General features: G+C 39.1%; 2 protein-coding genes across 12 annotated transcripts in view; both read right to left on the bottom strand.

Annotated features, from left to right (window-relative positions):
* Positions 1–465: 465 nt before the first annotated feature.
* Positions 466–54,099, bottom strand: SNX9 (sorting nexin 9). Of its 5 annotated transcripts, XM_015858337.2 has the most exons (19): positions 54,084–54,099; positions 51,525–51,620; positions 36,570–36,656; positions 35,441–35,515; positions 34,195–34,329; positions 25,833–26,016; positions 24,948–25,101; positions 23,850–23,934; positions 22,855–22,980; positions 22,463–22,580; positions 20,020–20,150; positions 17,933–18,036; positions 15,833–15,936; positions 13,116–13,193; positions 8,706–8,782; positions 7,017–7,106; positions 6,342–6,456; positions 4,929–5,020; positions 2,244–2,454 (listed from the first exon to the last, which is right to left on the bottom strand). In XM_015858337.2, the coding sequence occupies exons 3-19, from the start codon at positions 36,645–36,647 to the stop codon at positions 2,407–2,409; spliced, it is 1,794 nt and encodes a 597-aa protein (XP_015713823.1). In that variant the 5' UTR covers positions 36,648–36,656; positions 51,525–51,620; positions 54,084–54,099; the 3' UTR covers positions 2,244–2,406. The 5 variants fall into 5 exon arrangements, with proteins under 5 accessions (XP_032299272.1, XP_015713823.1, XP_032299273.1 ...); XM_032443381.1 differs by lacking the exons at positions 51,525–51,620; positions 54,084–54,099 and adding an exon at positions 49,125–49,246 and having other exon boundaries at positions 466–2,454; XM_032443382.1 differs by lacking the exons at positions 51,525–51,620; positions 54,084–54,099 and adding an exon at positions 49,125–49,246 and having other exon boundaries at positions 24,948–25,098.
* Positions 54,100–83,010: 28,911 nt separating this feature from the next.
* ZDHHC14 (zinc finger DHHC-type palmitoyltransferase 14) overlaps positions 83,011–121,896 on the bottom strand; it is a 94,733-nt gene continuing 55,847 nt past the window's right edge. For 3 of the 7 annotated variants that reach the window (XM_015858325.2, XM_015858324.2, XM_015858326.2), the window contains 7 exons: positions 116,095–116,253; positions 104,106–104,243; positions 100,258–100,306; positions 96,183–96,285; positions 94,386–94,495; positions 93,470–93,572; positions 83,627–84,893 (listed from right to left, as the gene is read on the bottom strand). In XM_015858325.2, coding sequence (XP_015713811.1) covers positions 84,492–84,893; positions 93,470–93,572; positions 94,386–94,495; positions 96,183–96,285; positions 100,258–100,306; positions 104,106–104,243; positions 116,095–116,253 — 1,064 coding nt within the window. In that variant the 3' untranslated portion in view covers positions 83,627–84,491. Of the gene's footprint in view, positions 84,894–93,469; positions 93,573–94,385; positions 94,496–96,182; positions 96,286–100,257; positions 100,307–104,105; positions 104,244–116,094; positions 116,254–121,896 lie in introns of all 7 variants that reach the window. The other 4 variants (XM_015858327.2, XM_015858328.2, XM_032443263.1 and 1 more) reach the window with 3 other exon arrangements.

The following is a 121,896-nucleotide window of genomic DNA, read 5'->3' as shown; positions in this document are numbered from 1 at the left end:
CATTTGTTTTGTTTTCTGGCTGCATCTTTAGAGTGAAGATTTTCTGCTGCTCCCAAATCACCCAGCCTATGCCACTAATCACATCTAATTTAAACAAACAAACACCAAAGACAATCTAATTTCTATTCTGGGTCAACACCATGCTGCCGCAGAGCCGTGAATACACAGTAGCACTGTGCTCTCCTACTGATTTGCAGTCAGGAGGGTTCCATTAACCACGAGCTAGGCTGACCTGAATAACGAGAGCTCATACCATATGCTTAGCCTTGGCTGTTTTGCAGTCAACGAGCACTATTATTACATTCCGATGCCTGCTTTATGGAAGGCAGACGGATGCTTCCTCATTCTTCTGCTGGCCGCTGCATGAAAGCCAATGAAAAGCTGTAAGGAGGATCTGCCTCACAGGGCATCACTCTGTGAAAAACAATGTGATGATTTCAAAGAAAAAAAGAAATATATATAGTCTTGTGGGTATACATAAATATTTATTATCAGTTGTACTTCATTTCACTAGAAGTCCTTAAACAGTTTTCCTTTATCGCCAAAACGTCGTATCTCTGACACAGTCGCTCCTGTCACAGCTTCCCTGCACCGGGAACGCACGGCTTACACGTAGATTCCAAAACAATCCATTCAAGGTAAAGAACCTTCAACTTTAGTGCATACGGAGCTATTCAAAGATTGGTAAAAAGAACCCCCCCCTTCCCCCTCCCAAATGAAGAATTCATTACAAAGAGATTTCATTACCAAAAGTGAATATACAAATGCTAAAAAAAAATGCTGGCTTGAAAAAGTGATTTCAGAATGTACTGTACACATTGTAACAATTTATTATATAAGCTGCTTCTGCATGCAAGCAGTTCTTACATTTGGTGTAAAACATTTATACACATTCTTTACAATTTGTACATATTTAAATGGCTGTATCAAACAACACTGCGCTATGGAATTTTGGAAGCGAACAACTAAAATTGGGAGGAGAAAAAGACAAGGTTTATAAAACGTGAACAAAACCCATGACACCGAAAAGCATCTGGACTTAGGCTGAAGTCTCTTACATTTTGGTTTGAGGTTATTCAGGCAGACCTTGATTTTCCTTCTAGCACACAAAAATAACAGCAATGCAAAATAGAGTAAGGCAACTATTCAAACCTGCAGACTGTACCCGTCTCTCAGAATGGCTTATGGGAAAAATGCCTTTGTTTTAAAGGTTCGCTAAAATGTTCATATTCTAGTCATGTTTTTTGCAAAAAAATAAAGAATTGCACTTTGGCTTTTCAGATTGCTTATGGCATTAAATGAATGACTGCAGTTGGTGCCCACTTAGAACAGCGCTGTTCTAAAAAGCCCAGGCCCCAGGCGATATTTCAGTACTAAGAAAGGTGCCTTAAACTTCAGATATGATGATAGAAGTACATCTGTGTGATAACTGAGGTACCTTTGCCACCTTTCAGTTTGCATTAGAAGGAAACAGAAAGTAAACCCAAGCCAACAGCACACCACAGTGCTACGTGAAGACCTGAGCTCTGCCGAAACTGGAGGACTTAGATTGGGTTTGTGCAGACACCAGGGTCCCCTTTACTGAAAGGCTTAAAAACTCTCAAAGAGGTACACAGCTCTGAGGAACATCAGTGCCCTGTGGCCTAACATTGTGTGGGTGTCAAAACGCTGGCATGGAAAACTGTTTTTCACACCTTCCTGAATGGCTCTATCCTTGTTTGTACTTTGTCTTTTTACACAGTGCATAGCAAGAAAGAAAGAGCCTGACAGAAGCTCTCAGGTGTTGTGCCACAAGAATAAAGTTTAGTTACAAAGAAAAGAAGAAAGAAGAGCGAATTATATTTACCAGGAGTCATGGTGGGAACAGTCTGCCATGGCCACGTATGGGAAGCAAAAGTTCAAGCAAGTGTTTTTGCTTAGGAGAGCAAAGGTTTGAACGTTTACTAGAAATAGTCATAAATACAATCCCTCCTGGCTACTGAATTGCTAGAGAACTGAATGCAATGAGTAGGAAATCATTTTCCCAAGCTCATCCGCTTCCTCACTTATAAAAACCTTAATTCTGACAAAGAATGTTTGGAATAGCATCTGATAGATGATGCAAGTCCACATGAGGCCCATGGCAACATACCAGTTTGATGATTTAGAACCCTATAACCAACAGCATTAACCAGCTGTTTTTGCTTCAATAATGACACAAAGGGGAGAGCACTCAAGGTAAAGAAAGAACACTATCTTCTGGATTCAGGCTGATAAAGTAAACATTTTATGTAATTCTTTTTTTTTCCCCCCATAACTGATTAGTTTCTTGGCTGGCAAAGGCTAATAAGTTTTTATTGGCGTTGTCCCCAGATCAGAAAAGCACTTCAAGGTGGTTGTTCTTCATCGTTGACTATTCCTTATTCTCTACATTACAGGAAAGCGGCTGAGTGCCTGCCTCAGCTTCTGTGCAATCTGAAACAAAGAAACAAACACATTTAATAGGTAGGCACTTCACACTATGCAGAAATAACAGCGCAGGCAAGAAATCAAACAAAGCATTCCCTCATCTTCCAAAAACTGCTGTCTTTCCTCAGTACCCCTCAACAAGTACAAGACAGTCAACACTGATCAGCTGCTGTCTTAACACCACAAATACAATATGGTATCTAAGGGAGTTCCATGAAGTCCACATATCTCGACTCCGACCTGTTGCTGCCTTCTCCTGAAAAAGACCACATTAGAACTGTCAACAAAGCACTGTTTACACAGCAGTAATGAATGGCTTTGGCCTCGGAAGGCAGTCAGCAGAAATATGTAAATCAATAAATGTAGCTATTAACGGCTGAAAATTGTTCCTGGCTTTGATATAAGCCACCAGTAATCCCTCATGCTGCTCAGCCTCCAGCAGTCCAACTCTCCCTCACAGTGAGGATCACTGACTTGATTTATTTGACTGCAAATACTCTAAGTTCAAAATCCCAGGTGCACTCAGGTATGAGAAAAAACAGAACAGTAGTTTTGCTTTATTTTTTTTTTTCCCTCCAAACCTCACTGAATTTGTAAGCTACATCCCTCTCCATGTCACTGTACTATTCAGACAGTCTGTTACAGCAGTATAACAAAGCTAGACTTTTCGCTCAGCTCTAAGCCTAATATAGAAGGCTTCCCTTCCAGTTGAGGAGCTATTACAAAAGGTTATTACATACATGCATGAATTCTCCATGGCTTGTTTTTTTCCTACACACTGAGACACAGGAAGTACACATCCTGTTAATCATAGAATCACAAATTGGAAAGGACCCAAAAGGGTCACTGAGTTCAAAGCCTGGTTCCACACAGGCCCACCCCAAATTCAAATCATGTAGAGCTCCCTCTGTTGTAATCAGTCTTATCCTTTTCCACGCATTCTGAAAGCAACACCAAATTGCTTGGCCTGCTACAAGAAGATCAGAGATAGTCAGTACCATGGGCAGTGCTGTCACCCTGTCTGTTAGGCTACCCAGCAATGCACTATGCACTGGAAAAGCCATGGAATCAAGCATAACTTTCAGGAAGTGTAACCATTTGGCCAAAAGTTCTCTCTGCTGGCCATCTGAACATAGACTGATGTTACACTAGAAGCTTGTCAGCCATTACTAAGGAGACAAGGAGGGCAGGGGGGCTGCTTTGCTCCATGCTATTGTCACTCCTCTACTTGCTTTTGATCTGACTTGCAGTTTGGCTGGAGGAAAGAAGCAATACTGCTTTTTGTAGAGGTGACTTTTCCTTCCATGAGAGATTACACAAGCTTGGTTGTGCCACAAGCCTTCAATTCAGTGGAGCCATAGCTACTCAAAAGGTCCAGTTACCAGTGCATCAATGATGTTCTGATACCCATAATTCAAGGCGACTACAGGAACAAAGCCAGACTTTTCACAAAATCTATCTCACTCCTGGAATAGGGCTACACATCGGAACAGAGTTTGTGGGCTCTTTGCACAGTAGCCAGCACCCTACACATGAACACAGCACTGGTCCCTGAGCTGAGTGAAAGAGGAAGATCAGTACAAGGAGACTGTCAAGGCTGCAACTGGATGAGGTTAAGAACTGGGACAAAAGACAGAAGAAATTTAAGGGCAATATATGTGCCTAGCTGCATCAGATGAGCCAGAAAAACTGAATAAGGTGACCTGTTGGGGAATCTAATGTTTTCAGCAACATAAGATAGCCACTGAAATGCCACATCTTGTTGCATGAAGGGCAACCAGTTGCTAATTACTCCTTTATGTCAGCTTCTAGTATACTCAGACATTTTACCAGTGTATCAGATGAGAAAAATTGTTCTCAAGTTGCATTTCATAAAATAGAAAGAATAACATGCATAGGAACAATGTTAAATGAGGACATACTTAATAAATCACCGAAGCACTGATTTGCCACCCCACACATCTATACATCAGACTGTAAATCAGAGAAGCTTCCCTTTGTCCATCTACTCTATGGGATAAAGCTTTCATTCAAAAGGTTTTATTTATTTGTTATCTGCTGTTGTTAAATTCGTTGCAGGAGTTCTTCTTTACAGCATTTTTCAGGACTGAGTTTGGTAATACCTGTGTGCACAGATCTAAAACAAGTTCTTTGTAACCTCAGTACTGGCACTGAGAAAACCAAATGAAACTGACAACAACTAGAAAAATCAAGCTATCAATTAGCACCAACAGAGTTTTTCAACACTGAATTTTAGGTCTAACATCACACAGCCACACACACATGAATAGCATCCGTAAGGAAATATATCACTCATTCTTTCATAGGGGGTTTCAACCCCCCCACCCTTTTTCCAGTTCTTTTCCAATAGTGTACTGGGAGAGGTTCATACAGAAGGGTGACTAAATATAGTGAGTATTTCTCATAAAAGTCCAGTACAGTATATGTCAGGAAAATGGCACTGAAATGCTACATCTTACCGTTTCATAGAACTGTGCCTGCTGCTCCAAATAAAGACGAATGACACTGTTGTAGTCATAGATCCGGTTACTGTGGAAGTGATTCATCTCCGCTGCAATTAGATCCAGGAGGCAAATCATTCAAGAGAAGTGTTCACAGTTAGGAAAGGTTTCCCTTACTTCAGGTTAGTTACTGTGCAACAAGTTCCATGTCCAGCCCTGCCAGTATATTTACTATTCTCATGCTTCCACAATCTGCTTTGCCTGCAGTGCTCAAGTTATGATGGAACAGATAGCAGAACCAATAGGGTGTCAAATACCCACTGCTGAAGCCCCAACACTTTCTGGGTAAAGCCAGGTTCTTGTTACAATACTCAAGTGTACAAAGATTTGATAAAGAAAACAAACAGGATTTTGTCTTACTGAGGTTAATTGTTCTATTGTGAAGTTTCTCAAACTTATGTGGCTAGGGAATTCAGATTTCCAAGGGTATTAAGTTAAGGCACAGCTCCAAACATTTAGTTGAAACAAAGATACAGCCAGTAGTTTGACCTATTCTAGGCTGAGTATTTCAAAAGGAACCTGAGAAACCGCACCACCGAAGCTGTTCCTTTCACCACTTTCCGCATCTTTTGTCAGATCACAGCTTATAGCTGAGACAAGTGAAATGTATTTTGAGATATCAATAGTGGCAGAAAAAACATTTGAGACTGCAACAGCCATCCTAGAGGTCTTTTCCCATGACTACCATTTGAACAATACAATACTTTTGCATTGTTGCACCTGGGAAGAAAAGGTGGGAGAAGGAAGGGGGAGATTTTTGTTCTTTAATTGGCTCTGAGTGCTGCATTGCCTTCTCCCTGTAAAATACCCAGTACTCTTAGCTTCAAGTCAGCTAAAAGAAAATAAAACATTCAGCAATGAGTAATCAATGGGGTTCCACTGCAGGCAGTACCAGGATTCCCTTTAGAGTCTGGTAACCTGCAGGACTGAACTCTGACTCCTCAATTCACATTTTTTAAGACACACTGTATTACATCTTATATCTCCAATGTCTCTAACCTAAAAAGTTTGCAGAACATCCAGGAAATTCTTATCTACAAGAATATGAGTCAGAAAAACACTTATGCATGTGCTCAACTGCTTCCTGCACCAAGGCCCATGGCTTTATTTTGAAACTCACTGTGATTTCAAAGTTAAAGTAGTAGTAGTCCGGGATGCTCTTATTTCGAATGTCATATTGCTACGCGGAAGATATACATTTTGGAAATGCAATTAAAAGCAAACAAACAAAAGAAGAAAAACACATAAAAGGGAGGCAGAAAAGCAGCTATAATTCTAGGAAAACAAAAATGTACCAACAATTCCTGATAGAACAAAGATTAGATGCCTTCAGCTCTACAATATTGCCATTTAGCTCCAAATTTATTTTACCTTGTAGTGCATAAGCCATTGTGCTCACACGTTTCACCATATTCTGTTTGTCCTGTGGTGTTATTTTACTGGTTGCAACTAGTTTATCACTTTCCTTCACTCTTTCTATTGCTCCCTGTAGAAACCATATGAAGAAAGATTAAATGAGCAGCCAACTTAAAGGTCTTCATAGTTATCTAAAATTCCAACAGCCACATTTTGATGTTAAACAACACAGAATGACTGACAGGTTTGTTACTTTGCTTCACTGCTTTCAAGATGCAACTTAAAACACAGGCAGGAACATAGTAACCATGAAACTGAATTTGGTAAAGGCAGTAATAAGCAAATATAAGAGAAAGAGAAGACAAAAGGATCAGGTTCCAGAATTGAGCTTCAAACTACAAAATGCCTGTAGAACCTTAACCATGTTATACAATATACAGAAAACAAACACTTTTCCAAGAAACTATAATTCACTGCAATATAACATGATTCAGGAAAACTCTCAAGTCACAAACAAGAGTAGTAAAAAGAAATGCCTCCTCCTTAACAATGGATTTAGACTGCACTTGCCACTCCATATAGAACAATATTTTAAAAAAACGCTGTTTATGTTGTTGGGAATAACATTTGCTCTTCCCCATGCAGGTCTTTCCACTGCCCAACTCTTATGAGTACAGGCCCCTCACGTACCTTATGAGCTCCTATGATGTCAGGGAAGCAACCAAGAAATCCCTTATATTCGTGATTTGTTTCCATCAGGAAGTGCAGATCTTTCTTTGGCTAATAAATAAAGTGTATGTATTATTAAAACTACCTGAGACATTAATATCACAGACACAGTAAAGAAATAATGATGTGTATAAATGGGTTGGGGAAGAAAAGGAAGGAAAGACTAGGGAAAAGTAAATGAAAAGCTTTGTTGTTTGTTGCAAATCTTTCCAAATTTAAACAGGTCTTTATTAAAATATAAGATATTTGACTGAACACCAATAAGCAGAGGCCTCAGTTCTTTGTTTTCTTTAACACTGGCCTATGAAGTGAGGTGCTTTCCCTCAAATTCTCATAGGATTTTCTAGTCCTAGCAATTGTAACTTCAAGCAACAACACCACTGCATATACGTGTAGCTGCACAGGTGCGCCTCTTTAGTTGCTGACTTGTGAGGCTGCTTAAGAGTTTCCAGATTTGCCCTTCAAATTAGCCTCTATATTTTGGAAATTAATCTTAAACACACTGCACACACTAATTTATAGCTTGAATACCTTTACAAAATCTGGATTTATTTAAACTAGATTGTTACTGTAGCAGGCAATTGCACATCAAGACATTATGAAAAGTAGCAAGACCTGGATCTTGTGGACATTTGGGGAATACAGGGAAAGATGGAATCCTATCCTTGATTAAATCTCATTCTGTTGTGTCAGTAACAAAGAAAGTTCACTGACATCACGAAACAAATACATGTTAAGATGAAGTAATCATTTTAGCATTTTAGAAGCTGTAAGGTGGAATGATACAAAGATGGTAACAGATATTCAAAAGGTTATTTATAGGGAAAAACTCACTGATATGGATACTTTTACTGGAAATGCTGAGGCAACCTCTACCAGGGAGCAACCTCCAAGAGATGCTGCCTTAGTGGTGGTCAGCCCTTAAATGAGTCAAGCTCCACCTCTTCTGGGAGTACAGCTAGGTTACTCTCACCTGTGCTCCCACAGCTGACCCAATACTTACCTCAGCTGATTAATCAGAGTTTCAGGCTGTGATTACCAGTTTCCCATACAGAAGCCAAAATGGCTTTCTGTTCAAAAGAGAAATACCTCCTTGTTGCTTCCTTCCAAAACTGATAGAATCATAGAATCATTTGAGTTGGAAAGTATCCTTAAAGGCCACCTAATCCAACTCCCCTGCAGTGAACAGCAACACATACACCTACATCAGGTTACTCAGAGCCTAGTTCATTCTGACCTTAAATGTCTCTGGGGATGGGGCATCCTCCTGATCCAGTGCCTCATGACCCTTACTCTAAGAAAACTTTTTCCTTATTTCTAAATCTCCCCTCTTTTAGTCTGAAACCATTTTCCCATGTCCTATCACAAGAGACCTTACTGAAAAGTTTGTCCCCTTCTTTCTTACAGCTGCCCTTTAGATACCAAAAGGCCACTCTCTTTTCTCTACAGTGCCTTCCCCACGCTGAATAGCCCCAGCTCTCTCAGCATGGAGAGGGTGCATTTGAAAGTATTAACAGCAGTTTCACTTAAGTGGTCTGCATCATTAGCACTTGTTACATTTTAGTAAAAGAAAAAAAGAAAGATAGTCAGATTCACATGTATTTGAACACGCTATGTCAGTGTGAGCAATGTGTGTCACAGTGCTTTTACCTGATCTGCTACAAGACTGGCAATTTCTTCGTAGGTTTTTCCTGCTTCTGTTATTGCTTCATTGAGATCAGATTCCCCTAGAAGTAAACACCAGTGATTAGATTACAAAAAGACACATCTTGATTCAAGACAAGTTTCTGAAATACATTCTTTTATAATTAAACAACCCTACTCATCATTTCATAACCCAAGATAATAGAAAGGTTGGAAAAATATTGGTTTTATACCATTAAAGAAGGAAAACTATTAGGATCTTGTACGAAGTGAATACTGAATGGACCATTTACCATGAATGGCACTGTTCTACCATACCAGCACCATTCATTTCCACACTTCAAAACTATATGTTGTTTAGATTTACAGGTATTCTCCCACAGGGAGCATCAGGAAGCCTACCAGAGTAAGAAGGAAGGAAGGGAGAACAATAAGGGTAATGTCAGGAGATAAACCAACAGTGCAAAGACAGACCTGCAGTTCTGTGTTTTTTTTTTAACAAATTATTTGTACTGACAAGCAGTACTTTCTCTGTAATGCCCTATGGAACAGCAGTGCTACCCTTAAGATCTCCAGCACTCCTGGATCATAATTATTAAAAGGCATGAGAGGGAAAAAGAGGCCCTACTAAGATTTTCTCATTGCCAACAAGCTTTCTCAGCTTCTAGGGAACTCTTCTATCATTTTCAAGCCCAGTAAGAATCTCTGCTTTTGAGAATCAGCTTCTAACTTTCATCATCATATGAAACAAACAAAAGGCTGCACAAGCTACATGTAAAAATACAAACATCACCACAAATCCTAAGCTAGGCAACACCACAAGCACTCATAACACTGTATTACTAGCAGGACATGACTATGTGAGACAAAGATAGAAACAAGCCTTACATTCTTGTTTTTTCATGCCACTTCACCTTTCCAAAACAACGTTTTTTGGTGTTTTGTTTTTTTGTTTTTTGTCCTTGTTACCATGTCCAAAGCACTCAGTCAACAGTATGGAAAGCAAATCAAGGTAGAGAAGGTGGAAAGTTTTATTTGCAGTTATCAAATATTAGCTTATGCAAATGTCACCCTTTCAGACACACCTTGATATTGGGCAGCAGTTAACAGCCTTTAAAAAGCATTCTGTTTTTATTCTATAGAACGTTAATCATTGACTTAACTGAAAATTACCACATCTCCATTTCATTAGTGATTGATTCGAACATTAAAATAGTTTCTTCTACTAGTTATTAGTAGATTAATTATCTACTAATTAATTATCTACTAACAAATTATTTTATGTCATACAGCGTTATTTCATTTCGGCATGCCCTAAAGGAAACAGTAATGACTAAATGTTGCTTCAAGCTTATCAGTCAATTCTTACATTCCTTTAGACTAGTTTTATGATGCCAAAAGCTTTGACAGAAGGTGATCTTAAGCACCAGTAAGTCCAGCAATACAAATGTGGTTAAAGAAACAGCAGTTTTTCTCCAATTTGAGCTTGTTAATATAAAATAAATACAAAACCAACAATAATACCATTGAGAGACCAAAAAGGTAAGTAATTCAAAAGTTACCTTCTTCCTTTTAAACTATTAAAAAAAATAATAAATCAGAGAGATCAGTTTCTCAGGGAGGAAAGTGATTTCACTATTTTGGAATTCCACAGGTCTGTGCAAAAGTAACCTTGAGTTTAGCTTAACTGTTGCTTAGGCAACTGCTATATTTCTAGGACAAAACATCGTGTGGTTTTAATTCAGTTTAGAAGCCAAGCTGGTCTAGATATTGCTGTTCATTTTGTAATGCCATAAAAAGAAAATGACCTTTCCTATCTGAGTATAAGAAAGGAAAAAGAGTGCATGTATTCAAGTAAAAAGAAAACCTCCCTTCTTCTGTGCAGAACTCACCCAAGGGACTTCCATATATCGGAGATGTGAAGATAAGCCCTCCAAACACATGCCTTTTCATGTGGGGGCAGTGAAGCATAGAGTCTGCTGCTTGTAGCAGGAACAGGATTAAGAGTTTCTACTAAGAGCAGAGGCATTCACTCTGCTATTGAAGTGTACCCTTAAAGATATGGGTAAAGGTTGTTCCAGACAGTGGATCACAATAATAGACAGTTACAAGAGTGGCAGAATAATATCTGCAGCTCCTCACATTGCATTCTTGTCTTCTGCAATCTCTTTCTCAGGTCATGCTACGTCAGTCTTAAAAAGTCAGATTTCATCTGTCACTTGCTGCACCCTTCAAGTTAAAATACATATCAGTAGAGTCAGGATATGCTCCATCAATCAGTACCTAAAACCAAACTATCTTTCTGAAGTTACTGTATGTCATTTACATGCTCTCACAACAAAGCAACTCAAATTCCACCAGCACACTGCTTCCATTAATAGCTATCAGTATGAGTTCTGGTAGGAGTCTTGTTACTTGAGTAAGTCCCCATTCTCAGCTTCTCAAGATGCTAAGCTGGGAGTGGGCTGCTCAACTTGAGCCATGAAGGCTGAACCAGGTCCCATTGCAAGGACATACCAGGATGCTCTTTAATGAATGGAAAAGCAGAAGGCCCACATGCTGCTGACATCTACAATAAAACTAAAGTAGTGTTCATTAACTGTATTCCCAAGGAAAACAGAAAGGCCTTCAAAACATTGATTAAAGATGCTTGTAGAAAGACCAGTTAAAACGGCCAATAATATTCTACAGATATTTTAACAAAGCCATAAGGAGAAACTGATATTTTCACTGCTTCACAGGCCTGCCTGCGTGCTGTCACAGGGAGATGAAAGAAGATGTAAAAGCGTGAGGAGTCTCATGGAGACGTTCAGCAGAGTATCTCTCTGTAGTTCAACTGGTTGGCAGATGCCAACAGTAATCACCTCTGAGGGAATACACCAGCCATGTTAGGGGAACCAATGTTCTATACGGTGTGATTAGAACAGATTTATTTTTTTTTAATTTTTATCAAGAAGTATTTTTCTTTTTCCGCTTAAAGCATGTTTTAAGAGAATCCAGGAGTAGGAATAAGATCAAGATTAAGTTACTAAGAAACAATATGTAGCAAGTTTTTTTTTGGTGGAAAATACATCTGTGATTTGCCATGTTCAGCACTGAAGCAGCCTGGAAGGCAAGATGTGCCTGCTGCTAACTGTAACTTACGTGCAACTACCTAAGAACAGTTTTGAGGGGTGACATAGGATTAGGAAATTTCACTACAGTGGCATGGCATATCATAGCATTTGGCACCACATAAAAGAAGCTATGCTATTTAAGGCTGCATTAACTGCAGATCACCATATGATGCATTAAGATGGGTGGCTTAGTGCCGGGCTGAAATACACTAGCAGACATATTCTGCTATATATTTCCAATATATATTTCTGTACCTAGATTGTACTTTCAATGCACTTGTTCCTAAAGCAGACTGGACAGTACAGAGGCCCATGGCCAAGTTACATTTCAATGTATCACTAATAGATTTAAAAGTACCCTCGCCTCTACAAATACTGGAGCCAAATTCCTTATATGCCCTGTGGGTGGGAATGAATTGATAAGGCTCATTTTGCAGCTTAAGAAAAACAGCTTGAATGAATCAGCTTGACACCTGTATCCTGGTGCTATCTTAAAACATTTTAGACTGAAGTCAAGAGAGAAGGCAGTGGACATTCATCATAAGGCTTTGCAGAGCCAGCAGGCAGCACTGAAGAATGAATTAAGGACAACAGAATTGTGCCATACAAACTGCAAATGAACTGTTGTTCTTAAGAATCATGGGGTCTACGTTTTTCATACCATCCAAATTGAAACTTTCCTTTTTAAGGCTGATCTACAAGTTTGCATCCTCACTTAAAGCTGTAATTGTTTTTATTTTATTCCAAAAAGAATGTGCATTCTAGTTCATACAAATTTCAATCCTTTCACAAGAATTCTTGCAACAGATTGTATCTGGATAGGATTTACTGTTTCCTAACTCATGCTGTGTACATAACTACACAAATTCTTTGCTTGGTTTTCATATACAAAAGTAATATTTTCAGTAAGATGCTACACTCTAAATAAGCAATCATCCCGTTCAAGTATAGGACAAAGATGAGAACAAACTACAAGAAGTATTCCAGTACTTCCAGCATCAGAGGTCCTGAGTTTCAAAATGGATAGCATTTTAATACATGGCTTATTGGGAAAAAAGGTGTTAAGAGTACAAACCAAGGAACACATCGTAGTCTAAATAGTTACTGTTTAACTAAAAAGTCCCAAAACAGAAAGATTTCAGGAAGTGTCCATGCTATCAACCTTTAAGGTTTTAGAACACAGTAATTTTGCTATAAAATACAGGAAAGAATCAAGACCTTTACAAAAAAACCCAAACATAGCATGATGTAGTTGAAATATATTTTGCTAACTAAAGTACAAATGAAACTGCAGAAGTACCTTGGTAACCACTAGTGCTGAAGACCAGTGCCAGGCTCTGCAGTGCTTTTCCGATCTTCTGGTATTCCTTGGGTAGTGCTGAAAATGACAAAGGGATGGGAATAGAGGGAAACACAAGCAAAAATCTTTGAGATTTAATTTGCAGCATTTCCAAAACTTGAAAGAAGCAAATATCTAAACCAATGAGGTTTTACATCGTTGCTAGTAGTGAGGCATTTATAATCACATTCTCACCCCCTCCACCCTGCTATACAAGCTTCAAAACTGGATAAAGCTCGTGCAGTTTGGATTTCTGAAGGCCACAAACAGCTGGGGAGCAGTGTACAAGTGCTGTAAAAAATGCACTGCACATCTAAGCTCAGTCCTCCAACTTACATGTACAGTGAGATTTTTTTCACCCTCTTCTATAAGGAAGGGGACATGGAACAGAAATCTAATACTTTAAAGAGAGGATTAGCTCATAGAGCTGTAATACCTAAACTCTCCAGAAATCATGGATTTGATATTTAAAGAGACTAGAAAGCAAGTTTATCTAGGAATAAAAGCTGATGTAATTATGTGAATTGTAAAATAGAATTGAGTCAATTTATTAAACATATATGCATAATTTGCTTTCTCATAATACATTTAAAAAAAAAAAAAAAAAAGATGTACAGGTATGTGTTTATTACTAAAACTGACTACCGCTACTCCAGAGGCCTAAAAAGCAATGTGAGCAGTGAAAGCAGTTATTTTTGTTGCTGCTGTTTTAAACAAACTACTTAAACTGGCAAGGAACATAAAACAAAACAAAACAGATTTGCTTTTTGTTGTCAAATATTTGTGCTCATGAGGGCTTACAGCAGTTTTTGGTTGCTCTAACATTACATACAATTGGATTTTGATTACATTATTGATAATCTGTAAAATCATTTCCCAGAAGTTAGATAATTTATGCAAACTAATGTTTCTTATGGAGCAGGTACTATTCAGAGTACTAAAACTCTTTTGTTCAGCCATTAACTCATTCCTGATACCCCCATGGTAACTTCAGCAAAGATCATCTTCATTCCATTTGCATTTCTGATGTTTCCACCGTCAGTCATTTTTAAATGGTATGGAATGGAAGGCATGTAAATATTGCTCAGGAAGTGCCCAAAATAGTTCTGATTAGGAGTTCAGACTAGAGCTGACAGGGAATTTATATTCTTCAGTTTTTCAAGTCCAGATTTTACTATTCTCCTTTTTCCATTTGGTATGAATGTTTGAAAAGTTAGCAGTTAAAAATGCCAATCACATCTGACCTTTTTTTTTAATGCAAGCTAATTAAAAGCTGTGACCATTGTAAGAAATGATTATATACCTAAAACATCATTACATCCCTAGAGCACTTATGCCATAAGTTCAGAGAGATTTTAATGGTGAACAGAATAATGAATTTCTGCTGCAGCACAAGTCACAGCCAACCTTTAACTACTGTGTTTTGGTTATTTTCTTCTGTGACCGCAAAACAATGCTATCATTCTAGTCTTTGCTGACAGTCTCTCTTTCATCCCCTGCCCTTTACTTTTCACCCAGAATTGCCAGTGATCCCCCTAGTGAAACGAGGGCTTTACAATGTTAGAGTTGTGTTTTGTGAGGTAAGAGAGTTTTGATTTAGACTATTTTTAATGTTAGCAGCAGGAGGGTAAGTGATGTGTGGAAAGAAACCTTCTTCATCAAGTGGAGAAATGTAAATAGTATAAAACCGTATCCTTCAGGTGCTAACGCCATTACTACCAGAAGAGACTGAGCTCCTATATTTCCCATTCCTGCCAGTCAGCTCCAGATTGTCAACAGCAACATAAGATTAGATAGCGATGAAGAGATAACTCAGGAGATATGACAAGTCTGGGGACAACATACTCTGTGAGTATTAAAAAGCGCAGGGTGGGGAGGGTGGGGGGAAGGAAAGAGAAAAAAAAAAAAAATGTAGATTTGAGGAGAATTATATAATGGGCCTCACATAGTCAGACACTACAGCCTGCCCTGAAGTGTTTATTATGATTCTCAGCTGTAGTACCTGCTTCCTTTAATAGCTGCCTTGTGCTGGCCACAAACACTGAACACTGCTGTGGACTAGGAAATTAGTGCCCAGGCAGACATAGGGACTTGGTGTGAAGTTCTGCAACCCTAAATATCTGCAGGAAGGAAGAGACAAGATAGGAGAGAAAAAAAAGAAAAAGAAAAAAAGAAAAAAGAATCGGGCTAAAGAATAAGTTATAATCAAATTCCTCAGTGTTTTTTTGTGTTTTTTTTTTTAATTAAAAGAAAACTTTTCCAACTCTTTTCATTTTTATATCTCCTCTCCTAGCATGCAATAATAAAAGGTTTATAAAGTGCAACAATTTATGACTTGATTAAAGACAGGTCTACTTTGCCCACATCACTAAAATGTAGATGAATGACAAATAGAATGGATGCAACAAGGATTTTAGATGGATGACTGGAGTTATTTAACTTAAAGTACTTTTAAGCCTATAGGTGGGGATCAGACAGTTCTATTATAGGCAAAACCACCAAAGAACTGAAAAAACCTGTACAACTCATCCTCTCAGACACCATAAACTGCAAGAAAGGCATATAATTCTCATTATAATTTAGCATTTCCTTTGGTTTTAAACTGTGCTTTGACTTACAAAAGAAACAAACAAGAGAACAAGAATGAAAACACTGTTGAGTTCAGAAGAGACACTTACGCCCTGTACACCTCTTCCAGTGCTCTTGTCCCACTGTCAGCAGCTCTCTAACTCCATCATCCATTGCTTTGGTGAACCTACCCACTGCTTCACATTTCTGCTCTCTGGGGCATTTGGAAGAAGCAAAAACAAAAAAGCAATTTAAAGAAATGCGTTACTCTAACTTTAAACAAAACATCCACAGAGCACTAAATACAAAGAGAAGGATTCCACACTAACAGGAAATTAGATGACAGAGTTATAGGAGCATCAAAACTCATGTAACACTGAATAAATACAAGTAATTGTTCCAGACTTTTTTATGGAAATCTGTCAAAGTACTAGTAAAATTGTTTCAGTAAATAGCGTCTTTTCACTGAAGAACTATTGAACACTGCAAAACTTTAACCCAGGAACTACTGAACAAACTGATTTGCCCACTTGGAGAAGTTTTGACTTTCAAGACTATTAAAAGGAATATTTCATTAAAAAGGAAGAATTAAGGCATTTGACCAGACTTGACAGCATAGCTGTCTGTACTAATGTGTAAGTTCACACAAACATTTTTTATAGCACCCTGAGAAATCCCCAAGCACTGTAACATGGTGTGAATGGCCCAAGGCATCAGAGCCCCCTTGCAGAGCCAGGAAGTAGGTTCTCAACAACACCCCAGGCTGACCACCTCAGAGGCTCTGTTGGAGTTGCCCAGTTTGCAGTAGGGGTTTCTCACAGAAACATTAACAAGACTGATGGGGTAGGGTTTAGAAGTGATACAGCAATGCTACTACATGAAGTCTGTCCCACTGGTGGTCTTGCCTAATGTAACAGAAGGGCTTCTTGCAAGTGTTCCTATCAGCGCTTGCTCTCTCTTGGGTACTACAAGTGGTTTTCAAGCCACTTATCTTCAGATACCTAAGCCCCACATATAAACAGAAGAAAAAAGCTGTCATCCTGAATGGAGATTTTACAAGCATTTAAATTATATACCTATGGGTATACAAGATGCACTCTGTCCTGCACAAAATCCTCCCTCTGGTTCATCTCCTTAGGCTTTTATACCACTAGGATAACTATAGCACACCACTTCAGAAAAGCAGATAAGTCTGAAATTCTCATGTTCAAAGTGGAAATGACATACGAACATCCATTCTTTCTAATTAGCACAGAACTGCTACAGCACAGATATTATATGTGCCTTAAAAAGCACTGCAGCACTTGCATACAGCCCACACTGGGCTATTTCCACCTGTAGGAACACTATTGTTTTTGCTACTATAAATACTTCTAATTCTGTCCCACTAGTTTATTCATTATTTTGGATACAAAACATTATCCAGATTTCTACATTCTACAACATGTCATGAATGCTGTGTACCTATTAAGAAAAATGATGATGCTTGAGTGCAAAAAAGACTGCAAAGTAAATCTCATCTCTTACAGGGTACCAAACTTACATGTCTACCACCAAGAGAATTACACATAAACAATGCATGTGTGTTATAGATTAGCACACATAAATTACATATAAATTTACACCTCCAGAAGAAAATAAAAAAACATAATCCATTTTAAATGAAGTTCAGTCGTTTAAATCACTTTACATTTAAAATGGTTTCTCGTGGATTCCAGTGATTACAGTGATACCATATTTGTATTGTGTGCAAGTATTTTTACAGAAATTCTGTTTTCCTTTGTGGTCCGCTTGTTGTTATCCTAAGCTATCTGACAGATCTAGCACAGAACTGTTCACAGTTGAAGGATTAAAGAACAAAATATAATTTCATGGGATGTGTCAGTAATCTCTCATCAATTAGCTTTGCATAAATACTTTCAAGATCAGCATTCAGCCACTGAGGTCAGAGATATCACGTGGTGTTCCATCCAGTTTTGGGAAGATTTATATTAAAATCTCGTATTCACAGTTTTTCAGCTCTGCCTTGATAAGTACCTCTTCAAACTCATGAATGCGTATGTCTATGTTTACTACTTCAGTTTTACATTAACTCAGTATATGTCATCTACTCAGATGTAAAATATCCATTGTAAAAAGCCACACAAGTACAAGAAAGCGTAACACAAACCAATCAAAAATATACTAAAACAAACACACCAACACCTTACATTTCTACCATGTCAAGGTCAGGAGCTTCTGGTTCCATTGTGGAAAAGATCATGACTCCTACAGTTTCATCTTTTTCTGCCTTCCGCTTTCCAGTTTTCCATTCCTTGAGGAAAGACAAAGATCATCATTGCTCATTCACCTTTAAGGACGTGCACTCAAACAATGAACAGAATGTCTAGGAGAACAGATCACCCACACCTTAAAATCTTTCAAATGAATCACAGAATCACAGAGTTGCAGGGGTTGGAAAGGACCTCAAAAGACTGTTGAGTCTAACCCCCCTGCTAAAGCAGGTTCCCTACAACAGGCCTCGCAGGTAGGCATCCAGACAGATCTTAAATATCTCCAAGAATCCACAGCCTCTCTGATCTGATCTGTTTCTGTGCTTTGTCCCTCTTACAGTAAAGAACTTCTTTCACATGTTAGTATGGAACCTCCTGTGTTCAAGTTTCAGGACAGCACTCCCTTGTCCTGTAGCTACACACCACCAAGAAGAGCCTGGCCCCATCCATTTGCCTCCCGCCTCCCTTCAGATATTTACGTACATTTATCAGATCCCTTCTCAGCCTCCTCCCCAGGCTGAACAGACCCAGTTTACTCAGCTTTTCCTCTTACTGGAGATGTTCCAGGCCTTTTATCATTTTTTTCCCCTCCAATGGATACTTTCTAGGAGATTCCTGTCTTTTTTGAACCAGGGAGACAAGAACTAAATATAGTAATCTAAATGCAGCCATACCAGGGCAGAGCAGAGGGGGAGGTTTATCATTTCTTAATCTGCTGGTTACACTCTTTTTTAATGCACACCAGCTTAATTCCAAGCAGGCCTTTCTTACTGCATCCCTAGAGCACAACAATGAAAGTTTCAACTGGGCCAAAGTTTCTTCAAGTGTTTTTCCCCTTTTGCTTATGTACTTCGTTTTCTAGATTTTGTGGTAAAAGGGCCCTTTTGCACGTTACTGAAACATGGTATAAAAGCAATTATATTCAGCTGTATGTGCGCACGTGATAGTGCTGATATCAGAAGCTGCTCAAGGTGATCATAAGACTCTTATGCAATTGTCATACTAAGCATACTAAATGGAAACAGAAGGAAAAAATTCCAGATGCATCACCTCTGCTCTGTTTATGTCAATCTGTAAGTTAGAATCTAAGAGCCACTGATTAACTAGCATGGTTATAAAACTCACCATTGTCCAGCTGAATAGTATCTAATTAGGACTACAATTATTATGTTAGTAAGTCTTTTCTTTCAAATAATCAGGCTGGAATAGAATTCAGGAAGTCTGCAGTCCAACAACCTACTCAAAAAGGGTCAGACATGAGGGCTTTATTCAACCTAGTCTTAAAAACCTGCAAGAAGCATTCGCTTTTTGAGTAGGAGTCTATATGAATTTAGTACGACTTTTATGGTGAAAATAGCAGTTTTCCTGTTCACTTCCTCATTAGTAGACACCTGACATCTAAATTATTAACAGAGCTGAAGCTCAATCATGAATAAAGTACTATTTATTGAAGGTGAAGATATTAATCCCCCTAAAAAGAACCCTATAAGTAAATGAAGGGAAGGGACAGGGAGGAAATCAGAAAGGGCCTGGTATATTGGGTCAGGCTGCAGCATAACCCTATTACAACTGATTGCAGTGAAAACCGTGTTTGGTGATTTTTGTTTGTTTTTAAATATAGAATGGGATCAAACACATTCCAGTTCTGCAACAAATCAGTTTCTATTGTTAGCAAAGCAATACCAACCAGAGGACTGCAGCAAGTCTGACAGAGATGGGTAAAGAAAAACCCCCTAATCATTTCTTATATGTGTTCCCTTTCTGCTGGAGGACACAAACTGTCCCTAGACTGGCAGCAAAGCTACTTTCAAGAGTTTATGTGTTAGAGTGGCATACTGTACTTCATAAAAGCAACATTACTTCTTACTTTAACCAGTCAGCTGAATCTACTAAACCCAGCAGGTTACAGATCCTCTCTGCTGCCCACAGGGGGCAGACAACTGAAATGACTACAGACTGCAATTCTTACTTTGAAGGGGGATTGGTGGGGGGGGAGGGGGGAAACAATTTCAGCCATTTCCTACCTTCTCGTCTCGGAAATTGAGAAACTGCTGGAAAAGTTCACTTTCTGAAACAATAGGATGGCGACACATCCTTGTCATCCAAGCTTGCAGCCTCTCCATACGCATTTTGATAAATTCTTCTTCAAAGCGCCCTGTTATACATTGAACAGTAATGGTTATATTTCCATTTCAGCAATTGGCTTTTCTTTTTTATATTTATGTGTGAGTATTTATATATACACACACAAACACACTAAAAACCCACATACAGAACCTATAATTCATCTTCTGAGTTATTAAATAGAGGCAGAACTTACATTAAGTAAACATTAAGGTAACTAACTCGAAAGCCTTCAGTTCACAGTACTGGGTATTGGTCCTTTTAAGGACAGTTAGCAAATACTGAAAGAACACAAACCTCACACACAGTACAAATAACATTTTGGAAAAAAGAGATAAATAGACGTTTGGATGGAAAAATTAATATAGGCAGATGATCCAAGACAAGCCAGGCATGGACTTGGAATGCATACGTTTTTCTGATAGAGCCTAACAAATTCTTGGCAGGGCTCTATGATGTTAGAGAAAAATGAACCACCTACTTCCAAGGACATCATACCCTAAATAACAAAGCATTTGTATTTGAGCAGTTCAATTTCAAACAGCAGATTTTAAAGGGCAATGCCTCTCACAGCCATAGTTCTATATAAGCAAATGAATGTGTTTGATAAAACAGAAGTCTCAATAAATATTACATATGAACTGATTATAATACATATATGACTCAGAAACTGATTTTTTTTGTCAGTTAGGTTACAGCACTGAGTAACCAAAAAAAAAGTATTTTTTAAACCAGTACTGCTTCAGTACTGCGTGTTTATAAGAATCTTTTAATTTTAGCACAAACCATGTCTTAAGAGAATAACTTCTAATTTTAAAAAATGCACTACAGACTTCTTAAACACAAAATTGAATAGGATATATTTGAAAGAAATGAGTGATTCCTCCAGATAACGAATGCATGTAGTTTCAATAGAGTTCTACTGTAAAGTTACTATGGCAGCAGCTTGACAAGGGTGGATTTTAAAAATTATTTTTAAATTTCTAATATGAAAAGTGATAAGCACAATTTGTCAGTGATAAGCACAATTTGTCAGTGTTTCCTGTAACACTTCAGAGAAAAAATAAAAAAAATAAAAAAGAAATCCAGAGGGAAAATTTAATTGAGATGCCAAAGTCTTGAATATTAAGATGCAGATCAAATGAAACCTAGGGACTCCAGCATGTCTTCTGGTTTCCTTTCAGTCCATAAGCACAAGTTAATCTAAGAATATTGGTGAATTCCTAATATGAGGCTATCTAAAGGGAGGGGAGGAAGTCACTTCCTCACTTTTCTGTTTCCTCGGCATTTATCCCAGCATTTGCATCAATGCTTAGCTTTCTTCAAACACAACTGGACTGCTGCATTTTTACTGATGCCCACAGCCGCGTGGTTGGCTACATGCCTGCTTTTGCATGCTTGCTTTTGGTTGGTTGTCCTAAAGACTTTGTAAAAATCTTACCATAAAACATACAAGTAAAAATAGGCAGAAGTAATGCATTTTCCTTTTATACAGGTTTACATTCCTTTCCTCACAAAGCAGAAAGGGAACAAGAGACAAGTGAGAATATGCAGACTGCACATTCAATTATAGTTAATGAATTCATGAGCACTTAAGTTGTCCAATCCCTCTTTCCTAGAAGTAAGAACAACTGACTTTCACAGGCTTTGAAAATTTTAGTCAAGCCGAATGGGCATCAGACTGGAGCACAGTGCTATACACACAAAATATGCTTTCCAGAACAAGTGTGAAATCAAGCAATAGGAGGAATAGCTGCACCATTTTACTTATAGGCAAAGAACAGCTTATAGGAGGATGCTCCCTTTCCTCTGAGAGCTTTACTGCAAAGGTCCTACAACACAGCACTTTCACAATCAAATGCAAAGAAAAGTAAAACAAAAATCTCAAAACAATTCCTCCGGATAGTCAAATAGAGAACATAACTAGTTAATTATTTTCTCCAACAGCAAATATTTTCTGTAATAATAGGGAAATAACAGTAAATAAACAAACAAACAAAATCTATTTTATCTTGGCTTTAAATCAGTGGCCTAGAGAAATAAACTGGAGATATGAAATGATGCTTTTAGTAGTGGTGTTTTGTTAGCAACAGATAGTTAGTTTACCATAAATACTGAACAATGAAAAGTGTTTTTTTTAATCTTTTTTAAAGAAAATGGGAGGTGCTGGAGTCACTATCTGTGGAGGTGTGCAAGAAATGCTTAGATGCTGTGCTGAGTGACATGGTTTAGTGGGAAATGTTGGTGAAAGTGGACAGTTGGACTGGACGATCTTGGAGGTCTTTTCCAACTTTGGTGATTCTAAGATTCCCATAAATCCACAAACAAGTAATAAACATTTACCTGTTACTTGCTTGTCTGGAAGAGATGGGATTGGAATGGCTAATCCAAATTTAACCAGGAGACGTTCGTACAACCAGTCAAAGTGCTTGTATCTGTGGTTGACAGATCGATTAGTGTTCTGTAAGAGAAACACAACTCTGAATTCTGACAGGCAACTACAGATAGCAACATGAAACAAGTGTGACCAGTAAATATGTGGAACGTGAAATAAAACTTACAATGTAGAGCCTTGAATCTACAGTTACAGAACTAAAACCGCTAGGAAATAAAGTTACTCTTTGGGGAAAACTGGTGTCAACCATCATTTACAACTCAGTTACCAACTTGAACAAACTTATTTGTCTGTACTAATGACCCACATTTGTGAAAGAGCCTGTTTCAGATACACTTACAGTGCAGGTCAGCTGATACTCAATGTAGCTCTTGAGACCGTACATTTTTGAACCTTTTTTGGGATCTGCTACCACACAATCAAACGTAGAGGTAGGATAAACCCACATTGGGCCATAATCACCAATCTGTAAGAAATTGCAAATATTACTGTTTTTAATTGAATACATGACATCGTACCAGCTGCAAACAAGGAAACAAATACATTCCATATATCAACAAAGAATATTTCCAAAACAGTTTCTAACTCTTCATTTAAAAATTAGCCTAAGAATCAGGAAACACAGGGGTTTCCTGCAGCTAGAGATCATTTACCACAGTTGTATTTAAGTATTTTTATATATACATATTTTTTTTTTCCAAATAATTAAGGAGCATTGTAGGTATTACGACCTCGACCACATTTCACTATAATAGTATAGATCTAGAACAGTCAGTTTGTTAGATCAGCAGATGAACTCATCATCATGACTGAATATAGGAAACCTTCATGAATGTACTTCACATGAGGCAACTATCTAGAAAGCTGAGACAGGGTAATGCATTTTCTGCCCTCTCCATATCAACAAGGCTTGTTTTTCACATTCATAAATAATGCAGGTAAGAAAAATGCTATTAAAAATAATTTTGAAAACATTAGTACACTTAGAAGAGTTAAGACTCTGAGTCTGAAATAACCTTCAGTGATAAAGGACTCTGAAATGTGGTCTATTGTGACTTTAAGTGGTGTACAGTTTCACAATGACAGTGACATTTCTAATTATGTATTAAGCACTGATTTTGTCTAACCCAGATACATTTAACAACCCTGAGGCTAAAAGTTAACCTGGGTAAGAAGGGAAGTGGAAAGAATCTAAAAAATGAAACAAAACAAAAAACCAACACCTAAAACAAGTCAGAAATCAGCTACCACCCTGCTAGAAATAGAAATAACCAAACAAAAATACAGCCAACCCACTAAACAAAAGTCACACGCACTTATCCACCTCCGACTTACGATAATGGGAATCTTCTCTTTTGGTTTTGCTAGCTGCTTTGCCAATAAATACTGTTCCATTCCAGGTTTTGCAAATCCAGGAAATCTAACCAAAACAAAGCGATAAGTTTACTTTGCATCCTATTTCAATATGTGCAGAATACACCACCACTAAGAAAAACACTTAGCATTTCTCAAAAACAGAAAAAAATTGTGACAGGTTACCAACTGTTCACCCAGAAGGAGAGAAGTTTGAGCTGCTAATCTCCATCTTTTGTCTGTGTAATACAGGCCCCTTCTTGCATGACATGTAGTTAGTTGTGATCTGCAGTCCACCAGAGCAAATGTAATAGTAGGGCATGCACTAACATTTGCCATGCCATTCATTGCAGCCCATACTTTGCAGATGCATACATGCAATTACACACATGCACACCTTGCTGTTTCAGACAATGAGAATTCAATCATCTGAAATAACAATGGAGTGCAGATTTAAAAAGTACTTCTAAGCATGAGTTGAAATAATTTGTCCACTAATTAGAAAAAAAATGCATAAAAATCACTGTAGCATCCTTAAAGCCTGTGCAAGGGCTTTATGAGTAGCAAACAGTGGTTCTCTTTTTAATTAAGAAGATACTTAGCTCTTGAAGTATCAATAATCTACTATTTGCTTGAAGATACACTGCAAGTTTGACATACTTTTCAGACAAATGCTTTTAAATTATTTTTATGCTGGTCATACTGAATAGATTTGCAACTAGTAGATGCCACACTGCAGCATAACTGAACAAAATGTCCACTGATGAACAAAATCAACCATCTGTGAATGACTAGTCACTATGAACTTAACCAACAGTACGTCCAGAAATACAGAGCTTGTAAAAGCATTATTTGTTTGCATAATGTCTCCAAAAATAGTTTTGTGATGTACTTCCAGATTTTCTTGAATCTACATTATCTAATCACATAGACCCAATACTTAATCCACATATATTTTTACCCCCCAAAATATTATTTACACTGCATATCTCAAGAAGGTTTAACAGCAACACATCTATGCTACTTGAAAAATTCCAGTTCTCATCAATATAGACACATCTGTTCTGTATTTTCCATTACTTGTTAAGTGGTAGCTTCATAGCAGCTGCACGAGAGTTTCCACGTTGGGACCCCCCAGCCTCTGAAGACTCAGTTTCCTTGTAACCAAGGTAAGATGGTGAAGACGATTTTGGGTCATCCCAGTCATCATCCCAATCATCGTCATCAGCAGCTGCTGAAGTGGAAAGGAAGGGTTAAGACAGTTACACACTTTCTGTTTAGAAAGCAGAAGCACACTCCTCAGCACTCATACACGAATAATCAACAAGGTAAATATAGTGAAGAGCTATAGCTGGATCTTGTATTTTTTTATTCTTCTTCAGTCATCATTCCCACCAAGTACATCCTGACCAACACTACAATAGAAATCCACTGGGGCAAGAGTGATTTTGTGCAAAAATACAACATAAAACAGCACTATTCTATATTCATATACTACAGGCTAGTAATATCCAGTTGTAAGTTTTCCTCTTAATTTAGATTTACTACACATAGGTGAGGAGCCTTCTGAAAGGCCACCATCTTCCTAAAAATCAAGGATTTGGAGACTACGTCTTCACAGACCTGATGGCATTAATTCAAGGGTGTTTAAGTTCCAGCTATTCAAGTTGAACAAGGTGTCTAAAAACAGATCACCTGTGAACAAGACTCTGTCTTGAGGCAAGTTTGAGGCACTTATTATTGTGGATCTGATTTTTATTTTTATTATTACTTTTAAAACCAAACAATGACCTTCATCATTTTAGTATTCAATTTACTCATATGATGATTTGCTACCTCGAAGATTTTTATATTTTCTTTTTAATCAAGCAATTCATTTCCTACAGTTATGAAAGATTAGGCAATTCCTACATCCACTGTCCACCTACTCTAATTTACTCAAAAGTATGAGCATTATTAGCATACCTGGTCCTTGATATGCCTGTGGATGACCAAATGTTGCTGCTGTATCCCAGTTATTTGAAGCACTGTTCCTCTGGCCAGCTGCATTTTCAGGCTTCGTTGCCCAGCCGTCTCCAGAGGTTCCATTATCCCAGTTCCCAGACTTGCCAATATTCCAGCCTGACCAAGGATCACTGGCGTTATTTACCTACATTGTGTAAACAGAAGACAAAAACAAAGCAGGCATTGATGAAGACATGAGCAAAGAACACACACGTTCTTCCTGAAGTCTAGATATCCTGCTGATAGGCTGCAAGTTTGCATTCAGCACTTCATATTTGTTCACTTCAGTGGCAGCAGCCAAATCATACTACACAGCTCTAAAATGCAGTAAGCACCCGGAAGAACTGATCAGCTTTCCAGCAATGTGACACTAGTACATGGCAATAAATGTTATACCTCCCAAAAGAACTTAAACAATTTGTTCCAATAGTCTTAGGAACCCGTAGTAAAATTTACTTTACTCTAACACCGAAAGTATGACGTATGTGAACTAGTAGATATGTCAACCTACAGACTAACTAGCATATCTAAACCAGAAACTTGAAAGGAAATGACTAGTACTTTACTGAATGTTTATTTTGTCAAATGCAGATCAGTGGCTTTACTAAAAGCAAATCCTAAGTTGCCCACCACCAATATTGGTTGTACCAGTTTGGGAGTTATGGCCAGGAATTTGAGCAGCTTCCCTGTTAGAGCTTAATTCATTTAAAGCAAAGATGAAGGAAGGAAGAAAACATCTGCCAGGAAAGAGTATGGCATCTCCCTGTAGACCTACTCTCCCAGCACAAGCTTCTGGTGAAGGTAATCACGTACCTTTCTACTAAATTTGCAGTGGAGGTGGAAACCTCAGGAAAAGAGCACAGAGCAGACATGTCTTTAACTACTACATCCATTTCTCAGGATCACCTGTCAGTAAGCTGGATTAATAGCCTAGCATCCTGCTCTGCAATTTGATTTTTAACACTGCACTTTGAAAAAACATTGATTAGTTAAGTACAGTCTACTCCAAAGGCTTCAGTGCTGAGATTAACTGGTAGAAAGAGGAAAAAAAAAACCCACAAATCAAAACCCACACACCCAAAGTGTAGGAGGAAGGAGGAGGAGAAGGGGAAGGAAAGAAAATAAAGCCTACAAAGCTCGCCTTGTTCAGCAGAGGGAGGAACTGAGTTTTGTAAGAGTGGGAAAAAAAAATCTCAAAGCCTGCAATATTCAGTGCACCGTCTTTATCATGATGCCTTATATAGTTAATTGCTATAACAACTTACACAAAACCATAACATTTACATGAAACTTGGAGCATTTTCCAGGGGCAGAAGATTTACTAAAACTCCCACTACAAGCCAACTTACTGTCCTCAAACCCTCCGAAAATTTTCAACATACCCACATTCCTTACAAAACTTAAAATTTAAACAGAAATTGTTTCAGCTAACTACCAAGACCACTCCTCTGCAAAACTTGAGTAAGGTTTGCTACACAGTTTTATTGTATCAAGAGCATCATACTCTGCCCACTGCTTAGATACACAAATACTTTGATTATGCTGCCACATTACTTTTCCACATTTCTTTGAAGTAATCCTCAGGAATCATAGAAGGTGAGCTCTGGCTTTCGCTTTCCCTAAAACAAAGTCTCCTGACAGTCAGACTTCACAGTCACTATCACACTTTTGATAGTTGAAATGTTTTTAAAAAAAAAAAGAAATTGATATTGCATAGTTGTCTGTTCTTTAGGCACAGAGTCTCCAGGAACTGAAAATCAAGGTGAAAGCCTCTACACTAGTGGAATTCTCCATTCAGAAAATCTAAGAGAAGTAAGTGAGCCAGACAACAGTTGGTCTCTAGGAAATGCTTGAGTGAGAGCGGCTGTGTGGACAGCACCTACAATGGTAACTTTAAAAAGAAAAGATGAAACTGATGCAAAAGCACTACTCTGTAGGAGAGCTACATTGCTGAGGTCTGCCGATTCTTGGACAGCTGATACACACTGCTAATTACAGTGAAGTTGCTGTTGGCTTAGAGGGTACCAGGCTGCTCTTCTTACGATGTTCACCCCATTCAAGTTTATGTAAAGTGAAAAAAACCCAAACAACATGCCATCAGTATTTATTGTTTTTGTTAAAGGAAAACACAAACGTTGGGTCTCACCCACATGGAAAAGCATGTCTGCTCCTAACGCAACTTAGAGAGCACCTAGAAGAGTTTGCATAATATTCATTTGCATATACTTCTGCAATATATATTGGGCTGATCACTTGCAACTGAAAGCCCAGAAGTGGGATGACTGCCAAGAGGTTGAGTAAAGTTTTCCTCTTCTCTGCAGTTGATGTGAAATCTGGTATGTGAGTGGGTGGCAAAGAAACCTTAAGATTCACTGCAAAATAAGGGGGAGGTAATAACAATAATACTGAGCACAGTACTAAAGAATGGCTGTCAAAAGCGATCTTCACTGAACTTGCAGACAGCTGCTGATACACATTAAATGCTGTACAGCAAGGGGAAACAGATTACTTAAACTGCTTCTTGAGATGTTTTATCTTTGGGCCTACAGGGAAGCGCTACTCTGAAATCAGAGTTTTACCTCTGAGATGTCCAAAAAAAGCTTTGGGATAAACTCTTTCCTCCGTGCAGGTGACCCATATGTGCTATTCTCATTAAGCTCCTTTCAGCTGAAGGGCATGCATTTCTTTCTAAGGCACTGGCAAAGAGGGTAAGAGACAGGTTAGGGATGTGTACACAGGTGACATATCTAAGAGTGTTTACAGGTCACCCTTCATCTTTCTTCAAATGTTTGTCTATATATACACACGCTGTGGATGTTTCCAAGCAGTAGCCAAAATCAGTGAATGTAGAGAAAGCCTCAGGAATCCAATGGTCTGCCTTCCTCAGTGTCTCACAGCAACATGGAGGCCCAAGTAAAGACAGATCATTTATTAAAAGAATAATCTCAGTTCCACTCAGCAGTTCTTCAGATTTCAGCAGCTGACAAGTTCCACAAGAGAAACCATTTCTATGGCTTAGCTCTGGTTGACTAAACTTTAATTAGGCCAGCAAGTATTCTGTAAGTGATTAGCTTGTGTGTTCTCACATCTTCAGCATTCCATAACTGAAACTGATAATCCTCTGATCTCTCTTTAGGCAACATAGAAAAGATGAAAAGTCCCTGCAAGAAACTGTTATTTAATCTAAGGACACAGTACACCTAACATCCAAGTATACAAAGCAATCTCAAACACAAATGCACAAGAAAAAAATGCCACACCACACGTATTTAGAAACTAATCAATCTTCAAACGAAATGCTGTGTCTCTGCTCCTCAAAGTAACATCAAATAAGTACACTGAGATTAAACTGAAGGACAAATACCTTACAGGCAACTGATTTTCCCTTTTGTAGGCCACTAGAGCCCTGTTCACTCCTGCTGCTCTAGGAGAAAAACTAGAAGAAACACAACTATCTGGGAGAAAGACAATAGAGGGAACATATTGCTAAATATTTTAAGAATTTTCCATTAAGAACAGATGCAAACTCAACTTTAAAACTAGAGGATGATGGGTGAGGGGGATGGGGAACAGACAGGAGAACTGTAGCATATTTTTGAAGATCTAGTTATAGTTGAATGAGAAAAAGAATTTCACCACAACAGCAAAATTCCCAGCTTAGGGATGGAAGGTCACTGTCTTCATCAAATGAATCAAAAATGAAACACAACGAAGCAACATTTTTGGTATCTTCTAAGAATCTGAAGTTATAAAAAATAAAAAAAAAAAACCAAAAAACCTCTATCACTGTGACATTACTCTGTCCTAGCTAAAACACCTTTTTTTGACCTCCTGGCCACATAAAGAATTCCTGGCAGACTCCTTCCTTACACTGATGGATGCTTCTGATAGAAGAATGGATCAATTTTACTCCTAAAGGACAAAAGCCAAGACAAACCAAACAATGTTCAGATGTTAAATCTAAGCTGAGTACCCCAAAAGATCCAGGTAGCTGTGCCACCAAAAGTAATTATTTCCAACTGTACGAAATAGATCTTGAAACCTGCTCCAATTGACAGAAGCCATGCTGAATAAGTAAGCGGTGAAAACAAGCTCACTTATATCAAGGAAAGTCCAGGACAGCCAAAGCTGCAGTGAGAACTATGACACTTGGGAAGAGCTACTGAAACAGAGGCTATTCACAAAGTAGCTGAGAAGCTGCATTGATTCACGGTAGGTTTTCATCTATTAACTTCTGACTCAGCTGAAAGAAGCCATGTTTGTGAGGCAAAGTAGTATTTCTAGAAAGATTTATCATTTGAAAGAGAAAAGAAAAAGCCCATACTTCAGTGATGGGGCGAGGGGAGGGAAAAAGTCCCATCTGTTAGCATCTTAGCTTTAGCTTTGTCATTTACAATTCTACATATTTATCCAATGAGGATCTTGCAGAATTCTGTTTTCATTACCCACACAGGAATATTTAAATGGCAATCAGGTCACCTTAATAATCCTTGTTTTCTTTTTACTTGGATTCAGTCCCTAATGGTTTCTTCTCAAAACACAGATGAGAAATGTCAGAGACTTATCCAAGTAGCAGTAAAGCCAGAAACAGAAGAGATTCCCTGTTTCCCTTTGATATTGTTCTCTAGATATCCCAGGGTGAGGCTACGAAAATGAACCAGGCTTTATCCTCTCATTTTGGGAAATGCTCTCTGTATTCCTGTTTGGTAAGAGAACAGGGGTTCCACTCTGCATTTTTTGTAGGAGGAGGAGTTGAAGAGTATCACTGGCCAAGACTTTTCAAAGAACCATTCTCAATGACAAATGTTTTAGACTTCACCTTAAAGAAAGGCATGGTCAGTGAGCAAGAAAAAATTTAAATCAGAAACAGTATACTGCAGGAACCACTCCCTACTGCGGTGAAGGAGAGGGTTACAACACACATGCCACATGGCACAATGTCTGCAAAGCAGGAGCACTTCTACAAGAACTGACAAGACCGTTATCATTATCAAGTTAAAATATTCTTTATATACTCAGTGCCAAACTGCTAGACAAAGCTACCTCACAAAACAAGAAGTCAATCAAAAACTGAACCACAAGAAAAGGAAAATGCAAACATAATAAACAGTGGGAAAACTATTTCAGAGTTTGATTTTGCCTTACAGTACAGGATCATGATGATGAAGAGTGATCACATCACAATACCACAACTTAACAACATGCTCCCTGAGCCCTTATTCCATTGGGACACCCACAAAACACAGCTACATGACTTGGACAGGTACAACCACCGTCCTATTTTGAACAATCGTATTTTTGTATGGAAATGCAATTCAATTCAAAGCACACAAGTCACTGTTTTATGGAAATCACTGCCCAGAGTCTTTGTTAAAAGAAGAGTTGGTCACAAATCCCTGTCACAATTCTGAATGTAATATCATGACTCAGATCACAGAATTACAGAATCAGAGAATTGTAAGGGTTGGAAGGGACCTCTGGAGATCAAGTCCAACCACCCAAATGGGGAGAAAAAGCATTGCTTTCAAATTACATGTAGCAAAGGAAGATGTTATCTGTAACAAGAATTGGAATTTAATAATCGTGAGAACCAGCAAACTAGGATACTGAGTATTCTGGTGATTTATGAACAGTTATGGCACAAGTAGGTTTGTTTGAACTTCTTTTTAGACATCTTTTACACTATTAACTATACAATTTTTGCACACAGAAAATATCATGTACTAAAGAGCTCTCTGATCTGAAAGAAAGGCAAAATTAAATTCTTACTAGCAATAAGACATGTGAATAAAGTACCAGATCAGTGTCAGAAACTGAAGAAACTAACATTCAAAGCAAGACATAAGCTCTCCTAGAAAATATATTTAGCCAAACTGCAGTTTACTGAACCCAGATTTTAAAAAATCTTGAGGATATTGAAATCATGATAAAAATCTTGACAATGCAGCAAGGTGGTTTCTGCTACAAGAAGGCAGGAAAGCACGAAGCCCAAACACACCAGCCTGAGGAAATGTATTAGCTTCCCCCACATCTTGCATGACCTTGGCTGCATCCAGGTTAACATTGTCTCCTCGCTCTCTCTCCATCTCCAGCAACACAGCTTTATTATAATGCACAATGGTATGCTGCTTCTCCAAACTGACCCACAGAGCATTTGAAGGGTAATGGAGAGGAGTCAAACACATAAGAATAACACACCGATAAAGATGGCACAAGCTGATCACTTTGAGTTACCTTATTCCAAAACTTGTTATGAAGAAACTGCAATTTGTTTGTATTACAGATTCAGTATACTGCTGATCCCAAGTAAACTGTTAAACACCTGCCTTTTCAAGCTTTGCCTCCTCTAGAAATGCATCTTCCAAAGCTACACTGATGTAGTAATTCTCTGTTTCCAACTGAACAGATCTTTTATTATAATTCTTCCTCCTATGTAGGCAAGGGCTTTTTTTCCTGCCTTTCTCCAAACACACGAGTATCTTCTGTAAAACACAGATGCTTTTACCACCATTCAAAATAGTCTAAGCCAGCATACAATAAGTACTTGTTCTTAGGTAAAATTTATTTACATATTTCATTCATAAGAGAAACAGTACTCAGATTTTACAGAAACAGGTGCTGCAAATGTTTCAAGCCCTTCAAAGTTAAAGTTTGGCTAGAAACTCTTAAGGATGAAAAAACAGAGCAAGGATAGCAGCAGAAGAAATCATGTTCCCATTCTACCTTCAAAATTACTGTAAATTAGTGCGTTAAAAGGAATCATAATCAATGGTTTGTGCTCTGAGATGAGAAATTCGTGAGGTATATCTGAAGTTCTGAGTTTAAGTTAATTATTCACAGGGCATCAATTTAAAAAAAGAAAAAAAAGTTTGGTGACAAAAATTGAGACAGTCATAGTGAGGTCTGGAGCTCTAACTGAAAGTGTGTGGGTGTGTACGTGTATATTATACATATGTACTCTGTTTATACAGTATTTCAATCTACTACATACTGCACAGAATCGCAGACTGACTGAGGATGGCAGGGACCTCTGGGTCCACCTGGTCCAACCCCTGCTCAAGCAGGGCCACCCAGAGGAGGGTGCCCAGAACCATGTCCAGTGGCCTTTACAGATCTCCAAAAAGGAACTGGCAACCTGGGCAAGTGTTCTGTCAACTGCCCAATAAAAAAGTGTCTAGTGATGTTTGGATGAAACCTGCAGTTTAGTTTGTGCATGTTGCCTCTTGTTCTGTCACTGGGCAACACTGTAAATAGCCTGGCACTGTCTGCTTTACACCCTCCCATGGCTTTGAATGGAGCACATCAGGAAGTGCTTACAGATGCCACTGGGATCTGTCTCCTCCTCCACCAACTTTTCTATTAGACAGTCATAACAAAGCAAACTACAAATGATTACTGCATAGTTAGAATCTTTTAGTTAAAGGCTAGGCAACCCTGCATTGGTCTTGACACTATCTAGCTCAGCACAAGGAAGCATAAAGTAAGTATCATACAGTCATATATATTGACTATCATGAGAAAACATAGCATTTACAGTTTTCAAGAGGTCTCAATTCATCTCAAACTTCTGTGGTACAAATTAGAGTTAAGAAAACTGATTTTTTAACTGCCATAAGCTAGGCACATTTTCCCAGCTGCTACAATGAGTAAAGCATTTACTTTCCAATAAGTGACAGCTTTGCACACTGCTGCTGGAAAGAGCAGATTTTGTTGTTCTGCTGACCTATGGACTTTGACGTGTTTAACTGTTCCTACGTGTAACACATGCAGCAATCCACAGAACATAACAAACTGCTTGTGTTTAAGATAATGGCTGTCCTCATATATTTAACCTGAAGCTAAACACTTGCTGCTTAATAAAATGACAGGCCATCCACCTCTGGCTCCTGATGCATACAACATCCAATAGTAGCAGACACTGCATTCAAAAAATAAATAGTGGGAAGCTCACTAACAAAAAAACAAAACAAAACAAAAAAACAAAAAAAAAAAGGAAAAGAAAAAAAAAAGATAACTTAATGCCAATTTGCTAAAAGTGAGAGTTCATTTACACATGACTGGGGTACAGACAGAGACAGAGGCAGAGTTTTACATGGTTGTAGATTCTAAAAAGTAAAGTGCTCTATTTTTTGAAGTGGTAGAATGCTTATTTTTTCAGCAGTGACAGTAGCTGAAGGGACACACACAATAAATAATCAGTGGAAGTGTTCCCCCTAAGGAAAACATAATTACTTCTATTAGTAATTCTATGAGGGTTCACAAGTACAGTACAGCATAGTTGAGAAATGCAAGCAGTTATATCAGCAGAACTGCCCATGCTCACCTGTAGACTTACCTGATTACTGCTCTCTGCAGCTGAGCTGGTCTGAGCTGTATTTAAAGAGAGGGCATCAAAAAAGGCTTGGTCAGCTAATGAATTACCACAACTAATTCCATCTTTTGTGCCATCAGTTATAATCTGAAATGAAAAAAGTTGCAGAAGATTTTTTTAAGCTTCCATGAATTCAATTACACAATGTATCATGTATCATTCTAACACCAGACGTTAAGATGGCAGCATACACCCTTTCTGAATTTAAATTCAACAGTACCTTTTACAAGTAGTAGTTCAATAGTATCTTTTACAAGAAGCTGAGTCTAGAGGACTCATTTCCACAACAGAAAGAAATGGAGAGCACAGTGTAACACATTTGTGGCAGCAGATATGTATCTATAAATTCATTAGGGATTAACAAGGTTGTTAGCGTTACTGCTTGGAGACTGGAAATTCAGGACCAGTTTGGGATAAGTTAGAAGAACAAAAAGCTACTTAGAAGCTAAGCAGATGAATACAAGAAACAAGATTATGCAAGCCAGAGTATCTCCCACAGGCGAAGGAAGGGAAGGACATGCTTTAGACACACTGGAGTAGACACACCAGAGCAGTTACAACCAGAAATCTTGAGCTGATGACCTGGATGACCTGCAGATGTACACATGCTCTATGTTGCAAAGGTGAATTAGATTACATGCTTTACATTCAGAGTTCTGTTCCATCCCCATCCCAATAACACCACTCTTTAAGCAAAGAGCAGATCAACACACAGAGGAGACATTACGAGCCCTCAGGGAGATAAACAGAGCAGTCCCTGCATTTGGGATCCCATACCCTGAGCCCCAGAAGTGCATTTCTATTCCAGAGATCTTATAAGCATGTGGCATGTCAGCCACAGCAAAACCAGAGCAAACTTATATTATTCACTTCACTTCCGCATCTGTGTTCAAAGATAGGAAAACAAAATATTTGGATCATGAGACAAAAACAGAAGCAAATTCAAAATAGCTCACAATCTGCAGATCACCAGGATTCACAATGGCTAATCCTTTGTTGCATTTCTTGGAAAACCACTAGGAAGCACAGCAGTTTTAGATGACATTTGCCAGGGTGTTCAAAGTCAGCTGCAGTTGTTTTGATAATATACATTCTGAATATTAACACTAGAAGTTTCACATTTGAGCTGGTCAGCAAACCAGATGATTGCTTTTTCAGTAGTTCTGCTTTTTTAGCATGCAGTGATGCAGTCACTTACCTCAACATAATCTGTTGGGACAAGTCCTCTTTCTCCTTGGCTGTTTTTTCCTTCTAACCACCCTCCGCCGACATCCTAAAAAACAATACATAAATAGTTTTGCTAGATGGATCCCACACAGCATGCTTTAAGCAACTCAGGAGGAAGCACTGTCTTGTTGTCAAGTGCCAAATGCAAGATTCAAAAGACAGTTATGACTACAACAAACTCACTTAAATCTGCTGAATAAGGAGGTACTTGTTTAAAAGAACACAGTCCATCCTGGTCTAACATGGCTTCTGTGGGCTTTGAACAAATGGCTTGTTCAACAAAAACCAGCTTGAAAGCTGTAAACCATTGGAAAAAATAATAAACAGCTGATTCAGTTATTATTTACCTCCGCTCCCACAAAATATCCTATTGAAGAGGATGCTGGTTCTACTGAAGGTCTGCTTTAAGTATTTATGGTCAGTGGAACTAAAAAGTATCAGGATTATATACGATTACATTCTTTCAAAAATTAACTTAGGCTTTTTTACTTCCTATGCAACCTGATCATAAAATCTGGCATCGAAATGAGGATTTGTTAGTTTGAAAAAGCAAGCCTATTCACTGAGCCATATCATTGAAGATTCAGAAGCATCATCAACTTATACATACCTTGTTCAAGTGTAAGAACTATAAAGGCATGCTGAAATTAATAAATCAAATGTCACTGCTCAAGCATATGATTAATTTAAACTTTCCTTGACAGCATTATCTCAGTATTTTCCCCACTCCTTCACAGTGCCTTGCACCTACTGCTTTAATTAAAAAAGAGTGAAAAAAAAGTAGAGAGTACACACTCAGATGTAAAACATATCATCATCACTTCCACCTTAGCACTCAGCACTACTTAGATGAAAAAAGTCAAGCAAAAAATTCCAAAGCGTGTAGGCACAGTCTGAGAGGGCCTTTGTTCTCCAGAATTTTGCTCATCGTATTTGTTACCACAACACTACTAGAAAATTCTTTGGGTTTAGTTTATGTGCTGCTATTTCAGGGGAGGGTAAACAGGGATTTCAGATGGCACCCAGAACATCCTTTCCTTCATTTGCTGGAATTAGGTCAGGACAGTGCACTGAAGCCGTTTCCATTTAATATCTCTTACCGGGTTGGTAATTGTGATGATTTCCCCTTCACTGACAGTCAGCTCATTGTTTCCAGGCTCAGCAGCAAAGTCATACATAACACGAGCCTATATGTTAAAAGAAAACAGCAGTGAGTCTTCTGTCATGTTCAGAAGATTTAATGAAGCAGGTATGACTTAAATAGAAAAAACACTGGACATAAACTTCAACATGTAGGGAGCTGATAGTTTCTGAATTAGAACCCTGAGTTGAATGCCAACACAAATTTTAAGGGATTAAAATCTCCTTAGAGCATGTCAGATATGACCATTTTAAGACTGGCTGTTTTCTGTCATCTCCTGAACTACCTGTACAGCTTTTATTCCAGCAGAAGAAGGTATCAAACAATCCAATTAATATTTTCTTCTACAAGAAACATTTCAGCTCCAGTTTGGGTAAAGGGGACTGTTTCATAGAGTAAGCAATTTGACCAAAGGAAACTGGATCTGGTATTACATTCCTTAAAAAAATGTTGTTTGAAGCACTGACAAAGTTGTCTGGCGCTTAAAGAACAGTTCTTGTTTATACACTATGCCACAACTGTTTGTAAGACTATATTCCCAAACACCTTTGCACTTCCTCCTATTAAATCCCTCTCCAATCTAAATCAGAAGAGACATTCAGGAATCACAAAGTGATTATATTTATTTCCCTGCAAACTGTTGAAACTAATGCAGAAAACATCTGACAAGAACACATGTAATTCACCCAAGGACTTTAAAGGAAGACCTAGCACAAAAGGTTTAGCCTGTCATTTAAAGTGGCATATTAGATAAACTTCAAATCTGATCAAACAAGAGGAAGTAACCCTTTATCTAAACTTATCTTTCTTGGAAATAGAACTCATCGTACTAAAAGAACTTAGAAATAATAGAAGCCCTTGTTGTGTATATCTCAAGTCTTCATGTTAGCCAGGTTCCCCAAGAATAATCACTACATTATTTCATCAGATTGATGACAACAATGAAGTACTACAGAGGAGCAAAATGGAAAGCTAGATTTCTGGTATGGAAAAATATAGGTGTTAGCAGACAGTGTTAATAACTATAACAAAAAGTTTTTCTTGTCCAGCTAAAATAACAAAGTATAAACTCAATTACAAGAAAAAGATTTGTGGTTGTATAAGAATGTCTCTAAAACTGGTAACACAAGCATCAATTTACAGACCCCCCAGTTCATATACATATATATATACAGCCTTAGTATATGTAAGGATGTTAAACATGTCGCTTTTACAGCAGGTTATCAACACATATTCCATTAAGAAAGACAACTTAGCATGGCTCAGATGATGGGCATCTGACCTAAGGGGAAAGCAGTCCTCTCAGCTAATTCTAGTAGCACAGATGGCATTAAGTTCATGCTTAAAAAGAGAGTTCACAAGGACACATAAAATTTTATTAGACTTCAGAAGTGGTACAATATCCTACAGTAAAGACCTGACTGGAAAGTTAAAATACTTGTGTCTAATAACCTTGAGATCAGATGCAAAGGAAAGGGCTTGTATGGCTCTGCTCTGAGCTGTGCAGCCTCACGTTGAGTGCAGTGGGTGGATTTGGGCACCACAATATAAGAAGGTCTCAAAGCTACTAAAGAGAGGTCCAAAGGGCTACTAAGATGGCGAAGGGTCTGAAAGGTGAAGTGTATGAGGAACAGTTGAGGTCCCTTGGTTGGTTCAACCCAGAGCAGCACTGAGGGAAGCCCTCATGGTGGCTGCAGCTCCTCCCAGTGAGCGGAGGGGCAGCACTGTGACAGCGACAGGGCCTGAGGGAAGGGCACGGAGCTGTGACAGAGGGGGGGGCAAGCTGGGTGTCAGGAAAAGGTTCTTCGCATGGCACAGGCTCCCCAGGGCAGTGGGCATGGCCCCAGGTGCAGAAGTTCAAGGTGACAGCTACCCTAGGACAGATAAGGGTGGCACACGCTACAAAGAAAATAGCCATAAAAGGTTCAAAGCATGATATTCCTCTAATAAATGCGCACCTTCCTTTTAGTACTTAGCACATTAGTCAGAGCTTCAGCCGTTCAGTCTGGCACTTTTCAAGGGACAGAGATTCACAAGGTTGGTCAGCTTCAAAAACAGACTGTGGGTTCATGGGCGCACTCCAGCTTCATGGCCTACTTCCCATGCTGCTGGGAGCAGTAGCTTTCAGATTCATAGAGAGAAATTCAAATTCCCTGTTTCTTTTCTGGAAAGTAACTGGGGCAGATAAATCTTTTCAAAGAAATTAGCAATTCGCTAGAGAAGCAGAAATCATAATTTGGGAAGCATGGTGAAACGTCTACAGGAAAAAAAAAAAAAAGAATAGAGACAAAGAACTAGCTGCAAATAATTCCATTCAGAAATAGGCAGCATTTCTTCCTACCACACTGCTGCTCTTCCCAAGGGATATGTGACAAGGCTAAAAATTAGAACAATTAGTATCCAAAGTCAAGAGGAAAAAAAGCTTTAGAAACAGAGGCAGGAGCCTTTGTTATACCTCTGTATAACCACCTTTCTTCCAACAATAGCATCATTCTGATTTGTTTAACCTTCTTCCTTCTTTATTCTAAAACCCGGCTTCACCCAAAAGCTATTACATAGTCCAGGACTGAATAGTTTTTCACTGCAGCAACAGCAGTATCTGGTGCTATGATTTAACAAAACTGCCTCTTCATTTTAGTCCACCTATCATACTTTTACCAGACTACCATGTTAAGTGTGTATTTGGATAATCTAAGAAGAAATGTTAAATAGCTCTTAAAGTGCTTATGCTTCTGAGCCTGGAAAGGCAGCTACTTTCTGTCTTGCCTCCAGTACAGAAATCTCTACACCATGTTCCTCTTACAGGCATTCCCAGGAGACAAGAAGCAAAGAAAATCAAAGGTGAAAGACTCTAAGAACATTGTCTCCATCCTCCTCCAGAAGCCTTACCTTAGGAATTCAAGAAATTATATATACACCATTTTGGAGGCCGAAGTTTAAATGATAACGAGTTATTACAAGGCAAATTAAAATGACGCTAGTCTTTCTAACTTAATAAAACATAGATTGAGAAAATGCACATTGCCTGTACTATGCCAGTTCCTGTATGTGTGCCATGCATCTACCTAGACCAACCTACCAGTCTGAGGATGCTAATACTACCTCCTCAAACGTGATTTCATACCATAATTTTATTAAACTGTAAGTAAAAACTACATTTCATTTGTTCAATAAAGACGGTTTTTCTTCACTGACAAATCGAGGTGGGTTTTTTTGTATGTTTTATTTTCAACATCAGAATTAAAGCAAATTCATCCAGTAAGTGAGATCATAACATTCAGATGTCATTACTCTAAGTTCCCTTGCCAGCTGCAGCTCCACAAATACTCCACAAATACAAACAGAAAAATGTGTCTCTTGACCTGCTGGCTCACTTTCTTCTGAGCAATTTTTCGGCTATAAAATAGCTCAATAGCCCGCAGCTACTCATTTGGAGGTAACAACACTGACTATAAGCACATCAGAAGCAAATTAAATACAGATAAAAAACTAAGAAACAAGGACATGCATCATTTTGCCCTGCTAATAAAGAGATGTTTATTGGCAGAGGAAACAGAGCAGGGAACTCCTCCTTTCGCTCAGTACTCCAGTACTTCAGGCAGACACGTGATCCAGTGTACACACTGGATTAAAAGCTCTGCCTGGTAATCCAAGGGAATGGTTAACAGAGCAGAAAGAGTTTCCAAATGGCACAGGGGGAAAAGTTTTAAGTGTTTATGAGGTAAGGGACAGTAATGAAATACTTGATTCCCATGAAAATGCACACAGCTTACACTGCCGGCACTTGTAAAACTAGCATTAATGGCATAATAAGTGCATCTTACAACTAATTTTAAGTGCTGGTCTGTAAGTAATAAGTGATTAGGCAAGTTTTCATGTGCTGAAGATACTTAAAAAATATTTTCTCTAGTCATAAAGACAATGATATTAACCTTCCTCAGTAGCTCATGCTCTTCTCAGGTGAGGACAGACCAGCTCTTCTGACCTTACAGACAGTAAACTACTGAACAGGACTGAATTGCCTTGCTGAAAAATATCTTTCCATCAGGAAAGCTGACAAATTCCAGAAGTTCTTCACAGCTCTTGGCACAGATTGGTTCTAAGGAAAGTTGGCTATGTGCATGCAACTGCATTTACCAGCCAGAAAAATAAGGAGATTGCTTAAATCCTTGCTGTGAGCAGCAGCCCTGTGAAAGAATCAAACTGAAGTACAGTACAGGCAGCTGAGGAAGGGTGAATCTACTGAGACACCATGGCAGTGCAGGCCAGGCACCAGAGGGGCCCTTCAGATAGTTCCAGCTGCTCCCAGACAGAAGGGAAGACTGGAAGTTAGTTAAGGTGAGTCCAGTACTTTTTTGGTAGTAGTTCCAACACAGACATTATGCACTTGGAACTTTTACTCGCAGAATCATATCAAAAGGGTGCACAGTTACCCTTGGTGGTGCCCATAGAGACATACTGGTGGGGTGGTAGGGAATCAGATGACAGAACCCACGCACACCCAAGCCATATAGAAGCAGGGTAAATTTACCTGCAGAAATACAGGCAAGACACCCACGTGATTTTAGAGATGTTTCCAAATACTGATTCAGATTCTCCTGTTAATCACATCTGAGCATCCTATTGCGTTAAGTGCTTAAACTAGGTATTTTTTCTCTCTTAAAGCATTCCTTATAAACCAGCTATCAATTAGTAAACTATTGCAAATAGGAGCAGAGAACTCCCACTCTATAAGAAGACATTTTTCTAAATCAATTTACTGCACAGCTCCAAGTGCCCAGACTGCCTCATATTTCCCTTTCTAAGCACAAGTCTATACCAAGTCTCCAAATAGACTAAAGATTTAACAGTCTCCAAACTGAGGAGGTTAATCCTGGTTACAGCAGCACACACAACTGGAGCAAGCACTGCACGACTGTTTCACAGGTGTTAGGCAGGATACATTTATCTGAAGTGAAGTCAAAATCTCCTCCCAGATTTGATCACTACTGTGTCCCTGCCATCAAACTACCGATGCCTGCAGTTGTTTGCTAAACCAAAGTGTAACTGTGTGCTTCGGAAGCCTGCCATGTTGATCCTCCTGGTATCAGCCTGAGATCTCAGAACAGGTAGCGTTAAACCCTTGCAATCCTGTCCCCAAAGAACAAAACTAGGAAGAGGTAAAGGTTTCAGAACAAGCCAGCAGCATTCACCAGAAAAAAATAGCCATATTGTGAGCTACTCATTAAGACAGCTTGCAGTCACACAAGAGCGCTTCTTTTACACGAGGAGATTACAGAACAGTAATTATCCCAATAATTAGAGACACACACAGTTTCACTAAGGTAATCTAATGAACTTCAAGCCTTTTCAGACTCACCACACTGTTAGAGGTGGTACATCTCAATGCACCAGGGCAGTTTAAACACGAATGAAGAACTATCAAAGCAATCAACCTGCACGCAAAAGGGATGTTACTTCAAATAAAACCTGACTTTGATTCAATGTATCCTAATATAGACCAGCATTTTAAGCTTTTCTGCTGACATGGTATAAAAGCGCAAACCTCCAGAGTTACAACCTAATCAGCAGTTTACATAAGAAGGCATTAGATTTGGCCAGAGCACACCTAGTGCTTGTACCAGCCAGGTAAACCAACATTTTGCTTGATTTAACCTAGAATCAAGAGAACAACTTATTTTTGCCCTAAAGATTGAGAACTGTAATCTCTAAACGCTGAGAAAAAGAGAGCAAGTTCAAAACCTGCTGTGTATAAACAGAGACAGCATATGAAGACACAAAATAAAAACAACCATTCCTCTGCCAAGGAGGAGCAGATGGCAAGTCAGAGCAGAAGTCAGCAACACAGAGATAAGTCGCAAGAAAACAACCATCACTGGCTGTACACAAGTTCCACACTACACAAGAGTGGGACTGAGGGATTTTACCTGGGTCAGTCCCACTCGCAGAAAACCCAGGTCAGGCCCCGCTGCGTACCCAGAAGCAGCTGCGGTGCTCAGACTCTCCAGAGACCTGCCTAAAGCTGGGCTGCCAGCACCTCTCTACAGCCCCCTCCTCCTTCCAGCCGCACTTTGCATACTGGAAAACCCTCCTGTAAAGCAGCTTCCTTTAATACCCAGGGGAAGCTCTGCATATAGCCTCCTTTTGAAGAGCTGCTCTAAAATACAGGAGGAAATTAGAGGTTTTACTGACAAAAAACCTGCTGTTTTGCCCTTACCTAGCAGGCTAACCACAAACACGCCCTCAGCAGCAGCACCCAGGGCTGTCCCTTCGCCCTTCACACCACACCGTGTCTGGAACGTCCCCTCCCTGAGAGCAGCTGGGCCAGCCTGCATGCGGGCAACTCCCTACACCAGTAGTTGCGTCTCCTGCCCTTTTCCTATTAAGAGCTGTGGGTCTCAGAGGATGAACTGTCAAAGTTAAACAATTCTGCTTTTAATTACTTCTTTTTTAATTTTAAACAGAAGTTCCTTAGCCACATGAAGCTCAATGAGAAAAAACGCTTTGGAAAAAAACGATAAGGCTCAGAGCTCCAATGCAATTTTCCAGTAAGCAATACACACAGCTTTATCCTTGGTAGCACTGAAGTGCTGCTTGTGGAATTAGGATAAGAATGCTTTGTGTTTTAAACCCGGAGTGACTTGGGAATCTCCTTTTTGATCACAAATCACTGACAACGCTGAGATACAACTCAATGAAGTAAAGGCACAAGCTCTGATTTTTGCCCCTCTCAGAGAAGACAGAAGCGAAGCTGAGTGACCTTCCAATTGCAAAACATGCCTTGAAATAGGAAAGTTCTAGCTTTAAATGTAGAGCACTGCAGCAGTTATTTAACATAAATAATTCTGGTTATCTCAGCGTTGATCTCTCCTACTGCAGTGTTAGCTGAAACAAATCACTCCCACTGTTTTACGGTCCTATAACCTGCTTTTGCAATGTTCTGCAGCACCGCTTCCAACACTGCTGTTGCAATTGCAGGTAAATACAGTGCAGGATGGAACCCATCCATTTAAAACAGCAAAATTCCCACTTCGCTTTCCCTCTGTAAACTTCCATTTCTGAAACATGCCAGCCGTCCTAATCAAATAAGGAAGTTTTCATAAACAGGACAATGTGGGGATGTTCATATTTAAAGTGAATTTTGAAGGCATTAAAAACAGGTTCTAAAAGAGGAAAGACAACGTGCAAAGGACAGCATGGAAAAAGTGGAGTAAAATAATCTTCATTACAAAACCACGGTTAACTGTAAAGACTTTTTGCTGACATGATGCTGTTATGTGGAAAAATCAGACCAGAATGAAAATCTGAATCACTTGGTCTATAGACCAGATGACGCTCATAACATCTGATACCAGAGTTCCTTCTCTCTCACTACTGTAATTGTATTTTTAAATGACGACCTCTGGTAATGAGTCCCTGATGACTCAATGCCCAGGTGCTTAAAATAGCTTTGAAAAACTGAGTCAGAGGAATCATTACCAGAGCATAACATCATGCAGAACCTCAACACCCCACCAGCTTGCCAGCTCAAGAGCTGGCTCTTACATGAGAAGCCTTGCACTAACAATTGCTGGAATGTAGGGTAACTCACTTGTCACTGAACTTTTAAAGGATCTTAAGGTTAAAAGACAGAGGAACGGAAAAATCTGCACCTTCAGAAAAAATGATGGTGTTATTTCTTGTGTTGCTGAGCTCATCCTAACACCTCACTGTATCAACAGGTCACATATTTGAGGTAAGCATGTATTTACCACAAAACATTTACACCTTCTCCTTGCACAATGTTGCCACTTTTTAAAAGTCCCAAGGAGGATTTTCACATCTACTTAATTACAGCTCAACAAAACCTTTTCATGAGATTAAGACCACCATACCAAAATGACTACTTAGCCTAACTAGTTTTGTTCCATCGCATCCTAAGTTTGCAAATGAAATCATTGCCAATTAAGTCTTGCTTTGCTGAATTTAAACAGTGAAAGACACTGGCCATGGTACAAAGCAATTCGCATAGTATAAATTCATCCCAGCTCACAGATAACATTAAGATTGATTAACTGAATAGTTTCCTAAGATACAATTTCCTAGAACAGCCTTTGTGCTGTCAGAGTCAAGACAATACAGAAGGCAGACTCGCATCATGCAAAGTTTGGAGCACTTGGCACAGAGGGATATTTCCCTTCCCAGCTGCAAATCAGAACAAAGAATTGTTTCTGCCTGATTCATTATGTAAACATACAAACAGCTTCACAACCATAGGAACAAAAATGTGAGACTTCTGTTGGTGAGCCTTACACGAGTAGGAGAGCAGCAAAAGATAATGTAAGACTGAAGTATTGTATTTTATCCTATATGGTATTTTCAGGCATAAAATGATCTTCCCTCAGCACAAGTAGAAGAATCAAGCTAAATTCAAGTATATCTAGCTAATGACATTCACAAGAGGTATTTGAAAGCCTTAAACAGCAAGATTTTACTTATTTTTCATTATATCTCTCTTCTTTTAAGAAGAAAATATCCAGCCTAAGATCTTTGGCCTCAGTGGACTTCTGCCTGTGAAAAAGGGCTCAGACCTTTTAACAGAATCATAAACAAACAAAGAAGAGTTCCTGAAGTAGACACAGAATCACAGAATGACCCGGGTTGGAAGGGACCTCAAGGATCATGTAGTTCCAACCCCCCTGCCTGGCAGGGCCACCAAACATACACATTTACTAGATCAGGTTGCCCAGGACCCCATCCAACCTGGTCTCGAACACTTCCAAGGACGGGGCACACCAGTGAGCAATTAAGAACATCACGATGAGATACAGGTGTCCCTAATGTTACAAAGTAAAAATGCTTGATTTTTTGAAGTCAAACCTAGTGAAAGTTGCCAATACCTGCAGAGCTAGCTTGTGAAAATAACTTAACCAACTTCAACTGCACGTCTATAAATCAGTTAACCAAGTTCTTTCTCCACCTTAAACATTAAACCCCTCATTGTGCATCATTTAGCAGCACAGGTTCCAGAAGTGCTGTCCTGACCATCTATGCACTCACCTACTGCATTCCCTTGGTATCACCCTGAAGTTCTGGCTTCACAAAGGGCAAAGCACCAGCCTTTGCAAGAAACAGACTTGCCTACCTTTTTAAACAAACACCTCTAAAAATAGATGACGGTAGGGAGCACATTATTAAAAGTCAGCATATCACTTCCTGACATTTGTGGCTCTCCCTATTCAATGAACCTCAAAAACAAAAGAAAGGGCATGAGTAAAGCTGGGACTTTGCAAAGTGCAGCAGGGAAAAAGGAAAGGCCAAAGAAGCCAAGACAGAAAGCACAGAAGCATTAAGAATGAGAGAACCTGACTGGCAACTTTTTCAAGCCGTCCATCATAGACAGACATCTACGATATTTCATTTTCTTTGTAACTGGGTTTTGGAAATGCATTAAGCTTCTTTACACACTTTTAAGCTTAAGCCCATTTTGCCTTTTTACTGCACAGTCAAAAACTACAAATTAGTAAGTTCAATTCCATTGCTGAAGGAAGGCTAACATATCCACTGAATCAGTTCTTAACACAGATATGCCTACCTCTCATGTTTGGTTCAGTTAAATTGCTGTTAAACTTTGGAAGCTGGGACCCCCTGAACAACCCAATTTTATTTCTTTTAAAGCTTGCCTCAGCTTTTAGAGTACATGGCTTTGCGCAAGCCCTTGGGAAACCAGAAAGGCCGCTGCCAAGTTGCAGTTAAGGATCCAGCTAACCTAAGAACTGCCACCAGAAGTCTCATGTGCACTGTTTTCCACTCTCCAATTATATTCCCAGCCTTCACCATGGAAGTGTCTCCCTCTGCGCTTGCACCGAACCTTTTGCAACTGCTCCAAGCAAACTTTTACCTACTTCAATAGATGGAACTGCAAAAAACTTTTCCACTGCTCTCCCTCAGTTAATCTTTTGCTATTCTAGCGAGTCATAGTCACTCAAGGACAGGCCTGACAAGCATTAGTGTCAACACAGGATCAGCACAAGGAGGTAGCAGTGACTGTGAGGCCAGCTCCCACCATCACACTGAATCCCCACAGCCCTCAGAGGGCGTGGGGCCTACATAGTATCCCTGCCCAGCTGCCGGTTAACTAATACACCAGCAGAGCATCAATAAAGGGGTTTTGTTTGTTTGTTTTCATGAAAATAGTAGTTATTCCCCCAGAAAGTTTTAGTATTTCAATAAGAATTCTCATGAGTTTAAATGGTGCAGGGAAGAGCTAGGAGACTATGAGATTAAACCACATCTTCAGAGCACTCTGGGAACTTAAACAGCAGGGTTTATCACGGTGGAAGGCAATAAGATTGGTCAGAGTTCACAAATTACGGAAGAAATGCCATTTTCTCCTCGTAAAGCACATTCTAGTTTAAACAAGAGTTAGTACAGGAAGCACTAACAGCCTGTGCAGTGCTGGCCATGCCTGACTGCCACTCATCCCCACCAGCTCTACAGCTTGTCACGCCATGGACGCTTCTGAAATTCACACCCCAGGTGACCAGTCACAGCTCCGTTTTGTCAACATTTTCTTGTATAATTCTGATATCCTTCAGAAAGAGAACAAGTGGAAGGTGGCAAATCTGTCTGCAGCTTCAAAAGGAAAACAATTTCCAGGTGAAATGGGAACTTGTTAGTTGGCGGAGTTCCTGAAGACAGTTTACTGAGCCTGTCACTCCCTTACTCCATTAAAAAAAGGCATCCTTTATTATAGCTGACATTTGAACGAGTTCAGCAAATTAAAATCCAAAGTAGGAGAATTAGCTGAAAGGGACCTAACTCATGGGTGAAGCTTAAAATAAAGCAAGCTTCTCTTCAGTAAAGCTTTGTTAACAGCTAATTGAGATAATAATATCAAAAAGAAATGTCAAGCCTTCACTATCACTTCCCAAATTTAACATACAAGTCAATTACTATGTCTTGCAAAGCGCTGAATGAAAAAAAATCTTGCACCACCTGATTTCAATACAGTTCTGGCTACTATGACATGTCCTTCGTTCTAAGGCCGTAATGACCACAACCATTTATTTGACAAAAAGTGAAAACATCCATATGTATGGATAAAACAGTGTTATGAGACTCCATGAGGGCAGATGCTACAGCTCAAAGTGAGGTAAAAAGAAAACATAAAGCATTTGAACTCGGTGTTTGCTCAGTAGACCATGTGTTATGCTTTACATCCACACCTGTCATTTTCTTTTTATTGCTACCTGCAGTAGTTACGTGTGCTTACACGTGGTTCAGGCACACGGCCCACAAATCAGTGGAAACCACCCACAACAAAACTAAGTCCATTAATGATATTCTAAAAACCTGTACAGGTCATAAATTTCACTTATATTGATACTTCTTCAATTGCATTAATGATGTTGAAGCTTACACCATTTCTTCGGTGCATGTGAAAAGGCTTAGTGAGTTACCCTCTGCTCGGATGGCTGGAGGCTGCTATTTAGCCATCAAATCCTACACACTGAAGATGAGGGAACTCTCTGATACTGAGAAATGCCACAAGAGCAGCGTGCTGTATGACAGGTGCCTCAGTAAAACATTGTTTGCATGGCTGGGCAAGTTTTGGAATCGAATCAGTTTGAAAGCATTACTTCAAATACCAAAAAGCCTCGTGTGATATTCAGACAGCTTGTAAATGATGTTTACCCATCTACACGAGCAGAGACAAAACAGCACTGCCACCTTCATCAACAAGTAGAGTAAATAAGTATTGTCAATTTAGAAAGAGATCGGTTTCAGACAGGATGGGCTAATTCCGACTGTTGCATTCATAGCAGATAGATACTGTTGAAGAACAAAGCAAAACAATTTCACTTCCTTCTTTTTCTTTTCCCACTCAATCAGACCCTAATACTCCTAGAGCAGGACACACACCGCAGCCCTGGAGAGCTGCCCCGGCCCTCACGGCCTTCCCAACCCGCAGCTTTCTGTGCGGAGCAGCACGCAGCCCCCCGCCCCTCGGTTCGGCCGCTGCCGCACACCAGCCGTGCCCGCCGCAGCGCTCGGAGCACCCGCATCCCCCGGTGGGGCTCGGGAAGAGCAGCAGGGACGGCGGGCCCAGCAGCGCGCAGGCCTTCCTTCCCTCCGCACCGCCCGGCAGCCACGGGACAGGGGTACGGGGCGGCACCGGCCCGGCCTCGAGCAGCTTTCCGCCCTCGCAGCCACGCCGGGCGAGGCGAGGGGCGGAAATCCAGCAGAAAACAACTTCGGATCGGACGCTGCCCCCTACGAACCCCACGCGGGGCCGGGCGGCGGCGAGGCCCGAGCGCGGCGCGACGCGGCGGCAGCCCCCTCCTCCCCTCCCGGCGGCGAGGGGCAGGCCCGGGGAGGGGACTCGCTCCCCAGACCCCATAACGCAGCCCTCCTTCTCTCCCTCACTGCCCAGCGGAGCTACCGCCGCCGACCCCACCGCGGGGCCCGCTCGAAGCAGGGGGCGCCCCGGAGCCGCCCCTTCGCCCCCCGCGCGGTGCCGGGGTCCGCTCACCTTGGTGGCCATGGCGCCGCCGCTGCAGGCTCGGCTGCCGCTCTGCCCTCCCCGCCGCGGCCCGCGGCTGCTCGCTCGCCGCGTCCGGCCCGCCCGCCGCCGCTGGGCCGCGCAGGCGGCTCCTCCTCACCTCCCCCGGTCGCCGCCGCCGCCTGGGGGCCGCTGGGCGGCTCAGCAGCCGGCCCGGCGCTGGGCAGGCGGCTGCTGCTGGTGTGGCGGCGAGGCCGTGCCCCCTCCCCGCAGCCCCCGCACCCCGGCGCTTTGCCCCCCCGCCCCGTCGCCGTGAGGGCTGGAGGGGGAGGGGGAACCCCGGGGGAGCCGCCCCGGCCAGGCCCCAAGGGCGGGCGAGTCCCCATCCCCCGGCCCCGTGAAGCCTTCGCGTTTCTGTCGGCTTTTGCCTCAAATTCGTATTCCTGGAGCGGGGCGGCTCCGGGCCTGTGGAGTGCCCGCGGTGTCGACCACGCGGGCAACCCTGCTCCGGCCACTGAAAAGCTCACAGAACTCTTTCGTTATCTGTTTGGTGTCGTTATCCCTCGGTTCCCTCTACACAAAGATTCTAAACAGCGAGGAGACGAATATCCCCTCTGCCGGGCTCATTCTGCTGCTTTCACAGAGGCGTGTGTTTCAACACTGGTGCTGCCGGGCCTTGATGCACGGCAGCAGGGATGCAGCCTCAAGAATCCACAGAATCACAGAATCACAGAATGACCCGGGTTGGAAGGGACCTCAAGGATCATGTAGTTCCAACCCCCCTGCCTGGCAGGGCCACCGAACATACACATTTACTAGATCAGGTTGCCCAGGGCCCCATCCAACCTGGTCTTGAACACCTCCAAGGACGGGGCATCCACAACCTCCCTGGGCATCCAGCCAGGGGCTGTGCCATTGCTGTCAGACACTGTGCCAACATCTCACAAAGAATAAGACATCTTACTCAATTTCCAGCCTTGGGGAAGGTGTGATGGAGGACCACAACAAAGGCTGAGGAGGAAATCTGGTGGCAACAGTTATAGAGAGGTTCACAGACCACATGAAACCCACCTCTGCCATGTGCACCTGGTGTCTTATTGGGAGAAATCTGGCATTTTTGAAGCCAGAAAATGGAAACTTCTAGGTGAAAGAGTGGAACTTATTAATGACTGCTTGTATGCATCCCTTCTTCATTTAAGCTGTTGGGATAGAGATTCTAGACAGAAGTGCCATCTAAAGTTTGCCACAGTTTAAAGGTGGCATAGCTGTGTCCACAGTGCTAGCAAGGAAAAAGGGCCTGGGACTGATTTCTGATTGCAGTAAATCACTTGTGTCCACCCTGCTTAGGATTACTTTGGCTACCAGGACAAAAAATTTTTCTGGTCAGCAGACTGTTGGAGTGGTTTAAAAGTGTATTAGCCAGATGGCTAATGGTCAAGCAGTGTGCAGGTATAGGTATTCCCTGCCTGTTTTTCTATGTGATTTATACTAAACTTGGAGCTTTCATATCAGCTGGAGTCTGTCATTCTTCACCTGTGGTCAGGACAATGGCCAGAAGAGCTTCATTTACAGCTGCTGACCAGTGTGGTTTAACAGAGCACTGCTCGGCCACCTGGGGAGTAAGGAACAAAGCCACCATTTGTTCAGCCTCTCTATATGCCCACAATCTCCAGTTTACAGTTTTTCACTGTGAACTAATCATAAAAATAACTCTTGCCTGACAGGTCTGAGGGATGAAGGAAATGCTATTATTATTTTGCTGTATTCTTTCCAATATTGTTAACAATTAATTGCCATTGACTCTTGCCTTAACAAAGACGTTCTCAGGAATCACAGTGGATTACAAATAAATGCATCCCTTCCTACTGCAAGCCTTATTGTTGCTTAATGCAAGGGGCCAAATAACAATGATTTGCCAATAGCAGTCACCTAGTATTTCCAGTTGGTAGCAGAAAACTCTGCTACCAAGCTGAGTCCTTATGGATGAAGACTGGAGGTCTGCTTAGCTCTAGACATGCAAAAGTCTTAGTGGCATTTCTGTAGGCTGGAAAAAGAGGGCTCTGCATGGAGCTTATCAGCTTTGAAACACAATTGGCTCATTATCCACTTTGTAACAAAGCCCCAAGGTTGTCTTTAATAGTTAAATATCTCAACCTCAGAGAAACAAAAAGCGTCAACAACAGAATAAAATCTTTTACCAAGCACATGTTCCTTTTTTTTGTTTGTTTGTTTTTTAATATTTTCTCTGTAGATTTCAGCTAAGTATGTATGTTTGCCATTAACCTGCCTGTATCAATTTCCAAGAACCACTGCTGCTACAGAGTTCATTGAGAAGTGATCTGTTGCAGACCCTAATCAAGTGAAAAGCTTCCACTAATAGCACTGTCCAATTTTTTTAATTCAAGATGGACTCTGGGAAAGGATATTTACCAGTAAACGCTGTTCTCTGCTGGGCAAGGCCTGACTGTAGTTTCACCATCAACTGAAGTCAGTGTCCTTGTATGGGCTGTGCTGACTTAAGCAAGCCTGGAGGGGAACGATAAATTAAAAAGAGTGTTATTTAGATAACCTTCATGCAGAAGATAGAGAAAGAACAATGACTTGCATGTCTCTAAGCTGCCGTCCTCAGGCGTGCCTTGAGTTGGTGCACCTTGGATTTCTCCCTGCTCGCAGGTTGTGCCCTTAACACTACCCAGACAATGCATGGAAATGTATCAATCTTTTGGAGTCACCCGTCTTTCCTGGGTCATTGCTGCATTGTTGGCTTCGCAATAAAGACACTACCATTTTTCAGTGTTCATTTTATGGAACGATTTAATTACCTTTCATCAGCTAAGCGACATCAACTTTGCAAATGGAACAGCAGCATGTCAAGCACATAAATGTCAGAATGTCAGTAAGAGGCACACTGAGAGCATGCTGTCCAAGGTCTTCATTTGCAAAGGTATTTCATGAAGTGAGAAGTAATTTTTCTTCTTTCCCCACTGATGTGAACAAGGTTAGTTCCATGCTACGTGCCGTTAGCTACGGATTGAAAACCAATTATAACTACTAATTGATCCTGAAAACCTAGCATTGATTAGGGGTTAATTAATTACAAAGATATTTCATACTTCTCCTGCTCTTTTTTAATCATCACGTGTAACTTTCTCACCTGATACACTTCTTGTTTAAATAAAAAGGGGTACAGATTTCCAATTTCTGAAGCCTTAAAATGAAGTGTTTAAGCAACGGCTTAACTTGCAGATAAGACATAGCAGTAGGGTATTCTTTATCATTGGAAGCCATGCATGCGTGGTTACACGTACCTCCCCGAGAGGTTCTTTAGGTATTGTGTGTCCTCCCAGCTGACCAGAGTTTCTGTTAAGCAGAAGTTAATACAATTTCTCTGACATTTGCCAGATAGCAATATGAATTAAATACTGCTTTGTCCTATTTCCTCTGTCCTCCCCTCTCCAAAACTGGACAGAAAATAATAGCAGTTGCTTTATACATGAAACCTAAGGTTAGCTGCACAGAACAGGAGAACAGCTGGCAACTGTATGCATAGCTCTGTACAATGTGCCATCATCTGCAAACTGTACATGAAAAATACATCTATTGAAACATTCCAAGGAAAAATGTTATTATTTTCCTTTATATTACAGTCTGAGTCTTTGACTAAAAAGGCCCCAAACTCATTTAGCCACAACTCTGTGGCTGATCCTTCTAAACAGTACTCTGCACCTGGGGCTGGAAGGTCACTATGGAACTAGCAGATCTTGAAATACCATAGGATGTTGGGGTAAGACCTCCCCAGCACAAAAAGCTGCTGTAGAAAAACGTACCCAGAATTGCACCAACATTCCTTTCAGTTTTTCATTCTCAGAATTCGTCCCTGAATAAGCAGTTCTGAGAAAAACTGTACTTTGTACATTTGCTTTGGACTTCAGGGTTTTGTATCCTTCGAGCTGGCAATGAAGCACCGCTATTATCTGAACTCTGGCATACTATGTTGTTATTTTTCTCCTAAATCCTGATTTGACATAGTTATATTTGTAATAAATACGCAGCTAAAACTGGCTTTGTGTTGCGTATGAATTTTTTACACTGGGGGAAAGTGCTGTGCTAAGCTCAAATTCTGTGCTCTGAAGGGGTGGGGCTTTTTTAACACGTTTTTGTAAAAGTCAACAGTTTTAAACCATGCCGGTGCTGGACTTCCTGGATTCCATTTTCTCTTTCAAAAGGCCATGAAAGGAACGGGTGACAGCTGAAGAGGGGGAAAAAGATACATTGGAAAATAACTAAATAAATAAAATTCAAAGGGTGGGAAACAAAATGCTGCTGGACACCTAGAAAGCAATTTTTGTTTCATTTTTCGTAAAGCTGGTTACATAGAATATGCTCTGAAATAAATGATATGAAACAAAACAGGCTTTTTTGTTCAAGGAATGGGACAGATAACCTGAAACACCTGACACAAGGATCATTCTGATTTTTTGCATTCCTTTTAGGCCTGTATGTAGATTGTTAGCGTACCATGTATATATAAATATATACCACTGTATACTCGTGCATTTTATACACTTCTGTTGGCCTGCATTTGGATATTTCTTAATATTTTCTATTCATTTGGGTCTCAACACAATGACTGCTATGCTCGACAGGTTTTGAACTCAGTTTTCTTGAGAACTTGAATATGATTTAGTAAAGGGAATATTCAAAAAGTACAAGTACACTATATCCAAATACGCTGTTTTCTGACTTGAGCAAGTGAGGCACTATCAGCACTATTGATTCTCATTGCTGCTGGCTCTATGAGGAGTGCTGAATGCCTGTGGCTCATTTCCATTTTCTCCTGCCATAGAGAATCATGGAGTTGCTCTTTGCTCTTCAGCTGACTGCACACACGTGATAAGATCCTTTAAAAAGCCAAGGATAGAACCCAAAATTTCTTCTGACATACAGTCTACTTCTCTGGAGATATTCAAGACCCGCCTGGACACCTACCTGTGCGATCTGGTGTAGGGAGCCTGCTTTGGCAGGTGGGTTGGAATCGATGATCTCTGGAGGTCCCTTCCAACCCCTGTGGTTCTGTGATTCTGTTAGTTCTTCAATTCATAATCCAGACCAGACAAACTCAAAGAGGAATAAAGAAAAAAGTAGTCGTTTTTTCATTATTGTGTAACTAGATGTACTCCTTTTACATAGTTTTTCCTATCTCGAAAAATGGACTTGGAGTCCTGAGGTTCCTTTTTACCATAATTTTTGTGCATTAAAGTCATAGCCAATAAAGGCTGTGCTATCCTAGTAAGGAGATAATGCTGTATAACTGAAGAAAAAAGCAAAGCCTCTGGCAAGATGATCATCTACAAAGCAGGCTTTGTAGTCTGCATACCTTGCATTGCTACTGAGGAATTATGCAACTGTGGGCCGGTCAGAAAATTTTAAGTATCTAAGAAATTGTTTATAATCACTGCCTCAGATCTGGATTAAAAAAGAAAAGAAAAAGATGTATAAGCAAAAAAGAATATTTCACTTTGGACAGCTCATTAGGAAGAGCATTAAACGTATAGCCGGCAGTTCCAAGACACCTTACAGGAATAAGTTTTAAAATTCTTTTGACAGCCCATCCACTATTACTACCAAGTCTACGCAAGCATTTCATTCATTAGCAGTGCTAAAATAAAAATGATACCCTTGGGATGTAAGCATTTCATATCTTCATTCACACCAGCTGAACAGTTCTTTTCACTGAATTATCAATAGGATCCTTAGGGGTGGTTTTATTTCCCCTGTAAGGGCAGCTGTCCAAAAAGCTGCAGAAATTTCCAGGAAATCTGACTTTCACACAGAGGTTAAAGAAAGCAGACAGAGAGAAACTCTGCAGCTTCCTTTCCAAAGGGCAGAGTTTCTAATTGTGGGAGGACGACAGGTAGTAAAATGTAAAATGTAATTCAATGGGGAGCAAGAATTGCATTCTGTGAACTGAGACTTCCCCTTTAAGTTTGCAGAATATCCTTGTCCAAAGTTTCTGAACTTGAGAGGGATGTAACAGATGCAGCGCTCAGTCATGTGCCTTGTTTGTGGTTAGCCACACAAAGCCTTTCATTTTTTGGTTTTTTTTTTTTGGGTTCTGAGCTCTGCTCCTTTTTGTTGTTTGGAAGCAGAAAGAGTGAACACAGCTGGTCTTGACGTGAGCAATAGTTAGTGAAGATGTAAAAGAGCCCTGTGTCGTCCAACTGGCAGACAAACCTTAATTACCTCACAGCAATATGATTACCTGTGGGATGTCCCCAGACCTGGGGACAAAGAGAACCTGCTGTATCACAGAATACTTTTCCTAATTTGCTTGAGCCCACCTGTGCTTTTTGTCCACCGCTTCACAGTTTGGTCCGTCTGCAGTGATGGGTTTGTCCAAAAGGGGCTCTTTATCATGAGCTTGCTGCCTTTTGCCAGTCATTGCTACATCAGTCCAAGACTTAAAATACTGCCTGTACAGACAATGGTGTAGAAGAGTTAAATTGAAATGATACTCTTCTAAAGTCATCATAACAAATGAAAGAGGAAATGGGACCGGAATTTGACATTCAAAAGAACCAAAAACACACACGCACACACAAAAATGAAGCCTGGATCGCAGCAATGAGGCACAAGACCTGCTAATATTTGCAGTTTTGGTTTGCGAATCTTCTGTTTCCAGTCTTTGTTTCCCAGCATAAGCTGCACATTCACCCTTTCCCCCCCCCCACCCCAGTTTGAACAGATACTTGCAAGCAGTATGATTGCAAGCTCTCTGCCTGGCTGTGCCCCTTCCAAACCTAAACGTATCACTACACCATACTTCTTTTTGCTCTTCTCAAGGCATGTTGGGGACTTCAGGCTGAAGAAATTTATTTGCTCATTTCATTTTCAGATAGCAGGAGTTTTCTCCATAATACTGCTTTAGTAGTTGAGTTGGTCGCATGTTGCTGTGCGTGACAGTCAAGCCCTAGGTACCAACACTACCCCAAGTTGGTGCTCCAGCTGCAACACTGACCAAAATCAGGGCTCTCCCTCATCCTAGTACCTCTGGATTTCCAGTCTGTCGAGCTGCTTTATCCAGCATGTAGAAGCCCACCCACATCCTCACCTTCCAGGCCACCTCTGCCACTGCTGACCCTGTGCCTGCAGTCCCCAGCGGTTCCTGCTGAGCTGCGGCTCTGGCCCAACTGGCAGCAACCATCTGGGGATTTTTTTAAGGCTGCAGCTGCTCAGAAGCATCCTTGTACAAAAGCAGCTGTAATGGCAGGCTGCTCCTCAAGGTCAGATGATTTATAGGATTGAACTTTCCAGACTCTTTGTCGTGTGATCTGGGAAAGGATGATGAACAGGCAGAGAGGAACTTCAGCTGAAGGGCTGTTCCCCTGGGATTCAGAGCTGCTCCCTATGTGTGATAGGCAGATGTGCTTCCTTCCTGCAGACGCCTGCTCCCTTAGCTTCCTTGGCAGCAGGCCTCCTTCAGGTATCCTCATGAACAAACAGATTTAGCTTCAAAAATAACTGACCTTGCATATTTGCTGTCCTTAAGAGTTGTCTTCTGGAACATGAATAGCAATAGGCAGTTCAGGGTAATCTTATAGCATCTATTATTTTCCCTCCCTTCTTAGCGCCATCCAGGTTTTGCAGTAAGCTGATTGTTGGGAAAGCTGAACTAGCAGATTCTTCTGTGGGCTTTCAGTGAGCCATCCAAGTGAGGAGGGGAGATGCAGTCATGTTTTAAAGCAGCAGTAGACTAAGGGCTGTGTGATGACACTTTGTGCTGGCACAGTGACAGCCCGAGCCAGCACAGTGCTGGGGCCTGGCAGCATGCTACTACTGCTGCACTTTGCTCCCCGAGGCTTGTTCTCATCTGGCTGTGGCAGCAATGCACTGGGAGGTGCCCTAATGTATTAAGGGGCTGAAGATCATCTAAAAACAAAAGTCGAAAGTGATGTGCCTTTTCTGCATGTTGATGCCAGTTTTGTGCCCCTGTACCACAATTTGGCCACTCTTAATACAAATCTTCCATAGGAAGTTTCCTCCACTAATAAATGAAGTTGTGCGCTCACATGCTAAATGGTTTCCTGTTCAGCTAAATGCAATCTGCCTACCAGAAATTCCTCTAGATAATGCTAATTAATACAGACTTATTCAGTATTTTCCTCCATTGCTATTGGTATTTGGGAAGCCATACTGCTTATTTTCAACACTTCCTTTCTTTCACCAGGCAGACGGCTGTTCTTTGCAGTTGCACAAAACTAATTCTTCTCAAAGGAGACCTATTTTCGAGCCCTTCAAATGTGGAAATTCAGGTATATATACATACATATTCCATTTATTTTGTCTTTATTGGCTCTGAATTTTATCAGATATCTGCTTTGTTTTGGAGATTCTGATATTTGGAGCTTCTATTTCACCACATACATCATCTTACCCACCACCTCATTTGTAGAAGAACACATTCCTTGCCTTTAAATGTCAGTCCTTCATTGCTCAATTGCCCCTCTCTGTACTGCTCCCAGCTTTCTCAAGTGCTCATGGAACAACATGAGTAGAATCAACAGGCAGATAATTCCACCCCTGAGTTATCTAAGGTTATAATAGTCACTGCTTGCTCACCACTGTATTCCTCATGCACCTGATTTTCTTGTATCTTAAATTCAGCTTCCCTCTCTCTGGCTACTTAGGCCAGTTCTTGTTTGGCTGAAGTCTGAGTCAGGGCAAAATCTTAGCAGAAAAGAAGGAACCAGATTTCCTGTAGTGCAGTAGAGAGGAAATAAGTAAGATTTGTCTAGCCCGTAACTTTCTGTGTAGCTTGAGAGAACTTAAATGGGTGTTTATTCTACCGTTCTGATAGGGCAATTAAATTTGAAACTGGTGTATATAAACATGCAGCATCCTTTTGGACTGTGTGGGGAAGCTGGATTCGGTACATGAAAAACTTCAGACTTACAGTTCAACTAATACAGCCAACATGAAGGAAGCAAGGAAATGATTTAGAATTTCCCAGGACTAAGGCTGATATCGGACCGGTGCTGTGTAGGCCCTATGTTTGGAACAGTGCTTTGGGTACCTGCATTGGAGCACTGATCTGCAGTCACTTCCGAACGTGCAATGTAAGGCCCAAATCACTCAGATGTGACTGCAGTTATGCAGTTCCTGGCTTTAGGATTTTGACAATGGATCTGTGGCTTTTTAAATGAAAGCACTGGGTTTTTGGTTTTTTTTTTGAATGAATGGCATTTTGATCTCTTTTACATCTGCTTTCTGTGAAACGCACACGCTCAGATTCTCTAATTAGAAAAATAGTTTGCATCTGGTAACTTACTGAAGAGGAAACATTCTCTTCAGAGGAAAATTCCTACCCTCTATTCTTCAATTATTCAGAGGTTTTGCAAATATGTAGTTCATAAAAATTGTTCTCTCTGTTCTGTTTGAAGGTCTGGAATTTCACTGTTTTTTTTCCTGCTTTCACCTCCTTCCTACTTTGCAGCATCAAACTGCTATATTCCATTTGGACTTTTCCAAAGGGGGGGTAAACAGGTGTCCTACTAAGCACCATAAGCTAAAAAGATTTAAAAAAAAGAAAATCATCAGGACAAATGGTTGCTACGTTTCCAAACCAATTCCAAACTGCTCTTTGAATTGCTGCGTATTTGTTTGTATTCCATATCTATGGAATACAGCTCCACAGATAACAGTACATTTGACAAAGCCTTCAAAAAAGGCTTTAAAATTATTTTGTAACATGTCCTCCTTTGTAGTAATTCCAAGGCATCCTTTTGTAATAGGACAGGAACACCGTTGTGTTAAATCACAAAGGAATTCTAATAATCGCCACATTTCGATTTCAAAGCTTGGATAAACTAACACATGAAATTTCTTCAAATAGCCTTTCCGCCTTGTTTTATTTCTTCTTGTTTTGGTGAACCGAGCGTTGAGACTTGCGTAATTGAGCTGAGAAGAGCTGAAAAGGTGCTGCACAATTTGTTTTAACTAAGCTGGTTTTCTTAAATTTGCAGAGCTGGTTGTTAGAAGATTATTTTCTTTTTGGAGAAGCTTAAAATTAAGTACTGACACTAAACTCCGCTAAACAAACCGCAGTCTCTCTGACACTGATGTGGAAATTTGGGAAGAAGGCTTTTCTGCTTGTAAGGTCTTGGAGACTTCTCAGCTTCCAATCCATTATGAGCCGAATAGTCACATCTTAGGTTAAATCTTGAATCTGGGAGAGCTGCTTCTGGATTTACATTTTCAGGAGCTGTTCAGCTGACAGAAACAGAGATGAAACTTAATATGCATTTACTTTGCCATAGGGGAGAGGACTATACTAGAGCAAGAAAGGAAAACACTGTATGCTCTCTACAAAAATAAACAAGGAAATAACATGGACTAGAAAAATGAAAAGGATGTCGTATTTCAGTAACAAGCAGGCAGTGTGTATTTTGGGTAACAAGAGGATACGTTGCAGCCTAATGGAAAAGGAAGAAAGTATTGATTTTTTACTATAAAATTTGGTATTTTTGTCTTCATTAAACAATGTGCTTTTAGTCCCATAGTGTAGCGTTTCCTTTTACATATACTCCAAGCAGGACAGGATGGGGGATGAGACTGCAGAAGACAGGGAGAAAAGCTGCAGAGAGGAAAGAGGGAAGCAGCTAATTATAGTCTGAGGAAACCACCTGGAATAGTCTCGGTCCTTTGGGAGAGACTGAGAAGCAAGGTAACTGTCAGGATGGGTTTAAAGCAGAGCAGTCCCAGCAGACGAAGAGCACGTGTCTGGATGAGAAAAGGAGGTCACATCTAAAAGCAAGCCAGCTAGGGAAGAGACAAAGACTGATTGTAATCTCTGAGATATGGTAAACCTGTTTTAAGCCAGCGTGTATGATTAATGTGTTTGGGAGTGGGGGTGTTAAGAGCACATTAGCTCACATCTTTTTAAACACAATCTGTTTTCCTAAACTGGGCAGAGAAATAAATGGCTTTCTGTTGTTTTGAGACCGGTGTTTTATTTTCCTGTTTGTTGCTGTTGTAGCTTGTTTCTTCTTTTCTTTCCAGGGGGAAAATAACAAATAAAAATAAATACCCTATCATGAAGATGAGAAACTGATTGAAATCCAATCAGAATACATCCATCTCTTTGGTAACATATTCCAAGGAAAAATAATTAACAAGCTTTAAAAACGTGGAAGCAAAGCTTCATTTAAGGGACAAGCTCTGCAGGAGGGTAGATGAGAAAGAAGTCACTTGGCCTTGATGCAGAATTTTTCACATCTGAGAGGAAGTCTCTTGTTTTGGGCTTTGGAGAGAGCTCTCCCGGGGCTACAGGACATCACAACACAAAGACAAGGAATGTAACAACCTCATGCTGCCAGTCCGCTACCCTTCCACAGTAGCTTTCTCTCATGCTGATAGGTGTTATAGCTTACTCCACTCAGGCAGGAGGTTAGAGAACAGTTTCCTGATAGCTAAAACAAGTGCAGAGGTATGCAGGAGATTTTGCAACCTCTGCTAAGGTTGGTGTTCACATGCTCGCGTCAGTGTTGTAATTACTCATCAACATGAGTAAGGATAATACTGCCCAGCCCAGATGCTTGGTACACAGAGTAATATGGAACCTATGTGGAAAAGCCAGCAGCCTTTTCTCTGTGACATTAGTGGGTTTTTTGGGTGGAGGAGATGGTCCTACATACCAGGTTTTGCTATCCAGCCGCCAGAGCAGGACCTTTCACTGCAGGTGTCAGTGGACCAGAATGCCTGGATTGAACATACAGCTTAGCCCACCCCAGGCTATTTTCCCTGTCTTCAAGTGCAAAGGAAGGATTTTTACTAGTTTACAGCAGTAATTTCTTAAGGAGGCTTTTAAAACTCAGCCTTGTTTTTGTTCTATGAGAGACTAAAACAAAGCAATATTATTTGTGAGATAAATGCTAATTGTTCATTAGGAAAACCCTCTGCCAAACTGCAAATACTTTTAGCTTTGCCTGAGCTGATGGAATGTGTATGTTGGGATTTACCAAACCAGGGAGAGTTTCTGACTGCAGAAAATCTCTTTATGCTTATGTAACTGGTCAAGGCAAAACAAAATTTCATTTTCTCAAGCTTCAGGAAATTGCACACTGCTTCTTTGCATTTTCTTTTATGTCTCATGGCTGCTTAGGAAATATATAGGGGTAAATTCTGTATTTTCTGACTTTTCATAGTTCCTGTAACAGTGAGCAGCAACGGAGGTTTGTAAAGCTTTAACACAGTTTCCCCTCGTTGTCCTTCAAAACTTCTGTCTCTTCAGGAGCTTCTGTCAACAGTGAAGCTAAGGAAATTCACAAGAGCTGAACCCTCCTTCACAGCAATGAACCTACCAGGCACTGTCTGCCATCACAATTACTGAATTCCGTAGCAAAGGGATGTGTTCAAAGAGCACACTCATGCTTTGCTGCTCTGAAGACACCTAAATAAATCAAGTTTTAGCAGGAATCAAAGAATCAGTCAGGGAGCAATTCCTCTGCCTGCTTTCTGTAGGGATGCCTGTTCTTCCAGGGCTCAGGAGCACTGTTGATGTACCAGCTGTTCTGTGCTAGCTTGGCTCTGTTTATTTGCTTTTTCAACAACATATTTTTGAAGGTTCTTAAAATATTATGAGGTAACCTATTCTATAGATTGGCGTGGAGAATTAAAGAGTACAAAGATACATGGATATGCACGCTTACTGTGTGGCTACAAGCTTGTATTCACTTTGAAAACGCTGGAGCATGTTACAATTTCTTAGCATTTTGTCCGAATGTTACAGTTTTAATAATTCTGTGATCGCCATTTTGTGATCACACACAGACAACCAAACCTATCCCGAATGCCACTCCAATGATTTAATGGTCCTGCAACAAATCTAATCTTGATCGTAGGCCTTCAAAACCAAACACATATGTCTCACCATTAGTGCTTTAGGAATGGCAAAGAAATTAAAATCCCTTGGCTGTTCTTACCCAGTCACTGCTGCCTTTACAACCTGGTTACATTCCAGTTTGAATTACTTTTCTATTGAAGGTAGCATATGTAATTATCATTTGCTAACAACACCTATCTAGTCTGAGACATGTAATAGATCTGCATTCTCAAGCCCTGACGAATGGTTCTTTAATTACAGCCACAATTAAATCCTAGCTGTGTCCTTTGACCCGCTGCCTTTCTGCTTTAGGAATGCCCCAGATTTATGCCTGTTGTCGAGGTCACTTCCATTCCAGCCAACGTGTTCCCTGAAGGCTCACACCCAGAAAAACACTTGGTGATTCACCACTGCAGCTTGAAAAGGCTGAATTACCCGCTCAGTGATTCCAGAAGTCATGAGTGTGCTGCTGTTTCATCACGTGCTTTGCTCTGAATTGTAGGCAACTTCCTTTTCTCAGTTGTTTAACTCTGACGGGCCAGCTGTCATTTAATTGATTCTCCATTACTTGTTGTTTATGCATCCTCTAGAGGTACTTTGCTCTGGGTGCATCACATGTTTTGTTGTGGGGCGTGTGTATTTTAATGACTTGCTGGCCAAATTCCTTCATGGGGTGAATCATACTGCTCTGCCAGATCTTTCCTCCACCACTCTCAGGCAATACGAACTATTAACCCTAGTCATTAATGACAACAACATGATAAGAAAGCCAGAAGGAGCCTCAAAAGCACAGTGGAAGAACCTACCTCTGAGGGGCAACTATGCAGGTCCTGTGACTCTTGGGTTTTTGGCACTGATCTCTCTATGGAACGCATCAGCTGTTCCTTGTCCCTTGTAGCCTCTTGCTGAAGACTGTGACCCTCGGAGACCCCATAAGGATTATCTATGTGAAATATTTGACTGCTCCCAGCACAGCATCAACTCTCTAAATAAACACAAAGTTAGATTTTCAGATGAGCTCAGCCTTTATGTAGCCACTAAACAAAAGCTTTCAAAATAGTTTTGCACGCAGTGCACAGGAATCTTAGAAAAGCCACTCCTTGACAGCTGCTGTCAGGTTCTTTGGAGGAAGCAAGAGTTACCATTATACACAATAGAAAACTATATAATTTAGATTTAAATTAGATTGATATCAGGAGGAATAGATTTAACAGTTTCTTAGAAAAGAGTCAACATTTTCCTTCTAAAAAGCAACTAGCAAGGTCACACAACCCTACGGTCACACAACCCTACAGTCTCTAACAAATCTCAGATGTCACCCTGATGACTTCCATACCTTTAATCAACCCTCGCTGCTGTATCCACATGCATCTGTTTCAAGCTGTCTTTATGCATAATTACAAACTAATTTTGAAAGAGATTTTCAATGAGTTTCACAATTACAACCCGTGCATATGTTAGTATCATAGAAACACTCTGACTAGCAAATTACATAATTAGATCCAAACAGGAGCAACATTCAGGATGTTTGATAAGGTATTTCTTGTTCACGGGTCAGTACAGGAAATTCAGTGTCAGACACATCCTGAGAAGATGGATAGTATCCTGTGATTTAGAGACCTCTATTCTATTAAAATAAAGCATTTCCCTTTCCTACCCTTCTCTACTTGTCATAACTATATTGCTTGCCTAGGGAAAAAGGAATTATGGAATTATTTTTTGAACAATATCACGTTAAACTTAAGTTAATTTCCTTGTCTGCCTTGGGGTAAATCTGCCGGCGGGATCAGGACCTAACTGTTATCACACGTTGCTGGAGAGATGCTTAAACATACTAAGGAGACAGTAAGTACAGATGGATATGGTCTGAGGCAACTTCTTCATTTTATATAGTTTATTTTGCCATTCTCTAAAACAGCCAAGGACATTCCTTTGTACTTTCTGTGATGGACTGCCTCACTGTTTCCTCCTAAAGCACTGGGCAGAAGTGAGGACTGTTGAACTGAAGTGGTTCCTATTCTTTCATTAGGGGAGCTGCAAAATCACGTTGGATCCAGCAGCAAATTCCCTTTGCGGTCCCACTAATGCTTTTAACGTAAATTATTAAAACCCAGACATGGGCATTAATATATAACATTGGATACAGCTTTGATTTGCTGTTCTCTTCTGCTCTGTATCCTGAGCTGCTCACAGGAGATTGAATTTCCTGAAAACCAGTTCCTAAATCAAAAACTTTTATCTTTATTACCACAATATATCATGGCTAGAAAGAGCACTGACCTCTTTCACAATTCAGAGAATCCTCTGTCAGGCCACCTGTCCAAATCTCAGCAGATCAAAATAGTTTAAGCTGCTTGGCTTTCTGAAGATGTGCCATCAAGATCGCACCTTGTGTTATTTGTGAAAGAAGCATCACATTTTTTTCCTGAAACAATTCTTGCTAGGCCGGTGTCACTCATTCAAGCCCAAAAGCTTGGCTGTAATTCATATGTTTATCTTCAGAAGCAGATCATAATAAATTATTGATATGTTAAGTAACTGGGGCATACACCTTAAGAGCCAGATTTCCTTTTCAACTGAAGAAGCTGGTATGCATTTTGATTAGCAGTGTAACACTAAGCAGCACACACAGACTGGCAGATGGCACACAGATACTGAAGATACCAAAACAAGGCTATCCTAAGCCTAAAGAAGAACTGTACCCTAAGTAAGGGAAACACCTCAGCTCTTTTCAGAATTGCACGTCCAAGCTAACATGAATTTATCTGAATTAAGGTATAGCAATGAACATATATTTTTCTGAATGAAATGACCTTCCCTTGACTTTCTGTCTTCCAGCTGTACTCTCAGACTTCTTCAGCTTGTATCCTGCACATACAACGTTTTGGAGAATCATTTTCCTGTGATTAAGTAGAGCGCAGATTACAGTCCAAGTGCTACAGACAGAACTATACAAGGTCTGAAAACAATCAGCGGTACAGAAGTCCAGCTGGAAAGGGGAGACAGAGTCGCAGGGAAAACAGCTGCACTTGATCTTGAGATGGACGGTCAGGAGGGATAGGAATTTCCAGCTTGGACACCAAAAAAATGTTGGATAGAAGTTTCATCACATGTTGTCTGAGCACTGCAGTCCTTTTAAATAGATCCTGAAAACATCAGTATACCAGATAATAGATATCGATAGAACCACATGGAAGATAAAACCAGTTTCCTGTTTATTTGTTGTTTTGTGCGTGCGCTTAATCAGAATGTTTGATGTTCTGTTTGGTTTAGATATTCAGTAACTGATGTTTTTAATCAGATTTATGAGCTGGATCTGACTTACTTAAGACCAGTCTTTTCCATTTCCCTCACATTACTCACTTTTGGGAAAGAGCAGCTATACGGGGCTGCTGACCATTTGTTTCGGGGTCATCCTTTACTGACATCGTGTCTGTTTAGACAGAGGCTTTTTGACACAAATATTGCGTAAGGCACAAATACAGCACAGCACCCTCCGTGACTGTGAGCTCAGGGACAGACAGGACTGGATGCTGCTGCTTAACAAAACCAGGAAACAGGCAGAAGTGTTTTGAAAAAAAAAAAAAAAAAAGGCAGAGGATAAAGAAATAGCATTTTAGTTGCCTCCTATGGCCAGGGCCAAGAATGCAAACAACCCAACAACTCCTCATCTGTTCAGTTAATACTGCAACACATTTTCTTCTTGTCCTCGTGAGTCCCTCAGGCCTCAATCCCCTCAAAGAGCCCAGAGGACTGGCACAGCTCACTCCCCACTGCTTCTGCAGGTGCAAACAAGCCCTCTCTCTTTCTCCCCTGGCACGAGCCCTCCGGTGGTCCCTGCAAGGTCGTCACAGTGCTATGAGCCCTGGGCAGGCCTCCTCGGCCCACTGCACCGGCTGTGGGACCGTTCTGCTCCACGCAGCTGCAGAGCAGGAGAGAAGCTGGCTCTGTAATTAACTGCAGGAACATCCATGGAACTTGTTCTCTGTGCACCAATCGCAGACAGATGAGGTTGTGTTCACTCGCACACAAGCAGCATTTATTCAGCCCTCGGCACACTGTACCTCTTATAGGCACCCGTCTCACAGCTTCCCGTCTCTTCAAGCAGGAGGGAAAACAGCCTCAGAAGCCAAAGGCTCCTGGGTTTCACCTTGACTTTCAGCACTGACTCATAATTTGGCCTTACTTAGTCACATCACCTCTCTGCTTTTAGTTCCCTCATGGAGAAAAGCACACAAAGCTGTATTTGACTCGGCAATATGAGCTCTTCCAAAGGAAATAAATTGGAGACTTCTGTGCCGAACAGCAGCAACTCTCCCCACAGGACAGCATCCACAGCAGAGGTGGAGCAAAGTGCAGAGTCAGGCTGTGACCTGCGATAAACCATTACAAATCTCGAACCTCTGGAAATTATTTTCCTGACATCAATAGCACAGCTCTGCAGGGCTGGCATTAAGTAGAATGAAGCTGTGGTGCAACCCTGCCAGCTCAGAAGCGTGGCCAGTTGCCTGCTCAGTTCTGGGAGGAGAGGGCAGCAGAAAGGCCAGCAGGTAGGACAGCAGGCCCACCTTTGCCAGGCCCACGAGCCGTTTGAAGCAAGGGAAGTTCTCTGCCTCAGAAAATATCCCCAGAAAAGGGCTGTGTGGATACCTGTGGTCACACCAAGAAATCAACAGCATGAGAGACAGAAGTTGTATCTAAGTGCCCAAACCAAAACAGAGTGAAGATGTGGATCAGTGTGTGGTGAAGATTTCCTCCCTGCAAAGTCTTGTGATAAAATTTAGGTTTTCTAATCTTCGACAAAGAGTTTTTGAAGGGAACTACACCAGTTGAATAGGTTGGTTTGTGATGGAGGTAATACCCCACACGTATATAACACATCCATATAGAAGTAGAACAACATGGTATTACTACTGTAACAACTATAAACAAACAGTTATTTTCCTTTCTAGTTTTTTAAATTCAGATATGGCGATGTTTCACCCTCAGTCACAAAAAAAAAACAACAAACAAAACCAAAAAAAAACAAGGCTAGAGGTTGTCATTTATCATTTGGCAGCAGGAGCTGAAGCTTAGCAGAGCAACTCAATAGCTTTTGACAAAAGCATGAAAGCTGGCAGCATAAGAACCTGCCAACACAGGCCCTTGCCAATATTAACAGATAGAGAGATGGGAAAATATTTCAAAGCACCAGCAAAGGAACTTAAATGCTCTTTAACTGAGGGGTGCTTTTCTACATCTATTCAGCCTGGATGAAGATAGGACAGGGAACCAAGCAGTTCTGGCCAACGCAGCCGTCATGTGCAGAGCTTGAGTGCTTGCCAGCACACTGGCTGGCTGAGTCCTTTGTAATTCCTATCATTTTCATAGGGACAAAATAACAAAGTGCCCAGCAAGGGTGGAAATCAGGATGAAGTCTGACACGTGTGTCCCATCCTTGCAGGGCATCATTTATAGGCAGGTTTAATTACATGCTTTCACCCACAAGACAGAGAGCTGTGCTGGGGGTTTGCTCTGGGGGTGCAAGTGCAGTGGGGCTGGGCCAGGAATACAAGATCTAACTCCATTTTTCATCTCTAGGAGAGGTCAGAAGAAACATCAGCCCAATAAGTAGCACATTAGCTTTAAAAGTCCTTCCTCAACTCCCTGCTCCAACACTGCCCTAAGTCTAATGCTTCACAGGAACTCTGCAGAGGAATTTTAGCACCTCCCACAAAGTAACATCCCCACGGCAACAACTAAATACCCCAAAGCAACTGCAGCTCTGAGAACTGAAATGGGGAGGCAGCTCCTATAGAGAAGCAGAGTGTCCTCTGTGAGGTCTCAGAAGCTTTTCAGCTCCTGACCCAGCCTCAGAACATGCTGCAGTCTGTGGGCAGAGAACATTTTCCCTTCAGTTTCCCCCAGGACTTTTTTTTTGCAGAAGAAATAATTTGCTCTTAGGTAGCATTTCAGATCTCACATTTTGGTGAAGAAAAGCCAAAGCATGCTGATTAAAAGTCTCATTAAAAGATTTTTGTGATGACTAATATGTCACATGGAGAGAGAACTCGCTTTCTGCTTTAGAAGTATGGCTTGGGACAAGCTGTTCTTCACAGAGCCTATACTGCAGGGAAATGATTTAATTAATACTGTGTCCACAGTAATTGGCTATATGCATTAAATCACATGAATTTCACGTGACAAATCCTGCTATATGCTGCCCCATGAATACATATACCAAGTAGAGGAATCATTATGTGAAAAAGCCTGCAATCTGGAATATGAAAGCCTCATGCGGAAAGACATTCTGCCTCACAGTGGGTTTGCAATCTGTTAGGGCTCAGGCTGGCACTGACGCAGTAGTTACTCAACTGAATTTAACATTTGGGAAGGCAATAATGCACATGGTCAGACTGAAGCAGGAGAGGACGGAAACAAGTTTGGCAGAAAGCAAAACACCAGGTATAAAGATAAAAACAGGGTATAAGTTTGGTTCTGCCTTGCTAATCTAAGGTTCTGTCTGGCAAACACATCCTGAAGAGAAGGGTACATACACCAACTGCACCTTGGGAAGGTACAATATATGGCATGACCAAACAATTCTTATCTACACTTTATCACCTAAGTGAGATGAAATCCAAAAGACTGTAAGATAAGAAAGCATGGCTTTCTCTACTGCCTTCTGTAAGAACCTAGATAAGTTTTGGAACGATCACTAAAACATAAATGACACCACAAACACACCTTACTGAGCATGGCAAAGTGATAAGGAGAAGGTCACCATTCAATCTTGTTAAAGGAAAGCTATTTCAGAGCATGGGCCTTTTGGACGCTTGGCTTTGGGAAAAGCTTTTGCACAGACATTTGGATCAAACCTCAAACTACCTAAGTTGTGCAGTAGGGGCACAATACAGTGCTGTCAATGCAGTATATAATCTAAAACAAGTTGTGCTGAGAGTATGCTGGGGGTACTCATCCCTTCTGCTTTTATTCGTTCTGACAGAACTATTTGGTTGACTGGACTAGGGGTGGAATTAGTCCGGTTGATTTCATATTTCAGGTCCAACTCCAAAGCCTGGGAGTTTGTATGGGTTTTGCCTGAGGCAAATCTCAAGAACAAAGATTGACAGCTGAAAAAAAACAGTTTTTTCAAGGACTTACCTGAATGCCAAAGAAAGCTGATTCTGGAGACAGCTCAGCGGGTCCTGGGCTGTGCTTGAGAAGGGGAAGAGCTGAGGAACCTGTGCGTGGTCTGCAGGCACTGCTCGTATCTCTGCAAATAATCAAATCACACAGAAGCCTAAAGCCAATGGTGGAGCTAGTGCCATAAACCATCTCTGGACCATCAATGCACCTGTTTGCTTTTCCTCAGAAAACAACAGGAAAAACAAAACAAAACAGAAGTCAGATTTGATACGGAGATCAAGGGACGTGTAATGAGTAATTGGACAGGGAAGCCTACTACCACCTCCATCACAGATGCGAAGATCTTGGCAGAAAGTGAAAACATCAGATGATAAAACAAGAGAAGGCTTTTATTACAAACCATCATCCTGGATGTTACGGAACGGCTGGAAAGAATCAAGCTTCACATCTTAGGCTTCTTCTTCCCAGCAGAGCACATTTCTTCATTGCTTGTGGCAGGATATCATGCATTTTGCCCCCAGCCATTGCAAACCAGTGTCACTGATCTAAACAGATCAATGACCTGATAATCACTGCAGTTCTCTTCTTGTAATTTGTAATTCAGCCAACTCCTGAAACTTGTTCTGATTTCCTATTTTATTAATTGCAGAGAGACAGCTCAGACTGATTACAAGTATCCTTATTACTTTAATAAGCAAATAAAGAAATTAACCAGTTCCGGGAACCTCCTCATGTGAAACCAGACCTGATTGAGTTAGTCTAAGTGATATATTAGGACTCTACAGATGCCACCACTCCTGCTCTCAGGGAGGTTAAATCAGAGGAAATAAATATGTAAATTAAGTTTATTTTGAGCAGAACTGATCTACTAGCTGTTGCTTAGGGGAAGAAAACTATGCTTTCCATCAAAACTCTACTGAACAACTCTTGCACGCATACTAGTGAAAGATAAATAAAAGCTTTTTTGTGAGTGCTTAACTTAGAAAAGTTCTTTGCTCCTTCTCGTCCTTTTTGCTTGAAGAGAAAACAGATATGTATATTTTAGTAAGCCAATTTGGGAACAGCCAATGTTTCAAAATGAAATAAAATTTACTGAGCTGTCAACATCTTTTCTCGTTGGTGTGGGCACTGGGAGAATGGCTGCAAGCCAAGCAGCTACAGCTGGTCCTCATTCCCTCTGTCTATTGCAGGCATCTATTGCTGTCATTCAGTTTCTTTTCATAACCAATTCACTTAAGGGAAAACAAAACAATAAAAAAAAAAAAGCCCCACCTTCTCCACAAAAGAGCAGAGATGAAACTGAAAGTGGCAACCTGGAAAAATCAGCATTTGGGTTTCAATATGTGTAATGATAGATGGAAAAAAAACGAATGTACAACTTGACAGTCTTACCCTGAAAAGTGTTGCAGTTTTAGCCGACAAGAAGATATCTGAATCATCTTGAAATGTGGTTTGCAATGACAGATGATGATGTGCAAAAATAAGACTATTTTAAGGATATAGACCTACGTATTATGCAGAAACATGGATCACATAACCTACTGGTCTGCGCACTCTTGGGGGGTCAGGGAAAAGATCTAGAAGGCTAATAACAAGGGCAGCTCCAGCACAGGCACACATTCAGCTCTGGATAACTCTGAAGTGGTTTTGGGAATGCTCATGGTTACCGATAGATAAAGCCTTGCACACCACACTGAAGAGTCAGGTCTAGACTAAGTGTAGTGGAAAAAAAATGGAAGTACATTTGCCTTTCTTCCCTTTCCTATCTGGTAAGGACAGCCCTAGCACTAGGACAACAGCACTTTATCACTGCTTCTCAGGTCCCTCAGCACTCAAGTTTGCCAAACAGCAGTGAGTGTGCCAACAATGAGATACACTCAGGCCACAGCCCAGATACGGAAAGCCAGAATATTCCCTCTTCTCTTCCAACTCTATGTGCTACTTAAAAAGGACTGGCCTGGACTTTGGCTCACTCAGTAGGTGCTTCGAACTACCCCGACAATGCTGCAAGGCTCTAAGGCTAGGGTCAGCGCAAGGTTTCTACACTGGAAAGCAGATTTCCAATAACACCGTCACCGTGTGGTATCTGCACTGTGTTCCCCTTGGATGAGGACACCTGGATCCTTGTGCTTGTCCAATTCTTTTCTCTCCATGAGAACTGTTCCAAGATCTGGATGGTGGTGACAACATTCCTCATAAAGCTATATGCCTCTTATGTTGTGGAGAGGCAGCTGGGAGACAGAGATGTGATTCAGCATTTCAACATCTTGGCATGTTTGAATCCCTGTGCAACTCTCAGCAGTCTGAAAGACAGAGGCAGAAGCCATTAAAACTGCAGATTTACTCCAGGATCTTTTGAACCTGGAAGGCATCTGTGTCTGCAAATTCTGGTAGAGCTGAGTGTAAAATCAGGTGACTTGGCAGACACTCGTGCCAAAAGAACCAAAAAGCATTGCCTGGAAAAAAATTTGTTAGAGCCAGAGGTTCTCAGTTCTGTTCCTAGACTGTAAAGATGACGACTCTCCCTTCTGCAACTGACTGATTTTTTTATGGACTATCAACACAAAGTCCAAGAGGGTCTGAGAACTAGAATTTGTAAACCATTAGACTTCATGCTCCTGATAATATCATTAGATCTCCACATAGCTTCTAACATATCATAGCCTAAATTAACGCAAGATTTCCTTCAGCAGCGCACCACTGGAAATGAATTGTGCTTAGGGAATATAATGCCACTCTGCATTAATAAAATAAATAAGGACTGAAGTGCATCATCCTCTCATTTTCTCTCCTTACAGGATGACATATGAATAAATGCCTCCTGGAATTAAGGCACTTTAATGCCTGACTATAATTCAGTAAAAAACAGTTGATCTGCAATGACTCTAATTCTACATATTATGAGTACACATAAACCACACCACAGTACAGCACATATTATTCCATCAACCTGGGAACTGTAGAACATGATAAACTTGAACCCTAGAACACTCAACTTTTAAACTGCTGGTAGTGATTTACACTGCTGTTAAGTAATTTTAGCAAAAATACTCAACCCTTCACCAAGAGAGAGGAGGAAAGTAGGAAGGCACATTTCATGTATGAGGAAAGAGAAGATTAAGCTAAATTGCTTTTCTGTCTGGGAACTGTGTCTGTTTTGTAACACAGCGTTAGTTCTCAGGATGAACCCAGGCAGTTTGTTGAGCATCTGGTACAGTAAACAAGATGACTATAAACAGCTTGCTTGAGATCACGCAGCAAGTCCATGATGCAGCTTCTGAAGTCCCATGACTTAGTCACCAAGGGTAGGTATACATGGTACACTTACCCCAGATGACTGGCTCTACTGACTGAGCACCAAGATCCATTCAACAATGATTACTGTGCCAATACGCCTTAAAAGGTCCTCACTTACAAAACAAACAAAAAAGTCCTTAATACTACTGTTCTGGTTTCACATGCAGGCTTTCACTTCTTCCCAGTCATGCAAAAAAACAGCCTAAAAGATAACAAAGGGCAGGGTGTACGTGAAGCATCACATTTCCATAGAAATGGCTGTTATTTCTTTCATTATTCATACTTCATATATTCTTTCCTGTGCAGTCTATAGCTTCAGCCAAGCAGCTGGTCCAGAGATCTGCTCTTATCAGATTTAGTTCTACCAGATTTCTGACGCTCGCCTCAATCTCTGCTGAGATTCCGTAGTTTTAGAAGCACTTTTCTGCCGAGTTCCAACCTGACCCAGAGTCTGTCTTGTACTCTAGGCTTGCCTTGACTTTCACACTTTTTTCTTCCACTGCAACTGTTTTTAATCCCATCAATTCATTTGAAAAAAAGTAATTGAAATCATTTTGGAAAAGACTGAACTGATGGAACTGGAGGGTAAATCCTGTTTACTCTGTGCGCTGAGTAAGCGGAATTCATGTCTAAAATTGGAGGACTCTGTGGATCCAAACAATTTCTGCACAAACATCCTCAAATGCAGAACTGTGTACAAACAACCTCCTCACCCACACTTAGAACAGCTGTTAGTGAATCCCTGAAAAAATACATTTCTCCTTTTCTAGTTTCCCTCTCCTCTTCTTGTTCCCCGTCATCCCTCCAACGCATTTCCATTTCTTTGTAAAACGAGGACTGATATTCACGTTACAGACACTGAATGGGCGGCCAGTCTGTCACACAAATGCCTCACAGTAGAGTCCTTTCTCCAAAGGACAGGAACTATCAAGAACAAAATACAACATATCCAGCTCTGTAGCTTGTCTAAGAGCTGAGGCTATCTGACAGAGCTGTGCCAATGTAACACCTATTCTGTCACTGCAGTACTACCTAAGGTAAGACTTATCCAACCACCGCCAACAGACTCTCAAGAGTGTTGCAGACAAGTCCTCCACACTATCTGCACCAGAGCAAGGAGTATTGTACTGAGTTCATTGCAACTGCATGATGATGATAAGACTTCTTTCTGAAGAATCACGCCACTTCTTGTATGAATTCTGGAAGACTTGGTAGCCACCACCAACACTGTCACAATGTCATCCATTGAAATTAGGTCATTAAAAATTTCCATCCCCTCCCGGTGCTTTTGGTTGGCATGGTGCAATCTTATTACTTGTTCACCTTCACTTCAAAAGTTTTTCGGAAATGTTGGAAATAAAATTCAGTAAGATGTTTCAGTTCTTCTTGAATATGTTCTGTAGAGGTGTTTCCCAAGCACCATCATCCTCTCTTGAACAGCAAGTACAGTAATTCTGTTTCTACAGAGTAGCCTGGAGTCTCATGGGAGGAGAGAAGAAAACAGTTCAAATTGGCCAGGCACAAGTTCTTCAGCAAGGAAAGCAGGCCTTCAAGTCATTATGAAAACAGCAAGTGTTCTAATGGGAAAGGAGGAACGTAGATATGTGGACTGGAGAAGTCATTACGCATTACAGTATAAGCTTAATCAGGCATTACAGAAACAGGTATTTGTATCTGCTGGGGCATATGGACAGGGTAGATTCTTTCAAGGTCCCTTCTAGCAATTTTACTTAATGACTTTTCCCCAAATTAATACTTTCAAGCAATATCCTACTGCAGAACTGCTATAACCTACTGCAGAACTAATGTCAGTTTAACTTCTTTACCAGGCCATGCATCTCTAACTTACTTTCTCACAGTGAAAATCAGGGTGAGAGAACAACAAAAACCACACTTACAAAACACATTTCACTTCACTGTAGAGCTAAGCCCAGAGCCTGGAATGTGGGTTGAATTAGAACAAATGGACTCAATTTTGAGACCGGGAAGCTTTAAGCAGGAAAATCAGATAATACCTCCAAAGACACAAAGGCTTCTCACTTTTTTGGAAATAATCAAAGACAAATCAGAACTCCAAATCTCACATTTTACCGAAGGCAACACTAAAACAAGAAATAAGAGAAGATATAAAAATGTAATCTGCTTACCAGCTCATGCATGCACCCATCTAACACTCATAGCAGAGTACTGATTCCACCTTTTGAGAATTTAACTTGGCATCGATGTAAACATATTCCAATTGTAATTGTTAAACATTAACCTGAGGCAACTGGGATTCAAGCCTTGGCAGATACAGCAGCGGCGAGGTCATGTGAAGTTTCTTATTGCTAATCTTACATAAATCTTGTCTGATTAAGTCATTGGAACTGAGTACGTTAGATTCCAGTATCTCTTACATACAATGGGTAAGAATAAATTGCCTAACCAATTTTGCAGTGCAAAAGAAAAAAAAAATAAAAGCCTTTCAGAAGACCCTGGCAGCAGACAAAATTTAATCTCTTTGAAGTGCTATTATCATTTATTTAAAGACTTATGAATGATTACATACTCCTTCCTTTTCACTGAATAGCTGCCATATACTAGCAACTCAAAAACAATTTTTCTGATTTTATTTTGTTTTTTGGACAGAACAAAAATACTTCTGTTATTGCAATTTAGTGCAAGTGCAAAAGACATGCTTTTGGGGTTGCAACCCTTTCCAGGAGAGGATAAAATACTTTCCTCCTGAAAAAAAAAGAATGCTGCTCGGGGGGGGGGGGGGGGGGGAGAGGGGGGACAGACTTATGGCTCATTTTCATTGCTCTACAGCTGTAAAAATGGTTATGAATTGTAGAAGTGAGTTTTCTGTGGTCTATTACTTCTCACTTTGCCTGGAGTACCTTCTGCAGAACTGCTTAGATCAGATTCTCACAAAGTTGATTATTTGTCTTTGAGCGGCAGATATATTGAATTCTCTGTGAAGCACCCATTTGGAGAACAAGGTCTGAGTCATAAACAGATAGAGACTACAGGCTCACACAAGCATTGTGTGGGCCCATTTCACAGGGTGTTTTTTCACTGAACAGCCTGACTAAAAACTGTAGTAGAGACTTCCTGTATCGCTACAAGCAGGCACAATAACTGCTGGAAAAACTCCTTTTTAAGGTGATGGCAGCTAGTAACTAAAAATCAGTAAATAAACATTTACATAAACAAATGGAGTACCACACCTCTTAGGATGATGCAATAAACACACGGTTGTTTGCAGTAAAGATACGTTCAATTTTACAGCAAAAAAACCAATACGTTTTCTCCACTACTGGACCAGCACTTCATTGAAAAACAGCACTCATTATAGAAGATAAAAACTTCACAGCATTTCTTTTTTTTTCCTATCCTGTAAGCTTTACATGCTCCAACATAACAGTACATTTAAACATGATTCTGCTCTTCTTGTTCCCATTGCTTTCTAGTTCTTGGTGCAGATATTATTGAACATAGAACCACTGGTGGAAGGAAAAAAATGTGCAAGTGATAGATTTGCTACAAAACTGGGTGAATAATTTCTTTTTGTGTATGCATTCACTCGAGCACTAAGAATTCACTGAATAATAGAACATGCAACCTAAATTCATCCCTTTTGGAAAGGCAGGTACTAAATCATTCATAGGACGAGCTGTCCACCAAACCACTTAGAGAAAGTAAGTTGCTATCTTGAAGCTTTCAGCGGGCTTTCCAGTCAGTGCAAGGAATTACTCAAGTTCAAGCTGAGGCAGACTGGAGAGCTGCAGAAGTACAAGAGCAGCTCCTTTCCAGGGAAAATTTTCTTAAGAGTAGAAAAGAAAGTTAGATATCAGCATTAGCTGCATATGGCTGACATACCGCACAATTGCACAGACAGGAAAGCAAAGCATCAAGAAAACTGATTGCTCAGATGGTTTTTCTAAGGAAAAATCAACTTACACAATCATGCTGAACTTGCGTGTGTGTGAGAGTGCATCCTGACAGTAATAACCTTGTGGACCCTGGAAGCCCAAAGCGTAGAGCGTGGTACCCAGAACACAACAACCCCCTGCCATAATATGGGAGGTCTTGAAGCAAGGACAATACATTCTCCCATCACCTAGCTCAGACTCGAGGTGGGTGCCTCCAGTTTAGGAAGTGATTACAAACACTGACTGGAGCAGTGGTGACAAGTGGCAAAGGTGAGCCTGCGCAAAGAGAAAAGGACTATTTAAAAAACAAAACAGAAATTTGTAGCAGCTCTTTTCCCACATGAATCGAATCCCTGTTCTTTGAAAATCCTACAACAGTGGGAAACCTTTGTTTGGTTCATGTGTTACAAGAAAGTTAAAATTTATCTGCTGACGTTGTCATAAATGTAACTGCATCTTTGCTGTACCTGTGAACTCCTCCGTTTGTTAAGGAAATTATAATAAAGACCCACAAATGCTGGGGAAAAAAAAAACAAACAACAAAAAACATACAACATGAGCATATAAAATCCTGTGAAATAGGAAATGTGACATCTGAGGCCCAGCTGAAGGCTACAGATGTCACACTCTTTGACTCTAAAACCACATTTAGAACTGATTCCTCCTCTAAAGATGCAACTAGAAAGAGGAACTTGTCTAAATGTTGCTTAGAAGAAACTTCTTAGTAGAGCATCTGCTCACACTGACATCCAGAAGCAAAGCAGGACAGACCAACTTTGGGAACCGGTTACTGCCACCTAGAAGAAAATGCATGACAACTCGCAGAGGTAACTGAGCAGCTCAGGCAATGCAGAAGAAACCTTGGAACATTTCCTGCTCCTCTCTCAGGGCAGAACTGACTGATCATACTGTCCATTAGAAAAAGAGATACCATTGAAATTAATGAAGCAAAACACTGCCTGGCTCTGTGATTTCAGGAGAGCACCTCAGACCCAGAATGCAGCAATGCCTTGGGTTTCCTTTATATTTTCATTTTGTAAGGTAATCCAGGAAAAACCAGCTTCAGAAAGAAAGCAAGAGAAGTTCCCTTATGTTTTGAGACTGGTTACTTATTTCAGTACATCATTCTGAGTATGAACAAGCATCCGCAATGCAGATGTGCATGCACCGATAACTAATAACGTGAAGAGCATGCTGGGTCAACAGCTAACCAGGAGCAGAAGATAAAGTGCTAACAGGACAGAATTTGTGTGGGCTATCTGCCTGCTTAGCTTGCAGTCATGTATCACGTAACGGGCTCCATGCAGCAACCACTCTCTTTTCCTTGTAACGTATATGCAATGTGTCTGTCATGCACTGGTACTACTAACTACTGATGCTACCATCAGCTGCAGCTGGTGGAAGCATGTAGGAAGCAAATGCAATTAGACTCAATGTCTGGATTCAATCCACAGACATCAGGTTACCAATTTTTATGTCAAGAACTCAAGATCAGAGCAACTGACTATTAAGTACATTGCACTGGATAAGAGAGGAATAAACTTGCCGTAGGTTAGGAATAACATATAAACTGTTATAATAACATATGCTTTAATCTCTTCAAAGGGATTTATCATTACCACTTAAAAATACAATTTTTTTTTTTTAAGCCTTTCAAATATTTAAACCTGGAATCTGGATCAGGTTCTCTCCTATAACCTGCACTCATTTTATTGCTATTGTGCTGTAATGGCTTGTGATGCAAGTATGTTTTTGTTTTTCTTTCTTTCTTTTTTTTTTTTTTTTCCCTCATCAATTTAATACTATAAACTGGCTTTAGGACAATTAAATAATGAAGAAAACATGGTACAAAATGTTACAATATATATATTTAGGAATGGGAGAAGATTCTGATCTTTGGTATGAGAAAAATTATTCAAGTCAGAGAATATTAGCAACAGCTGCTTGTCATGTAGCTACAGAACAGCAGCATTTAACTTTGTTTCCTTCTTAAAGGGTAACTATAATAAAAATTGACCTTATTAATATGAAAATGACCATAGGAACATAGCAATCTGAGATACAGCATAAATAGCATGTAAAAATAAAACCACCATTCACTTCAGCAGAGAGTTTATGAACATGAGGTAAATCAACTTTCTACATGGGTAGTTTTAGGAGATTTAGATTAGACGTCAGGGGGAAGTTTTTTACTGAGTGCTGAGGTGCTGGCACGGGCTGCCCAGAGAGGTTGTGAATGCCCCATCCATGGATGTGTTCAAGGACAGGTTGAGGCCATGGGCAGCCTGGTCTAATATTAGATATGGAGGTCTGTGGCTCTGCTTGTAGCAGGGTGGCTGGAGCTTGATGATACTCGAGGTCCCTTCCAAACCAACCATTCTATGATCCTATGACCTTATATTCTTGTTGCCAAACAGTATGCATAGCATGTTGAATTCACATCCTTTTCCCAATTGTGTACAGTCTGGGAGAGTATTTGGTACTTCTGAAATGAGCCAAAGAAAGGCTCTAACACTTCTCACATCACAGATCACCTGGCCAAGCTGTTTTGCAACAGTCCTTTTGTGCCCTTTTGTATTTCTAACATTTAACTCCTACACAAGTAACTCTCAGCAGCAGTAACCAGCTCCAGGTTTGGGAAGATTTAAACTACAGTGAAGTTAAACTTAGTTTTCCTTAGTTTTCAGAAGCAATTCCAGTTTAAACAACTAAACATAACCTAAACAACCTGTGACGTGCTCCATTCATACCTATAGAATATTTGGAACACATCTCGAAATATATGCTGGCTCATTTCACTTTGGCTGGGAGAAACATCGTTGGGGCGGCAACTGAACTTTAAAACTGTCAGGCCGGTCCGAGCCAGAACACACCACGCTCATGTTCTTCTGAGAACCACTGATAACAAGGGGTTGGGGAGCAACAAATACATACAGATATTTCATGCAAAAAAATTTACACCAGAAAAGAACCAAAGGAAGGATCAGATCCCTCCATATGTTGCTGAATTCTTCAAGCTGTACTGATCTTGGGAACTAAAAGACAAAAAGAAGCTCAGCTTTGTAACTTCTGCAGATACGCTTCTTCATTTCATATTTTGAACATCAGACAATGAATTACTTACCAAGAAATACTGCACCCACTATATACGAGGGCTGCTTCAAAAGTAATGCATCCTACTTTATTACATCAGCCTTCAGAGACTGATAAGACTTCAGAGGCAGATGGTGTTGGTATAGCAGCACAGGTTGAACCTTTCCACCAAGGTCCCGTTACATGCTGCTGTTGACAGATGGCAGCAGACGGGCAGCTTGACAGATGGTGTCTGACATGCAGGTGCATATGAAGCAAAGGTGTGTCACTGAATTCCTCCATATGATTAAAAAAAAATGGCACCCGTTGACACTTCCTGAACCTTAATGGAGACCAAACAGTGGATGTAAGCAGAGCAAGGTGGTGAGTGGTGTGGTGCAATCCAGCAGTGGTGACATTGGGACACATCCACTGGTGCAGATTACATGCCACACTCATAACAGCCTCTTGGTCATCCCTGGCAAAAATACATAGCTCTTGGAGGTGTTCAAAGAATAGTTTTGTAGATGAAAATTTGCTCTATCAAAAATTGTTACTGAACTCTTTGTATCTGTTGTAGTTTCCATAGAAATAAAGAGAAGGCATTAGTTTCATGCAACCATAGAATCATTTGAGTTGGAAGCGACCTTTAAAAGTTATCTAGTTCAACTCCCCTGCAAAGAACAGGGAAATCCACAGTTAGATCAGGTTGCTCAAAACCTCTTTCTCCTGACCTTGAACATCTCCAGGCAGCGCATCTGTGGCAGCCTGTTCTAGTGCCTCATGACCCTAAGTGTAAAAAACTTCTCCCTTGTGTCCAAACTAAATCTCCCTCTTTTAGTTTGAAAGCATTTTCCCTGTCCTATTACAACAGACCCTGGTAACGAGTCTCTCCCCTTCCTTCTTATAGTCTCCCTTTAGATACTGAAAGGCTGCTCTCAGGTCTTCCCAGAATCTTCTCCAAGCTGAACAACTCCAGCTCTCTTAGCCTGTCCTTGCAGGGAAGGTGTTCCATCCCATGGATTATTTCTGTGCCCTTCCTCTGGATGCACACCCACAGGTCCATGTCTCTTCTGTACTGAAGACTACACATCTGGATGCAGTACTCCAGGTCAGATCTCACCATCACAGAGGGGCAGGATCACCTCATCGGTCCTGCTGGCCATGCTTCTTTTCATGGCTTAGGATACAGTTGGCTTTCTGGGCTGCAAGTGCACACTGCTGGCTCATATCCAGCCTGCCATCCACCAGTACCCCCAAGGTCTTTTTGGTAGAGCTGTACTCAAAGTTTCAAAGTGACCTACGTATATTTGAACAAATAAGAAGTCTCAGCAGCATAACAAGTTAGTATTCTCCCTTGTAGCATGTGTTCCACACAGGTCTTCTGTTTATGAGATCAGTTCTCTTCTTCTAGGATCATTCACTAAAGTAACTGCAGAGCAGCTTATCTTCCATCTAGAAAACTAATGTCAATGAATGTATTAACCACTTTATGTAGACACACCTGCGCCAATAACTTCATATGGAAATATATCTGCCTGCACCATCTATTAACAAGAAGAGATGACAATCTGATAAAGGGATGCACTGACATATAAAAATGCAATATAAATTTGACATTTATTACATTACTGGCAAACATGTATGAATATATAAAACTCCTTCTTCAAACAGAAACGTCTTTGAGAAATCAAAATAAAGAGCCTTTAAGAACACTTTATGAAGCACAGCTTCATTCTCCATATGCTCAATAACATCTAGGAGGAAAAAAATGTTAAAGAAAAATAAATCAGAATAAATAGCTTTTATCAGATAAACTAACCAGCTTCTACACATACAAAGATTTTCGATTAATAAACAAAAAAGAAAACTTTTTGAAAATATTGACTTTTGCTTTGAGGTCACATTTATAATTCATGTGAACATTGGAACCATTTAATATTAGTACAGCAATTGTCAAAGAAATTAAAAAAAAAAAAAACACACACACAGAAAAATAAATGAAGAAACTTCCCCCTGTGATATTGACTAGATTTATCACTTTGAATATCTGGTGTGAATGCTCTGTAATCATAGTTCGTTAAAAATAAAACGACAAAATAAAATCTGTAGAATAGATGATGAGTAGTTACTCTGCTGACTCATTCCCGGTGCATACTCAAGTTCCAATGGAGGTAAGGAGATGGAGGTAAAGAGAATGGCCCCAGAATCTTCATAGAGGCACCTCTTCGATCAACCTGCTGCTAAATCACTGCCTGCTGTCAATCAAAGGCTGCAAGTACCACATCTTTTGGGTTAACAGACTTAATTCCAAAATATTCCAGCAGATGTCCTCACAAGGCAATTGTGTCAGGGTGGTTAGAGATGCTGTCATTCAAAAAGACCAAGATGACAAGGTCGACAAAAGTTGCAATAGGGCGATACAAGTATCTAGACAGACAAATTAGCATTTAATTTACTCTGAAGTATCAAACAAAAAAACAAAGAAACAAAAGCGGCATGCTGGAAACCATGAGGCTGTCATCTTAAAAAATAAACAGTTGTGAGCAAATACATCACCAGAACATCTGTTCCAACGTTGTTAGTTTGTTCTTATACCTCAGTTATATACAAATAGTGTTTTTTAAAAAAATGGTGAAAAGTTTCACATGAAAAGCAGCACAAATATGCTAATACTACTTCTCTTTTTCCAGTTGTTTCATGTTAAAACCAACACAGACCTTGTGCACTCAGAGCTGATATGCAGTTTTCTGCACTATTCCCTGGTAGCAGTGACATACAAGTGTTGTCACAAAGCTGGTATTCTTGGAAACATGAAATCCCTCAGGGCTTTTAAAACAAATTTGAAAAGAAGCATTTGCTAGAAACAGAGATCCCCATCATTTGTGCTGAGTGGAAAGGAAATATAACACGCAATAAATATCTGACTTGTCCTTCTGTATCGTGGGCAACGCATCCATAGCTGACTAAGAGACTCCATGAGATGATGATTCAGCCAAGTACTGTTCTACAAACTCAAAGCAGGGATTCTTTACCCGGGCCCACAAGACAAGCATCGCCAACACTCAGTCAATTATCTGCTTTAATCCAGACACTGATGTGGCTTCTCATGTGTGAAGCCACATCAGCAAAAGGTGAAATGAAGACAATGAGGATCATGACTCATTTTCAAGAGCATACACAGAAATAAATGTAGATACCTGAGGCTTACAGGGAGACCAGCCAACATGAACAAGTCAGCCACTGCAATTTGGTTTATAGGAAGAACTTGAGACTGCGCCTGCTTCAAAAATGGGCTGGGAAGTTGGCTAAAATGGCTGGGACAGACTTCTCTCCTAGAGGTCCACTGGTGCACCTCCTACTGCAGTTACAGTCAAAAAGTGTTGATATGTTCCACTTGCTGAACCACTTGAAGTTAGCACAATTAATTACAGAAACAGATTGCTTGTGAAATCTTAGAGGAAAAGAGTTTTTGTCAATAACACTGTTCGATGCTTCAGCAGCATGGGTGGCTGGTTTTCTGCAGGTTCATTATCCTCACAGTCGAGAATGAAAATAAAAACTGTTTTTTTAGCTTAGTGTCAGAGAACAACCATGAGTGAACAATATAAAGCTGCAACCTTTCTGAACTAGTGAACATTTTAATGCCATAATCATTTAAGATAAACTACATTCTGAAATCACTTTGTCCTGGGAAAGGAAGAATCCAGGTCCCATATCCTGAAAAGCATAGCAGATACAGTATTAAAGCCAATCAGCTATCATCTTATTTAAAGTTGTATTCAGCTATCATCAAAACAAATAATCTTCTTAACCTTTTAATTGCTCTTTACTTAAACAAACAAATGAATGGTCCAAAAGCAACACTTCCATTAAAAATACTAGAAAACAAACAACTGAAGCATTATGGCCAGGCGGTAGCTACAGTATATGATTACTTCGCTGCCTCTTTGTCTTTAATCATAAGCCCCCTCACCCTTTAGCCAGATAAGGAACATAGAATTGCAGTCCAAGCAGACACAAACTCTCCCATTTCCGAATACAGACTTGTGACAGGAACAAATACACATCTCAAACAAAGCCATAAAAGATGCTGAAGCAAAACTTATCATAAGCAGCTCTTCCTCCATATCTCTGGTTTCATTAACATATTCCAGTTATATCCTTCACAAACTATGTCAGTAAATCATAATCTTCCCATCTTTCCCCAGAAAAACTGTACAAGGATAACTGTACACATGCCCAAGAAATAGAGGATGTCATTTTATTGGATGTCCACAGGTAATTGTATCACATTAGGGAGTGGAAGAATCTTGTAGTATGGCACAACACAATATCTCATTCTAAACACTTAAAACAGAAGGTTAAATGATATGCAACATGGTCAAATCAGTAACTCCCCATCTTCTAGGCACCACTGAAAAAATTAAAATAAACTTTAATAAATTGGAAAAAAAAAATACAGTCCATTAATTTGTTTGTTGCACTGTCTTTAAATGAAACAGCACTTTGAAAGTCACAAATAAAAAAGCAGCACTTCCTCTTAATACCAACACCACTGTAACACATACTGTAGCGTGGCATGCAAATCCGTATCTGTAGTCTTTTTTTTTGTTTTTTTGCATTAACAAACGGAATGGTAATTTCTCTATCTCAAATATTAGTAGCATAACATAAGTGCAGACCATTCTGGCCACAAGTGTGGTAAGCCTTAACAAGTGTGTATTACAAGAGCATAGAACACAGAGCATGACACTTACATCCAAGAATCTCTCTTTCGTACTGAACATGGTCTTTGTTACAGGCTGAATTCCAACTTGCTGTACCCAAACTGCAGGAAACAAGAATGTTGATCATTTCTGTTTTTTCCATAAAAAAAGAGATGTGGTCACCATCAAAGCATATCCATTATCAACCTGGTCGAAAAAAATGCCATAGCTCCACTGAAAAAAAAATACGTTGTTTTTGTTTTTAGTAGATTTCATAATGCAATAAAGTTTCCATTATAGCCATGTTACAAAGTCTTACAGTGGTACTGTGGTGTCATTCCTGCTAAGTAAAGACTTGTATAGACACCAAGAAAGGTGCAGTGTTCAAAGAAGCTGTTCAAACTGAGCTAAGCTTCACAAGACCACGTACTGAGTCTTCATGCAAAGAATCCTGGCTGGCTAGACTCAGGACGTGCATTGTATGGCTGTGTGTAATAGGACTTCCGCTCGGCAGCATCCCAGGGGGTGAAGGAGCTTCTTCAGGAGTAAGAAACTGATGACCTTCGTGCTCCTCTTTCAAGGGTATCATGTCTGTCAAACCTGTGTCTGATGTGAGATTTGGCATGGAAGATGGTGGTGTTGGTTGCCCTAGAGTTAGAGTTGCACAAGGCCCACTGATAGAAGTCTTTCCTGGTAAAGGTAGCTCTTCGCTATTTATGCTGGGCTCACTCTGTAGTAGCGGGGTGGCAGCAGCCTGCAAAACGAATTTAGTGCTCTGAATGCACTGATCTTGGTCACACTGCAGAATGGAAAGGTGTAAAATTATAAGGCAAACAAAACAGACCAAAAAAAAAAAGAGAATATGGACAAACAGTATGGGAAAGGATGGGATGTAAAGAGAAAAGAAGAGAGACATTAGTATCTTTCCATGGTTAGCCATCCAAAAACCCAACTGCATGCATAACTAAGTCAGGGCTTTGGATTATTATCAAAGTAAATTATGATAAATATTTCCACTTATGTGTTAAGTTTGTTTTTTTTTTTTTTTTTTGTTATCTCCTAAATAGTATTTTGTAAGTACTGTAATACAAATACTTTCTTAGACCTGTTTAAAGCCACTTGGAAAACCAAGCTGAACATTCCTTGTGTAGCTCGCTGCACAGGACACTCCAAACCTGCCTGGTTGGAAGCGACAGAAGCAGACAGGTACATCACTTCCACTCTACTCATTTCACCCTTGAGTAGCTGGCCGTCCATGGCAGTTCAGAGGAGTCCAAACGCTAATTCAAACTCTATTCCATGTTCATAAACAGTACACAACTGTCTTTTATTTTACTGATCTTTATGAGTAAGAACTAAAGTGCAACAAATTTGGATGCTGACGATGATTTTATGTAAATATAGGCATCAGCATAGCCTTTGTGATCACACTTTATTTTCCAATTTAATAAGTATATTCTTACTCAGGAAGATGCGTGCAAATAAGGCAGCACTGTCAATACATTAATTGACAGAAAAAAACAACTTCCACAATTTTTAGGCTGCTTCTTAATCACTTTAATTTTGATAATATAATGAATCAAGCTAGCAAACAAGTTTTCTGGCAAGCACTTCCACGGTAGCAAGACAAATTCAGCATTATATAAATCCAATTAAGTCCAGTGAATATTACTAGGAACACTTTTGGCACTGCATCGTTCCCAACCACTGCCGATACAACATTGTCATTTATTCCTTGAGATGACAACACAGGCTGGTGTTTCAGCTCACTAAGGAGCCAGCAGACCTACTGCCAAATTAGATTTATTTAACATTAACTGGAATGATTTTGAGAGCTTCTAAAGACAATAGGTTTTAATTCATCAATTATAACATCTGTGGATTTTCAAAACCCTGCTTGATTCATTTGCCTCACTGCTGTTCAGTTGTGCAAGAGAAATGCTACAGTCAATTTTTAGCAGTAGGAATTCATTGCAGTAAAGAGAATTTGGAAGCAAGATATTTTATTATTTCTATTTTTTTTTTCTATTTTCTCCTTTTTTTTCTCTTTCTTTTTTTTTTTTTTAAACTTTATATACACATATAAAATATCTTGCTTATATAAATACATACCAATTTATATATATATATCCCCCGAGGTAAGACATGCCTGTTTATTCTTAATTAAAGGATTCTGTTAGAGAAAGATGTTCTTCTTTATGACTAACTCCTTCAATCTACGTCAAATTACTGAAAGACATTACAAACCCAACATCTGTTCAAGATATTTCCAGTCTCAATCATTGTTACTGATGTCGCAGCAGTTCACAAAAAAATCCCATTCATGTTTAGTAAGCCACTGTGATGCAATCTCACAGAAGGACTTCTGCTTCCACTAGTATATGATGAAAACCATTACTATGAGTGGTTCCTCAGATATTTTCAGGTCCTCCGATGCTACAAGATGATGGATGCTCATGCCACCATATTCAAAAAGCTTGCAAGCTGACTACTCAGTCTCAGTAGATAAGCACATACATTAAACATGGCTAAGTAGTTCAGGACTCTGACACCAAACACTTTTTGACAGGCAGAAGTCTGATCCTTACACTATCCCATACTTGATCTTTCAGAAAGACAAATGAACTGGCTGTTATGTAAACTGAGTTTGTACAAATTGCAGGCAATTTCCCCCCCCTACATAATGATGAACAGCTCCAGCTGAACCATTTAAGCAGTCCCAAATAATTTCAGGGGTATTACTCATAGGCTTAAAGCCAAAGCTTGTCTAAGTACCTTTCTGAGGAGAAAATTGTTCAGCACTTTTAAAGTCATGCTTTCAATTACTAATTCACTGTGAATAACTCATTCTTGATCAATATGCTGTTACGCAATTCTGCTCATTTAAATGAAACTACAGCCCTTGAACCAACCTTCCTATGTAGACCTTAAAAATCTGTTAGCCAACTCTTCAAACTTCAGAAAGGACAAACAAAATCTCTGGAAAATTCTATCTGAAAAACAGTAACTAAAAAGCACGTTAAATAAAGGAACACCTATAGCTAATGGGTACATTGAAAACAAACAATTTTAGCAGCTGACTTATTGCTTTAGTGAAGCTTTAGAATAGATCTTCAAAAGCACATCGTTATTTAATATGTTGAGGCAATACAAGTTCACAGTCTTAAAATAGCTGGAGGTAATTTACTTGAACTCTTTGTACGGTCTGAATTAATTTTCTTTTTTACTGAACTCTACCTCATCTCAACTGAATCAACACCAAAAAGACAAAGCATCATCATAAAGCTCCATTAAACAGAATGCTGAAGAACTTTCTCAGGTGCTGTCTGTCCATCTTTTCATTTTCCATGCACTCTGATCTTACTCAGACACATGATTTCAGGCTTTATTTTTTTCCCCTCTGTGTTTTTTGTTTGTTTTAAATGAGCAGCAATTATCATGAAACATCTCATGTACAACAAAAAGGCTGTGACCAGCTTTCAAAAGCGACTAGGTAGATGGATTAAACGAAGCTCTCAAAAACATGATAGAAGCAGCACATACTACACCAGCAGACTAATAGTAAACTAAACAAAGAAATCAGATTTGCTTATAGGGCTGGCATATTTTTTACCCCTTGATTCAATATTGCACCCTTAACTAAATGAAATCTATGGGCAAAGGTCTACTGGTTAAGTCACTAGAAAGAAAGAAGCCAAGCTCCAAAATCTAAATAGTTAAAAATCTACCGTAGAAATTATTCCACCAATACCTTCTTACTTCAGATCTACTGTTTTTATTTTCTACTTGCAATTTCCACTGTTTCAGAGGAACAGCACATTCCAAAGGTAGGACAAGTTTAATAAATTCTATAAGTAAAGAACTTCAATATATATACACATAAAAAATTTCAGTCATCACTATTTATTTTTACAGTAAAAGGCACTAACCAAAGCAAATCAGACAATCTAAAACTCTGAGTTTATTTCACAAATTAAATACAAATAAACTTTGCCTGAAACAACAGACTTAATTTTCACTAGAAAATCAGCATTTTTCCTAAGCTACATAAAACATACATGTTAACAAATCTCTTGTACATGGCAGCATTGTTTTCACAGTTCTAATGCCAACACAGAGATAAATTACTTTGAATTTAAAACGAACTAGGTTAAAATTGTTCTAACGCTGGTAACATTAAAGAATTTTTACAGTCCTCAAAGATGAAGGAAAAATGGGTTGAATTATCTGAGCATCTATGAAGTAGAAACAAAAAGTGCAGACATCTGACAATTCTGAGTGACAGTGCCAGGCAGAACAGAAAAGATGCTGAAATACCGTACTATGTAGATATGATACATGAGCAAAGAGCTGAGGGATGGAGCTGTGTAACTGTTCACAAGGGATGTAGGATTCCACAGTCAGCACCATGGCACTGTGCAGCAGCTGAGCCACGAGCACAGCACACAACAGACAGCTCCACTACCAAGAAGTGCAGTGCAACAGAGTGGTCAGCAGAGTGAAACTGCTCTGACATAAAGGGAGGGCTACTCCTCTCTTCAGGGATTTTACTTCAAGACTAGTTAACAGCTTCTTCTCATGGACTGAATGCCCAGGAATGGTTAGAACATACTAGGGGGAAGTCTAAGAGCAAAACCTCTGCAAGAAGTCTAGTCTATGCACTCTGATATTGCTCGGCTTGGCTGCAGTTCTGATGACTAGGTAAGACCCCTAAGTTCTGTCTGAAGCCTAGAGAAATCACAGTACTACAGTAAATACACAAGGGAACACACCTGTAAAACTCTGAGCAAAGTGGGGCCCCAATCCTTGCTGATTTTTGTGTTGTCATAGTAGCAATAAAATTTACCCCCTAATAATGAGAATATGAAAAATGAAGGGGAAAGAGCAATGGGAAAAGTCAGAGTAAACATTCCCTGGATCAGCTGGAATCCTTTTTGCAGGAGAGGACTCGCTGCACATTTCACAGGTAATCATAAATAGCACATACACTGTAATAGAATAAAAGAGAAAACAAACCCTTTAACTACCGAACTTGCATTGAGGAAATGGAGTATTGATATAATGGAGTCTGGATAACAAGCAGCTACCTAAGCACTGACGGAGAGATACCTAAAATGCTGGAGAATAAGCTTTCTAAGCATCTTTAAAAAAATGAATCTGTCCTGATACAAAGGCAGACAGAAGTAAAATGTAGCACTTCAATAAGGCATTACAGAATTCCTAAAGACATAACAGTAGAAGTAAACACAGCAAGTTCCTCTTTAGGAAAAAAAAAAGTGCATGGAGTGAGATGGATTCTGTGCTTCTTTACAATGGACAATGGCTTTTAAGATAAAGCTAAATACTGCAGAAGACCAGATTCATGCAATAGGAGCTATGGGTTTAAGAATTAAGAAATTTTGCATAGTACCAAGAAAATAAACCCTACAAAGATATGTTTTCATAATGGTTAAGATGCTGAATTTTACGCAATCCCTACACTTCCTTGGAAAGAGAAGAGAAATACTTGGGCAATGAAACTAATGAAGAGCTTGTGAAGAAAATTAGCAATAAAATTCTAATAGAGAAATACTACGGAAATATCAGATCTACACATCATTAGCTCCAAGCAATCATGCCTGTCAAGTGGATAAGTTTATTAAGAAGTTGGCTAATGAATTTACCAGATTCATTTAAAATTATATTGAAAAAGAGATCAAAAGCACTAGGAATGTTTCAGGAAACAGAATTACACATGTTACTGGCCTTCAGAAAAGAGAGTATAGCTTCGTATTGTACTAACATAAGGCAGGCAAGTAAGAACAGAATAGGATAAAACGCTCTTTTTATATCAAGACCTAAAAAATAAAATTAAATGAAATCATATTACAGTCCTTTGAAGCACTGATAATAACAAAACTCCTGACTTTCTGAGATCGTGACAAATAGAGTCAATAACAAAAACAGAGCAGATCTTGTATGAAGTACTCCATGTCTCAAAAGGCAAAATCACCACAAAAACTTTTAAATACAAAAACAGCACCCCACAGATGGTATCCTGACTAAGAGATAATGTATTGCACTGAAAACATGTGTCTGTCAAGTTTAAATGTAGACTGATATTTGTTTCTTAACTTAAATGCAGAAACAATGATCTCTCCTAGGAACGCATTAGAACAAACGAAAGCAAATACTAAGCACCCTAGAGAGATTTTAAAAATGACCAGAGGTTAGTTGGATTGGGTGAAATATATAAAGGTACCAGTTAGTGGGTAAGGTATGTGAGGAAGAGGATGGAACCAGGAAAAAAAAAAGAGTAAAAGCAAAAGAGAAAGTTGTCATTAATTTTTTTCGTCAATATCAATTAGCAAGAGACATTTTAGCACACTCTGTGGATTTATTATAACATCTACAACATAAGACTCAATATAGACATAAGATGTAATGCATTCTGGAAAAAAATAAAAGGATTCTTGCTATAAAACTGTACTAAAACACACTTCAGACTTCTGATAACTGATTTCCTACAGTCAACTTGCTAGAATAGCATAGTTATCCTTGGTGACATAAAAATGGCTAAAACTCTGCCTACTTAAACAGTATTTATGGATCACAAATATGATCTAGATATGTTTTAATTCAAGGAATATCACTTTATTTCTCCTTTCCTGAAAGTATACTAATACAAGCTGCAGCTTCACATAATTCAAAATAGATGCTTCTTTGAGGCCTACCCACCTTAGCTCCAAGATTACATTTTTCACTGTAGGTCTCTGCCTTTATTCCCAAGAGATATGTAGTGTTCCAGCAGGGAAGGCAGAATCATATTTTGTGTATTGCCTGAGCTCTGTCAGTGAGTGGATTAAAAATAACGATAATAATAATAAAATCTTTTCTTCCACAAAGACCTTCCTTCTTCTGTTCCACATCCACTGCAGTCTTGGGCTTGAGTCAGTCAATTACTGAAAACCTACAGTCACCAAAGCAAATTCTGCTGTTCACTTCTGAACTCTGAATAAAAGGAGTTCTAGAGAATTTTGTAGTGATTCCTTCTCTAAAATAAATGGAATGTCAAGTGCCTTGTTTGTCCTCTACCACAAACTGTACTACACTGCCTTTCATTCAGAAAATTACAACAGTCTTTTAGGAGACCAAGCAAATGGTTGGTATTCCCAGCACTGCTGCCCCCAAACTTCTGAAGAAACTAAGACTGCATACTGGGACAAGAGAGACTGATTACGTAACACTGGGAAACGCATTACAAGTCACTGCATGGGAAAAGTTTTAAACAGAATGATGACGTCTTACTTAATTAATCTTGTTATATTTAGATTGCAATGGGAAATCATGAAGCCACGTAAAATGGCTGAAGGCAACAAAGCCAGTAGTAAGATGAATTAGAATTTATTTTAGTGAGTCTGATATGTGGATGAGGTCTTTGAATTCAGAAAACTGGTTTTGTTGTTTGATGCTTTGTGTGACATTAAATAAGACAAAGAAGAACAAAGGTTCAAGGTCCACAACTTCAGAACGCAGTAAAAGCAAAACACGAAGCAAGAACAGTTAAGAAGTTATATCTCACTGCACTGCTGCAGGAAGGAAATGAATTTATAATTTCCTGCGTCCCAAACAATTGAGGAAAGAAGGAAAGATTATGAATAGGGAAGAAAAAAAAACAGTGCTAGAGACAAGGAAACTAATCAGATCTTTAAAAGCTTGCAGCAAAATGCTAGAGAAATTTTAATGCTTACAGCCAGCTGACAGTAGGATCCAACTGGTCTTGGATACAGACCAGGAATAATACACTGAGATAAAATGGCATCAGTGTCTCAAAGAGATTCCTCCATACAAAATATGACCCTGTTACATATTCAAAGCTTCTTCTGTGAGATCATTTTCAGGAATGAAAGCAGTACATTTCAAAGTGACCTTGATAACTGTTAAAGAACCTAAACCTGTCCTGGCTCAGATAATGAGATGTTCTAGGATATAAGGAGCTCAAATCCTTGAAAAAATGCATTTGTGTATTTACAGGTATTATACTTTAAAATCATAACAGCTACCTGTTTGACTTAAAGCAATACTACAACAGGCATCACCATTTCTGCAGACAAATTCGGCCAACCTTCTATCAGACTGATACAAGATTTCCTCATTAACATCTCATAAAATGGTTTCTAACAATGCGACTTCAATTCCTATAATGTTAACACAGTTTAATGCAAAGAACCTATTCAGGGCTTATGACCATAAATAAGAAACATCCTCACAAAGTCAGAAGGTTTAGGCAATCCCTGAAAGAACTTGGGCTATCTTTGAGTATTGCTTTCCTTTCCCTCCTTTAGTAACTCCACCTTTTCAGGGTTAAATTTTTTTGAGTAAAATTTCCACAGAGCATTACCTTGTTCTGCACAACAGAATCTCACAGAAAATTCAGACTTAATGTGATTCTAATACATTTCTTCATAAAGGAGAACAACTAATCCTTCACTTAATACTCAACAAGAAGAAAAAGCATAGGAACTAGAGCAATAATTTTATACCAGCTTATCAGCAATGCTGGAACTAATCTGTTCGGGGAGAGTTACAGTGGAAGGCTTTTTGTGGCCTCCCCTTTGTTGGCAGAGTGTACATAACTCACAGCTTCTCTGACAAAATCTTAAAATTCAAGGTATGTGGAAAACAACTCAAAAGCAGGCACATATGTAAGATGTTCGCCTTTGGAAAAAGATCTCTGAGTTATTCACTTCTTCACACTGGAAATCCTATATTCCATTATGACAATCATTGCTACCAGCAAAAAAAAAAACAACCAAAATAACAAACAGTAAGAACTATTGGCACAGTTTCAAAATATGTTTTAAAGTTTTGCTGTAACAATCCAGTTGCCATATTTTGTCCATTGGAAGCTCGCTGTCCTCCTGCTCTCCCTCCATTACACTTGTCCCTTAGAGACTCCTCTTTGTTCATCTTTGCTTTTAAAAACATATTAGTCTAGGCAAAACTGCAGCGTACAAGCAAAGAAGGAAACAAATACACAGAAAGTGCTACACCAAATAACAATCAGCTGGAAATCAATGAACCAGAACAAGTCCACAATACTTGAATATTCCAGTTCAAAATATAGAACATGTCAACAGTACAAGTCAAACACCAGTATAGTCTATAAACCAACAGCAAAGAAAGGCCTCTCTTTTTCAAAATCCACAAGCATTAACTATCATACCATGTGAAACATACATTACAAAGTTCTTCTTTCTTTACTGTTAATAAAGAAGTCATTCCACCCAGTGTCAGCTGTATCCTGTTAGTTATTACTTGATTAGTTCACATGAAAGTGGAGAAGGAAAACATTCACAGGAATCTTGATGAACAACACTATGGGATGATTCCTACCATGTTGCTCTGAGATTGTGTGGCCCCATACATAGTAATGCCATTTGACGGTCCTGCTAATTGAGGCGTATCTGGTTGTATAAATCCTCTTCTGTCAATTAAGCTATGGAACAATCAAAATAAAGAAAAAGAGTTAAAAATACTTCTGTTCACTAATTACGTTTCTAAACAAAAAGGAAAGAGATTTTACAGCAGTCAACAGACATTAATGTATTACCAGTGTCTTCAAATGTCACTTTTTATTCAACTGAGTAAGCAGAAGACTTTTTTTCTAACTATCAGTGAAGTTACTGCTTCCTTATAATACCACCTTCCATGTAGTTATTTGTACTGCTACTTCTCTGTAGGCTTAACAGGGACAAAAGACTTAGAAGCTGACTGAGAGTTGACCAGTACTATGAAAATATGCATATTAAACTACAGGTGTGAAAACAAAGTACTAGTACGCTCTGAATCAGGGCCTATTTCGAAGGGTCTTTTGTTTTTCCATTTTTACACCTCTAAATTAAATGCCCAAGTCCAGAAATACTATTTTGTATTTTTTTTTTGTACTTTTTTAACTCAGGTCACATGCATTAGACATATAAGAGTTTAATTAACTTCCAATAGCTCATCATGCAACGTTTAATTACAAATATTTTTTTACTGGCAGCAGTTTTTTAACTGCAGTGGTAAAGGTTCAAAGAATAGTAATTCCATTTTAATTTCAGAAATCAACCTTAAATCCACATATTTTAGAGGATCCAATCACTAACTTAGTTTGACCACAGTTTACTAACTTGCTATTCAATTAATGCCTTTAAAGGACAAGAAAACATTATTTGTTGAGTAAACTCAAGAAATCTGAAAGAATATTTTTCCAGTCAATCATTAATTGTGCCTTCACTCACATTAACAATACTTCTCATAATCTTACCTTGGAGAGAGGGGCCCACAGAGTGCAGCACAGCAATTAGTAAAGATGTTGCCATAACTGTATGGATTATAGTTTTCTTTACCTCTTTTATTTGACCACGATCCTTTAATCTGAAGAGATAGGAACAAGCTGCATCAGATGTAATTCAATACAGAAAATGACTGAAGCAAATTAAGGGTTCCCAAAACAGCAGCATGCTGCTCACAGAGGCAGACCAGAGAAATCCCAAGACTGCACTTCCCTAACAGTTTTGGGCCATTATGAAAGCTGGAAACTACAAACTTACAAGTAAGCACAAGATCTACCTCCATAGATGGAGACAGTCAAAAATCTCAAAGGGCAAATACAACCACAGTAGGAATATCAGCTCTAAACATTTTCTTGCATGATGGTCAAAGCTAAATTTTACAGGTATTACAGCCTGTTCCACAGAAGAGGTTCAAGTGCAACATACCATTTTAGCCAGCAATAAAGCCCTTGCTTCCCATACTCTTGGGTAACTTCCAAGCTATGCCACATAGCATTATTTTCCCTTAAAGCCCACAAATGGCTCTAAAATATTATGAAGCAATTGCAGTCATTAAAGCAATTGCAGTCATAACTGCCTTTTAGACCATACTATGGGTCTTTTTTTTAGGTAACCTTATTTTGCTGTTTGTGAGGTGCTTGAGAGCCTGAGTAAATAAATGCCTTACTGCATTCAGCTGAAAACATGTGCTTTAATTTGTGCTATAATGCTGCAGTTCCCTGCTATTTGACTTTTAACAGTCCAAAAGAGATGTGAGGGCTTCTTGTTCGAACGCTTACAGAGGCACATTCCAAGCCTGATCAGTAAGTTTTTCCTGTTTTGCAAGTGGTTTTCCCAGTTTATAATTGCGACTGTTGCCTTAAGGCATATATTTGACAATCTCTAAGATAGTACTTTTATATTAAAAAATACCTATTAAAAAGGTACAACAGAAAATGATAATTTTAATCTTGCAGCTATTTGTTAGAGTATCTGCTAAATTCCAACGTTTTCTAACATTAGCTAACTAGCTTTATTTTCCCCTTTCATTCGTTTCCTATCTCCCACTTGTTTGTTAGTGAAAGACATAAAAGCCTTTACATGGCTAAATGTAGCTTTACACCAAAACAACAGAAAACCTTGCACAAAGCAGAACAACTAGAAATGAGAAAGTTGACATGGCTCAGGGCAGCCTGGTCTGGTGGCTGGCGGCCCTGCATATTGTGGGAAGGGGTTGGAACTACATGATCATTATGGTCCTTTTCAACCCAGGCCACTCTGTAATTCTATGACCTTTTAGTTAGTGACATAATCCTCACCAGAGGTTTCTGACCTCAGAGTGGCAAGAAAACTAGAAAAAAATATGATAAAAGGTGAAAATTCTGAGAATTCATCATACTCTGAAACTTTTTACAGTAATAAATTTTCAAGTCAAATGGTATTTAGGACTCCAGGTAAATTTTTTACTGACTTAAAATGTACGAAATAATTCTTGTTTCTTTGCCTTCTCTCTTCTGGTATTTTCCTTTTTCAATATACAGGTCCTGTGGGTATAAATCATAACGGACACACCATATAACTAGAACATCCTCGAGTTCACAGCTACAGTCCATAAGAGCTCTTCTGATATTTCAAATCAAATGTGACCAATTTATTCCTTCTTTCCTACTTTGGCATTCACATAACTATGCACCTGTGACTGCTCTAAGAAATACAGAAAAAAGCCACACAATGAATTTTAATTATCTTACTACTACAGAAAAACATGTATGTAGAAACTATGAACTTACATCTTCATTTGTTGTTTGATTGGAGCTGATCAAATACGTGTGAAAACCTGAGAGGCCCACAATGGACCATACGGAGAAAAAGCACACCACAGCTTCCAGCACAGTAATTGAATGTCAAGGAAATACATGCAAATAAGAAAAGCAGTTAACATATCCAATAACAAATAGTTAAAATTAGAGAGTTCTGGGTAGTCAACTTACAGGCCACAACTCCATTGAGATCTTCTGGTTACTTCAAAGGTCCCAAAAAACACCAGACTTATTGTCAATATGCTTTGCTGTACAGTTCATATAACATCATCACAACAAGAAAACGTTTAAAGGTCTATGTACTGAAGGTGGCCAAAAATTACTGAGTGGCTCTGATCTCAACTGCTGAAATTAGAATTTACACGTTCACTCTGAAAATGCTGTCACACAGGTATCTCATGTTAATATAGGTGCCTCTTCTCCTCTCTTCATCTTTGTTACAGATTCCCTTCAGCTCCTGAAAGACCACAATAAGAGCCTTTCTTCTGCAGCATAAAGAACTCCAACTCTCCCATCCTCAGTTAGGGTAGGCTTGGATATGGGTATGCTTAAGTTCACAGACCTGTATAGTATTAGCCTCAAACTATTCATGTTAAGGAAGAATTTTTATCAACCCACAAATGACTATGCTGCTATTATACAGAAGTTGAGGAAATACTAAAAGACTGTTCGAAGGAAACACCAATCTGAATAAATGAGAATTGCAAAAATTGGCAGAAAAGCTCTTTAAGAAGAAAGAGCAGCATTGCTTGGTTTGATGCAGGCAGAAGTCACTCTGTCAGCAACTGCCAAGAACAGGCAGAGCATCCAGACAGCAGGTTGGCAGAACAGGGTGCAGCACACATAGACTCACACCCAAGGCACACACATATGCGAACTTGGGGGCACTTTCTCACATGTGTATTGTAGGGAGCAGCATAAGTACGCATTCACAAGAGTACCCACACCTTCAGAGGGGTAAGTGCAAGTAAAAAACCCCTCAGCCTTAGGACTAGAAAGGACTGCTGAAACTTCTACTGGTTTCATTAAAGAAAGGTATTTAAATGCATATATGTGTTTATTAATATTTCTTAAATGTTAGGGGTTTTTTTAGGTGTTTACACGTTCTATTACTAGTACTGATCCTGAATGCAGTACATTGATTGCTGGCTAATTAAATTCATTAATGAATCAATGAACTGCTCCAACCTTGATTTAGTTTAAACTGCATGCACTTAGTGTTTTTTCAGTGCAAGAGTAACCTTTATGCTTTCAATTTCTCCTAGCGGGAGCAGTATAGACAAGAAGCATAGAATTACTTTGCTAAGTTTAGTATAAATGTTAAAATATAGGCTACACTATCAGACTGACTTCTAATCATACTAATCTTACTTCTTTTCTTTATTTGATTTCAAGCTACTGGAGGTTGGTCTCCAGGAAAGTAAACCAGCACCCAGTGTCACACAGTTACCAAAGTTTATATAATTCCTCTAACTCTAAAGGAGTCACCATCCCAGCAATAAGACAGCAACACCGCTTCTAAAGTCTATACACTCAAGTAAAAAAAATGTAATGTTCTGTAGGCAGCTTCCTGCCTATAGTTTTTAAATTTATATTTGGTTTCATTTACATACAATAGCCATGAACTCTAAAAGGCTATTTTCTGCAACATCTCAACAGTTATTTTTTTTAGGGAGCACAAATCAGAAGAAGAAAAGGCTTTGGATCCTAGAAAACTAGAATAAATCAGGAAGACGAAAACAATTGGAAAAGAACAGGATAAAAATAATCCGTATACTAACTGTATGCTAACCTTTAGAGAAGTCAGTTTCCAAGACAACAGTAACTCAAAATATTCCAGAACAAGGACACAGGCTTAAAAGATACAAACAACACCCTTATTATTGAACCTATCAATAGAAGAGAAAAATGACAGCTCACCATTACACAGAGACATGGGCTTGAAAAAGCATGGATAGACATATGGAATTGCAATGAAATATTCTAATATCAATTAACAGTAAGAATTTTGTACTGCAAGTCTGCTTTGACAAAATCAACTGAGAAAAACAGAAATTGCCTGTATAACTTTAAAGTGGCTAAAAAACCAGCACAGAACTTCATGACTCAATCTGCTTCAACAGTAGTCAAATTCCAAAGTGTACTGCTGAACAGCATGTTCTAACTGCTGTTATCTCTTCAAACAATGTGGAGAGTCACACCAACACAAGATAGGATATTAGTCTTGGTTGTGCAACAACCATAGCTAAAGCAAGTAGAATATTTAAGAATGGATATAAAAGTAGACTGTGGTTACCAGGGGTTTCAGAAGGTGTAAAACAAGCTGAAAACATTAGGCACAATCCATGTGAACATAACCAGGCTTTGAGAGGCCTGAAATATTAAGGGCTGTACACAGATGATGGGCACTGCTCAGCAAATTCTATGCACCAAGAGGAAGAACCACCAGGTCAGGAAAGGCCCGAAACAGAGGGAAGCTCTCTGCAAGCTCGTCAGATAACCGAGCACATATATTAGCACAATCAGGTATCTCATTTAGATTTGTTGGCAGTATAGATGTAGCAATGTTGTCTGTGCCTGAATGGACTGGCCTACACAAAGCAACACCCAACCATTCAGACAGTTCTCTATTGTTATTAATTGCAATCAAGTTATCAAATTGTCCAACATGTCACTATCAAACCAGGGTACTTCTACAAGATACGTGACAGAACCCTTCAAATTGGCACTATCCTTATAACAAATTATGAATGAGAAGCCAATTGTTCCTGTATGGGCATTCTCAAATGTGTAGTCAATTACATTCTGATTTAAGGACAATTGAAAGCTGTTCTCAGTTTGAAAAAAAATGAATAAATTGAGATAATCTTTTGTACGGAGTAATTGTAATAGTTTTGTTTGGAAACTACGGTTGTGCTATTCAGAATAGTTTATTTGTGGTTTTCTATCAAAATAAAATCTGAACAGTGGTTTTGCTTAAAAAAGAGTTTGCAGCTCAGTGGCTCTATGTGATTAACATACTCTACAGACAACCGTACTTGCAGATTATGGATAATTTGACACTTGGAAAAACTACCAGGAAAGAGAACTCTGCCTTTATGTACAGTTATGAATGACTGAGCACACAGGAAGGGAGTTTTTGCTTAGTAATCTATTGTCAAAAAAGAGTAAACTGTATGATGCACAAGGGCCAGAAGAGGTTTCCTTGACTCAAGTACAGGGAATAATTGTAACAGCTTTGTCAGAGGCGCAAACTGCTTGTTTGCACTTGTTTCTGGCATTTATCATTCAAAATGTGTACGTAACAAGTGAGAAACTTAAAGAATCTATATAGAAATGTAAGAAAGAAATTAGAGAAGTTTCATCAGCTTCCCACTTCTCTGATACATTAGCTGCTTTGATGTGGAATCAGGAGGCATTTTCTATTCTCACTGAGTAGAAAGTACACAGAAAACTTACCTGAAACAACATTTACAGAATAGCAGTCCCCCATGTATACATATGTATATTTTTATATATGTATATTTTCATATATATAACTGAAGTTGACATTTGAAAATACTCATCTAAAAAAGAGCAAGTTGATGTAAGAATATTTCTAGGAACTGAACTCTTCGGGGACAGATTATGACTTCAGTTGTTTCACAATCTGTTCTTTCTACCCTGACAAGAATGGGCCATTTCAGATCATTTCTATTGTGAGAAATTGTTCGATATTTTAAATGAAACCATAGCATGGGAACAATGCGAGGTGTAATCATGAATTACATTACAAATAAACAGAATGTATTTCTATCACACATGAAAACTGCAAACCTTCATTAAGAGCGCTCCACAACTGCTTCACAAAATGAGAAACCAAACAAACCCAAATCAGCTAGTCCCTTTCCTACCTCCGGTACATGGTGAGAAATCCCGTTGTGCAGGAAGTGATGAAAAGATTAGTTGATACAATCCCAAGTATGCATAACCAACAAAAACAAGAACACAGATACACATCTCAGATTGTGTGGCAAAGGTCTAAAATCTTTCACTGAAAGGATATCTTGCAGGACTGTCCTTCAGGGCATTGAGGAACCCTGCTTGTTGAGAACCTGTAGGAACAGAACCCAAATTACCAATTCAGTAAGAAAGTGGACTAAAAGGCTGTTTTCACCATGTTGCACACAGTATTTGAAAAGCAATCAAACAGTCATAGGATAAAGCTTTCTAATATGAATCTGAGATTATGTTACTCAGCAGCAACATCAGAAAGAAGAAACCTCAGGTTATATTATCAGGATAACATCTGCAGGATGTTTTCTCAGTAATACCAAATTAACACATTCGTACTTTCCCTTGAACAAAATTTCTGACTATCACTGTTCTTTTCAGACCTAATATGTTTAAAAAAAAAGTAACACATCCTACTTTTTCTTTTGAAATATGGTTTTCAAAAGCAACTTCTCAACTTGGAAAATTTACATCATAAACCCCAATTTTCACTTTATTCTGGAAACAAAGTTGTCCAGACTATAATCCTGTTCCTACTGCACCTGCATAGAAGGTTTTTCTAATAGAAGCTAATTGCCTCTGGGAAAATAAGAGAATATATACCAGCCAGAAAGAGCTCCGGAACTGAATGCACAAATGAACTACAGATGGAGAGGCATCTACTTCAGCTCTATAATCATTAGATATTCACCAAATAGGGCAATTTGGCAATTGGCTGATAAATATGAAGCTAAATACACAAAAGTGAATTAGTCTCTAGAAAGTATCAGATAAGACACACACTTTTTTTGCATATTACTGTGCAATTTAAATTATTTAAATGCATCAGACTGAAATTTTTCCTTTCAGATAAATTCATCTGAAGTCTGTATGAAAACTGAAAAATCCTGATTAATTCAGATGTCCTTAAAACAAAAATCCACTGTGTGGATATTTATACACACACAGCTGTTTCGCAAGACCTGTGCAGTCAGTGTTACTGTTCACCATTAAAAAGGGAAAGTTACTTACCTTGTGTCTCCAAAACCTTTGCAGACTCATAGCCTTAACCTTAAGGCACAAGACTATTGGAGCATCCCCCTATGTTCTTATTACTTTTAAGACCCTTAATGGCAATGGCAGCAGGTAGGTGTTGTCTTTACTCCCTACAGCTAGTCACACTCTTCCAAGTAGTTCCCAACATATCAGAAGGGAAAGGTTACTTACTGCAACACACAGCTGAAATAATGGTAACTCAAACAGGTGAAAAAATCTGTAGATAGACACTAGTGCTGAAAAGTTTGGGGAGGCAGAAGAAAATTTTGCAGCATATATCTTTCAAGTATCTGACTGACAAAGTCGGTTTATCGTATTTAATACTGCGTGCAAAGATTCTTAATCCTGGAAGGGAGAAATTTCAATGGGATGCCTCAAAAGTAAGGCCACAAGCAAATAAGAAGTTCACTGCATCTCATCCCTTAGGTTCACCAAAAACTAGAAAAATGTCAGCTTCTAAGATATGTTAGAAATGGATTCATATAAAGAGATTTTAAACTCATATTTTTTCCTATGTAATCAACAAGGTTTGAGAAGGGACTTCCCTCTTCCTACCAGGATGAACTATTAAAGGCATACTGACATTAAAAAAAAAATATATAAATGCCTCCACATTGCTAACAAACACCTCAGTTCCTTCTTAAAATAATATTGTAAGAAGGCACTCAAAATAATACAAGCTATGTAAAATTAAGTGTTGTTGATGGGACAGTAATCCTGCAAAAATCATCTCTGGAAGAGGCTAAGAACAGGATTTGACTAAAGCCAGAATGATTTTTCTCTGGAATCCAGGATTTTGCCAGGACATGTGGAAATATCTCTGAGTGACCTCTGAAACACTGCAGAGAAAAGCAGCCCCAGGTCTCAAGACTTCATCCAGGCCGACTGAATGTGAGTTAACACACTCAGTGTGTTACCAAATCACTTTGTGCAAACTGCAGAGATTCAGATTAAGCAACTGAGCCTGCTGCTTAATGTTCTGCATCAGCTCGAGGGCTGTAACTGCTAAGCAGCACATGGTTGATTGGTAACTATTAGGAAGACAAACAGGAGGGCTTCCAGAAGCATGGTAGGCAAGGAGTTGAGGGACCACGTTTGTGAAGAATTTTCTGGACACAGTAAAGACAATCTTAAGCAAATTTGAAAGCTGAGCTTGAAGCTTAAATATAGTAAAACATCAAGGAGCTACTCACAGTTCATACCTACTGCCATTGCCTTTGAGGATCATAGAATTAGGGAGGTTTTTCCTATCTCATCCAAGGCAGATAAAACTCCACAGTGAGAAAACGTTTTACAGCTGATTCACTTAGACAAGTCAGCATTTAAAATTTTAGTGTACATTATCTGTAACACCTACACAAAGCTGTAGTGTTTCTCAGCCACACGGAGGCACAAATAATTTCTCTGATCTTTGTGTAATTCACACAGAATTAGATACGGACACTGTGAAGTTAAAATCTACTGGATAAATCCACTTGACACACAAATGTTGAAGTACTAGCATAATACTGGTACTTCACATGCTGGAAACTGCAAAAAAGCTTTGTTGTCTATGGGAAATAAAGGTAGGTTCGTTTCAAGAGCAGCTTTGCATTGTCAGACCAATCACATCTATAACTACTGAATTCTAATAGAGTAAGATGGCAGAAAACACACTGCTGCCTTCTGTGCATGAATATGCTCATATATGCCCAAATAAATTTTGAGGATTTGAATATTAATGGAAAGTGTCTTCTTTCCAATAGTAAATCTTCCCTTTTAAAGCAATAGGGGTGTATTTTCTCTGCTCTTTCAACTGATATTAAAACTGCTTTGTCTGGCAGTGAGAACAACTTGACCCAGACTCCCCAAAGTCAGTGCTCCTGGCTCTAAGGCTACATCTCAGACAGCCACTCAGTACTTTTACCACTCTTTAATGAATGAGCAATACGAGCAGCAGTTTGTTTTTCAAACTTTTATCCCTGCACAGTATAAGTAACTTAGGAAACTGAAAACAATCTGGCATATTTTCCAGTTAAACATTCTCTACATACCGCCATTATCAAATCAGCTTTATAGAAGAATTATAAATGACAATTATTATTTACATCAGGCTTGCAATAAAGAATATATTTAAAAATCACATTTCAAAATGACTGAAAAAGTACTGTTCAAAGCGCTATCCTATATAATTAGCAAAACATTTTTACATTTCCTAATGCGAATGGATCTAAAACCCCCTACAATATATAGAAATTCTTTAAAGATAACTCATAGCTTATCAACGCAAATTGGATCATTACATAGGAGCTAACACAATTTGTAATATGCTCAGGGGAACAAAAAATAACAACAAAAAAACCCCACCCAAGTCTTGAAAATATCCGATCTTTAAACCCAATCTAGAATACAAATAAAATTCAAACTTATGAATATTCATGTTCCTATATATCACTGATTCGCTACATTACAAAGTAGTCATTCGCAGAATGTCTATGCAAATGAAAGTAGCATGGTAAAAATAGGGTCAAGAAAGATGTAAACAACAAAAAAGTGTAAAACAGCTCCAATCTAAGAACAAAGGCTCTTTGGGAAAATGATGCTAACTTAGTTATGTGTGCTGCTTTTCCAATAAGCTGCCTACAAAATGATTAAAATCAAGAAAATTAACACTGTGTTAAGGAAAAATCAATGCTAAAATCAATGACTACCATGACCAGGGTCTGCTGGAGACCAGAATGGGAGTTGCTGAGGGCTGAGAAGCTTCAGAGAAGAGGCAAATAAATAAATAAATAAACAAACCCTGAATGATCAAAAGATTAAATTAAAAGTAAAAAACTCAAGCAAATGGCTACATACGTAATCTGATTTCACCAGCATACTTACGAAGAATGACGTGGGTGATAACGAATGCAAATATAAAGACTGTCAGAAAGGACAGAGATAAAATAAACATATAAAAAAATCTGTAGTTTCTTTTCCCCACACAGTTGCCTACCCAGGGACAGTGGTGATCAAACCGTTCTGAAATGAGAGGCAGAAGAAAAAAAATGGAAAACAATTAATAAAATACTGTTTACTTGGAAAAAAGCTCTCTGAACACTGCATTAAAACTCACGATTTAACTGGCATTTGCTAAGTAACCCCAGAGAAACTCTTATGTAGGAGGGGAAAAGAATAGAAAAGAAAAAGGAACTTTTAAATGAAACCTTACAGCTTTTAAAGAAATTCAAGCACGGTTGAGGAGAGCCCCTGTTAACCTTGCAGCATTGTCTGGTAAATTACGAAGTCAAACAAACCAATAAGCTGGTATTTATCCACTGCTAGATGGAGCAGCACCAACTTAATTCCACTTTTTCCAAGGCAATATATTTTCTTCCAGTCATGTTTCCACTCAGAATTGGAGTTTTTGTATTTACATCTCTCGTGATCACATATCTGACTTTCACACCCAATATCATCTCATCCATTAGGCAAAATGAAATATTCATACTCTCATTTTCTTGTATCACTTTATGTATTTTCCATTCCAGACCACTTATTTCCCCACTTACAGTTGATAGTGCCATGCAAAACCACTCAAAACAGTAAAAACCATTCACACAAACCATTTTCCAGGCATTAAGATTCAAAAAACCTGGTCAAATTTGTTTATACTTTACTAAACCAACCCTACTCCCTTTATTTCACTGAGAGATTAAAGTGTTAATAGGACAGGAAGAGTCCAGAGCAGTTCAATAAGGAGAGTACCAGAGAACATTGGGGGAAAATCCCCATGTTGGAAAAAGGCAGTTGGACCAGTAAGCTCCGCATCCCTGGCAGCAAGGGAGCCTCCTTGTCCCAAAACATGGGTAATGAAAATGGAGCTACTGTCAGGAAACTGAATGGCCTTTTGGAACTGGACAGATTATGCCAACATAATGACAGAATTTTCAATTTGTAATGAAATCCAAGTTCATAACACAAGGCAGATGCTCTCAGGCCGACTGACTCTCAGTCTCTGATTCTCATCCAAATCCTGTTTTGTTTTCTGTGCCTTTCATGCCTCCGCTGACGTACGATAACAAACTATTTGGAATTGCCCCGGAAAGTTAAGCTATAAATTTCAAGTCCTTAAGCTGTACACTAAACAGGCACATCTGTTCAAACATACCAGTTTATTTTAACTATGGCTTTATGTTAAAGATCTACGTGAGAGGTTTTCCTTGAAGGATGTATTAAGGATTATCTCCATTAAGAGGAAGGGGAAAAAAAAAAACAACAAAAAAACATCATGCAAAGCAGATTTCTGAGTTCACTAGACTTGGTTTTTTTCTTTTTAATGCTTTTGCATGACAGCTGTTTGGACCACATGTTTCTGCCATAAATCTGTTTCAGATGGAGCTATTAAAGGTGAAGCTGTTGAATTTCTTAGGATATGACATCAGGAACACTTTGATTTAGCAAGATTACTAAGTATACCAAGCATGAAATACTTCTAGTATCTAAAAGAGTGGGCAATATTACCTTTTATTCAGTGATATACACTTGTATCCCTGGAACAAATAGCTACTGTATTTGAACAATGCTGATTTTCACATTTGTGTGTGTGAATGAGTCCTTATGGTCTGAAAAATGCTACTTCATTTTATGGGTGGCTAACATAACGCGTGAGCAAATAATACCACAAAGAAAAATACTGTTATACAGACTTCTAAAAAGCATAATCCTAGGGTGGTTTTGTACCCCAATGCTTCAGAAATAAAAAGTATATATGTAAAATCAAGACATGTCTTTGGAAAGTGAATTGCACGCAAACACATTCATTATTTTCTACGCTCACAAAGCAGGAATCAAATTCTACTGATATTAAGCTCAGTTTCCAGCTACCAAACACTATTTAGATCCATGTAGACACATATTTGGTAAATTCAGATAAATGCAGGCACGTAAATACAAATAAAGACACATCTACAAACAGGCACACACAAATACATACAAACATCAGCCCATTCCCTAATAGAGACTGACTGTTACTTGCTCCTCCTCTCCCTTTCTCTCTGTCCATTTCTGTATAAGCTGAAAGGATATGCTTTCTTGGGAAATACCTTAGTAACCACTGTGAAGCCAAGTAACTACCCAGGATGTCAAAAAAGCAGAAACAGACTGAAAAGACTAGTTGGAAAAAACCTGATACAGTGTTACATTTGAAGCAAGTCTTTAAAAAAGCAAGATAAGTTTTATAGGGTTTATGTGAGTTATGAATAAACTGGGCCTCATTTTTCCCAGACAGTCATAAAACACAGAGGGTTATTACATTTATGCTGTAAGGTCACAAAACAGCATCCTAAATAGCAAGATATTAGAATACAGTCAGTTACAGAAAAAGGAGCCACATACTAAGCTGAAACTCCTAGCAATGCTGACTAAAACATAAACACTCTTCAGACTGTCAACAAGGGAAGCTAAAAGGTATGGAGTCTGTCTATGAACATAACCTACGTACTAAGAGGTAAAAGACCATTCTCCTGCACTCAACTTTAAGCAAATTAAGCCAAGTACCTGCATCAGTATGTGGGATGGTGTTACTTCCATAACAGCCTATAATAGAGAACTACTGATGAAAAAGATTGGTCCTGCTTCTCTCCTGTCAATCCTGTGAACAAGCCTGTGTGTTCATGGCTTTCCTTCCACAGATCAAGACCATTGTATGTTTCGCCCTGGGAGGGAATAATGCTGGTTCATCAAGTCAGACTAACTTCAAGCAGGGTAACTTTCTGTTGAATAAAAGTTTCTATATACTTTTCTGAATCTGAGGATAAAAGCTGGTACAAACAAAAAGAACTAAAAAACCACATAAAATTTATAAGGTGAGCAGATGCTGCCCTTCCAGCCATCTCATCCTGAATCTTTCTTTCCATGTCTAACTGTTGCTGAACCAGGTCAGCTGACTGAAAAGGCAGAAAGGAGTTACTTTACTGGTTGCTTAGTGAGTAAAAATGGCTTACCAGAGGCTTAACGTTACTAAGGTATGTGTGAAAGGGCACAAAGGAAAGAACCACACAAGTGAGGAAAAACACAGAGGAAGTTCAGATGCTTTATAAGCAGGGAGCTGCTGGCATGACTCAGCTGTCTCATTAAAACTCAATAAATGCAACATGGGTGACATGGAACACACAAGTTATATCCTACTTTAGACACTTCTCTCACTTCCTTTCCCTAAAACATTTGCCTTCTATTTATTTCCATGGAAACTACTGCAGATATAAGAGCACAATAACGTTAACCGATAGAGCAACTTTTCAGCTATTCTTCAACAGACTCTCCACCATCGGCTATGCATTTTTGTCCACATGAACAAGAGCTTAGGTGCTGCACTCATCAGCATAGCCAACAGAATATGATTTATCTTTTGCACCACCCACTGTCTTACTATGCACACATCCACTGTCTGGTCTCCACCAACATCTAGCAAGTGCTGATGAATGTCAGGCGAATGGCACTCAGTGAGTGCCATTTCTTCTGCATGGAGGAGTTCAGTTCAGCTCCTTTGCGTCCCATGCACTTCTACGCAGGACACTGCTTGTCAAACTGCGTCTCTACTGCCACCTGTGGCATAAGAACAATATATAATAGGATACTCAAGAAAGGTTCAACATCTACTGCTGTACCACCTCTATCTGCCTCTGATGTCATGGGCCAACAGAATAAAATAGGAAACATTACTTCTGGAACAGCCCTCATATTTATGAACTTCTTCCTTTAGCATTTGCTCAACTGAATAACTGCATACCAACATATATTTTCTAAAGCTTAACATGACAACAGATCTACAGGTACAAAGTCATCTAGGCCACATGAATTGCATATTCCAGTGAGCTCAAGTCAGAATTTACTGTCTGATTCCCCCAACTCATTCAACTAAAAGCATTACATGGAGAAGACACAAATCTAGGGCATTCGCAGAATGTTTACTGTGCTTTTAAATACTTAACACATGAAAACACACAGACCAAGATGGCAAATATCCATCAGCCCGCTGTTCAGTCATACACGTATTCCATCTCAAGTAACTGGGCCCAGCATTAATTGCATTAATTGAAATTATTTTTGATACAAGCAGGACAAGATTGAACCACAGATCCATTGTTCTGGATGCACACTGAGCAATTACGTAGAGATACTAACACATCTGCAGCGTATATTTGCTGTAATGACAATTAAAGGTCTTTGTAGGACTATGATGCCATGATATGACGACATCTATTCAGACTTCTCGACTTGGTATTTTGTAAGATAAGACAAAAGGGTATTATCAGAATTTGTTTTCTCTTGAAATGCAAAGGAAAACAAAGTTAGTTTTAAAAAATCCTATAAAAAGGATATATATATATATATATATTTAATTAAAAAAAGTTGTTTTTTTTTTAATCCTAAGACAATGACTCAGTCCCACAGCCTGAACCACATACGCATGGAAAAAGCAAATATAACCACAGCATTAAATCCTTTACAGTCAGTTCAGAATTCCTCACATTAGCATAACTAATAAAACAAAATATTGCATCTGTTCTTTATAGCTTATTCATAAAATCATCCTTAGCTCAGATGTTTGGTTCCACTAACTCAGATGTTATCATTCCTAAGAAAATTATTAGTATTGAAAAAAGCTGATGAAACTCGCCATGAACTGGTAATAGCAATCAAGAACATGGATCTATTTGCATCACTTAACGTGCATAACATTTACCTGTGAGACAGTAATTCCCCTTACAATGTCTTCACTATTAATTTGAAATCAGAAGATACATTTATGATTAAAAAAAACAACAACAACAAAGAACGAATAACAAAAGGCTTATTGCAAGTTGCAACTTACATTTATATGCATGCTGATGTTATTTTAGAACATCTGTTAGGGACAATGCACAATGGATCCCTTAAACCACCAAACTCTAGTACATTTACACTCTGAACCCAAATCAAAGCACCCCCACACCCTCCAAGAAATCCAAATGGAACAGAACGAGGCTTCTAGCCTTAAGCTTACATTCAGGAAACATGTACTAAAGGTTTACATCAGACTGCACTCTAGACACTGAGCTAATCTTTACAAGACGATACAAAGTGAAGCAGCAGTTTAAGGCCGTGAAAAAACAGCCTCCATTAACAAAATAATATTGCACATGCATACCTACACCAAACATTCAGAATTGCAAATACAAGGGATACTTGACACATTCTACTCTCACAATCATATAGGTACTCTCCTAGGAAGTTTAGCTATTTGGCTGCATTTTTAAGAAAATCAGTTGCAACATCAACGTTTCTCATGTCAGTCACCTCCAGCAGTGACAGACTAATGTTGTTCTCAAAAAGAAAATGAACGTACTTAATTTTGTTATTAGATTTATTAGGAAAACATTCAATCATAGTAATTAAACTTTATTGTTCCACAGCTCACTTCACTACTACCTCCACTAATCAAAACTGAGTAACGAACAACAAATCCCATTGACAGCATGCACGATAATAGTGACATTTTCAAAGGCAACAGCAGCTGTTCAGAATGACTGTTCCCCGGTAGGCAGAAAGAGCATACAGGAAAAGGTATGTTATGCATACTGTACATGTATATATACATATACATAAAAAACATTAGGAAACACACAACTGCCAGACACACTCAAACATGAAGGAGGAAAGCTCAAAACACCTTAGCCACCATTCTTAATCACCTTTCAAAATGTAATCACACCAGTTGTAAATACTGAGTCATTTATTTAGGTTTCTAATGACATTCCTTTCTATTTTCTCCTAGTAGTTTCTCTGATATACTGAAGTACATCTGGTATACAGATGTACAATCAATAAACAAATAATACTTAACATTTGGAAGTATAGCTGCATGCTCTGTCTCCCATAAGGTACTCTGAAAAGGTAGCACATCTTCTACAAAAAGAGCCAAAGCCAATTCTCACATTAAATCATCAAGATTGGAAAAGATCTTCAAGATCTTCTAGTCCACCATTTCCCACTAAACCACATCCCTTGTATCACATCTAAATGTTCCTTGGATATCTGCAGAGATGGTGACTCACAGATGAAAACGAGAGAGGAAAAGAAAAAAAAAAAAAAAAAGCAGCTAACCTTGTAGTTTCAAATGTTAAAAGTTAGAAAGTCACTTTCCAAGAGATCTAGTGCTAGGGTTTTATCAGTTCAATTACACAAATTAAGTGAAAATTTACTCTTTTCATAGGAGCATCTCATAGCCTTTCTAAACCCAGACAATGTAAGAAAAGAATCAGGTAAAGGTCAAGAAAGGACATAAAGGTAAAAGAAGAGACAATAAGGTAACAAAGGAAGAGTGGTACAGAATTGAACACAAGCAAAAAGAAGTTCTGGCATTACATAAACACATGTTGTTTAGAAACGACCTGGAAGTCATGGGCAAATGACTCTCAGACACAGTATCAGTGTTACCAAAACCAAACAGACAGCACCACTTCCCACTGTTTCTGAAGAAACTAGTGTTTTCCAGGCTGGAAGATAGTGGGGTCTGGAATGAGTACAGCAAAGAGCTGCTCCCAGACCTCACTGGTAATGCTTTTTTTGTCTTGTTTTTCGTGTGTTAGATATTATTTGTGTTTCAGTCAGCAATTCCCCACTGGAAGAAAACAGATTTGCAACACCGGTGCTTAAAAAGGGAAACTACTTTTTATAATAGTGATTTTTTAAAAAAAATCTGCTGTTTGGAATACCGCTGGGTACATGACACATTGTATTTTCAAAACTATACATCAATGCAGTGTGGACAGGATCAGACACAAGATTACATCTATTGCCCAGGTAGAATGCTTAAAGAAAGCAACCACTTAACCAGAATGTAATTGCCTATTTGTTTCTAATATAGCATTTTTTTCTGGGTTTGTTTCAAAAAAAAACCTACTTCTCTTGCTTATCCCAAATGCACTGCTTTGTCTTCCTTAGATGCTCACTGATCCTACTCACCAAAACCACTGAAATATCCTCAGTGCCCTAGGCCAACCTGCATTATATTTGACTAATTTTTAATCAAAGACTTCTTCATGTGTTCAAGGAGTTTACTAATAGAAATCACTCTTAGCTTCCCAATATTGGATTAAAAATGATAATGTAATTATCACTGATGTAACATATTCAAATGTGGTCTTGATTCCTCAAGGACCAGCAATTTTATTACGATTTGATCTCAAGTAAAAAAAACTTGATTTTGTTTCTCTGTGTTACCAAGGATCTTTCTCTTTTCCGCACCCCACTAAGATGCTCCCACTGTAATGGCTAGTCACTAAGAGAAACACAAGCTAATGAAAATTTAAAATCAGAATGCCCTTTCATCAACATTCTCAAAATGCAACACACATAGTTTTACAGTTGGATATAAAGGAATTAATACTCCATGATAACTGTATAATATAGAGTTTAATAAGTCATAAGATAATAAACTAAGCTCAAAAACAAACACAATCTTCTAATTTTCTAGACTCATCGGTATCTTCATGTAACACCCAACCTATTTACATGGAAGAACAAGAACCGGAAAAACAATTCCCTGTCAACCTAATAAAATCTTGACACTTGGCCTCATATTTAGGATCTACAGAATAGCAACCATTCCTGCAAGCAAGAAGAATCCTACCCCCTACCAAAACCAAAAGCACCTATAGTACTGATAAACATGGCCACCTAAGATCCATCAAGAACTATGGAAAACAAAGTGTTAACCCTCCAGGGTTCAGGAAGAGCTACACTGAAAACTTCTGAGAGCGTGAGAACATTCTGCAGGAAGTATCACTGCATGCTTGCCCTCTTCTTCCCTTCTTCCCAGGGGATCCACTCTGGCCATGGCAGGAAACAGGCTGCTGCACCAACTGAAACATCTATACAGCTAAGCATGCCATTCTCATGCTCATCATGGATTTCTGGAAAGCAAAACAAAAAACCAAAATAACCCAAAAAACAAAAAGACCCAACAAGCTACTTTCCTAGTAATCCTAATCCAAGCTACCTTCAAAAATTTGAGCTTCCAATCCTTTGAATTGAAAGAACCTAACAAGATAAGCTATCTTTATCCTTCAATCACATACGAATTTACAACACACTTTTAAGAAGTAAAAAAAGCCAAATTCTCTTTGAGGAATAAAAACAGTGTCCCTCATTTCCCAGCATGCTGCTATTTTGCCTTTGTCTAAACCAGTTACTTTACTTGATAGACAAAACCGTGACATGTGAACACAAAGAAGACTTTAGACATTTAGTTCACCGGACTAAGTTGATTTACTGCTGGCTAATCATTATTCACTGTTTTTTCTTAGTCATTTTATACTATATTTAGGTAAATTGTCTGGAAATAGTGAATTGCCTCTTATTCATCTTTTATTATAGAAATATAAAATTATTCATCAAGAAAGTAGAGATTCAGTGTTGAAATGACTAAAGATATATTTTAAAAGTCAGTTCCGAATCAAGTTTGACCACTGGCATCATAGCATCAATAGTACAGCATCACATACTGCATTTAAAACCTGTTCTCAAAACTCAACAATAACCAGCCCAGGCTGAGAATTCATGATTGCTGTGGCAATTCCTTTACTTTAAATTTGTTTACATTTTAAAGCAACATATGGTACACGGCCCTTAAGGGGCTGACTTCTAGCTGCCATTCACAAAGGCAGTTAAAGAAAGCAAGACAGAAATAAACCCAAGATGTTTGTCTGTGGGAAACTTATTTCACAAAATTTCTGAAGGCATTCTCCCATAATGCAACAAACTGCATTTGTATGAAAATCCAAGTTCTTCTGGATAATATTATGAAAACATTGTAGAGCTAAAGGAGTTTGAAATTGATACTATATATAGAACACTAATTAGGTAGCTTTGGAAACTCATGCTTTTGTTTAACTAAGCTACATAGCCATCTATGGAAAAATCATGAAGTGAATATCAGAAACAAGATCAAAAATTAACAGATATGCTTAGTAATAACCAAATGTAACGGGAAAACATGGCTAAGTTTTACAAGTACTCAAATATTAAAAATACTAAAGATTCCTTACAAGATGAAAAGAATCAATGGAAAATAACAAATGAAAGAGCTTCTCTATCACACTGCATTCATCAACCCAGTATCATAACATCTTCATGCAAAAGTACTAAGTTGTTTCTTCTTTATAGTGAGTGCTGATTTTAAGAAGAACTCCATTCTTCTATCCTATAGTCTCTGTACTTTCCAGAGATCACTCCTGTGTGGAGTTTTACAGTGAGCCTCAACATCGGTGAGCATTTATTATTAACTCTCTTTCTATTTACATAACCTCTGTTTATCTATCAACTATATAACTGTACAATTGTAACCTTTCACATCCATGTGACACATGAGTATTTTTGCATTGCTTTAGTTACAGTAAAAAAAACCCCACAAAATTGTGACTCAAGAACACTCAAAGCTATCGTACGATTTATTCACTAAAATCATCATCATATAGACAACACTAACTTGTAGGAGCTTATTAGTGCATAACATATTCTGATTAACTATACACTCTTGCGCCATTAGTTTTTTAGAGTACATGAGCAATCCAACTTTCCTGACATGTAGTTTGCACAGAAAATTAGCTACAAATACTAACAGGTTTTCTCTTATTGAATTAAATGCACATGAACACATGTATGAAGATGCTTTAACTAAAACCAAAAGTAACATACTCTCAAAAGTCATAGTTAATTGTATGTAGGTCACTCCAAAAGTAATGCCTCCTATTTATTTCCCCAGCAACAAGAACAGATGCACAGAGCAAAACAACACTATTTGAAAGAGCTAATTCTCAGCTACAAAACACTTTTTCAATTCAGTCACCATCATTAGCTATGCAATTTCACTAGTGATGAACAAGAGCCTGCATGACACTCTTGTAAAAATGTGTGCCAGTAGATGAGACCCGCTGTTTCACAAGCTGCTATGACAGCACTGTTGCAAGGAAAATGTTGCCATGCAGTCCTGAACAGACAAAAGTTAGAAGGTACTACTCTAGACTACTTGGTGGGCGTGGTAGGACAGCCCAGCCACCACTGGTAATGCACTCCACACTCTTTAAACTGGTACAGGTACTGTTGTTACCATGTTGCAAGAGAAAGGCTGTCTTCTAACTAATTAGCATTACTTTTGGAGCAGCCATCACAGTTCCCACTCTAAATGTTGATGGGGAAAACTGCAGCAAATTCATTCCAACAAATGAATTATTTGAAATCAAGTAACTTTAAAACACAATACTCTCACAATACAACAACAAACAAACAAATAGGATACAACTACTGCTTGTAAAAGATGCTCACTCTGTCCCTTTTCTGATATACATTCAGACAGATTAACAACTATTGCTTCAGTACAGACATAATTGGAAGACAGTGATTGTTTTTAAGTTCCCTCTCCCATCACTAATTCTTTTCACCGTAGGCTTCACAAGTTTGGTATTAAAAGGACACAAGCAGAGTACAGACAATCTGTAAATAAATTCTTCATTGGAGTTTATTTTAAAAAGCCAAAACACTATTTTTTAAATAGGTTTCAAGATGTATTTGTACAAGTTGCTCTTATTTACACACTCTCTTGATGAAGGTAACAGCCCCCACCTTTTATTTATTTTTCAAATATTTACATTTTTTAATGTACTACAACTGTGTTTTCACATTGTCAGATCTGTGACAACAGCATCACACTGCAACATCCAAGCTATACATTTCATAAAATACTTTCATGAAGATGAGTCAACTGCAACATCCTTGCTACATTCAATAGCTTTGACAGAATTTATGCAACCCTAATACGTCAGGAATGCTTATTTACCCAGGGAACCATCTACAGCTTCCAACTAATGGCACAGGGCCAAAAGGCTACACTTCTCACTGTCGTGTAAGTGTGCTCATTATATGAATATCATCTACATATGAAACTACGATACTTCCAGTGACTGCTTTATATCTAAAAATATCAGTGCTGAATGCTGCAATTACATTTCTCAGCTGGAGACATCTCGCTACATTATTTTCTTGAATGCATAAGATCCAGGCTCAACAGTGTGCTAATCAGCTGTGCTGAACTCTAAATGGGATCTAATTAACTGTAAAACTACTCAGATTTGATTGGTGAGGTTTTTAGTTTGTTTTTAAATCCATGCGTATCTTAATCACCTTGCCTGCCCTCCAAACAAATCAGTCATGAAAAAGGTGTTCAGAGGAAAAAAAAGAAAAACAAAAAACAACCCTACCATCACAGAATAACCATAGGTCCTGATATCATCTACTTGCTCTCCAAATAGTATTTCTCTGTAATTTCTTACTGATTCTGACTTCAAAAGTTTCTAATCCTAAACCTGTGCTAAGGCAGGGAATTACCTAAAGCGTGCATTCCCCTGTGTGATCCTAGCTTTTGGAACTATGCCTTTCAAAGCTCGTCAGAAGTTAATGAGAGAAGCAGCTCCTTGGCTGCAATTTAGCTTGGAGAAGGAAACAATGCTGAGACTCCTTTAAAGGTTGGCCCATCTGCGCCAATTTCATCGCAGACACCATGTGGTCTCACTTGGTTTGGGTGCTTCTTTGTTTAGCAAAGCAGGATAGGAAAGGCACATGTGTCTATCTTAGCAACAACTTCTGTATTAGGTCAAATCTACTCACCTTCTGCCTTCTGAAATTCTTAATGTTTATCAGAGCTTGTAGGAAAAAGGATGAACACAGCAAGTGTCCTCATGAGTAACCCTGTCACTAACTCTGATCACTTCTTTTCTCTCTGATTTCTGAAGTGTTCATAACATGTAAGTTAACAAGCTGAACATATGCCATATGTATTTTTTTTTTTACTCACCTACGCAGTTATCACAAAGGCTGCAATGTGAGGCACGAGGTGGGCGGAAAATCTTGCAAGTAAAACAATATTTTAGTTTCACTGTCTGTCCATTGATGATCACTTCTTTTGTTCTGGGAGGGGGGCGGTATCCTCCTGAACTGGAGCCATTTGCAATATCTAAACAGGGAAACAATACATTAGGTTCTGCACGTGAGCTATGCTGCATGTACTCAACCATTCTTGATGGCAAACTACAGTAACAAGTTTTTATCAGCTTCATGGTAATACACTTAAACTGGCTTCTGCCGTTCTCATTCTCCTGAAATAAGTGCTCTTAGAGATAGCAAGAATTATAATTACAAATAGCATCTACAACCAACTAATTTGAATTTTTTAAGAAAACAATGCCCAAAATAAAGTTGCAGATGCTGAGAACCACCTTGATCCCCAAAGTCTTACAATCTCATACCCCCAAGCAGTTTGTGGAGAATACATTACAAACAACGACAGCTAGTTGCATAGTATGATGAAAACATAAATAAATGTTTCCAACAGAGTTTATTCAGTCCAATCCAAAGACAAGTTTGATGTAAGGAAGATAGATGCTCATCTCTGAACATGAAAGCAGACTGACCATCGACTCATATAAAAAGGGAAAACATTTCAGATGACAATTTCAAAAGCCTCCATCAGGACAAGCTGACTTAAGAAATTCTTTTTTTATTTTTTATTATTTTTAACTCTGTAATAACAAGAAGTTTGTAGCACTTCTACAGCATTTGTCAAGAGAAACTAAGAAAAGCTACCTTTTAAACAGGAAATTGCTTCAAATAAGCTAACATTTTAGTCTTGAAAGCGGAAATAACAGGAAATGTAGGCTCAATCTAGTACAGAACCTACACATTTACTTCAGTTAGATTTTGTTCTTCACATTCTCCCAAACTGAGCTATACTCAAAAAGGCGAACATGCATGAGCAGTACCTTCTCGTCAGTTTATTGGTTCTTCTGAAATCACAACAAAACAGACCACAGAAGTGACAAAAATAATGTTTTTATTACTTTCAGAGTCGCAGAACAGGAAAATCAGTAGGGAAATGAAATATAAATTTTTTTTCCCCATACATGAAAGCAACTGCATTTTGAAGTCAGGGTCATCCTCACAACTATGTTTAAGTTGTCCCTATTATGTTTGTGCTGGGCAAGCATTGCTGGATGACTACAAGATCCACGACTCGTGTTTGAGGTCAAGTTATTACGAATATCACTCCAGGTGCCATTTCTGTGAAGTCTGCAGGCATATCTGCACAGCCTGCAAACTACAAAGCGTTGGTGTAGGGGGAGGTGGGAACCAGAATGCCTTCTACTTAGGAAGGCATTCAAAATAGCATCATTGTAGACTTGATAGTAAAGGTGCAATAACAGAATTAGCAAAATCTAGTTCAGGAATCTCTCATCTGCAACCTGCTCACTCACTCCCTGAGCATGAATCAGTAGAAGTATCTATGGAACATCACCGCAAACTTGAGCACTGAAACAAGTGGGCCTCTGAGTCTCCTGGGAAAGAAAGTGGAGGAAGGGGTGCAATAGATGCAAATGAAGGAATCAAAATGTGAGGATCCTAAGCATCCCATATGGGAAAGAAGTAATGGTTATTAAAGAAACAGTTGTTTAGAAGCAGCTTGTTAGACCCTGCCAGATGCTTGGTTGTATTGAACCGCAACGAGCCCCTGCACTGTTCCTGGAATGCTCAGCCAGATCCTATGACCATGAAAGCAGAGGTTACTGTGTGGCTCCCATACCAATCAATAATACCGATTTTGATCTCAAGGTCAGTACTACTTATCACAGTATTTAAGACTAAACAAGTACTGCGTGTAAGTTACTGGTGTATTTATTTACATGTTGAAGCATAACTACATAATAGAAGTTGTTGAAGATGTAATATAGATGTTATCTTAAGTTTCAGAGCTATTTTTATGATTATGCTGCTAAAAAGGAACTTACTACGTAAATGATGGATTTTGAAGCATACAAGCAGGTATGAGGATTTATGAGGTCAAAAGGAATGACTTAGTATTTCCAGGTTATATTGAGAAACTATTTTTGTGTGCTTTCTTTTCTTTTTCAGAACTAAGCTGAAAATAGGCTTTTCTGAGGGCGTAGCACCATCGTGCTTATGCTGTTCAATACTTAACAGAGACGTAGCCAATTCCTACATCCAAACAGGAAACAGTTTCTTGTAATTCTGGGGTTGATTCTCATACTTACAGCATTATTTTCCCTCTACGTAACATGTTAGTAAATACCGGGAAACAGTGAAATAACATCTTAGTAGCACCAATCCACATAAGGCAATACAGTACTATTAGGGAAGAAAATTTAGGGGAGAAAACAGTATGAAGTTGTGTTTATGAAAATCCCTCTATTGCTGATTTTACTTGCTATCAATGAAAAAGGCAAATATGCTTCAACAGATTGTACTTTCATTGAGATAATCACCAGCAGGCTTGTAATACTCTTAGTCTTTATATAAGTTCATAGAGCTTACAAAACGCAGTGTTATGTCCATTTTTGATCATAAGAGTAAAGAAAGTTCTGAACCCAAAACATACAAGTTCATACTACCAGTTCATTAATAAACCAATGATTTCTATTTGATATTTATAGTTGAGTTTCTCAATTGTAGCTTTCAACACTGCTTAGAAATGCACTGAATTTAATCTCACCAACATTTAAAAGCTTCTCCTCCTAGAAAAGCCTAGGTATTGAATATGTACAACCATTGAAAGAAAATGACATTCAAATCACAATCAAGATCATTTAGAAAAAATGATTTCTTTTTCCTTAATGAAATACTTATTCGTAAAAAATGCACAACAATTAAAAAACAATAAAGCAACATTATTTCCTTAGTTTGATAAGTACCCTCCTTTGTCTTATTATTTTAACATGCTTTGGCAGAATCTCAAAGGCAACTTTCCTTGCCTCTAGTGCAAAAGGGAGACTACTGGCCATCCTGTTCCATTTACAACACTGTTTCTCCTAAGAGGATTTCCTTCCAAACCAGTGCAGTGAAGTTCAAGTTCACAGGGACAGCCAATCCCAGCTCTCCAACTGAAGAAAATTAATCTCAAAATCCAAGCGCAAAAGCTGATGCAAACTAAATAAAATGAAAACTGTCCTGCTGATTTGAAACAGTCAGAATTTTCCCCACAATCTTAAGTTGAATAATCAAACCTGATCTCAGTCATTCTGTTTATTAGCCTTTTTGGTTTTTTTCTGGGAGCAAATATGAGAGTAAAATGAAAAGTGCTTGGATTTAATCAAGCTTACCTATCTTGAATGTGCTAAACATGCCTTGTACCTGCCTTGTCCTGGTCTCACTAATTTTCATGCTTTACTTAGCTTCAGTTGGACTGCTCATACTGGTGTTCTAATGCAAGCCAATCTTGAAATACATGCAATTCCTTTTAAGGCATAAGAAGATTAACTTTCACAGAACTACCCTACCCAAATAAATCTGTCTGACCATTGCTTTTCTACATTTTTCTTTCCCAACCCATTAGTGATACAGTAAGGCAATCTATTTTACAAAATAAGCATAGAATTCTCCCACTAATGGAGTTGCCATCCAGCCTTTCTGATGCTTTGCTGTGACATATATTACAACAACTTCTGTACTGCAGCATTAAGAGTTCATGCAACAGACGGGGTTCCAGGTTTTTTATTTTAGATAAAAGCCACAAAAGACACAATCCACTTCCTTGTAGGACCAAGCTCCCTGACTTGCTTCAAGAAAACCTGCTTCACATATTTAAAGGAGAAACAGCACAGTCTCTTAACTAATACAATAACGTATTCCACTTTGCTCAAATTATTTTATTCTCTTTTAATTGGTGGTGATGTTTAGATGAGACAAAGCCTGGAATTCTGTATGCATATCTCCAGGATCCTTCCACTCAAGCATTTGCTATTTTTGGTCAATTATCCAATTGATACTAGGAACAAACCCCCTTCTAGAAGGTCTCTCCATGTCATCATTACACAAACTTATCAAGACCGTATCATGCAAGTTCTGCCACTGTGATGCAATTTCCATCTTCAAACAATATGATTAGCAAAATTAATCACTGAGTACTTCTAATGTTTCCTGCTGAGAGAAACAGATAATGCAATGAAAAATCTTCATGTATGACCTATAACATCTGAAGAACAATAACAAAAACCCCATAAGAATATAAGCTTCCTCTAAGAAAAGCACTCTCAGTGTTTAACTACTTAAATTCAAGCTATATGCTTAACAATTGGGGGATACGAGAAAAGGTCTTTTTCAATTTATTATTATTTTTTTAAGTGATAAGAACTTAAGTAACATCTTTTTGTTTCCCAACAGTAATTTCAGGGACAAACAGTACTGGGAACCTGGCTTGGGCAACCAGTAGCAGCCACTAACTGCATTCCACACATACCTCTCTATCTGATAGCTGACAAAAAATACTGACCAAGTACTGCTCATACTTTAGGATAGAAGTGTTACTGCCTTGACTTTGGAAAACGCTGCACACTACTTTCTTAAGAGCAGAACTGTATCACCACCCTTAAGTCTAGGGTTTTGTGTGAAACATACCCTCACTTCCAGAAACAAATGTAATTGTATGCTTCTTTCTTTCAACAAATCACTGACAGCACAAGAGCTTTCTGAAAGATTTAGTTGGCACACAAACACATACTTCTACTAGATTTTAAGAACACTGTTTAAAGCATGCAGCACCAGGTATGACTGTCAATCTGGTACCCCACATTCGGAGACAAAGAAAAACCTCCAGAATAAAAGTAAGTAATAAATTAAATCTTATTAATAATCTGGGAAACAATTCCAGTCCTATGCCTGAGGGAACTATATAAGCAAAAAGCAGTAAAAATACGTGAACAGAGCCGAAAGGAAACAAAAGCTATTGATAGCTAGATGCACTACAGTAAGGATCCAAATTTAAATCAAACCCTGAAGCAATGGAGAACTCCAGGAATCTTCTGAGCTTGAAGAATGCCTGAAGCAGAAGCCACTGGCTATTTTATTTGTCTGTGGGACAGAAAACCCAAAATCTCATCTGTATAATATTTGAATAGAAAATCCTCTACATGACCACCATGTTCCCACAACTGGAACAGAGACACACCAAGAAGCAAAAGAACTTCTTGGAGCAAACCATGGTGACCTGTTTCTGTGTCAAGTCCCCCATAAGAAGTGCATGGTTAGAATGCTGCCGTTTGCCTTATCTGTCTAGGTTTATATTACTCATAGAACATTCATCTTCTCCTTTTGGATTCTTGTTGCATCTTTATAAGCTCTTTCAAGCTTATAGGAACAGGATTATGAAAATAACACATCTAAGCCATTTTTTTTTGTGCCAACTAGAAAGCATTCAAGATACTTCATCTTTTAAATAGGGACAATAACTTCCAGATAATATTCATAGCCTGTTCGTATTTCTGTCACTCTATAAAAATAAATAATTATATTGCACATCATAAAATCTCTAAAGTGACTTTTACACCAAAGCCAATTCAAAAATCATAGATACCAATAAGAACTGCATATAGGATACTAGATATAAACCTTGAAGTATTCATTTGCTGTGATTAAACTGGGGAAATCCCTTAACAAAAACGTATTTAAAACACATTCTACAAAATGCTCATGCATTTCACAAAGTAGCTGGATATAGTCCTGAAAAAAACCTGTCACAGCAAGATAGCGAAATCCTAATAGCTACACTTCAACAACTGGTTTGCAATCTCTTTTTGCAGACCATCATCAT

The sequence above is a fragment of the Coturnix japonica genome, chromosome 3, assembly GCF_001577835.2.
Source record: "Coturnix japonica isolate 7356 chromosome 3, Coturnix japonica 2.1, whole genome shotgun sequence".
Classification (NCBI taxonomy): Eukaryota; Metazoa; Chordata; class Aves; order Galliformes; family Phasianidae; genus Coturnix; species Coturnix japonica.
This window is presented reverse-complemented; position numbering and strand designations above follow the sequence as displayed.

Coding starts and splice junctions, on each gene's coding strand:
- SNX9 (XM_032443381.1), bottom strand. Junction 20,151..22,462: donor TCCAGACAAGCAAGTAACAG/GTAAATGTTTAT, acceptor AATGTATAACAG/GGCGCTTTGAAGAAGAATTT. Junction 8,783..13,115: donor CAGCACTAGTGGTTACCAAG/GTACTTCTGCAG, acceptor GTTTACTTCTAG/GGGAATCTGATCTCAATGAA.